The following is a 142,474-nucleotide window of genomic DNA, read 5'->3' as shown; positions in this document are numbered from 1 at the left end:
TCTGATGAGGCGACACCTGGAGACAGCACCTTCCTCCAGAAATAACTTAGCCCCTGCCCTGTTCCTGGTAACTCAGCCCTGGCAGAGAGAACGGGCAAGTCCTAAAGGTGAGGCCTGGGTTTCTTTGTGCTCGCCAATCCCGTGAAACAGGTGTGGGTGAGTTTGGGAGTGGACAGCAGGAAGAACACAGTTTTGGGAATCTGAGAGGCCAGCTTTTAGATCTCAGCTTTATTACGTATTAGCCGTGTGGCATTGGGCAAGTCACTTAGCCTCTCTGAGCCTCGTTTTTCTCATCTGTAAAATGTATTGTGTCCCACATAGAATTTTTATGAAAATTCTACGAGCCAGTATAAGTAAAAGGAGCTCCATTCACGGTAGCCTCAGCCCTGGCCCATCAGCTGCAGTGGAAGGAAACCAGGCGTGAGAGTAAGTTCTCTACTCGGGAGAGTCCTGAGCCCACGGTCCAGGGACATGTCTGGGGGTCAGGGAGGGACAACTTAGGAGTCAGGCAGTGCTCTCTGTGACAGCTACCTCCTTATCTGCTTACTCTGCAAAGGGAGACCATCGTAACTGAAAACAGTTTCTGACCTGGGCCGGTCACCCCTCCTCAGGCAACCTGGTGTCATCGTCGCCCCGCCCTCCCGCTCCCAGGAGGTCACCATATTGATGCCGAAATTAGTGCGGACACCCGACCGGCATAGCACACTGCAGCCCAGAACTCCTGGGCTCCAGCGACCCTCCTGCCTCAGCCTCTGGAGTAGCTGGGACCACAGGCACGTGCCACCACGCCCAGCCACACAGCTGAACACAGTATGAGAGAGAACCACTCCACTTTCATCACTGTGGGTCTCCATCCTCCTTGTCAATGTGACAGAATTAAAACTGACTTATGATATTATGTAGAATCAGTGCGTGAGACATCATCAAATGTCCCAGGTTGTGAGACTGGGGGCTACAGTGGATGTCTTGCTCACTTCGGCTTCTGAGGAGAGGAGGAGGCGAGAGGTGGGCTGAGAGGCCAGGGCTCAGCCGGCTGCTCCCTGGGCCTCGGGGAGCACCCCACCCACAGCGTTCACTCGAGCGCTCGTGTGCAGCAGAGCTTCGGGAGGACGGTTCCTCCACAGAGTGAAGGGCGGGATGGAAAGGCTGTGTGCTGCATCTTTCTTCCTTCCTCCTGCCTTTTGCTTCAAAGCCAATGTCTTTCCCGTCTGGATCGTTTTCTGGATTATGCAGCACATAAGGTCAGGAAAGAGGGAGAAAGAAAAACAAATAAAATGAAGCTTCTCTGTGCATTCAGCGTAGGGGGGTGCACAGACGTGAGAGGGCCCAGGCCCAGCTGCGTCCCAGCGATGTAAACGGCTGGAGCCCAACTCTGCACGGGGAAGTCAGAAGCTCATCTGCCAGGCCGGCTGGTGTTCAGTCAGCCTCGGGCAGCAGCCTGGTGGGCCAAGGGGAAGCTGCTCCCCTTGTGTGCGCCACACAGTCCCCACCAGGGACATGATCACGGATCCTCCCCGTGCAACAAGCCAGCTGATGTTGGATGCACCTTCCACCTGCCTTCTCCTCTTCCTCTGGATTCTTTGTTGTTGTTTTTTTAAGTGGAGGAGATTTTGTCACTTTAATGGTGAGGCCCAGAGAGCTGAACTGATTTCCTCTAGGCACATGGCACACAGCCGTTAGGTTTCTGAGTGGGTGAGCCCAGCGATTTCTCCATCCTAGCGAGTCAGTACCAACTGGGGAAAAGGCAGTGCCTCCACAAACACGGCATAGGGCCACCTGGGAGAGGGGGTGCCAGCCCAGCTGCAGGAGCCTCCATTCCAGGGGCAGGGGCGTCTGAAGGGATGTCAAAGAGCTGCCCGCACCCTTAAATCAGGGGGAGGTGGTCCCACCTCCCCACTGTGGGCCTGAGATAGCGTTCAAAGGACGGCCGCTGTCCCTGCGACCATCCCTGTGAACCTCCCTCTTGGCTGTGCTCTGTGCACAGCCAAGAGCTACTGGGTAGCTAACAGAGATGTGGAACTTGTTAAGCAACACAGGACCAGTAGGTCCCTCTAGAGGTGTACCCCAGGACAGGGAGACAGAGCCCCACTCCCCGCCTTGTGCACACCTATTCTACCAGCAGCTGAGGCCTGGGGTCCACTACGCGAAACCCAGGCAGCTAAGGGACAGGAGCAGGGAGGCAGGTGGGGTCTGGGGAGCAGTCAGTGGCAGATCTGGGCTCACCACTGTGCTGCCCCTGCCTTGCCCCTACCTGTGCCAGCTGCACAAGGCTCCCGAGGCAGCCGGGATGGCGGTCTGCGGGCCACAGTGGGAGGGTCCCCACACACGAGTCAGCCCCTTTTCCTGAAGACCAGATGAACCTTATAGGATCTCAGCCTTTGGAGGCAATTTCATGTCCACACTGAGTCCCAGAAGGGTGCCAGCAGAAGGGAGAGTCCGGCGTCTGAGTGTGGTTGGTGACTCTAACAGTTTCTTTTGGCAGAAAACCGCAGGTGGTCAATGTGCACCTGCCCCTGGGCAAGACCGAGCCTCGCTCAGGCAAACCAGCCCAGCTGCTGAGATGGGATGACACCCTGGAGCACCCCCCCCCCACCCTGTCCTCTCCTCGTCCCTCCCTGGACTCAGGTGAGAGGACCCCCACAGGAGCTCCTGTTTTGTTTTCCCCAAGGACATAGTGGTGAAAATGGGGGGCCAAACAGCAGAGACAAGAGACAGGGCTGCAGCCCAAGAGGCCGGCAGGGCTGAGACCCATAGACATGCCTCCGGGCTGGGGTGCCGTCAGCCGCCTGTGGCCGGAGCACAGGGCACTGCAGCGGGACCTGCCGATGGCTGTCACTGAACACACCCTAGCCTCTAACCTTGCTTCAGCAAGGCCAAGGGTGGGACTGCCCGCTCCTGCTCCGCTGAGCCTCTGACTGTCGGCTCCCCTCCTGAGTGTCCAGGGTTCTCCTGGCGAGCGGCACTGCGCCATGTCACAGGACACCTGTGTCCTCGGGAGCTCCCCTCTCCCTCGGTCAGGTCAGTGGTTCCTAAGCACTTTGAGAGTGATCCCTACAAACAGCAGATAGGGGATTACTCATCTTATAAAAATCGAATCTCTAAAGTCCCCAAATGCAAATGTCCCCAGTTCTTCAGACAATGAAAGAAAAACAATAGAGCACAGGGACCCGCCAAGTTGGAAACAATGTATCAGGAGTTTGCGCCTAGTCTCAGAGCCCAGCAATGCCTTGAGTCCCCAAGTCCCATTGAAAACAAAACAAAACAAAAGGCTAGCTGCCATTTATTAAGCTCTTAATTATATCCTAGTGCCTTTACAAGTAAAATTTCACCCCACATGTACAGAAGTCCTGTGAGGTGGGTGCTGCTCACAGCAGAAGGTGCTGCTCATTGGCAGAAGGAGGCAGAAGCTTGGAGAGGCTGCAGCAGTGGCCCAAGCCTGAGGTGAACCCACAGCACAGGATACAGCAAAGAAGGGGCTGGGCCACAGGGCACAGTTAGGGTGAGGTCTGGAGGAGCCGCAGGCCGGGTGTGGGGGGACAGGTAGTCATGGGGGTGCAGGGGGCCCACCACCAGATGCCACTGGAGGTAAAGAACTACAGAGATGTTGACCACAACTCGGGTTCAAAGCCAGGCACTGCCCTTGCCAAGGGCAAAACCTGAGGCCTCCTTCACTGCACCTGCCAGGCAGGGATAACAGCAGTTCCTCCCGCTCAGGGTGTCTTGGAGTGCGGCTTGCCCCGGGTGGTGTGTGTATAGTGCTCAGTCCAGTTCCTGCGGAGCTTGAGAGGAAGCTCTTTCTGCTGCTCGACATCACCGGCCCCTGCTGTCCAGCTGGGACAACCTCCTCTGGCCAGAGGAGATGGAGGGAAAGGCAGCTGTCCCCCAGAGCCTCTCCTGGGCAGCGGGACCCCGTTCCTAAGCTGTGGGAGGCTGGTGGTCAGCTTTCTCAGAGGAGGTTCTCAACAGCCTCCAGGTCCTGATTCTTCGGGGAGACAGAGACTTAAGAATCCCCAGCTGTGTGGGGGAGGGAGGGAGAGAGGGAGGGAGGCTGTGGGAAGGAAGCCCTGCTCAGTGATCTGCCAACACGGCTTCCCTCCCTCTTCTCTTAGAGAAAAGAGCTATAAGGCTGAAGGGGAGGAGGAGGAGTCAGGACTAAGCCCTCCACACAGGAGAGGGGAGAGCTGAGCAGACATGGGGCCTGGTGCCCTGGGAGGACCCCGTGAGCATCTCTCAGGAGCAGCTGAGTACAGGAGCCCCCCATGTCCCGGGAGCATGCTGAGGCCACCCTGCCAGCCCATCCTAGAGATGGCACCATTCTGCCTAGTTGGAGGCCGGATCAGGAGCCAGGCCCCCTCAGAAACACTTACTGAAGACAGGAGCAGGGAGAGAAAAAGGGCAGGTGGGTGAGTTGATAGATTTAGCTTCCAGTCTTCCCTCCTTGAGGAGCTGTCTTAGTCAGCGCAGGCTGCTGTAACAAAATACCATAGACAGGGTGGCTGAAATGGTAAACATTCAGCTCTCACAGCCCTGGGGGCTGGGAAGTCTAAGGTCAAGATGCCAGCACATTTGACGTCTGCTGAGAGCCCACCTCCTGCCTTGCAGAAGGCCGCCCGCCTTCTTGCTGTGTCCTCACGCAGAGACAGATGGCTTGGCCTTCCTCTGCTGACAGGGTCACTAATGCCATCGTGGGGCTCCGCCCTCGTGCCCTCACCTAAACCTACTCACCCCCAAAGGCTCCACCTCCAAATACCATCCCACTGGAGGTTGGGGCTTCAACACGTGAATTTGGGGCGACAGAAACATCCAGGCCATAGCCCCAAGCACCTGTTGGGTTGTAATGCTCAGCCCCATGCTGACAGCAATGGGAGTGCAAAGCACGTGGGAGGCCGGGCTGCGGGCTCGGAGGGCGCGAAGCCCCGTGAGGAACTGAGCTCCCCGAGGGGGAGAGAACAGCGCTGTCGGCCAAGTCCGGGCGCTGTGCGCAGGAGCCCCCGCCGCGTGTGTGTCTGAACCCTGCGCGCCTCTCCTCCCCCGGCGACCTTGGGCCAGCTCCCTGTTCCCTCCGAGCCCAGTCTGAAGTAGGTGAACAAGGAAGAGAAAAGAAAAAAACCCACCTGGTGGGTTATTGTGAGAATTGTTTTAGGCAAAAATTTTGTTGAAATACATGCAGAAATACGCACACGTCACGGATGAACAAACAGCCAGGCGATTTTTCACGGTTCACATATAAATAGAACCGTAGGCAAAAGGGTCCATCCCTCCCCCGACACCATTATGTTTGGCTCTCTGTCGACACCTCGTTGAGAGAACCTCACACGTACACATATTTCACGAGGGGCCAGTCCACGTGGCCATGCGTGCCCACAGCTCCGTTGTTCTCGTTGCTGTGCGCCGCAGGAGTCGTCCCCGGTGGACAGGACTGCGGTTTCCGCCCGGCCTCTCCCGGTCGGGACTGTCACGCGTGACGCTGCGGGCCCCACAGGAAGCACGTGTGCGCACTGCTGCCGGGCGCGCTCCTAGCGGAGGCGTCGCCGGGCGGCAGTGCCCACGCCAGCCCCTCTCGGTGCAGTCGAGGGCATCGGCACCGCCCCCCGCGCCGTGTGGCGGCCTCACTGCTGCGCAGCCTCGCCAGGCTAGAGGTGGTCGGCCTTTTCCACTCAGCACCTCTACTGGTCGTTTGGTTATTTAATCGTGGTTTTAATTTGCATTTTCCTGATGACGGATCATGGTGAGCACCTGCTTGTATATTTTTTGCCATTTGCATATCCTATTTTATGAAGCGACTAATTAAAATATTTTGTTCATTTGTAATTTGGTTTCTGTCTTTTCATTAGAGATTTACAAGTCCTTCTTTGCATGCTGACGCGAGTCCTTTGTCAGACAGGTATCTGAAAAATGCCTCCTTCCTCTCGGCTTCGCCTCTCAGCTCCGATGGGAGAGAGATTCTTAATTTGTCAATATTTTTCCTTTGTGGTTAGTGTTTTTCATGTCCTGGTTAAGAAATTTTTGCCTATCCAAAGGCCAAGAAGTGGTTCTTCCGTGTTTTCTTCTAGAAGCTTTGGTGTTTTGCCTTTCATATTTATACCTTCAACTCCTCTGGAATTATTTGTGTGTGGTGTGAAGTAGGGGTCAAAATTTACATTTTTTATAAATGGGTGTCAGCTGACCAGCAGCAATTAATAAAAATAACTTTTTTTTCTCTGCTCTGCACGGTCCCCTTGGTCACAAATCAAGTGAACATATATGCGCAGGGCTGTTTCTGGGCTCTACTCCGTCCCGTTGGTCAGTGTCTCTGGCTTTATGTGACTGCCACACTGTCTTAATCACCCCTACTCCGTAAGCCTTGAAGTCTGGTGACATACCCCCTCCAGCCCCGTGCTTTTCTGGGATGGTCTCGATTGTTCCTTGCCCTTTGCATTCTAGTACAAGTGCTGGGATTTGGACTGGAGCTGTACTGAAGGCGTGGATTGATTTCGACAGAATACACATCTTTAGAATATTAAGTCTTCTGAATCCATAAACCTGACATATGTCTGCATTTGTGTAAATTTTCTTTAATTTATCATAATACTTCACAGTTTGCAGTGTAGAGATCATGTACGATGTCAGTTTTTCCCAGGCACGTACGTTTTCCAAAACAGTGTGTTTTTTAATTTTTTTATTTGTTTCTTGCTAGTATATAGAAGTACAATGATTTTCACATATGGCCCTTGAATCCAGACACTTGGCTAAATTTACTGTGAGCATTAAATGAGATCACGGATAAACCCTAGGCATTCTGCAGGGGCTCACTAACTCTTCTCTGTGTGCAAAAGAGCTGAGGCTGGACGGGGACTCAGTGCCGGAGGGGCAGCTAGTGAAGGAGGGCGTCAGCATGGGAGGGTCCGTGAGCCCCTGAGGGCAGGGTTTGCCTGGCCAGTGGAAGGAGGGAGAATCCCGATGGAGGGAAGCACCTGCCTAGGATGGACCTTGAAAGAGCTTGCAGAGACCTGAATGGATTGTAGTGTGGGCACTGCTCTGTACGGTTTGTACAGCCCTGCCACGCCCGCTCGGCCCTGGGTCCTCACCGCACAGCTCTGAGGCTGCCTGTGAGGTCTGCTGTCATTTTCAGAGACTCGGCAAGGGCTCGGAGAGTTCAGAGGCTTGGCTGATGTCTCTCTACGATGAAGTAAGTGGTTAGACAGGTTTTACCACTTAATGCAAAAGTTTTCTTTTTTTAATCATTTTTTTATTTTTCAGTTGCAGTTAACATACAATATTATATTATTTTCAGGTGTACACCCCAGTGATCATCCCAATGAATCTCATCCCTATCTGACATTATACATAGTTATTAGAATAAAATTGACTATATTCCCTGTGCTGTACTTTCCATCCCCAGGACTATTCTGTGACAACCAATCTGTGCTTCCTAATTCCTTCACCTTCTTCACCCAGACCCCTCACCCTCCCATCTGGCAACCATCTGAATGTCCTCCATATCTATGAATCTGTTTCTGTTCTGCTTGCTTGTTTATTTTGTTTTTTAGATTCAGTTGTTGATAGATGTGTATTTATTGCCATTTTATTGTTCGTCTTTTTTTCCTCTTCTTTTTAAAGAAGGCACTTCAACATTTCATGTAATACTGGTTTGGTGGTCATAGACTCCTTTAGTTTTTTCTTGTCTGGGAAGCTCTTTATCTGTCCTTCAATTCTAAATGATAGCTTTGCTGGGTACAGTAATCTTGGTTGTAGGTAGGTCCTTGTTTTTCATCACTTTGACTATTTCTGACCAGTCCCTCTGGCCGTACAGCTTCTGATGAGAAACCCACTGAACAGAGAGGTTCTCTGACACTGTCAGATGGTGGTGTCGGTCTTGATGAGACAGGCTATGGGAGCGAGAAAGGCTATCAGGAAGGTGAGCGACGGGAGTGTTGAAATCTGTGTTTGGAAGACCTCTGTGCAGAGTGAGAGGCAGCAGGTCATCCTGAAGGCCGTGGCTGCAGACGGGGCCTGGAGTGCTGCAGGCTCAGGGAGGAGGGGTGAGCAGAGCAGGACAAGGAGCCGCAGAACAGGCCAGGTGCCCACGGGGTCCGCCTCACGGCCCCCCAAGGACAATACATGCAGGTGACGGACGTGCCTTGGGGCCCCTGGATCCCAACTTCCCATTTAAAACAAAAAAAAATGAAACTTTCGTGGCTTTACCTTTTCTCAGCTCATCTCATGATTAAAACTAAAACCAAAACAAACCACAAACCATCCCTGCATCTGCTCAGCTGGCCCCCTCTGCCAGGGCCGTGGCTCGTGGCGCCGGTTGCACACTGACCTCATTCATCTCCAGCAGCCACTCCCTCCGGCCCCCCAGAGACTGCGCCCTGGCTTGCACTCCGCCTGTTAGCTCAGTCCCTTCAGCCCATGACTCCCTTTTAAATGGCTCTGCTGCGCCCGCGCTCCCTCAGCACAAGGCTGAACTGGGTGGTGGTGGCACCAGTAACCCTTTTCTCTCCAAGCACGTGGTTGCTGACCTCACCAGAGCCTGCCAAAGTGTCCGCGCCTGATAGAGCAGTCCTGCCGCCGCCCGGGGAGGGGTGAGGGGGGCCTGGGAGAGAATGGCTGGCTCAAGACCACACAACTAGTCGGTGGTCTAGAGGAGCAAATTCAAGCCCCTAGTCCATTGTCATTTCTATTCCACCATTCAAAACAAAACAAAACAAAACAGAGGAGGTGGGGTGTCTATAGCTTGCCCAACTCCAATGGCCTGCATTGAGGTAGTTTTGCCTCCCATGCCATCCAGTTGTGGACTTGGAAGGTTCCCATGGAGCCCCGCCCTAAAGGAAGTACAGCCTCCAAGTGCACTCTCCTGCTTCTGTCTTCCCACCCACCCCAGCGGAGGGGCCTGGAGCTGGGCGGGCAGGACGTGGCAACTTCGAAGGTCAGATGTGCTGAGGGCAAGGCGAGCAGGAGGTCTGTCCTCTGGGGCCTGCAGTTACAGCCCGCAGCTCAGTGCTACCTTCCTGCACCCTGGCCACGTGAGCATCTCAGCAGTGGCTCCCACACTCTCTCCTTGCCAGTATGAACTGTACGTAAGTTGGAGTCCTTTGTCTAGAAAGGACCATGTGTCCCCCCAGAACAGCTGGGTGGGGAGAAGGGATCGAAGCAGGAACAGGCTGACCTTTCCAGACCTCCAGCAATACCCCCTCGTTTCCTAGGAGACCCTTCTGAGGCACACTGAGACGTCCTCTCTGACACCAGGGGAGCCACCGGAGAGATCACGGGGCTTCGACGCCTCCCACTGAGCTCTTCTCCGGAGCTGTTCCCACTCCACCCCCTCTGAGGCCTAGGAACACGCAGGTGAGGACGGGCAGAAAACAGCCAAATTTCACCTAAAGTACCAAACGGAGCTAACGTTCACTGAGCACTGCCCTCTGTGTCAGACACTTCACACGTGCTGCCCATCATCCCATCTTGAGAACAACCCCGGGTGTATGCGTTTGTGCTTTTCTACCAAGAAGGATTTGTCTCCAGGGATCATTTGTAATGTCTAAGACATTGTTAACTCTCCCAGCTAGGCAGGAGAGGGGGCAAAGAGTGGGTACGGTGGACATCTAGTATCTAGAGGCCAGGGATGCTGCTAAACTTCCTGCAGTACACAGGACAGCCCCTTACAACAAAGAACAACCTAACCCAACCCATCAATGTGCCAAGGCTGAGAAACCCAAGTGCAATTTACAAACACACAAAGAAGCACTGGAGTTCAAAGCCAAACAGCTTCTCCGACACCTCACAGCTGCGCAGTGGCCAAGCTGTGTGCCGTACACATCTGTCTGACCTGAAAGCCCGCATGTGCTTCTTCGGTTACAAAATGCCCCGTTCAAGAGCAGCTGCCCACCAGGTCCCATCTGTCCTGGAGGAGAACAAACGTCATTGTTTCTCACTCCGCAAGCAAGCAGGCGTCTCACCCGCCGACCAGAAGCCCGTGAACAGCTGCTCAGGTGCAGGCTCGGCCCTCCAGGGCTCTGGAGGGTTGTAGAGGTATGAACTCAACCTCTCCCTCCAGACATTTGGGATCTCACCCGAGTGGCTGCAGTGTGTACGCGTGGAGGGGCCTGGTCGGTGTCAGTTGAGGGTATTGCCCAGACGCCCGTGGGCACCCAAAGGACTGTGGGCCTCGGTGGGGATCAGGGATGCCGCCCGAAGGGAGAGCAAGACTAGGGCAGGTTCGGGATCCCCCAGCAGGGCCTCAGCGCTCAGGGGCGAGCTGAGGTCCTGGGCTGGGAGAACGAGCCTGACTCTGAGGCCGGGCCTGGGATGCGGGAGGCAGGGCTCTAGTCGGGCAGGTGGGCGATAGAAGGGACCACTCTCTCTCCTCTGTGTCTCCTGCTTCACGGTCTGACGTCTGCTTGGCTTCCTCTAGTGACTTCACAGCCCTAACAGCCATCTTGCGGATCACTACCTTAAAAAATGTCAAAAGACACCGTTTCCTCTGCATTGCTGAGACAGGACCACCTTTCCTCCTGTGTGCCCGCCTGACCCCTCAGCAGTGGTTCAGAGGAGACAGAGACAGGTCACGGAAGCAAGCCCGCCGGTGGGGGTAGGGCTCAGTGCGGGGAGGAGGCAGCTGATAAGCCTGGAAGGTAGGGCACTTGAGAGGCGGCTTCTGGAGAGCCTTGAGTGCCAGGCTGAGGGCTAGGAGGAAGGCAGAGGCTGGATCCCCAGAGCTAACTGGTTCTGGGAGGCAGAGTCTGTCTGGAGTGATGTCGCTGCCAGTGTTTAGAGAAGGGAGCTGTCCCGACGCCCCCGCCCCTTCCTCCCTGCCTGCTCAGCGGAGGCCTCCCATTCTCCCGGTGCTTCTTGAAATAACATTAGCACAGCAGACGCCCCAGCTATTAGGGGGGAGGGTGGACCCGCATTCAGGCGCCGCTGCCCTTTATCTCAAGTGTCCTCACTGCTCAGGGAACACGGGGTCTGAACACATGTGCACGCGCCTCCATGCCTGTGGCCCGGGAGGAATTATCCCAATGAATGTCAGCAAATGGACAGGAACAATGAGGCCCAGTGAATGAACGAGTTGTAAGGGGCCTTTCATGGGGCCTGAATGACAGCTGGATTCCCGAGGAAGGGTGCCAGCATGAACAGTACCCACATCCTGACAGCGAGAGGCCTTGCACGCCGGCCAGCGCCAGCGCAGCAGGGCCATGGAGGGGAGCAGAAGGCCCTGGGGAGCACGCTCCTGGGCTCACTGCAGCGGCGGGGGAGGGGCGCCCTGCCCTCGTGGTGGGCGGCCCTCAGGCCAGGGCCAATTCTCGGAAAGAAAGAACTGAGAAGGGAAGCAAACCCAGCCTCATCTTTTCACCGCTGACACTTCATGGTGGTGTGGGTGGGGTTGGGAGGGGTGGAGGGTGAAGCTGGACTAGGAAAAGGAAATTTGTGCCAATAACAGCTATTTCTAAGGCAACTAGCTAGGTGTCTGCCATTTTTAAGTGTCCTAGCACCAACCCATTAATGTCTCTTCTTCCAAGCTCTTTAAGCCTCTCTGGCTTCTCTCCCTCCTTCCTCTAAGAGGCATTTAGCGGAGTCTGTGGAGATGAATAAAACAGTGTTAGTCCCCAGGAAGCCCAAAGACTAGTGCAGGGTGGCAGGTGAAGAGCGAGCCGTTTAAGGGAGAGGTTGGAGTTGCTGCTGCCAGCTTCAGGCCCCCTGACGTAAAATGACAGATGAAGAAGCAGGGGAGGGCTTCATAGAGGAAGTGATATTTGTGTGGGACTTTGAAGAGTGGGTTATCATAGGCTGGGGTCACAGGGCAAGTTGTGAAAGAGATTCTTCTAGGTTGAGCCAACAGCCTGAGCAAGGCAATAGGGTTATGTACCGAGTGGTATTGAGAGAAAAGGCAAAGAACCAGTGGAGAGTGAATGGTGGAGCAGAGCTAGAAAGTGGGGTGGGGACCCAGGTCATGAAGAGTCATGAATGTCCTGGGGGCACAGGTGTCTGAGGAAGGAAACTAGGACCCTTATTCCAAAGGGGAAAGGCTGAGATGGACCTCAGGCTGCAGTCACTGTCGGCCTGTGTTGGGAAGGGCGGCTTGCAGTGCCGCAGTGTGAGAGCTGTTTGTGCTAGAAGAGCCTGAGGCAGGAGGTTTGTTCATTCATTCATTCCACAAACATTTCCCAAGCTCCATCTCTGCGCCAGGCCCTGTGCCAGACTAGACGGTCCAAGAGACTTCGGCTAGTGGGGCGTTCCCGCACGGCTCTCCGCACACACTGTCGTCCTGCCAGCTTCCCTGCAGCCCCAGAGTTCCCCAACTGCACCCAGTCGAATTGGCAATAGACACAGATAGACCCCCTGGGAAGTATCCAAAACGCTTACAAATCCTATCCTTGTGGATCTCACGGGAGGTTCTTGGCTCCGCAGTGGGTAAAAGCAAAGAAAAGGGTGCTTTTAGGGCAGTTGGCCTGCCCAAGGTTGCCGGGGACTTCTGGCATTCTCCCCGCTCCGCTCCAGTCAGAGTGACTGCCAGCATGAAAATGCCCACTGAAAAGTCCAGTTCTTTTTTTTGTTTATTAGGGTGACTTTGGTTTGTAGGGTCACGGGTTTCGGGCACACATTTCTGTGATCTATGACCTGCAGGCTGCACTGTGTGCCCAGCACCCGAAGTCAAAGCAGCTTCCATCACCAGATGTTTAAAAGTCCAGTTCTTAAGGCATTCTTTTCTCGCTTTTGTCCTGTTAAAATCAGTACTGGCCTTACATACTTTCCTTCACTCCTGGGGACACCTTCAATAAATATTCACTCTTCAAGCCATTGTACCTTAAAATGAATAACATGAAACAAGTCTACTCCAGAATTATATTATTTGGTGGTAACCTACAGGCCTCTTTCACTTATCTTACTTTCTGTGCGGGAGAGCGGTGGTGACATGGGGAAGTAGGTGGCTGCGAGTTTACGGATGTCTCTTCCCAGTGTTGTAAAGTGTGCTGCCTTCTGTTCTGTTGCTAAAATGCACTCTGCCACACTCCTCCCTGCTACTAAGCCCTGACTTGTCTTAGTTAATTACAGCTCACCCGTCATGTGAAGTCTGCACACGAGAAATCAGAGGTCAGCAACCAGCAGCTGATACAACCTCTGCCTTCATCTCCACCGCCTTTTTCCTGTTTCCGCAGGGACCCTCACCCTCCGCACTCCGCTCCCTCCCCTTCCCGCAGCACTGTGTTTACATCACAACCAAGGCCCTTTCCCAGGTGGCATCCATCTTCCTCCCCCCCTTCCTCCTCCTTAACCCCTTTTTTCTCTCCATTCTCCTCTCCACCCCTACCCCAGACTTCCCTTCACCCTTTGGGGCCCCACCCCTCCCAAGTCCCTTTAGACCTCCTCCTGCTCAGGTGCTATCCCCACTCCTGGTCCATCCCTCTCTCTGGGTCTTCAGGAAAGCTTCATTTGGGCAGGAGAGGGATGGGGGCTAACCCATATGCTCCTCAGCTCTTCCTTTTCTTTTTTACCCCCAACGTAAAGATTTGCCTGCCCTCTTCACGTGGCTTCTTTGCGCCAACCACGGCTTACAGACACCGCCTTCCAGGAGCCTGTCCCACCCCAGGGGCGACACACAGACAAGCACAGAGAGAGGCCGCTCTGTTTTCTATCACATCACCTCCCAGGGAGCCACTCAGCCAGGGGTCAAGGGTCAGGTCAGGAGGTCACTAGGGCTAATTCAATCTTCTTTTGTACTAACTCCAACTTCCGACTACATAAGGCCACCCACTCCTCCCAGTTTTCCTGGACTTTCCCTGTTTTAGTACTGAAGTCTCATGTCCCAGGAACTCCCACCATCCCAAGCAAATCTGGAGATCTGGTCACTCTGTGGGTCCCAGACTCTCAGCCCAAAATGCAGCACAGAGCACAGATGACTTAGAAAAGCCAGTATCCAAACATGTAGCCCCTCAGGTCAGTCATTTAGCTGTGCTCCTATGGCACAGTAAGGCCCTACACAGGCCTGCGGACCCTGGCACCGCCAGCCCTGGACCAGACGCTCAGACCAGGGTGCTGCAGAGGCGTGAGTTCTGAAAAGGGATGGCTTTTCCGGGGGTGGGGGAGGCTTCTCCCAGCACTATTCCAGGCTACCCAGGTGGCCCAGGGAGCCCCCTGGGGTGGAGATTAGGGCAGAAAAAGTTTGTAAACACCCATTGTGTCATGTTGAGCTAAAAAAGGGTGCTGCTCATAGAACCCATGGGCCACACAGCAGAATGTGGGCTTTAAAAACATGCTTATCTATTCCTTCCACAAACATTTATTGACCTCTGGGCCAAACACTGTGCTGGAAGTCAGGGCTGCAGTGTTGAATGAAGCATGGTCTTCTGGTCTGTTGGGAAACAGATAAGAATCAGAGGACCTGCACTGCGCCGTGGTCTGTGCTGGTACAGGAGCAAGCGGAGGGTGTGTGGAAGGCACACAGGAAGGCCTCACACAGAAGCCGTTCTGTGCAGAGCCCCAGCGGTCAGGCCTAGGGAGCAGCATGCACCCCGGGAGAGGGCCCTGGGGGACCACTGCGCATTCACAGAGCTCCCATGGGTCAGAGGGGTGGAGGTGGGGGGCGGGGCGGGGGGAGGTATGGTGCCAGACAACAGGAGACATAGATGAACAGGGAATCCTGGGGAGAGCTTGCAACAAAGCAAATAACAGGCCTATCAATATCCGAAGGGAATATGATGGAAACTGAGACTAAGGCAGCAGTAGCAGAGTTGTAGGGAAACGCTGGTTTTGAGGAATATCAGCCATAAGACAGAACTGAGTGCTTGCCCAGGTGTGGGGGTGAGGGGAGAGGAAGGGGTCGAGGCACCATGGCCTGGACACATTCCCTTTGTTTCCCAATCACAGCTGACATGCAATATTATATTAGCTGCAGGTATACAACATTGTGATCAGACACTTATATAACCTGTGAAGTGATCACCCCTATAAGCCTGATACCCAGCTGCTGATCAGATTTCTGGGGGTCAGATTTCTGGGTCGGCTGCACTCGCTAAGCCTCAGAGCCAGGAGCAGGGACGTGCTGGGGGAGGGCAGGGCAGGGCAGGGAAACTGGTGTGTTCTGTTCTGGACATGTCGAGTGTGGCCCATCCAAGGGCAGATGGCCAGGAGGCAGGTAGCTGTCCAGGTCAGGAGCTCAGGAGAGAGGTTTGAGCTGCAGACACAGATCTAAAAATTGTCACCATGTGGATGCAGCTGAAACTAAGGGGAAGGACAGGCCACCCAGGAGCGGAGAACAGGCTCAGGATGGAACTCAGAAGAAAACCAACATTTCCGGGTAAAAGAGGTAAAAGGGACGGAGAGGCCGAGGGAAGATGGTCTCGGAAAGGACGGAGTTGAAAAAAATATGGAGCCACCAAGAGGTCAAGTTTGAAAACAGCTCCGGACAGCAGTTCTAGTGGGTTGGTAGGGACAGCAGTCAGGCCTTTGTGGGCTGAGGACAAGGGAGGAATGAGCTGGTGGCAGCAGTGAGTCTAGCTGCTGTCTCAGGAAGTGTGGCTGCGAACAGGACGGAAGAGGGCTGTTCCTGGGGGGATGGAGTTTAGGAGTTGGTGTGTTGCTTTCGAGTTGGCAGGCTTGTGCATGTTTGAGTACTCATGGGAGAGAATAAGAGATGCCAAGACCTTGACACAGAAGGAAGAGAGTGTGGTTCTTGGAGCAAGACGTCCAGGAAAGTCGGAGCTGACGGAGTCATAGCACAGCTGGCAGGACAGCCGGTGCTGCGAGGACATGCAGCTGTGAGGGGCTCGGGGGAAGGAACACTTCCACTGCCTTGAGGAGCTGAGAGAGTCTTCTGCAGCACTTCCAGTTATCAGTGTGGGGATGAAGTCACCTGCAGGCAGACGAGTGCACAGGTGAGCATGGCCTGACAGAGTGGCGAAGGTAATGGATTTGCCTTGAGAAACACAAGGGCGGCGGTAAGAGCCCAGGCTTGCTGGGATATCATGGTTCTCTGGTATGCCCAGCAGACTCTGAGCTCAAAAGGAGTTTACTATCTAGGTGAGAAAAGCAACGAAGAGTCTTCTGAGCAGCAGAAACCAGGAGCAATGGATGTGGGAGAGGGCGAGTGCAGATGGGAGGAGGCGGCGTGACAACAGCATGGAGAAGGGAAGGGGCTTGGTGGGCCCCTGAGAGTGAGCTAGGGTGCCGGCAAGAAGGTCACGTTGGTATCAGATGCCACCCTGAGTGTCAGCGACCCTGTGTCCTGGACCCGTTGGGAAGCATGCCTAGTTGACGTAGCTTGCAATGGTGGCGGATGAGGTGAAAAGAAGGGCTGGGGTTGGGTTGTGCAGGGCCTGGAATGCAAGCTGGGCTTGTAACTTCCTGAGACGGCAGTCTGTGTCGATAGGGGCAGAGCCTGCTCGCTGCTCTGTCCGTGGGCCCTGACAGTGACCACAGGCAGTAAATGCTCGCCAAACACTCGGGAACGGGGAACAGAGTCACGTGTGCTCCAGCAGCTCACCCTACAGTGACAGGTCTCTCTACCTGTCCAAGCAACTACTGACACATGTCCTGGGAGGTGACACGCCACTGTGCCTGCCCTGCCAGGGACATCGTTCCTGCTTTTGCCTTGCTTCCACCATGACGCACTGTTTGGGCAGTGGATGAGCTCTGGCCAGTGAGCCAGAAGTCCTGGGTTCTAGAACCAGCTCTTCTAGCTGTGACCCTGGAGCTCTGTCACCATACCTGTCCAGGGTTGTGGGGAGGACAGAGGACATAAGGACCCAGTGTGAAAGTGCGTGAAGTACAAGGTGCCACAGCACCTTATGTATCCCCGTAGGCAGAGCCCCTGGTAAGTGGTCCGTTTAGCTGGAGCTCCCTAGTTCCTAGTTGCTTCCCATTCCTTGTCCCTTGTAGTCAACTGAATGCTAGGTGGCTGAGGGAAGGGGGCAGGGGACCAAGAAACGCCACACTTCCTTCCTCCATACCCTCACCTCACTCCTGGCCTGGACCTCAGGGGAAGAAACATGGCTGATAGGTAGGGTGACCACAAGTCCCCGTTCATGTCAACTGTCCTGGTGTAGTTAATACCAGTGCTCCCCATTCACTCTTAAAAGTGTCCAAATTATGTGGTCCCCTGACTGACAGTCTGTGCTGTGTTTGGAGAGTCTGTGTTCCTGGGAATGCTGATGTTTACAAACCAGTGGCTTTGCTTAGGCACAGAGAGAACCAAGAGTAGCTGGCAGCTTAGCCACATCTCATCTTATGCTGCATGTATGTCTCCTTGGCCATGGTCACCCCCATCATTTTGTTATTCTGTCCACAGGACGTGGGGACAGAGCCCCATAGCCAGCCCAGTGGCAGCAGGGAGGGATCAAAGGGGGTTCTCGCACCCTCGGCTCTCTGCCACCTGGCTGTGACGTCACGGGTTACAACGAGCAGGCAGCCAGGTGTCCTGGAAGGAGTCGGTGTGCGGGGGGATTCGGACCAGACTCCCTTGCCTGGCTTTTGCATTTGAGAGGACAGCTCCACAGCTTATATGCCCGATCCCAACTTAACTATCTAGAGTTGCCTGACACTCCAGAAGTGCCCTCCACCCTTAGTCCATATTGTCATTTTCAGGAGCCCTGAGTGGCTATCTTGGAAGATGGGAGGGAGGGAGGGAGGGAGGGAGGGAGGGAGGAAATCTTGTCTTCCTGAGAGAGGGTAAGGTTTTCCCCAGGGCCTTGGGTGGATGGGAAAGTTGAAGGGATGGGGGTGGGGGACATGCAAGGTTAGGAATTATTCAAGTGAATTCTATTTAAAGTGTTCATCAAACTCAAAGTCACAAAGACTTGCCCAACGTTTCCTCAATATATGACAAGGTCTACCCCTGAAGGACCTTATAATAATTCGAATGAGGCTATGATCAATACAATAACATACAAGGAAAATACCAAAAACAGTGATTTTTCAAGCTTTATCCTGCGTCAGAATCCTCTGGAGGGCCATGAAAACCCAGACTGTTGGGCCCCAGGAGTCTGGGTCGGGTGAGCCTGAGCATGTACGCGTCTAACAAGGCCCCTGGGGATGCTGTTGCAGCCGGCCGTGGAGTCATACTTTGAGAACTGTTGCCTGCAAGGATCTAGAGGCCAACGTGCCTCGAATTCACATGGGAAGCTCCATAGAGGAAGCAGCATTTGAGGTGGGTCTGGGCAGCTGACTAGGGTTCAGGGTACCAAATGGGAATAGCTAACAGCTACTGAGTACTTGTGATGTGCCTCACACTGAGTGCCCATGTCAACTTGCATTATTCATTTAATCCTCGTAGAAATCAGACGAAGTAGATACGGTTGTTGTGCACAGAGACACTGAGGGATTAGGGGACTCATTTTGCCATACCAACTCCAAACAGCGTTGAGGGGACACAGCACAGGAGGTGTTGCTGAGGGCCCTTTAAGACCCCCCAGCTAGAGGTCCCTGCTCCTTCCCAGGTCTCGCTTCTGCCCCAGATCTCCAGGCGCTGTCATGTGCCCAGCCCGGACTTCAGGGAATGGGTGGGTATCTGTGGCCTTGGATTTGATTTCCCAAAAGGGCATGGGGCTGGCATCGATTCCTTCAGACACAGTAGAGAAAGGAGAGGTGTTTGTATACCTTTCCCTGAGAAGTGGCCAAGGTCAGGGAGGTCATTCCTGGCAGAGGGCAGACCGCATGGAGAAGCGTCGAGGGGCAATTTGGTGAACCAGGAGCCACTGAGCGTCTCTGGAGCGTGAAGCACAGGGAGGGGTGGGAGCAAAGCTGGTGGGACCTTCAAGTCCCAGCATTTCCACGAGGCTCTCCAGAGCCTCTTCATGCAACTCTGGTTACGTCAGAGGGTAACCCCTGACAGTTAAAGTATCACAGAGATCAAGGGAACGGTATTGAGGGACTGCAAGGGCAGCCATTGGCCAGCTCTGTGGGATCCCTGGGCTTTGCAATAATTATCTCACTGGCTGCTTTGCTAGACATGAGGCTTCTAGTTCCCCGACAGGACTGTGCCCTGGAGGAGGAAGCAGTGAGGGTGAGAAATCTGGGCAAAGGTGACACAGAAGTCAAAATTCCCTAGCCAGACACACACCAGAGAGGATTAACTCAGAACCTGCAGAGACTCGTCAGGAACAGTCATGGGTTCCCATGTTGTGCACACAGATTCCATCAGACAGGCCATGACTTTGAGCACAAAACACACTCAGGCACACACGGATGACTCTAGACACCGAAAGCCACACCCCCTACAGGACCCAGCTAAACTCTTGAAGTCATTCTAGGTCATTTCCAGAGTCAGAAGTCTGAGCTTCGCCCTCTGCCAGGGCTTCTCCAGCTCCAGTCCCTCCCCCAGTACTGTCAGCTGGTGGTCACTGGTACTGATCCACACCCACAGGAATCCCCAATTTAGAATGTGGAAGAAGGAGACTTGGTTCATTGGAAATAGCTCAATTGTGACACAGCAAAGCTGTGAAAGCAGCACAGCTTTTAGGTGGACTTTGGGCCAGTGGCCCTAGGGCAAGGCCCCTAGACAGCTCTGCTGTGCTCTACTCCACTCCACTTTTCTCTGCTCCTGTCTAGAGAAACATCTTGGGTGGGGAAGTGCAGCCTGCACTCTGGGAAGGAAAGGGAACAGGCCCTCAGGAACCACAAGGGAGCTGGCTTACAGAAACAGAAGTCCCCACCCCTGGTTTCTGATTGGTCCATCCTCATGCAAATGAGGACCCCCTAAATCCTCACAGTTTGATTTGTCCAAAAGGCACTGTCCTGATTGGTCAGAATGGAGCTACTCTGTTTGGTCAGTGAAGATGCAGATGGGGGAAATACAGCTAAGCAGCTCCAATTGGATGGAGGAAAGCTCCAATCCCATTGGTTGAAACACAATTCCAGGAACTTCATTATAAGGGTTGGCTCAGATGGCAGAAACACAGTGTAGGCGGGCAGTTCAGTGCTGAGGCAGGTAGTTCTGTGCAGACTTCTCCCCAAAGTGCAGTTTGCAAGTAGAAGTGGCTGCTAGGCTCTGTGGTGGGGGGTTGTTTGGTTTTGGTTTTTATTTAAGCCTAGTCAGCCACTGGGAACCCTTCTTAGTAGGTATCTTCTTCCTCGGGATCCACAGTTCCAAAAACCACCAGGAGACTACCGAAATACACACACTCAGACATACTGAACATACTCAGGGGATACAAAATCCAGCCAGTGGTGGGAATGAGGGACAGGCGAGGAGCAAAGAGGGGCTCTTTAGGACAAGCACTCTCCCGGACTTCACCTACCCGTCATCCTTCCACATCTGCCCACTGTCTGGACTAGTCAGCGCCTTCTATTGTGAGACCTCCCTGTTCTGTGCAAGAAGCAGAACTCTCCCAGGGATAGAGGGCTTTCTACTCCACCTGCTTCTTTCCACTGTCTTGTTGCCTCTGTCGCTCACACTCTCACACCAACCAAACTTATGAGCTCCAAGTCCCACTGGAGAAAAATACCACTTACCGCCTGGCCGCAGCCCTGTGAAGGCTGGTGATAACAATGGAGTCACAGCTGCTGGGATGTGTTGTGGGGACTCAGTAGCATCTTTAGTCTAGCTACTTCAGTCTGACTAACTTTAAAGCTGTACCTCCCAGCTTAGAGCAACATTGTCACTGCAGCCCTTCTTTATCTCTTGTCAAAGGAAAACAGCAGTGGGGAGAAGGCTGTCTAGGGAGCCAGGAGACCAGGCTTCTGCCCCAGCTCTGTTCCCGCCTGGTGTGGGCCTTGGACAGTCTGCTCTTTGGGCCTCAGCAGCCTCTAATCACCAACCACTGAAGCAACTCCACGTCCGGCCTTAAAAGCCTTTCTCCTTTCTCTGTCCCACCTGTGATCTGCTGTCACCTTGTTTCTCATCCCATTGATTGTCCGGGGCTCCTGCCCTCTTAGGATGGGCCTCATGCACAGCTGGGGTGATTAGGTGGGTGTCACTGTGATGCCATCAGAGGGGCCTGAGGCCCCTTTTACTGTTTGGGGGGCACACTGTTAGTGAGAGGCTCTCTGTTCCTGGGCAAATGGAACAGGAGGGAACACACCCATTGTGTTTTCTTCTGACTGGGGAACTCGTTCCACCCACTGAAGAGGACAGTAATGTGAAGATGGTGACAGGTGAAGGAATGTCAGAATTTTGGACAGATGAAGCCACAAAATCATTCCACAGAGTCAGAGAGACCCTGAAGGAAATTGAGACACCTCCCACCCATGTGAGATGATGGATTGTGTGATTTTCCAAAGGCTAACTAGGTACCAACTTTGGTACTTGAACCAGGGAGAACACGTCGCTGTATGCCGCTCCCCTCCCCCTTCCCTAAGCCCGTGGCCCACATTGCGTCTCTACTGACCCTGAACCTGACTCAGAATACTATAAGTAGTCATGAAGATGGTAAGCAGGTAAAAACCTATTGGTTCTGGCTGTCAGTTACTCAGACACAGACCTGGTGTCTTCACATCCGCCCTCCCGGGATGTACCACTCAATTCGTACTCTAGGGTGGTGAGGGTTTGACAAGCAGGGGGCCATCTGTCCCCTGCTTTCTGGCCTCCAAAGCCCTAACTGCTCCTGGCTCCTCACTCTGACCAGCTGAGATGGGAAGGAGTCCAGCCAGACCCTCAGCCCTGCTCTGGACATTGTACATGCATGCACAGATGCGCACGCGTGCACACACACACACACACACACACACTTTGAAGACCATTCTTTAGAAGCTAAAGCAGGAGAAGTGGGCCCTCATGCCCTGTGGCACCCTAGTCATGGGCACAGATGAGGCTCATCTGCTGTCTCACATGGGAGCAGCTGCTGCACTAACAACTGCAGGGGTGAAATTTCCATGAGCTTTGCATGTAACTGTGGCTTAAATTTGGAAAAGAGAAGGGCAGGTCTGGATTGGTGGGTAATCATGTTCCTAAGGAGAAGCGTCAATCAGCCCTGTTAAGACACAAACTGCCCACTGGGGACAAGGAAGTCTCAGCCGCCGCTGGCCGCTGAGAAGCACACACAAAAGGCTGCCAGGAAGAATGGCTTTTGACTCCTCCCAGCAGTGGGAAGCAGAATTGCTTCCGATTGTTCTCACCCGATAGGATGACTCAGCCTGCCAGTGATTTCCCTTTCACTTTCTGCCTTTCTAAGGAACCCAAGTGCACTTAATTGAGAGCTGCGTGGGCCCCTGCTCCCAGCCCACCTGCAACCTGCTCCCCCCAACCCCCCTCAGCCTCTCCAAGCTGCCCACACTCCCCTACCTCCTTCCTCCTCCATCCTCACTTCTTTTTCATTCATCCATTCACTCAGAAAATGCGTATTGAGCTTTGCACTTGGAGCCCTCCAGGCATCAGCAAAGCAAACTTTGGGAGGGTTGCAGACTGGGCTGAGATGATTAACCAGCTCCCAGGCTCACCCCCACCCCAGCCCTGGCCCCAGATCCCATCCTCATCTGGAGTAGCAAATGGCAGAGAGGTCAAGGATGGTAATAAAAGCACTGGAATTCCAGATAAGGAAAGCTGAGTCAGGCAGTGTACTGGGGCAGGGGGCAGAGGGTCAGGAGGAGAGTCATCTCCAAAGGGGAGTCCAGTAACCCTGGGCACCATGCCCCACTGAGCCCCATCCAGGGCCCCCCACCCGAGCCCAAGCAGGCAGATGCCACTGGACTGGTCTCACACTCTGCTGGCCCCACCTCTGCCCTCCTGCAGGCAGAGAGGCAGGTCTGCTCCAGCCCTGCTCTGCACAGGGAGATGTAAGGATGAAGAGGGTGGGAGGGAGTGGTAATCCTTTCTTAAAGACCTGTCCCTTTAATTTCAAGATATGGGATCTAGTTCTAGTGTCTTTCCGCACTGCTTATAATTTCACAAGCACTTTGGTGTGAATGTATCCAATGTATACCGTTATTACTGTGGTCAAGCATTTTCATTTATATATACTTCATCTAATCATCTGACCACCTCCTGTCTGAGGTCAGCATCAGGTGTGCTTATCTGATATGTAAGGAAGTAGAGAGGCAGGAAGGTTAAACTTTATGGCAAGTGAGAAACAGACCCACCAATCTGTGAACCTTTGTCAAAGGCTTAATACCATCATGCAAGTGGCACATGCATCATGTAGGGGCCCATGAATGGGGCCTGATGGCTCCCTCCCGTGGACCCATAGCTCTCTGGGCACAGGTCCTGCCCTCAGGTGGCCTGCCTGGGGGGCCAACAAGTCACCAGGGCAGGGCCAGGAACTGAACCTCTTGCTGCATGTCCCAAAGCTGGAGCAGGGAGAACCACAAGCAGAGCTGAGCTCCCCTGACCTCTGCTGAGCGTCATTCCACCACAGGACTATCCCCAGACAACAGCAGGTCTGAGCACTTTGGGGCGATCAGCACCATGTGGACGGAGAAGCAGGAGGAAGATTATTGGGGCAGTGGCAGAAATAGGGTGACCTGGGCAGCACCTCCTGCCAGGGCGTCTAGTGGGGGGCGGAGGCAGCGTCCCAGCAGGGCTGCACTAACAAAACACCACACATTTACTTCGCACAGCTGTGCAGGCTGGAAGCCCAGAATCAAGGCCCTGGCAGGTTCTGTCCCTGGTGAGACCCCCTCCCTGGTTTGTAGGTAGCACCGTTTAGCTGTGTCCCCACATGGCGGAGGAGAGGCAGAGGGAGAGAGAGGAGGAGAGAGACTGAGTGCCAGGGGCTCTCTGGTCTCCTAAGGGCACTAATCCCACCACGAGGACCCCACCCATGTGCATCTCACCTTCATCCCTCCTAGGCCCCACCTCCTGATGCCACCCATTGAGTGTGGGGCTTCAACGCGAATTGTAGAGGAGCAGAGACATTCAGTCCGTAATTGGCAGACAATAGAGTGAGAACCTTTACCTTACTCTGTCTGAAAGGAAACATTAAAAACCACTCATGTGCTGGAGGCAGAGGGAGCTAGCTGGAGTCCTCAGTCCAAGTGGTGCTGCTTTTTAAAACGCTTTGTATTTGGGGGGCACCTGTCCAGTCTCTCCGCCATCCCCTTGAAAACAGAGATGCCGCCCTTTTTAGCTTTGTATTTTTGGGTTTTTGTTTGATTTTGGGTTTTTTTGTTTTGTTTTTTGGGTTTTTTGTCTTGACCAAAACCTTTGGTCAGGACTGGGATGCAAAGGACATAAATGAAGGTAAATTTCCTTCTCCTCAGGTGGCCACTGAGTCAAATAAAGTCTAAGCTCTGGAAGTCTGGGTTGGAACCAGATTCTGCTGACCTCACTTCCGATCGGCACGTATGGGGCCCACTGTAATCACATCTCCCTGGGCCCCAGCTGCCCTCTGCAAACTCAGCCAGGGTCCCAGGGAACTGGTTTTATTAAAACACGCACTGAGAGCCTCCTGTGTCCCTAGCACTGCACTCAGCTCCATGTGGGACACAGTGAAGCTCTGGTCTCATTGCCGCCTTCGAGGAGGTTGAAAGATGGGGAAGGGATAGCCCTTCACCCCAAATGCAAGAGCTATACCCAAACCTAGCACCCCGAGTGCCAAGGCAGCTGAGCACCACAGCAACTGCATTCGGTGGAGGGACTCGGAGGTGGGGAGACCCAAGCCAGGCCAGGAAGAGGCAGGATTCTTCCTCTGAAACGAAGCCGAGGGCTCACTGCTAGGTTCAAGTTCTTTGAGAGAGGCCTGCCCCTCTTCTTCTAGGCACCCTACTCGGCATTTGGCACATGGTCTAAATGTGAATGAATAATGGTGAGTGTGTGTTCTCTGGGTTCCACAGATAGACCTGAACCAAGAAAACAAAGGCATGGCTCCCCAAGCTAAGGTTGGAAGTTGTCCTGGACTGGGAGGCCCCCGGAGGGAGGGAGACAGCTGCAGGCAGAGCTCTGGTCCCAGCCCAGCAGCCACGAACAGAGTTGGAGGCAATTCAACTCCCCCATCCCCCTCCACCGGGGCCCAGGCAGAGCCTGGTGCAGCTTCTTCCTCAGCCTTCTCAGGCACCGACCCCCAGGGGGGTCATCTCTTACAGAGCTGTGCGCTCCCAGGATGGGACCCCATCTGTGTCAGGCAGCCTCACATGCACACTCCCCACATACCTCCTTGCACAATCAGCAGGTAGCTGCTCGCCCCGGTCTGGAAAAGGGAAGTCAGTTAGCCCCATCCTGTTGGCAGACTGGAAAGGATACTGGTTTCAAGTCCAGAACTTCTGATGTGACTGGGCAAGCCCCTTCCCCGCCTGGGGCCTCTGGGCAGCCCCCGCACAGAGGAAGAGCTGGAGTAAAGGGTCTCCAAGGCCCTGAACGGCTTCAGCGTTATGGAATTTGGACCATGGAAAGTGCTGCCTCAGTGTCCAGGCTGCCTCAGAGCAGGAAGGTCCTTTGTCACCTGCAGCAGGACAGTGTCTCTGGCCAAGACTCCTTCACCCCACTCTGTCACCAGGGTCCTCCCTCCCACCTCCTCTTCTTCAGAACAATGACTCCTTCGCCCCACCCTGGAGTAACACAGGGGAGTGGGATTTGGGGCTCTGGTCCCACTCCTGCTGCCCTCCTTCGATGTGCTGGCCAACATGGGTCTCAGATGCCACCTCTTCTTGAGTTTCAATGGAAGGGGGAGGGGCTTTACAATAAGGTATCTTCCAAGACTCAAAGAAAATAAATCTTACAAAAATTCCCGCACGTGTGGGGAAGTAATCATATACAAAAACGTTTTAGCAACAAAATGGAAACACCTGAGCAGAGAACGGTCCACAAAGTGTGGCAGAACGACCGTGCAACAGGCAAAGGAGCGAACATGAGTAGGTCCCCACGTGCAAAATGCTAAATAAGACCATCAGGTGTGCAGAATGATACATACAACGTGACACCATTTATAAAAAATGAAAGGCAAAACAACACATAGAGTATTCTCGTATGTTAAAATATGTTTAATATCAAAGACGTACCCAGAAAATTCGTGATAGGGAGGGACACTGCCTCCCCACCCCCGGCCAGGGAGAGAGCCATGGGGAGAGGGAAAGAATGGGGAGGGGATTTCAACTTAAATATTTTATTTCTGAAACAGATAATACGTTTCAACAGTTGACAGTTCTGCATGAGCTACTCACGTTATTTGTATACGATTTTGGCATTTTACTAATCAATTAAAATTAAATAAAAGAAGAAAACTTTAATAGTGTCATGTCAGGGACGAGGGTGAGCACTGGTAAGGTGCCTACCCAAAGCCCACCCATCGAAGTCCTGGTGGCCGCCCCTCTGACCTCCTGCCCCCTCCTTTCATTTTATGACCCCTTCGAAGTGGGTCTGCAGCCTGCCCCAGTCCTGGGAAGGGGCTGCGGGGCCCTGGAGGCTGAGTTTGGGAGGAACGAGCTGCATTGAGGTGATACCATTTCCTTAGTTTTACTCCCTCTGCTTGCCCCCATTTCCCCAGTCCCTGAGGGGAAGCTGGGAGTCGTTAGTTAAGACAATAATCTAAAACCAAGTTATTCGTTCCTCCTCAGAGCCCCAAGCTCACGCCTGATCCCCCACAACAGGATATATTAAGCTTTTTAACCTGGGTCAATCAAGGGGCGTTCCGGATCAAGTAATCCTAAGAAGTTGCAGCCAAATCTTAGAGGGGAGACACTTTTGTGAGAAGGGGTCAATAGCTCTCACTCACTTCTCAGGAGGTCTCAAAGAACTGAACTGAACCTAGCCCCTCATGTTGCGTTGGAAATGGCCCAGGGGAGGCCAAGGCTCCGCAGCAAAGGGAGGGTTACACCTGGCACCCCACCGTCTCTCCAGGGTAATGGAGTGTTGTGGGGAAGCTGCAGTCCTCAGACCACCGAGGCAGTTCTGGTGGCCGGCCAGGTTGATCTGGGAATGCAGGGAATAAGCCATCCATCGTATAATTGAATATCCCAGCAAATTTGCCTGGAGAATAATGAGAAATAATAATGATAACCAGCACTGGTGATTTTTTCCAAATACTTGCTAAGCTATCACTTCTTTCATGTTCATACTGTGAACTCTGAAAAAAAAAATGACACCAACTAAGAAGGACTCCTGGTGGCCAGTTGGACTCAAATTTTTAAAAACAGCATGTAGCACCCATTTCTGCACAGGGGCCACTCAGCAAACTGCACTTCAGGAGAAGCCTCTGCATTACATCACCTACCTCTGAGCAACTAACCTGCCCACCTGCACTGTGTCTGCCTGCTGAGCCAGCCCTTATAAAGGAGTTCCTAGAATCCAATTTCAGCCAATAGGACTGAGGTTTTCCCATCCAATCAGAGCTGCACAGCTCTGACCAATCAGAGCAGCTCTGTGCTGACCAATGAGGGACCAGGAATGAGGCTTCTTTCTACATAAGCCATCTCCCCTGTGACTCCAGGGCCCATTTCCAAAGTTGAAGGGTGAGGTTTTCTGACACCTGCTGAAACACTGAAGCACGTGTAGCGGTTCCAGTGGCACAGAGCTGCATAGCCAAGGAGGGCCCTGGCCCCAGGGCACGCCACATAGTTCCCTCGAGCTGTTCCACAGCGGCTGTGTTTTACACGGCAGTGCTGTATCACTGTTAAGCTGCTCGCTGCTGCGTGCAGTGAAGTTCCCTTCACACACCCCGAGTTGTGGATTCCTGTTGGTGTTCAGTTGGTGCCAGTGACCATCAGTTGATAATACAGAAGTCCTGTGGCGGGGCAGGCATGGCTGCCTCCACTTCACAAGTGAGGAAACTGGGGCACGGAGTACTCAAGTCACTTGCTCGAAGTCACACTCAGTCAATGGCACAACTGAGGTCGTAAAACTTTGTTCCCTGAAAACCAGCCTTCTCAACTTTTTCACTGCTGACAGTTTCAGTCAGATAATTCTTTGTCATAGGGACTGTCCTTGTCACAGGGGCCACAGTCACCCCCGTCATGCCTACTAGATCCCAGTCTTGACAGTCAGTGTCTTGTCTCCAAATCTGCCAAGTCACCCGATTGAGAACCACTGCTCTGAAACCCCCCGCTCCACCTCAGGCCTCGCCGCTGCCGTTCTCCCCAGGGGACCATTCTATCAAAGACAGTGGTCAGGCCACCTCTCCCAGAATGCCATCTTCTCAGAGACCTTCCCTGGGCGCTGCCAGTGCTGTGGTAAATACACACTCACACACACGCACGCTGTTCCTATCTCTTTGGCTTTTGTTTCTTATTCTATGCACTTACTGCTCTTCTCCCTCCCTTCCTCCCTCCCCTGCACTGTGCATACTTGGTCCTCGGCAGATGCTGAATAAATACTTACTGAATAAAGGATGTAATGAACCCCCTCCCACAGCCCCATCATCTAGGCTCAGCCTGCAGATGTCATTGCACAGCAGCCACTGGGACACACCCTGCTGGGTGGGCCTGGGAGTGGGTGGCACAGCTCACCCTGGGTGCTAGAGGAGGCTGCACAAGGGAGCTGGCATGGCCTCCCTGAGCTCAGTGGGTCCCTGTGGGTGTGCCTTGGACAAAGCCGCCTCCTCGGTGAGAGGGAGCCAGGCAGAGCAGAGATGCCTGCGGTGTGGCTGTGGTTGACCCTCCCACCAGGACAGCTCCCTGGGAGGGTGTGGGGAGAAGGAGAGATGGGGAGGGGGAAGGAGGGAGAGAACACTGGGAGCAGGAAGGGAAATATGGGAGACTGAGGAGTGAGGTGGCTGGAAGCTGAGCATCCTGATCTTGTGGTGACCTTGCCAGGCCTGGGGAAGAATGGGGGACAGATACGGACCCTCACTCTCCCTGGTCAGATGTTCGGACTGATGTGGGCAGGGCCAGAGGTGCTCTTCCCTGCGGTTTGGGTTGGGAGGGTGTGTAGCGCTATTTCTCACCTTCCTGAGTCTAGACAGGCCACTCTTCACCTCTGTGCCTCCACCTCCACATTCCAGAAAGGGACCATCAGAGGCACGTGTCCCGCTGGCGTCAACCCTCATTTCCTTGGGAAGGAGAGTGCAGAGTGGAGTGGGGCAAGGTGGCTGTGGTGGGGCAGAAGCAGCTCAAAGCTGAGGGTGCCCCAGGATCCGGGTCATTGCCTGCCCTGGCACAGCAGCCACAGTCCTTTGCAGGGGGTGGGGTGCGAGGGGCTGGCACTGGGTCTGGGGGAGTTCCCCTGAGTTCTCTGGGGCCAGAGTCTGAGAAGTACAGCTAGGGGCAGGAGATTCCTTTTCCACTAGCTGTTCTCTTTTCCTCTCTTCTCTTAGGACCTGAAGTCTAATTGTTGATGGATTCCTTCTTTGAAATCAGCAGGAGATCATGCAGAGCAAGGTTACCCCAACATACTCAGTGTGAGGTTCCATGGTTCCTTCCCCTTTTTCCTCCCCAGTCCTCCCCTCTTCCTTTCCCTTGCTTAAATCTCCGAGATCTGTGTGATGGCTTATTTCCACCCTGAGTACATACTTCAGGCCAAAGGGATTTGTTTCCCAGGAATAAAATGTGCCCCTTCCCCCGTCCTTCCTGAGCACAGAGACGCAATCCTGCAGGGCTGGGTGGGTGGGAAAACTGGGGCTGGGAACTAGGCTGGACCACAGCCACGTCTTCTGTGATGTTCTCTCCAAGTTGAAAACAGAACAAGTCCAGACACTGAGAGGTAATTAGTTTAGCTCCAAGTGGTTCTGGGGATAATCTCAAACTTCAAAGCTCCTCTGTGTCAAGACCCGGGGAGTGGAGGGAGGGTGGGGGTGAGGGGCTAAGAATGCACTCAGAGGACCAGAGGACCCCCGCCTCTCACTTGCTCCCCTCGCATCCTTGGTCTTTTCCCCTCTGTCCCCTGGGGCCTAGAACCATGCTTTCGCTTCACAAGTCACCCAGCTGCCACTTGGTTAGCAAAGGGACTCACCTGCACTTAAAACCTTGTTGTTGTCCACCCAGAAGGGAAACAAAGTCATGGCCAGAGGCGAGGACCTTGACTGCTCCTCCAGGCTCTCTCCCTCCCCACCTAGGAGACTCCCTTTGCCACCCAGGACTGACCCCTCAAGTCTCTGAGCCTCCCCTATAGTCCTCAGTGGTATGCTGACGTGTGGGTTCATGGAACCCAGGTCTCGTTCCACCACAGGCACCGGTCAGTGGAACACAAGGGACAGCTCACCTAACTGCTCTGAGTCTCTGCTTCATTCTCCTCATTTTTGTTCTAGGAGCTATAGATGCAAAGTCTTCGCTCTCATGGACCTTGCATTTCAGTGGAGACATTCACAACGCAAATGTAAACAAGATTATTACAGGTTAAAGCAAGTGTTATGAAAGAAATAAACAGGTTGGGATGATGGAGAGTAGTGGGGGAGCGGCACTTCTCCCAGAGTGACCAGAGAAAGCTGCCTTGCAGAGGCGACATCTGAGAGAGAGCGTTCTGGGTGAAGAGCTGAGGGAAGAGGCTTGTCAGCGGAGGCAGCAGCAGGTGCGAGAGCCCCTTGGTGGGAAAAGGCTCGATGTGTTCAACCAGCAGGAAAGCCGAGTGGCTGTGACTGTAGTTACAGGCAAGGAAAGAGCAGGGCGAGATACGGTCGGAGCAGCAGGTAAAACTGGGTCCTGCTCGGGGCCTGCAGGACTTGGTAAGGAGTCTGCTTTGCTCTAAGAACAATGGGAAGCCTCGAAGGGTTTCCCTCAGGGGCATGATGGTTGTGCCGCTTCAGATCTGGAAGACAGCAGAGTGCGGGAAGACAAGTTTGGAGGCTGTCTGGCCGTGCAGGTGAGAGGAGACCGCGGTGGGGCAGGAAACCACAGGCGGACCCACGGAAAGTGGCTGCCTGATGCTAGCGACAACCCCGCTGTGGTCTGCGCATCTCGTGAGCAACACCCTCGCCATGTCCTGCTAATCACACGTCTGTAGAGTGCCTGTCACGTGCTGAGTGTTGCCCTTGACCTCTGTTAGTGTACTTCATCCTCAGACTGGCCCTCTGAAATAGCTATGTCTTTATCTGGTAAGCAAAGGAACCTCGGAGAAGTTGATTTTCCAATCCAGATCTGCCTTATCTCCCCAACGCTGGGCATGCAGTTGCCCACAAATGTACAACTGGATGGACAAAGAGCAAGTCATCAGTTGCCCAAGGGGTATAATGTGCAGAGTGCAGGAGAGGCTTCTGGCCAAAAATAGCTCTCCTGCGTATGGACCACAGAAGAATTCATTGCCTTAAAGGACCTGAAGTCCTCAGCTAAGCAAGAGATGGATGACCAGGGGGAAGAAAAACATATTTTTCATTGTCGCCTGTGAAGTGAGCAGAGGAACTCCCTGCTCCTGGGTAGCACTGTCAGGGAATGGGATGCAGGGAAGTTACATTTGGAAGAGCGAGAGCACATTCTGGAAAATGTGGGGGTGGGGGCGCATTGACGATAACACGGGAGTGATGAATGCTGGAGGGAACACTGGTAATAATAGAACATGGATGCCAGTGGAAGTACCACCATTTAGGGAATGCCCAGTACACGCCAGTGGCACCGCACGCTCCTCGCGACAGTCCTCAGGGCAGGTGTGGCGGTGCCACCTTCATCCTAAGAGACCATCAACCTAACAAAAGCTTTTCATAGGAGAACATACATTTCACTCACAAAACGCTGTTTGGTTGTGTTGTGCTTTTACTTATGAAATACAGAGCCTATTTATTCATAACACAACCACTTTATTCTTCAGGATACCAATGCGCAGCTGAATGCAAGCCTTCCCACGCAGAGCAGCGGGTCTCCTGCCGCCGTCCACTTGTCTGGGTGCACGCACAGCTCTCCATGACCTGCCGGGACTTTTTTGCCCTTTTAGGATCGACAAGCATCATTTAAAGCAGAATAAAGAGCGCAGGGTTCCTTCTGACTTCCTATTTTATTAAACTTGTAGTTTTGTCTTTCTTAATTGGATAGGCTATCTCTTGACTGGCCTCCCACACAACGCATGTCGGCCTCCCAGCCTTGCTTCGCTCACAGGTTTGCCCAGTCGACAAGCGCGCGGCACTGATGCCGCCACAGGGTCTTCCTCTTTCCCGTGAGGGGCCACGTCGTTGTTACTGTTTTCGACATTTATCAGAAGATAAATTCCAACTGCCTTTTTTAAAAACTTAAGTGTGTTCTAGCATTAGTTCACGAGACTGAAGGTTGGAGATGTTAGAGAGTTCGCCCCCCGTGGCACAGCTGGCAGGGGCACACCCGGGAATCCAGACCATGCATCACGTACTTCTCAAAGTTCAAGGGTGCGGTTATCTCCCTCCCCCTTCTCTCTTGGACCCTCCCCAACCAGGCTTTTGTGCCACCACTCCACCAAAACTGCTCTTGCCGAGGCCACTCCTGACCTCCCCACGGCCAAACCCACTGGCCCGTCTCAGCCACTATCTGACGTCAGCAGTGCCAACACCCATCCTAGGAGACGACGGCTTCTCCACCTCCGTCTGGGCTGCTGAGTCAGCCGCGGGTGCTCAGTTTCGCCCTCACACTCCTCACATTTCTGCTGCCGCACACCAGGCCTTGGACCTCTCTCTCTCTCTCTCTCTCTCTCTCTCTCTCTCTCTCTCTCTCTCTCGTCTTGCTGCCCTCGTGTCTCTGTGGCCTCCTCCAGTCTCACAGCAGGCTCCACTCCACAAACAACTTCCACACAGAAACCTGCAGCCCCGAGGTGCCCACCCACTCCACTGCCCACTCCTCGCCACTGTCACCCACTCCTCGTTCACCCACCCCTGCGTCATCCCCAGCGGGCTTCTTTTCTGGTCTCTGCATCCCAGTGAATGGTTCTGGCTACTTGGATAAAAGCAATGGACTCCTCTCTTTCTCTTGCCCCCTGCGTTCAATCCTCTGGCAAACCCTATCAACTGAACCTTAAAATTAAATCTAAAATTTATTCCAAAGCCACCACCCTGGCCCAGCCTTGGTAACCACTCACCTAACATAATCGGCCCACCCCACCCACCGAGGCCCACCCCGCAGCCAGGGCCTGCTAGCGCCCGGCTTCTCCTCTTGCCCTCCCTGCCAGTCACTGCTCTGCAGCGGGGCTGGTCTCCTCGCCGGTCTCCTTGCCGGCCTCATGTGTGCCAGGCAGTCTCCCCCCAAGGGACTCGGGATTTGCATGCAGGTTGCTTCTGAGCTGCTTCTTTCTCCCCGATATTCTCACATGGATTGCTCTCTTGTTTGGGGGGTGTCTCTTTAAAAGATACCCCAACAGAGAGGCCTCCCTTGTGCTCTCTGTATAAACAACCACTCCCAAATTCCATCCCACACACTCTGCTTTACTTCCCCAGAGCACTCCTGTCACTCAAGACGGTGTGCATTACTTGTTTATGGCCCACCCACGGCACACTCACCTCGAGCCCACGAGCACTGGGACAGTGAGTGTCTCAGTCACTACTGTCTTCCTGTCCTCCGGGCTCAGAACAGCGCCCTCCAGAAGAGGAGAGCCTAGAGTCAGGGCTGAGCAGTGGAGATGCATGCACTTCTCCGCTGCCCAGACCCTGCTGTAAGAATGACTTCTCTTCAAGTCACCACTGAGGACGGCAGTGACCAGCCCCGGCTGACTGCTGCCCTGTGTCTCCTTCCAGGTCTGCGCTGTCTCAGGCTCGGCGAGGCATTTGCTATGACCACAGTCTCCTCGAGGAGCCAGGACTGCCCCTCGCTGCCGCAGCCACACCGGGTTCCCGAGCTGCCCCGCCTGTGCCCGGCCCCCCGTCACCATGGGCAGCGTCAGCAGCCTCATCTCCGGCCACGGCTTCCACAGCAAGCACTGCCGGGCTTCGCAGTACAAGCTGCGCAAGTCCTCCCACCTCAAGAAACTCAACCGGTACTCGGACGGGCTGCTCAGATTCGGCTTCTCCCAGGACTCGGGCCGTGGCAAGTCCAGCTCCAAAATGGGGAAGAGTGAAGACTTCTTCTACATCAAAGTCAGCCAGAAGGCCCGGGGCTCCCACCACCCTGATTATACTGCTCTGTCCAGCGGGGACTTGGGGGGCCAAGCTGGGGTGGACTTCGGCCCGTCTACGCCACCCAAGCTCATACCCTTCTCCAGTCAGCTAGAAATGGTAAGTGGGGGGTCTCTGGAGAGGGCGGGTGGGTTGCAGTAGCAGGAGAGAGCAAAATGAGTGGGGAGCACAGGGCAGAGAGGGATGGCAGAGTGACCTGGATGTTTAGATCTCCGACAGGCCCGAGTGGCTTGGTAAGGGGTGGAAATGCTCCGCCGCACTGCAGAGATCAAAGGTTGGACGGAGGAGGAGAAGCACTGGTCAGCCTCCGGTGAGCCATTAAGCAGAGAGCAGGGGGAAATGAAAGGCCCTCTGAGCTCCCCCGGATGTAATGGGTTGTGGCGGCAGGACCGACAGCAGCGTTTTCAAGAGCACGGGGAGGAGAGGGGGCTCTGGGAGAGCAGATGGAGAGCCCGCTTGGAGAGCTGGCAGCTTCTCCCGAAGCAGACGCCTCACTTGCAGCTCAGTGGTGTGGCAGCTCCTCGCTCAAGCCCGGCCAGGAGACGTCTGGCTGGAAGATGGCTGTGAGTTTCTTGCCATCATCTTTAGCAGAAATGAGAGCACAAGAGTCCGGCATACTCAGAAATCCAGCCCTCCTGCCAGAGTAAGCTCTCAGGAGGCCCACCATTGGACACCAAAAATCATGTTCCTATTTCAGCCCCCTGCCCCACACTGGCTTTGACACCCTAGGATGTGGCCCTGTATGTTTCCAAAAAGCCTTAAGTTTTTCACACCGAAGGTATTATTTATAAATGGCAAAGTACTCTACCAATGAAAATGACAATTTTAAGGAAAGGGTTATACCAAGTGATTGCCCCAGCCCTTGGAGGAAGCCACAGTGTTGTTTCTGGAAGGGGCAGTGGAGGTGAGCAAAGGGTTGACTTCTATGGGGACACCATGTCACCCAGCCCAGGGCCCCTGCGGAGACAGAGCGGAGCTGTTCATCATCTCATGAGGCTGGGACAAGCTGGTGACAGGCGGCATTTCGTGGGTGATTGTTAAGAACATCCCCAGGCACAGAGGGGTTTCTCCTTGAAAGAGATTCAGCACAGCATCCGGCTGCTCCAGAGCACCAGGGGAGGTCGCCTGTGGCTATGACCAGGAAGGGTGCCATGTGGCTGGGTGGGGAGGGAGGCCCGAGGTCACACAGCTCTTTTCCTCCTCAGGCCTCAGAGAAGGGCGCGGTGAGGCCCACAGCCTTCAAGCCCGTGCTGCCGCGGTCGGGAGCTATCCTGCACACCTCCCCCGAGAACACCAGCCACCAACTGCACCCTGCCGCTCCGGACAAGCCCAAGGAGCAGGAGCTGAAGCCCGGCCAGTGCTCCGGCGCTCTGTCTGACTCCGGCCGCAACTCCATGTCCAGCCTGCCCACACACAGCACCAGCAGCAGCTACCAGCTGGACCCGCTGGTCACAGCTGTGGGGCCCGCCAGCCGTTTCGGGGGCTCAGCCCACAACATCACCCAAGGCCTCCTCCTCCAGGACAGCAATATGATGAGCCTGAAGGCGCTGTCCTTCTCCGATGGGGGCAGCAAGCTGGCCCACCCAAGCAAAGCGGACAGGGGCTCCTCGTGTGTGCGCTCGCCCATCTCCACGGACGAGTGCGCCATCCAGGAGCTCGAGCAGAAGCTGCTGGAGCGGGAGGGCGAGCTGCAGAAGCTGCGGCGCAGCTTTGAGGAGAAGGAGCTGGCCTCCAGCCAGGCCTATGAGGAACGGCCGTGGCGCTGCCAGGACGAGCTGGAGGGCCCGGAGCAGAAGTGTAACAGCAAGCTGAAGGCGGCCTCGCAGAAGAGCCAGCGCGCCCAGCAGGTGCTGCACCTGCAGGTGCTCCAGCTGCAGCAAGAGAAGCGACAGCTGCGACAGGAGCTTGAGAGCCTCATGAAGGAGCAGGACCTGCTGGAGACCAAGCTGCGGTCCTACGAGAAGGAGAAGACCAGCTTCGCCCCTGCGCTGGAGGAGACCCAGTGGGAGGTGAGGCTTCGGGTGGTCGATATTTGGTGTCCAGGCCCCGCCCCTCCTCCAGGTTCTGGCCAGTGGTGTGTGGACACAAACTGCCCCAGCATGCTGCATTCAAGGGCCCCCAAATGGGGGATCCCTGGTAATGATATCGGGGATGCACTTAGTCTGAGCTTCTCGCCCTCTTTCTGTCTCAATGCCTCATGGCCCCAGAATTGAATTTATTGGCCAGGTCACTGACCAAGAGGCTGGAACCATGAGGAGCAAGGCTAGCTGGGCATCCGTGGGCGGGTTCACTTTGTCCGCTCTCAGGAGGCTCAGTAGAAGCACAGCCACAGCTGGCTTCATGCCAGTCCAGGAGCCACGAGGGAGCAGAGGATGTGTTACTATTGAAGAAAGGACCCCCACCCACTGGTCAGAGTGACCCCTCTGTGGCAGGTCTCAGTGACAGAATGGACAGCTCCCCCTAGAGGTGCTAGTGGGGCTTCTATCAGGTGTCTGGGATGGAAACAGGCTCATGCTAGGGCAAACGTGCACTCAGACACACCTGGAAGGGAGGCCTCCGCATCTGGCCTTGCCGGAGACTGCTTGACCCCTGCCCCTGTTGCCTTGGAGCAGCTGTTCTCCTCGGGAGGCCCCTGGAGGTGGTGCTGGTGCAGGTGGGAGCGTGTTCCCAGCAGTTCCCCCCAGGTTCCCCCACTCTGGAGAGGGACTGAGGGGTCACTGTGTCTGGTGGGACCAGCACCACCCCCCTGGCAGCACAGCCACCTGTTTGCACTGAGCTCTCTGGATTTACCCTGGAGATGAGAGTGACAGTGTGGCCCAGAGTGGAGGCAAAGGCTCCTATCTGTGCAGAGACGGGCAGGGACTGGACAGGTGAGAAGGGAGCCGCGTCGTTTGCCAGGTCTCCCTGCTCAGAAAGGATGTGGGCCACGGGGCATCGCCTCTCCTCCTCCCCATTGGCACGGGCTCTGCAGATGGGCCCTGGTCGTGTTGGTCAGCCAGGGCCCAGGACACCTTGGGGCAGCTCGGGACACTTACACAGCCAGCGCTGGTGTTAGGCATCCATCCCTGTCTGTCCCCTTGGGGCTAAGCTGGGCATTGCTGTGAACCTCATCCCCAGGCTGTCCAGTCAGGCAATAGCATAAGTCACTAAGTCAAATAAATTAAACATTTATGATACCATAGAATAAAATATATTTACAATAGTGAATAGCGTGTTCTGAAGTGCCAGGCCCTAGGTTCTCTCATCTACACTCCTTACCCGATGGAGTAGGCACTATTCCAAATCCTCAGTTTACAGTTAAGGAGACTGAGGCACAGAGGGGTTATAGTAACAAACAGCAGTTAAATGACTTGCCCATGGCCATCCCATAATAAGTATCACAGCCTGGACTTGATCCTGACAGCTTGGCCCCAGAGTTCAGATTGTTCATCATGGTGCAAATAGTCACACAGGTCCTAAGGGGCCAGTTTGGAGTCCCGAGCCCAGCCCAGGCCTCAGCGGTGACTCTGAGCTGGTCCCTCTGTGGAACAGATACCGTGGAAGGCACACTCAGTGCCAGTCAGTGCTTCCAAGGGGCTCATGTCAGCAAGGGGGCTTCTGCTGTGAGAAGAACAGGGAGGACTATCAAGGAGGCTTCCAGTCTCGGTCCAGAGTCCCCCAGTTAGAGGCCCAGGGCCTGCTGCACCCCACCGCCTTCCCAGGACAGCAGGAAGCACTCGGACACACTACCACACTGGCCTTGGTCTTCTCCTGAGCCACTCCTGCCTCTGAATGAGGCCAAGACCCAGAAACACACAGATCTACCTCAGTGCCTTTGCTTTTGTTTGCAGATCTCAGCTGACTTTGGACAGACTGGGAACAGAAGTGGTGGGGGCAGGGGCAGGCAGGGAGAAATCCACCGCCCATCAGCCCACGTTTAGTCGATAGGAATCGGGCCCTGGCTCGGGCACAGCGCCCATCCCGGGGTGCATGCGTGGGTCCAGTCTTCACCCCAGTAGGGAGGGGGGAGCCGGTTGTGTGCAGGGGTGAGGTCAGAGTGTATGTGCATGAACATGGTGATAGAAGCGTGGCAGACACAGAGATCAACACCACTGGTGTTGAGTGTGGATGACGGGGGTGCCAGCAGTGGGCAAATTAAACCGCTGGTCACTGACTGACACGTGACCACAGGCTCAGGTGTAGACTGAGATTTGGACTCTAAATTGGGGGAGAGGGAGGCGTGTGGATGGCAGAGCCAGACTACAGAATGAAATGAGCCTCAGGAGGGGCATGGCCTTCATGGGTGGGTCACCAGACCAGCATGCTTGGGGACTGGCAGCTCCGTGTCAAGACAGTGTCATTCTGTGAGGCAGCGAGCATGTGCCTTGCCCTGGATGGTAACCTCTCACCTTTGGCCCTCTCCTCTCCCACCCGGCCCTTGGCAGGTATGCCAGAAGTCAGGCGAGATCTCCCTCCTGAAGCAGCAGCTGAAGGAGTCCCAGATGGAGGTCAACGCCAAGGCCAGCGAGATCCTCAGTCTGAAGGCACAGCTGAAGGACACGCGGGGAAAGCTGGAGGGCATGGAGCTGAAGACGCAGGATCTGGAGAGCGCCCTGCGCACCAAGGGCCTGGAGCTGGAGGTCTGCGAGAACGAGCTGCAGCGCAAGAAGAACGAGTCGGAGCTCCTGCGGGAGAAGGTGAACCTGCTGGAGCAGGAGCTGCTGGAGCTGCGAGCCCAGGCCGCCCTGCAGCGTGACTGCGGGCCCCGGGCACCCGGGCTAGGGGCTGGGCCAGGGCTGGCCTTCGCGGAGGACATCCCCGCCCTGCAGCGGGAGCTGGAGCGGCTGCGGGCTGAGCTGAGGGAGGAGCGGCAAGGCCACGACCAGATGTCCTCCGGCTTCCAGCACGAGCGGCTGGTTTGGAAGGAGGAGAAGGAGAAGGTGATCCAGTACCAGAAGCAGCTGCAGCAGAGCTACCTGGCCATGTACCAGCGGAACCAGCGCCTGGAGAAGGCCCTGCAGCAGCTGGCCCACAGGGACGGGGTTGGGGAGCCCGTGGAGATTGACCTTGAAGGGGCTGACATCCCCTACGAGGACATCATTGCCACCGAGATCTGAGGGGCCCCGGGAGAGGGAGAGCTGGGACCTGGCACTGGGGGGCAGGGGTGCTGAGCCTGTCCGGGGCTCCCCTCGCCCTCTCCCCTGCTCAGTCACCGGGCCTCCGGGCACAGGCCTGGGACCCTCAACGGGAGGGAGTGGAGGGGAGCCAAGGGACTGCCGCAGGGCCTCCCCTCCCCTCCCCCTCCCGTGGTCCTGTGCAGCCCTCCAGACCTCTAGCTTTCCCAAGAGGTGGCCCACGGTCCCGGTCCCGACACTTGGGGAAGGCCTCCCTAACCCTTGGCCTGCATTCAGTACTTAGAGATGCCCTCCCCCAGGGACAGCGGCAGCAGCTGGAAAAGCCAGTGACCACCTCTCCGCCCACAGTCTTTCTCCCCAGGATGCCCTGGGGTGCCTTGGGAACATAGAGAAGCCATTTGTGACCAGAATCCCTGTCACCTGAGCAGGCCATAACCTGAGCTCTCTCTCTGGCCAAGGAGGTGCAGGGCTGGAGCAGGGTGTGGAGAACAGGCTCAGCACCATCAGCACTGTCCCAACCCCACAGCCATGAGAAGGAGGGAGAGTCTAGCAAGGACCACAGGGGCCGAGGGAGAAGCTCACTGATCTTGGCCAACCCTGCTGGGCCTGCTAACTGGGGATGGGGGAGGGAGGACAGACTCTAGGCCCCTGGTGGCCTTTGACCTCAGTGACCACTCCCCTTAAAGCCATAGACACTGAGGATCTGGGCAGGTGCTGGGAAGGGAAGATTGGAGGCACGAGACACAGGGAGGGTGTGGCTTTCCAGTTGTCCCCAGGAGAGCCTTCAGGTAGTTCCTTTGGGGTTGGGAGGCAGAGCTTCCCCACGTGGCTGAAATTAGCCAGCAGCTACTTTGAACTAGTTTTCTTCCCAGGAATCAAGCTTTTGCTGGACCTGAAATAACCTATATCCACAGAGACCGTTCAGGGTGGTCTGGGCAGCAGCCCACCTTTTCCCCTTCACATGTCCAGTGCCAAGTTCAGACAAGAGTCCTTCCTGGTCAGATGGGGTCCCAGAGCGCCAGTGGCGGGAGCCCAGGAGGCGAGAGTCAGAGGTGCAGGAACTGCCTTATGAATGTTCCCAGGGCCACCCACTGGCCTCCCTCCGTCCCAAGCCCCACAGGAGCCCCAGCTGAAGAAGCCTGAGACCGCAGCTGCTGGGAGCGGACCAGCACCTGGGGAGGCTGGGCATTCTTTCCTGAAGGTGTGCAGGCCTGGGGAGGGCAGAAAAGGTAGAGTTGCTCAGTTGCTTGTTTCAGGAAAATTTTTTTCTTCTTCTTTTTCCCTTCTTGACTTCCCAGAAGCAAGCCAGCTCTAACAGGCAGCCAGGCTGCTCCCCGTTCTATTTTTGACTCTACTGCAGCTGCTGTTCTCAGGACGGCCAGCCCTTGCTGGTTCTGGTGCCTCCTGCCTGCCTGCTGGGAGGGCTCGCCCAGGCAAGGGGCGTGAGAGCGGCAGGGCACCCGGCTGGTCCACACCGATCCCATCTGCATCCCTGACCCCTGACATCTGGCCACAGGCCCCCTGGGTGCGAATGGGGCTGCTCCTCTTCCCGCCGCTGTCCCTCCAGGACCCACCACGTTCCTTCCCCCACTCCAGGGTGTGGGCAGGGCCACCTGCTCTGCTGCTGGCTCTCCCTCCCGGTCCCGAGGGTTAAGCTGTGCCCATCCTGCTGCCTTCACATTACAGAGGAGCATTCCTGGAATTTGAAGCCATGGCTTAGTCATAAGCTAGGTTTAAACCTGGAATCCAAGGGCCAAGGGCCCCCTCCCTGCCCAGAGGCCACTCCCCCCACCAGGCAGAGTGCAGAACCCTGAGTCACAGACGTCCCGTTCCCTGTGCCACAGCCCTCCGTCCCTCCATGTCCACCAGCCTGCGCGTGTCTTGTTCGAGTCCTTCCTCCTGGTGAGACTGCCCCAGGCTGGAGACACCCCCACACTCCTCCCGAAGAGTAGTCCTTCACCAGAGAAGAGGTGGGTGTTGCCTGTGGCATGACCGTGCCCTGCACCCCACATGCCTGCCCTAAGCCAGCCGCGGATGCCGCCCCTGGACTGCCACCAGCAGTGGCAACAGAGTGCATCAGTGTCCTGTAACATAGCAACCTCAGCACCAGGTGGTTCTTCTTCTCTTCCCTGTGGAAAAACATCCTTATCCTCCTGGACCATGCCAGACCCAGCCTCTCCAGAAGGAGGCCCTGACCGGCAGAGGCTGAGCAGGGCTGGGGAGGTCGGATGGCACGGGCCTGCGAGCAAGCAGTCTGGCCAGGCAGCGTGAGCTCACCGCCCTGCACTCTGAGCACCGCTGGCCTCCGTGCTCACTCAGTCAGACCCGACCGCTGCACTCCCCAAAGAGGGCCTGGCCTGAAGATGCTTCGACCATCTGCAAAGAGAGAACAGCGTCCAGCACCACCTCTCCAAGGAAGCTCTGCCTCTGGGACTGGGGATGACCAGACTCTCACAGGCACCCACCACAGGAGTCTCCTGTGCTCACCAGTGTTGTTCAGGGACTCCTGCTGGGCGCAGTGTGCCCACTGTTGGCTCTGGGCTCTATGGGGACTGGGGGCCATCTCTCCCTGAGAAGCAACTGCTGAGCCCCTGCCCTTGTCCCGGCCCATCCAGGGCTGCCCAGGAGTCTGCCAGGCTGGCCTGTTGGAGCAGCAGCTTCAGAAGTGGGCATTCCCCATGGGCCCCAAGTTCCCTGAAGCCGGAGCATTCACCCCGTGCAGGCGGACACTCCCCGCCCCTGCAGCGTGCTGGGTTCGCGCTGCATCTGCAGGCAGAGCTGGACCCCCCAGCCAAGGCTGCCTTTGGTCGGAACAGCTTTTGGAAGAGTATACACACAGTTATTTTTCTCTCGGTCATTTCTTGTTGTTTGATTTGCTTTGCTTTTGACAGCTTTGTTTTATTTTATTTTTGATGCCCCTTTTGGCCATGTAAACTATTTCTGGTGATTTTATGTTTTTATTTATGAATAAAGAATGCCATTTCTCATGCCCTCCGTAGCCACTCTGTCTACCCACACTGCCCTCCTTCCCTGGCTGTGACTCAGCAGCTTCTGGGAGCCTCTCCATCAGGAACAAGAAAGGTGGTGCCCCCCCCCCCTGCCCTGCCACCGGGGAAGGAGGTAGGACCACCTTGATAAGGTCGATGTTGGCTGGTGGGAAAGCACAGGCCTTGGCGTCAGCTGGACTTCCAGATGGACCCTGCCACTCGCCAGCCCTGTGGCTTTATCTCTCTATGGGCCCAGGGCTGACGCTGAGGAAGGGCAAGGAGACCAAGGGATAGGGTCCTCTGTAAAGCAGAGGGTCCTCTCCTAAAGAAAGCCCCTCCCCAGCCACAGCTGCAGGCCTCCCGTGTTCACGCCTTGGACGCTCAGCTCTCCAGCCAGCCCCTTGGTCTCTTGCACGCGGCCTCTTTGGCAGGAGCCCAGAGTGCCCACTGTGGCCACTACCCAGGGCCTCCCAGCTGGGAAGGTGCAGTCGCCACAGTGGCCATCTGTCCAGCCACCCTGTGCCAGCCTACCTTGTTTACCTCAGCAAGAGTTACCTACTGCCCTGGCGGCAGACCCTAGACTCAAAGGGCTGCTACTGAGGTGGCAGGTGACAAGAGACGTGGAAAGGGAGTAAGAGCACAAGGCAGCCAAGGGAGCACACAAGGGTAGGCGACAGCACCCCTGTGATGGAACTGATCAGGATGTCCCAGGAGGGTGGCAGTCAGGAAGGGCCCCCCAAGGGTGGACACAAGAGGAGTGGGAAGGGCCCAGTGCAGGCATTCGCAGGGGTGAGGGTCCCTGCCTGCCCGCCCACCCACCCAGGTGCCTGGAGCACATTGGAGAGACAGCAAAGCCAAGCTGCTGGGGGCCTCCTGCCCCAGGGAGGTCAGGCAGCTGGGAAGCAACCAGGCTGTGACTAGATCCCACACTGGTCAAATGCCAGGGCCCCAGCATTGGGGCAGAGGGGTCACGTCAGGCCTGGGGTAACCCTGTCCATTCTTCCTCCCCGGGCTGCTAGGCTCTTGCAGGGGTGACACCCCTGAATATGCCTCCCACTGTTCACCCCCTGGGCAGCCCCCGCCCCTTGAGTTCAGGCAGACGCTGGGACTCACTGTGACCTTCCCCTGTCACACTCTTGGAGGCCCTGATCAGCCTTATAAGAAGCCCCCCGAGTGTGCTACCCATGGGGCAGAAGGTCATGCTGTCCCAGCTGGGCTCCTGCTGAGTGCAGCTGAGCAAGTGACCAGGATCCAGCCAGCACCCCTAGAATGGAGGTCTGCTCTCCACTTTCTGCCCTTCCAGAATCCTGACCCCAGGACACATGAAAGGGCCATGTCTTTTTTTTTTTTTAGATTTTATTTATTTCTTTTTAGAGAGGTTAAGGGAGGGAGAAAGAGAGAGCGAGAGAAACATCAATGTGTGGTTGCTGGGGGCTGTGGCCTGCAACCCAGGCATGTGCCCTGACTGGGAATCAAACCTGAGATGCTCTGGTTCGCAGCCCGCGCTCAACCCACTGAGCTACGCCAGCCAGGGCTGGGCCATGCCTTTTAAGCCCTGGATTCAGGGCGGTTTATTCTGTAGCTTAGCAGTAAACAACACAACACCCTCTGGCAACCCCCTTGCATGCCACCCCACCATCCAAAGGGTGAGGAACAATAGGGAAGCAGGGCCCCTGGAAAGGGACCAGCCGTGGAAATGACTGTCGCCAATGCAGGACGGGCAGCCAGGCAGGCAGCAAAGGCTTTCCCCCTCCCCCTCCCACTGGAGTGCTGTTGAGGATGCAAGCTTTCCACGAGCCCCCAAACTTGCTTATTACTTTAGGGTGGGGGAGAACAAAAGAGAGATGTGAGAGACAAAGAGGGAGAAAGAGAGAGAACAAGCAGCTGGAGCCTTGGCGTGGCCACGCGGGCCCCAGGCAGGCTGTGCGGCTGTGCTGGTACGGAGGAGGCAGCGGGCCGCAGTCCCCAAGCAGCCACCGCAGCAGGTGCTCCCTGAGCCTTGTGAGGGAAGTCGTGCCGTCCCCAACTTCTCCCCTACCGTGCACCATGGGCAAAGCGTCCAGCATCGGGTTTCGTCCCTCCTGTGCGCACACGTGCTCACTCAGTAGATACGTATTGAGCTCTGACCGGGAGGCTGGCTCCGAGCTGCACACCGGAGATCCAGGGGTGAACGAAGCAGCCGAGCCCTTCCTCCTACAGACCTGGCACTGCAGAAGCAACCAGTAAAGCGGGTGACCCCCCATCCGACCGGTGCTGCCGTCAGTCTGTGCACGGGTGGTGCTGTGTCTGCAGGGTGAAGCTGGGAGACCTGGGCACAGGGCAGGGAGGCTGGAAGACCAAAATTCCCCCCCATGTCAACATTTCGGGAGACTGTGCTAGTCACTGTCCTTCCCTAACTTGGACCTTCCCCGACCCACTCCCAGGCGCTCTGTCCTGGAGACCTCACCTTCCCGGGGCCTCAGCAGACACTCTCTCAGGGGCTGCACAGCGTCCTCCAGCCTCGCACTGCTCAGCACACACCTGCACGTGCGCCCTCTCCCACAAACCCAGCGCTGCCCGTCACACCCAGTGAAGACCCCTGACAAGTCTGAGGTGTTAAACAGAGCTCTTCCCCAGGTGAGAATTAAAAACAGAATTTTTCAAAATGACACAATCCTTGCACAGATGCTAAAGGTAAAGCAGCATCTCTCCATGTGACTTGACTGAGAAGTGTTCCATCGATTGTCCACCTGTACACACGTTTTACTGTCCGTCTGCTGTGCGGGAGGGGTCTGCTTCGCTGCGGCCTCACGGACATGTGTTCAGCTCACTGTACGATCTGAATCGCTCCCCAGGATCGCTTTATTCCATGGGTCTCATCTGGCAGTGGGAGCCACCATCAGCCCCCTGCCTTTCCCACGGACACACGAGGGTCAGGTTTACCCCCCGTGCTGCTCCCACAATGCCCTCCTCTGCTCGGGCCCTTCAGGGGCTCCCCACTGACCTCAGAACGAAGTTCAATGCCCTCACTCTGTGGTGCCAATGCCTATCTTGGCAAACCTGAATCTAACCACCGATCGAAGTGGAGTCACTGAAACATCACACCTGCCATCAATCTAAGGTCAGTAAACACCGAGATGGTCCCAGGCACGATCTGGGTGAGAAAGCCCCACTCCGCTGTCAGCCCTGTGCTCCACCCTGAGGCCGGAGGGGGCCGGAGGGGAGGTGGCTCGAGAGGAGGCGGGTCGGCAAGGGCCCGGTGCCCATGGGCGGGATCAGAGCTGCTGTGTCGGTGACCTTGGCTCAGTCCTCAGCCCTGTGCTTCAGAGGGCTGTTTTGACAATTAAATGAGGTGATGCCCAACAAAAACAAGCTAGCGTCACTGTTATTATTACTACTCTCCTAATTCGTTAACCAAGATTATTATCATCTGTTGTACAATGTCCCTGCTTCAATCTGGGAGGAGCAACAGCGGCCGGGACTCCAGCAGCCCCTGCAGCCCCAGCCCTTGAGGAACAGCTGACGTTATTCTGTCAGCTGTCTCCCCCACCCTGCTTCTCCCCGCTCTCAACTCCAGAAGGCTGGCTTGTAGGGACAGCCCCTGGGGGAGAGGGTGCAGCTGGGGGAAGAAAGGAACAAAGAGGAATTTGCTAGGGGGTGTGGCAGAACAGGCCTGGGCCTGAGCCAGCCTGCGACACTGACCAGAAGCCCCGCCAAAGGGAGCAGCGAGCCTCCTGTTCACCGCCCCAAGTGCCGCCTCTCCCCTCCCAAGGCTCCTCCCCCACTCAGCCCTGCCTCTGGGCGCCAGCCTGAGCTCGCACTCAGGCACACGCCCGTGCACACACGGAGAGACGTCCCCTCCCTTCCCCCTCCTGCTCCCCTGCCCCCACTGCCTCAATCAGAGCTAATTGAGCAGTAAGCTAGAGACAGCGTTTATCATCAGTGACAGGTGAGACAAATGAAATCCCTACACCAAAAGCAACAGGATGATTCACCTGCTGTAATCCATCACTGGTGGCACCTTCTTGGGCTGCAGGGCCGGGCGAGACTCCATGCTTGTAGCTTATGGGTTCAAAGTCAAGGCTCCCTTTGCTCGAGTGGTTTTTCCAGGCAGGAAGACAGGGGCACAGCAGAGCAGGCCAGGAGGCACAGGGCGCTGCCCAGGTCCTGAGGAAGGGAGGTTAACGTATACCAGGTGGGGGCCAGATGACACCTCAAACCCTACTTGCCTCGACCCCTCTCGGGGCCCTGCGCTCCACATGGGAAGACGCTGGGCCGGGGAGCCCCGGCCCCCAGGGCCTGAGGCCTGGTTGTGGCCGTGGAACTGACACCAGGCTGCCCCTTCCTTCCACCCTGATTCCAGCCCCAGATCCACGGTCCCCGACAAGCCATACAGGTTGCATTTGAGCTCCCCTCCCCACCTGCCCACAGGCGAAGAGAGGCCCCCCAGCGCTGCCCTTCTGCTGCAGGGTCCTGAGATGCCGCCCATTGGACAGACAGGTCTTTGGGCTGAGCTTTCAGAAGTATGAACATCCCGGGATGGTGGCCCCGAGTAAGTGAATGGGGTTCTGAAGCATCTCCCAAACTAGAGAAAAATGGGATCGTGTGAGATGGCTGGGCTCCAGGCGGGGGAGCCGCAGTGAGTAGATGGACTGTCGGCTGGCCCAAGGTCACCTTGTTTCCTCCCCTTCGCCTCTCAGAGTGGCCCGAGCGCTCCAGGACCACCCAGCCTCCAGCCCCTGAGGACGCCAGTCTGAGCAGCCCAGAGCTCGGTCTGCGCCAGCCCCAGCTTTGGCCACTGTCAGACTGGAGGGAGAGGGCCACCACTCGGGCCTCAGGGCCGTCATCAAGCCCATTCTGTGTAGCGGACCAGGCCCGCCAGCAAAGGAAGTGAGGAGGCAGCTGAGCACCTCTGCCTGCCCTCCAGCCCCGCCAGCCTCCCGCCCAGCTTCCCCAGGCCAGCCCCCGTGCAAGCAAACTTTCCAGGGAAATTCTGGCCCGGGCTCCCATCCAGCTGAGCCTCAAAGGCTATACTTAGAAAGTGGGAGGGCCCTTCCTTGTGCGGCTCAGTGGACTGAGCGCAGGCCCTCGAACCACCGAACCACCGGTTGGATTCCCAGTCAGGGCACAAGCCTGGGTTACAAGCCAGATCCCCCATAGGGGTTGCCCGAGAGGCAACCACACAGAGATGTTTTTCTCCCTCTCTTTCTCCCCCTTCCTTTCTGTAAAAATAAATAAATAAAATCTTTTTTAAAAAGAAAAATAAAAGCACTCAGGAAGAGCCACAACAGTGCCCACGGCAGCTCTGCTGCAGAGCTGGCATCACAGACAGGCACGGCCACGGGAAAACCGGAGGACTCCCAGCCCAGGGCCCTGCCTTCCCGGTGGGTTACCAGCTCCCTCCTGAGAAAAGCAAATGATTCTCAGTCAAGTTCACACTGCCACCTTGAAATACCTTACTGTAGCCGAGTATTTTCCTATTTACAATTCCCAAAGGGCACAACTGTGTAGAAAAGATAAATGCCTATCAAGCTACTTTTCTTACACACACCACTCACACATACAGGGTAAACCAGCAGAAAAGACAACACTCCTTTTCTCTAGTTTCCACACATCTTGAAGTTGATGTTGAAAATTAGGGCTGCTCCTCTGCCCATACCTCAACCCCAAGGGCTGGAGCCAAGCGGGGAGCCCGGGCCCCATGCCCAGGCCTGGACCGTGCGTGGCCCCCAAGCCCAGGGGTCGCCAGGCCACCTGAGCCTGGACACCCGATCCTGGACATGAACCTCGCCCCGCCCCCAGCCCCCAGTGCCACTCTACCAGCCTGAGTCGACTCGACCCTGGAGTCTTGGGGCCAGGACTGCTGGTGCCTAGGGACTCAGGCTTGGCTCTTGGCAGACCCTGGGGCCTCCAGGTTGTCAGCCCCTCAGACACCAGCCTCGGGGCTACTCCAGGCCCCCAGGTCTTGTCCTGCAGCCCCAGTCCACAGCACCACCGGGCCCTGAGCTTCTCTTGCCACCTGGAGGGCTCGGAGCCCTGGCCTGGGCTGCACCAGGAAACCAGATCCTGGTGGAAAGCTTGTCCCTTGACCCCGGCCAGAGCATTGTGCCTCATCCAGAAGGTCCCCAGAGGCTTTGCTCAGACCCTGGCCAAAAAGAAAAAAGAAAGAAAGAAAATTAGGGCTTACAAGGTGTGTGTGTGAGTGTGCGTGGTGGGTGTGAGTGCGTGACTACATGGGATGGGGTGCATCCATACAGGAAAGGGCACTCCATCTCTTCCATTTCATCCCTACCCCCACCTGAGGGCAGGTCCAGAAAGTGCCTCCCACACTGGGGAAGTTCCCCAAGAGGCTGGATCCAGGGCAGACCCAGGCAGCCTCTTGGGTGTGGGGGCAGCTGTCCTGGCCTCACCTCAGGGTCAGGAGGCAGCAGAACCTCAGAGAGGGAAGACCTGACCGTGATGGCTCAGCTGATCCTCACGCAGTGGGGTGAGTGGGCTGGGCCTCCACACGCCCCGCCCCGGCCCCACACCCAGCCACTGCCTGTGACCCCCCTGGGAAGAGGTGTGTCTGTGGGCTCAGGAGCTCCTGGAGCTGAGGGCAAGTTCAGGGAGGCTCAGCCAGCTGGGAGCTACAGCCACTACGGAGTATGAGTCTCCTCCTGGAAGGGGTGCAGCCCCCCACCACAGCCTCTCTCTCGTCCATACTGCCCTCTGTGCCCTGACTGTTGCCCACCCCCACCTCTGACCCCTGCACCACAAACTAAAGCCAAAAGGATGGGCTCCTCCATCCTAGCTCTCACCATCACATCTCCAAGTCCTCGCAGGATGGCATCGAGATCAAACCGAGAGCCTGGACAAAGCTGCAGTGTGACCGACATGTACCACACCCTCTTCCTGTCCCCAGACACAATTGTGTGGACACTCAGGAACGCTCGCTGCCAAGATCCAAACTTGTTATGAACTTGGACCAGTTACAGAGAAGGGGCGTCTGTCGAGTACCTCCCACAGCCTCGTGGTGAAACTTCAGGCACGTGCGAGGCAGCTGGTGCCACCAGAATGGGGGCTGGCAAGGAAAGGGGGCCCGGTGTCCTGCGCTGTGTTGTCCCGTGAGTCTCCCAAGAGCCAGCCCACCAGTTCAGCTGTCGGTCACCTCTGAGCAGTGGCCCCCGGACACCCTTGGCCACAGTGGGTGCTCAGTCATCAGCTCTTCCCCTCGGCTGCTGGGGGGCCATCTCAGGCAGTAAGTGGCAGAGGAGGGGGCCATGCCCAGGCTCCTGAACTCTACAAAGAGCAGGCTGGAGACCAAGGGCTGCACGATGGGGAGGCAGGAGGCTGGGGAGGGGCTTGTGTGGGGAGGGGCCGCTTCCTGTCCCAGGCAGGACCCTCACGGTAACAGGCCCTCCCTCCCCTCAGAGGCTCCATCCGTCCTCAGGGAAAGCCTGTTGGCTACGTGGCTCTGCCCGTAGGAGTTGTGGCGCTCCTACGCTGTGACACGAGGCAATCCCCGCCTCACAGGCTCCCCAAAGACCAGGAAACGGCCAAGGGCCACCCCACGGCAGAGAGTGCAGAGCCTCACCAATGAGGCCAGCAGCGGGGACAGAATGTGTGCCCTGGGCCGGCTGGGCCTCTGCGCCCACCGCCTCCCTGGGGGCTGACGGTGCCCAGCAACTCAGGCCAGGGCGGGGTTGAGACACCCTTCCTTCATGGTTTCCCCCTGATGGTAAGTAAGCTCCTTGGGGGCACTCATTCCTCTCACATCCCCACCAGCACCCAGCACCCAGCACAGGAGGCACCCAAACTCGGTCTGCTCGTGCTGGGTAGAGTGGGAGGGGCAGGGCAAGGGCTGAGCCCCAGCTGCACTCAGGATGCACAGGAGTAATTAGGGGGAGGCCTTGCAAACCCGGGGCTGGGACGGCTGGGTGGAGGAGGGTGCTCTGGCTTCTAGTCCAGGCTTCTTTCCACCTCGTGAGGGGGGCCAGGGCCCTATCACACCTGACTACGAGGCTGGTCTCCCCTCCCGCAGCCACTGCACCACCGTGTAGGAGCCGCTCCCTGTGGGAACCACAGAGGCCCCACCACATCAGGGCCGCACGGGGTGGTGGTGGGGGCGGGGTGTTGGGGAGCTCGCAGCCTGTCTCCTCTAGTTAAATTGGCGTGACACCACCCACCTTTCAGGGGTCTGCCAGTGTCCTCGGGTCGCCTAACAACTACCACAGATAGGGTGTCCTGAAACAACCGAAATGTATCGTCTGTATCGTCTCACATTCTGGAGGCCAGAAATCAAGGTGGGGACAGGCCGAGCTCCCTCTGAAGCTCCCAGGGAGGGTCCTTTCCTGTCTCCAGCTCCCCGTGGCCTCAGGCGAGTCCCGGCTTGGCTGCGGCGGCACCGTTCCAGCCTCCCGCCCTTCCAGCCTCCGCTGCAGCTTCCCTCGCCTCCGCCTCCACCTCCCTGCGTCTCTCCTCTTCTTGTGAGGACGCCAGTCACGCTGGATTAGGGACCAACTCACTTTAATTACATCTGCAAGGGTCCCATTTCCAAACAAGGATCCATTCTGAGGGCCTGGGGGTTTGGACACCACCCGGGCTCGGGGAGGCCTGAGAGGAAGAGGCCACGGTGGGGGCCCCTGTGCCCAGCGCTGGCCGACACAGGCCCGTGGGGGACACCGCTGCCAGGCAGGGCAGGGCCAGGGCGGGTAACTCGCTCAAGGCAACTTGAATTTCCTCAGGACAGACCCAGGTCCCAAGGACGGGGAGCTGGGGCCTACCCCTTTGAAGTGCAAATGCAGGCCCTCGGGCGGCGCTCCCCAGGGTCTGGCCCGACATCTGCGCCGCCACCGGAAGTGCGCCCGCCAGCTGCTCCGCTCTCCCCGCCACGGGCTGCAGTCAGGTGGCTGCAGGACCAGGCCCCAGGCGGCCGAAATCACCACTTAGCGGAGGGGGATTAGGGGACTGAGTGTCAGTGTGCTGGCGGCAGCTGCGCCTGCCTCCCCATTTACTGGGATACCTGCTGTCCCCTCCAGGCTGTGCAATGACGATGGGGGAGGGGGCAGGGCACAGGGGCCCTTTGTTTAACAGGCAGCCCTGGGGGGCCTCAGGGCCCCCTCAGAAGAAGGGCTGTGATAGGAATCACGGAGTGGATTTGGGGGTGAGGAGGGACAGAGGTCCTCTGTGGTAGAAGGGGTCCCAGCTGGCTGCTCCAGGGACACTGTTTGGCTTCACCTCAAACCCAGGGCCAAAGCCAACATCCAGACAAGGGGTGTTCTGCTCTGAAAGCCACTGGGCTTGTGAATCAGAGCAAGTGACATGGAGGCTGCTGCAGGTCCTGAACCCCTGGGGGCTTTGGTCCAGTCAGCCAACGGGAGCCTCCTCTTCCTTATGTGTAAAATAGGAGCCATAATGCCTACCCATCGGTCACTGGGAGCAGCGTGAGAAAGGGAAGGGAAAGTGCCCATCGGTAACACTGGGAGGTTTAGCCCCCACGCCAACCCCTGCAGGTGGCTGGGGGGGTGGGGAGGCTGCTCCGTGAGGGGGAGGAAAGCACAGGCTCTGTAAGATACTCCGTGCAGAACTAAGATGGTTCCTTTCTTCTTCCTCCCTCTGCCTTGTGTGTCTGCTCCTTCTCGGCCCTGGGCACTGAACCATTTCACAGGGTCATGTGCAAGTTTCAGGGCCCTCTCTGGGATCTGTCTGGGCCAAGGTTAAGGGACTTTGGTCCTCAAATGTCTCCCAGCTTCGGGGCAGACTACCAAACGCTGGGATCAGCAGTGAGTGAGCAGGGGCAGCAGTGGCAGCCGGTCTTGGGCCCTAAGGGTTTGCTCAGCTGCAGCCTGGGAGTGAGGCTGGGGCTGCCTTTCCCCTTCTCAGAGCCTCTCCCTGGAGGCAGGATGCCCTTTCTCGGAGGGGACAGGGCTGTGCCACCAAGACTGTGGAGCCAAGATGAGGACTGAAGTGCCACCCGGCTCCTCAGAGCACCCTCTGTTCCTCTACAGTCCACTGACACCTGGTGGGGAACAGTGGAAACGCAGTGAGAATCACCAGGGCTTTACGAGCAGGTCCGTAGGGTTTATATCCATAACAAGATTAAAAGCACAGCCACCTGCAGATGGACACGCAGACGGCCCTGCTAACAGCACGCAGCTGGTTGCTGAATGACCGACAGGGATCCCCAGCTGAGGTGGTACTCGGGCCATGGCGTGTGGTGGTTTTGCTGCTGGGGGCCTCTCCTCCTTACTGGGGCCAGGAGCCACCTCCAAAGGGTCCGTCCTTTCCCTGCCCCCCCCCCAATGACCCTCCCCGCCCACACCCTGCAGCCAGTAACAGAAGTCCTGACAACCTGCTGCCCAGGGTAACCGGTGTAACTGCAGACAGCTGGCTGAGTTTGCGAAGTGCGGGGAAAGGGGCGGGAGGGGAAGAGAGGTCAGCTGGAGAAGGTCACATCTGGCCCTTTCCTGAAATCTGTGAACCAGCGTGTGTCCCTGGCAGTGGCCCGATGTGGTCAGTCACCTGCTGGGCATCAAGACCCAGGCCCTCTTTGCAACAGCGTGGGTGGTGCTGCAGGGCCCAGGTGAAGTCGGTCACACAGAGAAGGACAAATGCCGTGAGATCTGACTTGTGTGTGGACTCGAAAATCACCGAACCCACAGGACAGATCAGATTGGTGGCTGCCAGGGCAGGGGTGCGGGGAGAGAACCGGGCACAGGGGCCTCTGAGGGCGCAAACGTCCGCATGCACGGCCACTGAGTCCTGGGGACAGGGTGGGACGGCTCACGACCCGCGGTGCGTATTCGAAAGCTGCTAAGAGAGTAGATCTTAAAAGTCCTCATCACAAGACAAAAATGGTAACTGTGAGGTGATGAATGTTAACTAATCTTATTGTGGCAATCATTTTGTATTAATAATATATATACATATGTAAAATCATTGTGTTGTACCCTTTAAACTTATACAATGTTAGATATCAACTACATCTCAGTAAAACGGGGGCTGGGGAGGGGGGAGATCCAAGCCCTGTCCCTCCTTTTTGAGAGGCACTGAGCTTGGAAGCGATCCAGCTCTCAAAGGGCACGTTCCTCACACAGCAGTGGTGAGTGAGCGGGGGCAGTGGTGGCCAGGCTTGGGCCCTGAGGCACCTCTCTTGGGCTTGCTCAGCTGTGGCCTGGGAGTGAGGCCCAGGCTGCCTTCTCCCTTCCCAGAGCCTCTCCTTGGGGGTAGAGCACCCTCTCTTGGAGGGGTCTGGGCTGTGCCACCAAGACTCCAAACCTGTGGGGCGAAGCCTTGCTGGAGCTAACACCTGCCTGTGCCCTCCTGGGCCCTCAGGAGCCAGGGGATCCTGTCTCACCCAAAGGCTGTGAGGGTCCCTGGTCATTGCCTCCCCTGTCCTCTGGCCCCGCTCCTGAGCAGACGGGAGTGCTGCTCTTGGTGGGTGGAGGGGCTCAGGCCCAGCTGCTGTCAGGCCGGCCTGGGGCAGGCCTATTGAGGCTGCTCTTCTGACTCTGTTGGTAGCAGTGGTGGTAGGTGAGGAGAGAAGGCAGCACAGGGTCACCCGGGTGTGCTATGTCCTTTTGATCTCCTGAAAACGATGCCAGTCCTGAGCCCCTCTGGCCCCAGACGGTTTTGTCTAAGTATAGAATCCTGTAGCCCTAAGTTTAGCCATTCCACTAAGAGTCAGCATGACTCACCTAGATGGCCACAGGTCTCATGGTTCTAGGAAGACTTAGAGTCCTGGAAAAGAAAAGAAAAAGAAAAGAAAAGAAAAGAAAAAAGAAAAGAAAAGGGGGAGGGGGAGGGGGAGGGGGAGGGAGGGGAGGGGGAGGGGAGGGAGGGGGAGGGGAAAGTGGGAGGTAGGGTTTTCTTTAAGAACAAGCAGTGAGTCAGAGTCGGGTCAGTCACACGCTCTCCTTGTGACCTTGGGCAAGTGACTCAGTACCTCGCTTCAGGACTCACATTGGCAACATGGAAAGCATCCCACCAGCCACAGGACAGAAACAATAAAATGTAGCTTCCCCTGGATACTTAAGGCATCTTGAGATCACACAGTCTTCTAAGAAACATAGTCTTAATATTTTCGCCTTGTTTTGAGATCATGCATTATAAACTGACTTTCTTTTGTTTTTCCCCCTCTGGTTTTCATTCATTAACACTTCTGATTTCTGTTACCACCTGGCAACATGGGGACGGCCCTGCTCTGACTGTGCAGATGAGGACACAAGGTCAAGTGCCTTAGTGAGGTGGACATTGCATTTCTCCGAAGCTGTGACTCAGTCCATCACCAGGAACATAAAGAGTTCCTTCTTATTTTAAAATAAAAGGTATAGTATTACAGACATAAAAACGGAGGCCAAGAGATGACAATTTTTCATGTAATCAGTAAGAAAGAGGCAAAGCCAGAATTCAAACCTAGATATTCTGTCAGGTACTTTCTAGTGTTTTCCCTGAATCCCAATGGTTTAGAGAAGGTGTTTTCCTCATTCACATGATAAACAGGGTCAGAGGTGGTAGGCGGCCTGCTGAAACCCTCATCCATCAGTGGGAGACACGGCTTCCATCCTGAGCCTGTTCCCCGTGGCCCATGATGTTCGTCCTTGGCTGCCAGTCTGAGGCCTTCTCTCCACCCAGAGCAGCGGCATGGCCCACAGGGACCTCAGGACCCCGAGCTCCAATCCTAGTTCTAATACCAAGCCCAGGCCAGTCCTTTGAGCACCTCCCCCCACCCCCCAATCCTGGGGGAAGGGTAACCAGGTTTTCCTGTCCTGTCTTGGGATAGTGGGAAAGAACAAGGAGATACTCTGCTGGGTTGGGCTGGGGCTGGGGATAGTGCTGAGAACAGTGGTACTGCTGCACATGCCCAAGATGCCCAGGAAAACCCTGCTCCATGTTCCCTCTCTGTACCCCGCAGCAGCCAAGGACTAGGGGCTCCCCAAAGTGCTCCGGGCACCTCCGTGTGGGGACATCACTTCCTACAAGTAAGTCTCAGGTGTCAGTGGAAGAAGGGGAAGACCGGAGGGCAGGGCTGACCAGGCAGGGCTGACCAGGCAGGCTGGGACAAGGTGCCAGGTCTGCTCTTCCAAGGAAAGGATTCTGTGTCCCCAGATCTGGCAGAACGTGAGGTCCCCCACTCCAGGCTTCTGTCCCAGTCTGAGGGGAAAGAGCAATGGCTTCCTAAGGTGCTTGTTCTGTTCTGTTCTGTTCTAGAATGGGAGCTCACACGCTACAGAAAAATGGAGAGGAGTAGAGCCATCGATTTAGCAGCAGTCTTGCCTGAGGTAAAGCACTTCACTCACTGTAAGAGTTCTTAGAATCCCAGTCGCATCCTCTGGAGTTCGGTGTGATGATCTACCAGGGGCAGGAGACAGCCCATCGCTACCGAGATGAGACAGTAAGAAAGAAGTCCCGCCATCTCCCCTAAGGGGGATGCTGAGCCCAGGCGTGCACACGGGCCCAGGCCGAACCTGAGGTCCCGGAACTTAGAAACTGCCTGGGCTCCCTCTTTTCCCACCCAACAGGGGACCTGGATTTCCAAAACAAAACAAATAGCTAAAAGGATTGGGAATTTTGTGGCACCTTACATGAACACAATGTACATTCCAATGCATTACATTAGCGAGGCTCTTTCCCATCTGGTATTAAGATATTAAGACAGTGGTTTTCCTGGGGAGGGAGCAAAAGCAGCTGGTGGCTGGAAGAGGGCACAGCGGTAACTGCCCCGGGGCTGAAAGCGTCCTGCCTAGTGAGCTGGGTCTGGACCACAGGTGTGTTCACTTCGTGGAAGTTCATCGGCCTGTACCTTGATGTTTGTGTAATTTTCTATATATGTTACTGTCATGGAAGTTTTCCTAAAATTGATGTTTTGGGTTTTATTTTATTTTTTAACAAGAAAGAATGCCCAGTGCTAATGAGGACACAATGAAATAAAAACACACATTTTTTGAAAGCGGTTTGCCAATGTAAGTCAAGAGTGTTGGTAGTGTTTGCATTCTCTGTCCTATACTTTTGGAAATCTCTTAAGTATCTCAGAATACAGAAAAATGTTTATATATCAACAATATAGATCTTCACAGCATAAGCAAAAAGATGAAAATGCCTTAAATGTTAAACAGCAGAGGAAATATGGTATGTTTATAAAGTACTACACAGTCATTAAATTGTCTGAATGCTTAATAAGCACAGTTTCCCATGTAATTAAGTAAAAAGGCAGAATGCAAGATTTATGTATCTGTTGTTTCAACAGTATTAAAGCACTTAGTCTCATAATAAATAAAGGTCTAGTTGTTTTTTTAAGGGAAGTCATTAAGTATATCTTTAAAAGCACAGTAAGTACGAGTTCTAGAAGTTACTCATTGCCCAAGCGAACAAAGTCTTTGGCACTGAGAAGCCCATGCCCGCACACTGCTGGTGGGAAAGGGAACGGGCACAGCGGCTTTGGCGGACTCAGGGTTCCTCAGAAGCTTCAACGCAGCCGCCCCAGGTCCCAGCCATCCCACTGCTGGTGCATGCTCAGAGGGGGTGAGACACACGCCCACGCAGAAACTTGCACATGGATGTTCACGGCAGTATTATTCCCAACAGCCCTGAAGTGGAAACTGCCCAAAGGTCCATCATCCAAGCAAAAGGATAAACTAAATGAAGTATATCAAAATAATAGGGTATTATTTGGCAATAAAAAGATATGAAGCATATACCTGCTTTGACATGGATGAACCTGGAAGACCTCAGGCTGAATGAAAGCATCAGCCACAAAGGACCGCACGTCATGCTCCCACTCGTGGGACAAGGCGCCTCCACAGGGACAGCTGGGTGAGTGGTTTCCGAGGACTGATGGGGGGTGACTTCTAGCAAGTACAGGGTTTGCGGAGAGGACGTCAGCATGCCATGAAGCTGACCATGGTGATGGCTGCACACTGGCTGGCACGCTTTGAGTGGGTGGCACGGGAACTGTATCTCGCCAGAGCTGCTATTGGAAGAGGAACCCCACGCAGCGGCAGCCATGCTCCTGAATGGCCTGCCGTGGTCCGGGGCACATTCAGCAGATTCTCCTGTGCACACCATGGCCTGCGGACTGAACCTGCGACGAAACCTCTCCAGACCAGCCCTCACTGGCTTCAAACATCTTTCACCCTCTGTATCTTTCAGAGTCCTTGCAAACTCACAGGTAACCGCCTGCTATTTTCACAGGGTGGCGATCACCTAGGGGTATACTTCCTGGGCTGAGTCCCTCTGGCTGGCCCAGAGATGAGCCCACGTTTCAGCCTTTACCCCGCCCCTCCCTCCAAGTGGGGGTGAGGGCTGGGGGCTTACAGCTTGGCTCACACTTCAGACTTCAGCCTGGTCTCCTTCCCATGCTCCCTCGGGGCTCAGCCTCCCCACTCCGGATCCTAGGTCTCATGATGGAAAGGAGAAGAGGCACAGAGAGGAAGCTTGATTGAGAATGGATTCCTCTGTCCTTCCTGAGGCTCTGATCCAAGCAGCTCAAGCAGCTGAAGGAGGTAAGAGTAGTAGACTGATGAGAAGAAAGGGACTTTTAAGAAGTTCTGCTAGGGGACTGCAGTCCCCTTCATGTGTTACCGGGCAGGGGCCTGGCCCTAAGCAGGTCTGCCGAGGGCCAGCTGCAGTGTGTGCGTTCTTGACTTCGTGTGGGGAAGATCCACAACACGAGTTGAGGTAGCTGTGAGGGTGCATTTATTAAAGCTGAGGACAGTGAGACGAGGAAGGGCTTAGCATAGAAGAAGCAACAGGAGAGCCCAGGCTGGGCTGCCTTAGCTCCCTGGGAAGTCAGAAAAGAGGGGGCCTTGGGGACAGGGTCAGGTTATTAGCCTAAGACAAGCTGCCAGCCGCCCACTGCCTTGGAGTTTAGGAGACAGGTACCTGTGGGGAAGGCAGTGGGGGAAGAAGCTGGGGAGGGAATGGCACAGGCTGCTCCCTGACTGGTCCTTGGTCTAGAGGCTTTTGTCTCTCTCGTAGGTAGGGACCTTAGGGGAGGTTTCAGCAGAATATCCATCAGTTCTCCAGGTGTGTTCTTTCAAGGACGTGCTTTCCATTGATTGGTCAGTCTTAGTCACTGCAGCTGGTCTCCACATGGCCCACCTGGTTCTGCTGCTTTTCTGGGCCTGGAGCACAGCTGAGGCCCAGATGTCGTCTCCAGGGAGGAAAAACTGGGGAGGAGAGGTCACCCTGGGGGCAAGGTCCTTGTTTTCCAAGTCTTGCCCCCTGCCCCAGTGACCTTCTCCAGTATCCGCCTGTAAGTTGCTCGGCAATTGTGTTTGGCTCCATTTCCCTACTCCACTCGTGGCCGAGAACTTTTCCCAGCTTCTCACTATCCCGTCTCAGTTGCTGGTGGGGACATCCAAACAGAAGAACTTCATTTTGAAGTTACTTTATCACCTGAGTTGTGTTGTTTTAGCTCTGACACCGCTCAGATCAAACCACATGGCTCACGCTTCTCTGGGCACACCTACTCAGACTTTATAGCTTATCTATCTTCTTTTTTTAAAGAATATATTTTATTGGTTATGCTATTACAGTTGTCCCATTTTCCCCCCTTCACTCCCCTCCACCCTGAACATCCTCTCCCACCCACATTCCCCCCATTTAGTTCATGTCCATGTGTCATATGTTCTTTAGCTTCTACATTTCCCATACTGTTCTTGCCCTCCCCTTGTCTATTTTCTACCTGCCATCTCTGCTACTTATTCTCTGTACCTTTTCCCCCTCTCTCTTCCTCCTACTCCCCTGTTGATAACCCTCCATGTGATCTCCATTTCTGTGGTTCTGTTTCTGTTCTAGTTGTTTTTATTTTAGGTGTAGTTGTTAATAATTGTGAGTTTGTTGTCATTTTACTATACATGTTTTTTATCTTCTTTTTTTAGTTAAGTCCCTTTAACATTTCATAAAATAAGGGCTTGGTGATGATGAACTCCTTGAACTTGACCTTATCTGAGAAGCACTTTATCTGCCCTTCCATTCTAAATGAAAGCTTTTCTGGGTAGAACAATCTTGGATGTAGGTCCTTGCCTTTCATGATTTGGAATACTTCTTTCCAGCCTGTTCTTGTCTACAAGGTCTCTTTTGAGAAATCAGCTGACAGTCTGATGGGAACTCCTTTGTAGGCAAGTGTCTCCTTATCTCTTGCTGCTTCTAGGATTCTCTCCTTCATTTTTACCTTGGCTACTGTAATTATGATGTGCCTTGGTGTGTTCCTCCTCGGGTACAACTTCTTTGGGACTCTCTGAGCTTCCTAGACTTCCTGGAAGTCTATTTCCTTTGCCAGATTGGGGAAGTTCTCCTTTATTATTTGTTCAAATAACTTTTCCACTTGTTACTCTTCCTCTTCCCTTTCTGGTACCCCTATAATTCAGATGTTGGAATGTTTAAAGATGTCCTGGAGGTTCCTAAGCTCTCCTCATTTTTTTGAATTCTTATTTCTCCATTCTTTTCTGTTTGGTTCTTTCTTCCTTCTAGTCCACTCCATTGATTTGAGTCCCAGTTTCCTTCCCATCACTATTGGGTTCCCTATACATTTTCCTTTATTTCACTTAGCGTAGTCTATTTTTTTTCATCTAATTTGCAACCAAATTCAACCAATCCTGTGAGCATCCTGATCTCCAGTGCTTTGAACTATGCATCTGAGAGGTTGGCTATCTCTTCGTCACTCAGTTGCATTTGTTCTGGAGCTTTGATCCATTTTTGTTTGGGCCATTTTTTTTTTTTTTTGGTCTGGTTGCGCCTGTTACATAGTGAGGGGTGGAGCCTTACGTGTTCACCAGGGCGGGTTAACGCACCTCGCTGCATTGTGACGCTATCTGTGGGGGAGGGTTCTGAGAGGGAACAATGGTGCTTGCTCCGCTCTCTGTCAGATTTCAGTCACTTCCCCCGCTTCCCACAAACAAACTGGGCCTTTCTGGTGCTGGTTCCCATGTGGGTGGGTTTGCATACGTTCTAGGACCCTGTGGGTCTCTCCAACAAACTCTTCTGTGAGGTTGGTAGTCTCTCTCAGCACCTCAACCCCCACAGGTGTTTTCAATTGGTGTTTTGAGACTTTATATCCCAGCACCGGGGCCCTGAGTTGGGCAGTCTGTCTCGCTCCCCAGTTTTACCTGGTTTATCTGCATGTGAATGTGGGACCACCTGGTCCGCCAGCCGCCTTGTGCCGGTGGTCCACAATCTGCTGCCTTGCCAGGTCCACCTGCTGCCACCCCATGCCCGGGGTCCGCCAACCATTGTTTTGTTTTTTGGTGCGACCCCTCTCCACCCAGCCACCCAACTCTGCCCCTCCTACCGGTCTGGCTGAATGTGTCTACTTTAACTCCTTGGTTGTCGGACTTCCATACAGTTCAATTTTCTGTCAGTACTGGTTGGTTTTTGTTTCTAAATTTTTGTTGTCCTTGTTTTGGTTGTGCGAGGAGGCATGCTGTGTCTACCTACGCCTCCCTCTTGGCCAGAAGTCCCCTATCTCTCTTCTTGACACGACTCCCATTATGCTGTATACGTGGTCCATGGGAGAAAGAAGCCATACCTGCTGTGGGCTTTGGCTTAACAAGATGGGTGGGCAAAGCCATGACTGTTAAGGGGTTCTCTATAGCAAAATGTTAACAGTTTCCTCTGAGTGGCAAGATTATGGAATTCTTATTTCTTGGTACTCACCTGTACTTTCTGAGCCTTATCAGAACAATGAGTATCTATTAAGTAAACACATGAATGCTACTGACCAGTAGGTCCCGGGGGAAAGTACAATAGAACCAGAGAGCAGACTGTCTCCGCTGAGAGCATACTGAGGTTTCCACTAACCTCAGCGGGACTCAGAGCCCGGGCATCCAGGACAGCTGGTCCTGAAGACCATGTTCGAGGTTTCCGTGACCTCGGTCCCAGCTACCCTCTTGGAAGAGAACTTGATTCTAAGAACAGACATACAAAGACCCTTGTTCTAGAAGGCTGGATGGATCTGGGTCCTAATCCTATTCAGTTATTGAACTGGTGAATAATTTAATCACTGAGGGATTGTTGAGGGAACTAGAAATATTTAGACTGAAGATTCAGAAAAAATGGCAACTATCTTCAAAGCAGTGGAGGGTTGCCACGGGAAGAGCCCTGGGGACAAGCCAAGGACAGCGCTGTGTGAAGCTACAGAGGCAAATTTCAGTGTGATTTTGGAAGAACGTTCCGACCATCAGAGGCCCATCCCTGCGGTGGACTGCCTCCTGGGCCAGTCCCACATCCACCGGAAGCTGGGCGTCGAGTTCCAGTCTGCAAAAGGCTTTCAGTTACCAGGGGAGAGTTGGACCAGACAGTCTGTGCAATCCTGCTACCCCAGACCTCCTGATTCCACAGGGCTCTCTGCACCAATTTTGGCTTGTTTGGGTCTATTTTTATTAGAGCATATTCCCTTGTGACTACAATTTAATGTATAGCTAAAAAAAATAAAATTAATACAGAACTACCACCATTTGACTCAGGGAAACTTCGACCTCCCTGCAGCTGCAGCTGCAGATCACCCGTCTCCATTTCTGGAGCTGTGTTCGGCCTGAGCCTGGCTGCTTGCCCACTGCTGCCCTCTTGTGGAGGTGAGGAGTACACCTGCTTAGAAAGCAACCAAGACGCATTTGAGCCTGCTGTCTGCAAACACAGTCCCACCTTTTTCCTTCCCCCAAGTCTTCACTTTTGGTGTGAACCCAGGAGTACTTCACCTTAGCCTATCAGGACTTTTTGGTTACAGTCACACCACCATTATGTCCCCTAAAATACTGGACTTTTAGCCGCAATAGAAAGTCCTGGCTTTCACCGAGTGGTTGGAATTTGCACCTGCCTGCTTCGGGTTATGGAGAGAACGTGGATGTTGGCACAGGACTGTGGAAAGGCCAGTCGACCAGGTTTGAAGGCCTCAGTTGTAGCTCATGTGCTGACATTCCTATGTCACCTTGAACAAGTGACAAATTTATCACACCTATAAACTGCTCTGGCATTTGGAGATGAGACCCTTCAGAGAAGAGGGGTCTATCCTAGGAGCACTGCTCACAGCTGCTATTCACAGCACAAGGCCTACGGTTCTGCCCCAGCCAGGGGCCCGGCAGCACCCAGGGGGCACTAGCCAACCAAGGCCTTGTTCATCAGTGCCTTCGCCCTTGGCAACAGCCAGAGGCAGAGGTTTTTCTTTTCTCTTCAAAAGGGCCCACAATCTCGAGGTTGCTCGGGTGCCTGGAAACATTTACCAAGTTCTCCAAGCAGGTTTTGCTGTCCTTGCTGAGGATACAAAGCCCTGTGACTGACTGGTCACTGGAGGGACTTCTCACAGCTTCACATGAGGGGGCCACCACTGGGACAGCACATAGTTTGAGTGCTGGGCAGGTTGTGCACAAGGCCAAACAGCACAGTGGTTTGGAGTAAAACCGCAGTTGGCAGCTCAATGAGGAACATGCCTTTTACTTTGTGTGTGGGTCATGAACTGTCAAGACACTTTAATGAAAAGAGTCAAGAAAGAGAATAAAGATTTAACAGGCAATCGATGATTGTGGAAACTCTTCGGCATTATGAAGGGCATCACAAACACCACCTTCGCCTGGAAGAACGGACCTATAATCACGTATGCTGTGGCTGAGATCATGCAATGATTTCAAGGAAGTTAAGGAGCAGGGAAAGTGATCACCAGTGTAGAATGTAAGAAATGCAGCTCCTCAGGGCTGACCCCGCTAGACTCCCATTCCCAGGGACTCAGCGGTCCCACACTACAGAGTACTTCACATTATCCTTTCGATATTTACCTTAACACAGGACATCTCTCCATGTCAGCATATAGATGATCTATTTCATTCTTTAGAAAGACTCCATAACACTCCTTTGTATTAACTTACTATCATTTACCTAGTTAATCCCCTATTAATGGACATGAGTTGTTTCCAATTTTCTGTATTACAAACAATACTGCAATAAAGCCCTTAGAAGATACTATATTAATGTACACTTTTATGCATTTTTTGACATAAAATATTGAACCCTATTTTTTTCATTTTTTGATTACAGTTTTCAGTATTATTTACTAGTTTGAAGTGTACAGCTTAGTGGTTAGACAGTTACATAGTTTATGAAGTGCCCCACCGCACCCCATAAGTCTAGCACCCCCCCAGCCCGCCCCACACATAGTTAATACAGTGTTATTGACCACGTTCCCTGTGCTGTGCTTTATATCCACACTGACTATTCCATAACTGCCAATTCATACTTCATCCCTGCACCATCCTCACCCAGTCCCCCACCCGCTTCCCATCTGGCAGCCATCACTGTGTTCTCTGTGTCTATGAGTCTGTTTTGTGTGTTCATTTATATTGTTCTTTAGAGCCCACACACAAGTGAGATCATATGGTATTTGTCAGATTTATTTCACTTAGCATAATAACCTCCAGGTCCATCCATGCTGTCACAAATGGTAAGATTTCATTCTTTTTGTGGCTAAGTAATATTCCATTGTATATATGTACTTTCTCATCTACTGATGGGCACTTGTTTCCATATCTTGGCGACTGTAAACAATGCTACAATGAACACAGGGACTCATGTTATCTTTTCAAATGAGTGGTTTGGGTTCCTTAGGGTAAATACCTACAAGTGGGGTTGCTGGGTCATATGATAGTTCTAGTCTTAAGTTTCTGAGGGCCCTCTGTACTGTTTTCCACAGTGGCTGCATTAATCTGCATTCCCACCAGCAGTGCATGAGGGTTCCCTTTTCTCCACATCCTCGCTAACACTTGTTTGTCAATTTACTGATGATAGCCATTCGGACAGGTGATATGTCATGGTGGTTTTAACTTATATTTCTCTGACTAGTGGTGTTGAGCATCTGTTCATGTCTATTGACCATCTGTATGTCCTCTTTAAAGAAATGTCTCTTTGGGTCCTTGCTCATTTTTGAATTGGATTGTTGGGGGGGGCAGGTATTGGTGTTAAGTTACATGAGTTCTTAGAGAGATCTTATTTATTTTTAGAGAGGGGGAGGGAGGAAGAAAGGGAGGGAGAGAAATATCAATGTGTGATTGCCTCTTGCACATCCCCTGTTGGGGACCTGGCCTGCAACCCAGGCATGTGCCTTGACTGGGAATCGAACCAGCGACCCTTTGGGTCACAGGCCTGCACTCAATCCACTGAACTACACCAGCCAGGGTAAATTTTGAATATTGCTCCCTTAATAGATGTTGTTATTCGGTTTGTCTTTTAGTTTTGTTGGTTTCCTTTGCTATGTGAAAGCTTTAGTTTGATGTAGTCCCATTTGTTTTTCTTTCACTTCCTTTCCCTGAGGAGATATATCAGAAAAAAATATTACGAAGAGCAACATCAAGAGAGTTTATTGCCAATTTTTTCTCCTAGAAATGTTATGGTTTTGAGTCTTTAATCTTTTTTGAATTTATTCTTGTACATGGTTTAAGGTTGTATAGTTGAATTCTTTTGCATGTATCTGTCCAGTTTTCCCAACACCATTTATTAAATAGACTGTCTTTATCCCTTTGTGTATTGCCTCCTTTGTCATAGATTATGTAAGTGTGGGTTTATTTCTGGGCTCCATGCTGTTCCACTGATCTGTGTCTGTTTTTATTCCAGCACCATGCCATTTTGCTTGCTATGGCTCTGTAGTATGTGTGATATCCAGGTAGCGTGATCCCTCCAACTTTGTTCTTCCTTCTCAAGACTGCTGTAGTTATTCAGTGGTTTGTGGTTCCAAATACATTTTAGGATTGTTTGTTCTAGTTCTATGAAAAAATGCCACTGGCATTTTGATAGGAATTGCACTGAATCCATACTATGTATGGACATTTAACAATAGTAATTACTCCTGTCCATGAGCATGTTAATATGCTTCCATTCATTTGTATCTTCAATGTCTTAGAGTTTCCCAAGAACAAGTCTTTTATCTCCTTGGGTAAATTTATTCCTAGGTATTTGATTGTTTTTTAATTTGTTAATGTATTCTTTTTTTATTGTTGATACTGTCACAGATGTCCCCTCTTTCCCCCCTTTGCCCACCTCCACCCAGCCCCCACCCCTCCTCCCCCAGCCCTCACCACATCGTTGTCTGTGTCCATGGGCTCTGCATGTATGTTCTTTGGCTAATCTCTAATATTTTATTGTTTTTGATGCAATTATAAATAGGATTGTTTTCTTTAACATTTTTTAGAGAGAAGGGGAAGGGAAGGAGAAAGAGAGGGAATGAAACATCAATGTGTGGTTGCCTCTTGAGCCCGGCTACTGGGGACCTAGCCAGCAACCCAGGCATGTGCCCCAACTGGGAACTGAACCGGCGACACTTTGGTTCGCGGGCCCACACTCAATCCACTGAGCTACACCAGCGAGGGCTCAGGACTGTTTTCTTAATTCATCCTTCTGATAGTTCAGTATTGGTGTATAAAAATGCAACTGATTTCTGAATATAAATTTTGTATCCAGCTACTTTATTGAATTCATTTATCAGTTTTAATAATAGTTTTTTGTGGAATCTTTAGGGTTCTCTATATATAGTATCATATAACTCTTTTTAAGACCATTTTTTTATAATTAGGTTTTCCCATAAAAGATGATTTTCCTTCAAGAGTTGGCTTGGTAACTCTCGAAGGTTAAGTTTTTGCTGTCTCCTCATGGTATTTTTAGTTTAGTGTGGGGAACTCTTCTGTTGTCCCCTAATACTGGATAAGCTAACCTCCCCTTACCAGTATAATGAAAAAGTTCAAAAGCAGACAATGTTTGTTGACCTCAGTTACCTTGCATCATCTATACTTGCTAAAAAGAAAACATCCTACAGTGAGGTATTTGTTACATTAGTCTTAATACATTTTCTTATTTACAAGGAATCACACAAACAGAAGTCAGTCAACTGCCAGCAATGCATGTTTCATGAGTCATTTAATTAGCCTGAGCTTGAAAGATACTTTTTCTCTTCCCAAATACTTTAAGCCCACTGAAATGAAAATTTTTTCTCTCTAAAAAAAAATTGATCACAGTGAAGGTTCATATCAAGGCATAATTTTAATGGGCCTTTTAATTAGCTTTTATCACCGATAGAAAAAGGTACACTGAGAAAATGTTTTCACTAAAAAAGGAGTAACAAATTAACAGGAGTACTACCCAACCAACTACTCCTAAGTATTATATGAGTACTAAGCCAATCTGCCTTAATAAAAGTTTGTTAATAAAAGTAGCCTACTCTGAGTGTCCACCATGGACCACTGTTCTGGTGTCTCACACACAAAACCTTTAGTCCTTGGAATAACCCTGTTACAGAATGGACCCACGGGGGGGTCTCTCTCTACTATTATTCTTTGCCTGCCGCCCTTAGGAATTGTGGCTCTTGGTGCCAGAGTTTGGTAAAAAGGAAAGGAACCATTTAAATAACGGTTATACAGGTTTAGAATAATGGCAGAATTCCGCTGTTAAATCTCACTCCCTTTAGAAATGAAGATACACCCATAAACACACAGGCCTGCCCTCCCCCTTCTGCCCAGTCAGGCCAGCCCCAGAGCACACCAGTCAGAAGCATGGCCCTCCAGAAGGAAAAACAGAAGACAGCAGCTCATGGTTCCTCTCCCGGTTCCTCCCAGTAATCCGTGCTCAGCGGTTCCCAGCACCGTCAGCTGTGTCACTTCCGTGATCCCAGTTCTTAATCCAAACCCACGTAGCACCTACTCAAGGCCCACCAGCAAGAGTCCTTTCACCCCTTTCCTTCTTGCATTGTCTCTCTTGCATTCTCCCGAACCACTGAGAACTCTGTGTGTCTGCTACATCTTGCCTTCCTGCTGCCTAAGCCACGTGGTTCAAATCCCCAAAACTGTGTGATTAGAACCCACATGGCTGGTGCACCTGTGCTTAAATGCCAGCGTGGATCTTCCTCTGCAACCCCATTTCCGGCTCCTCCCACAATCAGCTACACCTGCCCGCCCTCCACTGCTTTCTGCCTTCTTTGGCTGCCAGTCCCGGCAGGCATGGCCCCTTGGCATGGAGCAAGCCACCTCCAAGCTCTCACACAAGCACTGTAACCAGAGGGAACGGCCTCCCAGTTACATCACAAGGTCTGTTATGCATATCCCCCTAGCTACACTTGTTGATATGCAAAATAACTCAATGGCCCTGCTCCATGTGTCCCACCAGCCAGTCCAGACTTGTGGGGGTGGGATATCCTATGTTTATTTCCTGGTCACCTTGAGTTCTGGGCCCCGTTACCAACCCCTCTTTGGGGTCTGTACCCCACTACAGCCCTAGAAGGAACATAACAAACAGACAAATGAGCACGGCCACAGTTAGTGGCAACAGCAGGAGACCACAGGCCTCCCCAGCTCCTGCCGTGACTGGACCCCTCCTCTGCATCTCCTACACGCTCCCTGTTGGAAACAGGATGCCCCCATGCCACCACATCCTGCTGCTTTAACCAGTGTTTCTGACATACTGGACATCTATTTAAATTTATTTTTATCCTCACACCAGGACATGCCTACTGATTTTAGAGTGAGGGAAGGAGAGGGAGAGAGAGAAACATCAATGTGAGAAACAGTGACTGGCTGCCTCTCACACACACCCTGACCAGGGACCAAACCCACTTACACCCTAGGTACAGGCCTTGACCGGAATCGAACCTGCAACCTTTCGGTTTAGGGGATGATGCTCCCACACCAGCCAGGGCTACTTAAAACTTTATTTGAAGTGAGTTTTGGCTTGCTTCAATCTGTATTTCATTTTCTATCTATGCCCACTCTCATTGTGGCAGATGGGCCTAGAGGTCCTGAAAATGTCTGAAACAAAGAACGATACAGACCCCGCAGCGACTTTCAGCACGGGATCAGACTGCAGAGTTGTTGGAAGAGGTGCCACAAAGAGCCTGAGAAGGGCAGCCTGACAACCAGAGGGCACAGAACCTGGCCATGCTCCTTGTAACCCAAAGGGCTGGCTCACAACACTGCTTGTGATGCTCTAAACCGGGAATCTAAGAGGTGTACCACTGTATACACTTGCTTGTTGCTGCTGTTTTTCTGATTAGAAGACACAGAATCACTTTAGATCACTTCCATTAATTTAATATTTATTTTTACTTTATATCCAGATGTCACATTTCCTACATTAAAATATAATCATGCTGACTCCCCCCAACCCCCCAACACCCTCGGAGAAAAAAGTGAAGAACTTTACACAACTTGAAGGATGGAATGCACAGAGAAGTCGCCATTGCGCCCAAGTAACAAAGAACATGGAGCTCGCAGGAGACACAGTGGAGTGCAGAGAAGACAGCCCAGGGCTCAGAGCTGGAAGGAGCAGGAATTAAAAGGCTAAAGCTTTTAAACGCTATCACTTGTGCCACAAGATGACCCTGAAGAGGCAGAGATAGGTCAGAGAGCAGGACCAAATACGGGGTTTTCCAGAGGCTGCTCCCTAACAGAGTTTAAAATATCCACGCGCAGCAGAGCTTTCTCCTGCCGCCTTGCCTTCAGCACCTGGCGAACACTTTAGAAAATTACACCACTGTTAGTGTGTCCAAGCGTAAAATGGGTATAGGTTCCCCTTCTTTATTGTACCCCCAAGTCTTTCCAAGCAACAATGCACTAGTCATTTTCATTAGGATCCCTTTGCATGAAAGCTCAGTAGGGATCAAGACAAGGTGTCCCACCACTATCAGATCAACACCAGCTGTGCGAAAGCCGGTGACTGCACTCCTCAGAGGGAGGGCAGACAGTCACACGGGGGGCCCGACCCGTGCGTCCTGAAGAGGACGAGGGGCTCCTTTTCTGCTCTACTCATGAAAGGGAGGAGCAGGGGGACAGCACAGGCCGGCTGCCAGAGCAGCAGCACAGACCCAGCGGCACACTGACAACGCGAACGTGATGCTCAGGAGAGAGGGCCCGGGGCTCTTCCACAAGGAGGCTTCCTTCTGCCCTGCCTGATTTGAAGATGAGAGCATTGTAACTTCCGATAGCGATATTCTTGAGCAGGTGGGGGGGGGGAGGTCTAAACATCCAAATACTGAGGACACCATCAGGCAACTGGCTACCCACTATGTACAAATACACACATCAGTAAGAAATCTCACCTCCATCCCTGCTGCTACTTTAAACAAAGCATGGAAAATCCAGGATTTCTGAACAGGGGATATTTTAAAGTCTGTTAGCAGTTTAAGACACGGCAACACTGGCACAGGATGTCACCTATTCTGTTCTTAATTACAGGGTAACATGGTAAACTCCAACACAAAGGTGGTAATGGGGGGCGCGAAAGGGTACGGACAGCAGAACCAGTATGTCACAAGGGTATTGAGCCAGCGATGAGTGGCAGCTAGTGCTTTGTGGAGTCCCGCGGGTAGAATTCACTCAGGGTGCTCTGAGGGATTCTCTTCAGCATTTCTTTGGGGAAAATTCGGAGCAGCTGCCAGCCAATGTCCAAAGTCTCAAAGACAGTGCGGTTTTCGTAAGGACCTTGTAAAAAAATTGAGATTGGATGAATACAAGCAAATGACTTCCAACTCACCAGTGTCATTCAGGGTGCACCCTGCTATACGACCAGCCCAGTGAGCACGGAGTATGAAAAAGAGGGACGGAGCATTAGGCCTCCCTAGACTGGATGAGACTGAACATGCACATGAGGGCCCAGACCACAAGCACCATCTCAAAGCAGAGAAAAGGGAGAGGCCCGTGGTTAGAGGCAGCAGACAGGCAGTCTAGTGTGTGCAGTGGGTGAGGGGGCCTTCTCCGACAGCTGGGTAGCATCTAAATACCTTGGGCAGTGGAACCCAACCCAGTGTTGTGTCCAGAGGGCAGTGAGAGAAAGTGTTTCCCAGCAGCAGAGGCCACTACAGATGCGTAGAAAGTCTGAAAGGCCACCTGAGCACATGCAGAGGTTGGTGGTTTTCAAAGTTATTCTTCTTCTCACATAGCATAAACCATCCTTATCATGTAAATAAATCTCATTTCTTAACCAAGAAATCAGAGTGGCTGAAGTTCTGGATTCTTTTCTCTACCAGAAGAACTTCAATTTTACTTTAAAAATAAAACACACACACTTGTACACTGGGGAATTTCAATTTTACTTTAAAAATAAAACACACACACTTGTATACTGGGGAATTTTAATGTTAATAAAAAATGTGTCACATAACTAGAAAAGTGCAAAATCCCTAAGTGTGTAGCTTCCTGCATTGTTCCAAAACAAACACACCTGGTCTCAGCACCACTGAGCTCAGGAAGAGTGCTACCACCAGCATTAGCAGGAGTGGCAGGGAGAAACCAAGCAAAACAGCTTGGAAACCCTGTAGGTACAATGAAGCAGAAACCATTATGGACTTTTTAGTAGAGGGACAATCAATAAAAGCTACCCTGGCAATGGCGCACAGGGACAGAAAAGACTGGTGAAAAAGCTGGCCCTAACGGCCAAGGAGGACAAGACCAAAGGCGTTCAGTAGGTCTTAAGACTCCAAGTGTGGCCTAACTCAGAGAGTGGCCAGCGATCAGAAGCTTCAGCATCACCAGGAACTTCAGAACAATGCCCAGTCACTGAGCTGGAGCTAACCAGGACAATGGTCATGCCAGAGGTAGACAGAAACTGAAAGGGAATTGCTACGCAGGTGGTCAGCTGGGAAAAACTTGGGTGCTGACCATGCTGAGCCTCAGGGATGGCACAAACAACGAGGGCTCAGGTGAAGGTGTGGAATTAAAACTTTGGAAATAGGGTAAAGGATCGTACACAGCAATTCAGGCAACAGCACGGGGGAAAAGCCAAAGCTTGGGAATAAGAAAGCACAAAAAGAACAAGCAACTAAGCCTCTGGGACCACAAACAGTAAAGAAGCAGGAAGATAAATCAAAAAAGGAGATGAAGGCAGATGGGTCAGAAAAGTCCCAAACCCCCAAAGCCCGAGGAGATGGCTGCAGAGAGGCTGGGAGGAGGAAGCTCTGGCAAGGGAAGCAACTGTAAGGAAGAGACAGTTAAATGGGAGCTACATCACTGGGTATCGGGGTGGAAGGCAGAGGGGAAGTAGCCAGAATGCTAAGTACCAGACCCTCTTCTCCGATCAGAAGAAAAACTATACAGAGACCAATGTGAAATCTCTCAAATTAGGAAAGAGGGCTTCAGAGCTACATATGAAGCCAGTGAAGTTTGTAAGAAAAAAGGCATCTTACCCTGAGCAATAAAGTTCCTCTCAAACTTCTGCAGAAACTCCAAGTAAAGAAGGTCGTCTGAGGTGAGGGCTTCTTCTCCAACCACGGCTTTCATGGCCTGCACGTCCTTTCCGATAGCATAGCATGCGTACTACAGGGACAAGGTTCACAGGACAGAAGGGAGATTTTACCAATGTTCACAGTGGCCAAGGCCACACATGTGTAGCTTTAGTTGTCTTCACAAGAGACCACAGAAGGAAAGTCATGTTATGGACAGACACAACTCACATAAATAAAACTCATGAAAATATCAGAAGGACTTTATTACAAAGCAGTCTCACTCAGGAAGGAGTCTTTAGGTATGCAATAAACATTACTACAAAAATACACTTCCTTAACGTGTCAATGAGCTTACATTTTCTAGAGCATTTGAAAATCAAAACTCATACCACTGAGTACTCCATCCAGAAGTTCAAGAAAAATATTTGTGATATCAGGTGTACCATTTCTACTTCCAAGTTTAAAGTATTTTTCTTTATTTGTGCCTGCTGTACAGTCTCATGCGACTATGGAAACCAAGGAGTCCACAGAATACATAAACCAGCATCCCTTAGAGTTCCAGAGACTGCTTAATATGTTAAGCAAGAAATGTTAGAGCACCCTTTCAGGAATGCCCCATAACTGTCATTAAGGTATGTGTGGTTGCCTCTCACATGCCCCCTGCTGGGGACCTGGCCTGCAACCCAGGCATGTGCACTGACTGGGAATCAAACTAGCAACCGTTTGGTTCACAGGCCTGCACTCAATCCACTGAGCCACACCAGCCAGGGCCTAATGACTTTTTATATTTCACATGAAGTCTCTACTAAAATTGTATGTGGACAGGGAAAAGAAAAGTGATCTGAGAGAAAGATAAGAGGTGTAAGACAGGAGAAAGAATGGGCCAAAGGTATGTACTTCTTTAAAGGCCACCCTTAAGAAGATATACGTACCAGCTGGTTGGAGACGTCAGCGTGATCCTTTCTGGTCATACCTTCACCAATAGCAGACTTCATTAACCGTGACAATGAGGGCAGCACATTAATGGGTGGGTAAATCTTGGGCAGAATGGAAGGGGAAAATACTGTATTTAAGTACAAAATTCAAGCTTTACTGGTAGAAAAGAAGCATTCTGAAACTCATTACTATCCCTAAAATTACATTAAACCGCTGCACTGTTTCCTAGATTAGTTTGAACATGACTGGCTGGTACAAAATACTTCATGGCACAGTATTTCTTTTGAGAATCAAATCCAAAAAGTGAAACCTATACTCAGTATAAGATTATATTGAAAAACTGAATTCTCAATATCTGCCTACAGTATCAAATCTAACTGATCTTCTGAACTGACTCAAAATCACATACAAAATAAAAAGATTAACAATAATTCCACCTAAAGTGTGATCTATTACAGAACCAGAAAAGTCTGTCTTTGATTATTCAGCCATAAAAAAGAATGAAATTGTGTCACTTTCAACAACATGGGTGGACCTTGAGGGCATTATGCTAAGTGAAACAGTCAAACAGAAAAAGATAGATACCTTATGACCTCACTTGGATGTGGAATCTAAAAACAAACAAACAAAAATACCCCAGAGCTCATGAATAGAGAGAACAGACTAGACTGGTGGCTGGCTCCCTGAGGCGCAGAGTGGGAGGGTGAACCACATGGGTGAAGAGGGTCGAAAGGCACCAATTTCCAGCTCTAAAACGCATAAGCCGGGGGATGTGGTGTGCAGCACGGTAACCATGTCAACAGAACTGTACTGCACAGCACACAGCACCCAGGAGAGTGGCCTTCACAATTCTCATCACAAGGAAAAAAATTTTAACTATGGTGATCGATGTTAACTGGACTTATGTGGTAATCATTTTGCACTGTATACAAACACTGAATCATTATGTTGTACACTTGAAACTAATAGATTGGTTATTCCTCAATAAAAAAAAACAGGAAAAAATTGTTTTTGTATTACTACCAAGATTGGTAAACTACACCACTATGGAATAGAATATCCAGAAAAGTTCTTTAAAACAAGTGACTCCATGTAAAGGCACAATAAAGAAAAGTAGAAATTTAATTCTTTATGCTAGCACTCTTATCCACAGCAGGATTTTGTAGTGAAGTCCTCAATTACTATCATTGATTGGTTCTGTGACTTTTAGAGAAATGGCACATAACAAAACCATTTTTAATCACAGGCTAATTGATATAAACAAGAGTTAACTTCTTATTGCATTTCATCAGCTTTAGAACAAAATGACATTGAATTAAACAACATTATTCAAGGATCTGCGGTATACAGAAATGACAAGTTTACAGCTGTATCAAAATCAATTTAAGTTGATATTTAAAAAAAAAAATTCCCAAGAGCAAAATCAAAGTCACAGAAGAGTAGACTTGTGAGTTTCTAGCACTGCTCACATGGCAAATACCTGTCTGTTGTGCAGCTGCCTGTCCACATAGATCTGCCCCTCTGTGATATATCCAGTCAAGTCAGGGATGGGGTGAGTGATATCTACCAGAGAAGACATCTGACATTAGTTAAAGTTGTCCACCTCATGTAAACAAACCCAGAGGACATCCATCTGCATCACCTACAGCATTACCTAAAATGGCCCTATATAAATCATTTCCTCTGACAATGGAAAAGTACTATACTTATGCTGTACGATATGGTAGCAACCAGCCAAATGTAGCTACTGAGCACAACAAAAATGTGGCTAACATAACTGAAAAACTTTATGGTTTTTCAAATTTATCTAATTTTAGTTAACTTTAAAATTTAAACTACAGAATGTGGCTAGAAGTTATTAGACAGTTTTATTTGGTTGCAGCATAGACATGTGTTGGCACATAGGGTAAATTAGCTACAGTATAAAAAAGACTGTATCTGCCCTGGCTGGTGTGGCTCAGTGGATTGAGTGCCAGCCCACCAACCAAAGGGTCACCAGTGTGATTCCCAGTCAGGGCACACGCCTGGGTTGCAGGCCAGGTCCCCAGTAGGGGGCGCTCAAGAGGCAACCACACATTGGTGTTTCTCTCCCTCTCTTTGTCCCTTCCTTCCCCTCTCTCTAAAAATAAATACATTTTTAAAGTACTATTTCTCCTAGTTATGTGACCTCTTCCAAAAAGATTTTTTAAAATTCCACCTTAAATACAAAGTTCCCTTGTAGAGATTTGCCAATGGATGTATACTAAGAATACTCCTAGCTCATAACTATTTCAACATGGAAAACACAGAGCTGCTAGATAAGTAAAGCACCATGATGCACAGCACCAAAAAGGTCACACGAATGGAGACATTTCTGAGTCTGCTAAATTACATGAAGTAACTTTGTAGCTATTTTCTTGAACAGATGACTTTCATGTCAGAGGCAGTACAGTGTACCAGGTGGAGTGAATGATGAACTCAGACGGCCTGCGTTCTAAAGCTCTCACTTCCTGACCTTGACAGATACTTACCTCCCTGTGCCTCAGGTTAGCGACTCTGTCTCAAAGTCACTACGGGGAACAAATGAGTCAATATTTATAAAGCACTCAGAACGATCCTCAAATAGAGCGAGTTATTCCTGTTTCTGGAAAATATCTCATAAAAGTGCTTCATAAAATCCAAGATAAGGACTAAAAGGTCGATGGCTTTGCTTCAGGAGCCACGTGCAGACAGGCGTTGTTTGTGGGCTTTCACGCACACAAAGACAGCCATTTTTAACCAGCCGTTGGTGATCATCTGTCTCCAAAGCCTTTTTTTTAAGACTTATTTTTAGAGAAAGGGGAAGGAAGGGAGAAAGGTGAAAGAAATATTAATGTGTGGTTGCCTCTCATTCACCCCCTACTGGGGACTTTGGCTGGCAACCCAGGCATGTGCCCTGACTGGGAATCGGAATCAAACCAGTGACCCTCTGGTTGGCAGGCTGGCACTCAATCCACTGGGCCACACCAGCCGGGGCTGTCTCTAATGTCTTATGACACATACTGTTTGTGATTTTCATGTGACAGTTATGTCTCTTTATATTTTTTGTGCACATATGTAAAAAATATCCAATTAGACTGAGAAACTTACATGAGGTAAAAACCATACATTCTAAAACCATAAATTCCTCATTATCTAGACCAGTGTCCTGCAAACAACAGGCACTCAACAGTACCAAGTAAATGAAAATTTAAAATTCAAATTATAAAGAAAATTGTTTTTTTCTTCCACAAAAGGATATTGATAATTATGAGCAGTGTTCAAATGAAAACTTTTATTTGGGTACATTTCACTAAAGTGAACTCTTGAAGGATAAACTCTCATAAGAATTTCAACTCAAAAAGGTAGACAGTCTTCTCTCTTGGAATCAAAGTCCCTACAAGAAGTAGGGCTGCCATCATCCAAAAACAAACACTTACCATCATTGGGCATGGTGAGAATAGGGATTTGAGTAATAGAGCCGTTTCTACCTTCCACTCGACCAGCGCGTTCGTATATTGTGGCTAAATCTGTGTACATGTAACCTGGGAAACCTCGTCGACCAGGAACCTCCTCCCTGGCAGCTGAAACCTGACAGTAAGCCCAGGAGGGAAAGATCACACACCAGAACATGGAAAGGAAAGCTTTGTTTGTTTGAACACGCCAAATTACAAAGTTGGAATATTATCTTTTTCATTTAAATATTGCCTCTAAGACTTCATTTACAAAAATCTAGCAATACAAATTCAAATTACCCTGCAACAAAAATGCTGACAATTGGGGATTGGAAGTCTGTTTTTTTTCCTTTTTGCTAAAATCATGTTGCCATAATGTAAATTTTCAAATAGCCTGCTAGAAGAAAATGTGCTTGCAATTTTATAAATCAAAGGAAGTTAATTTTAAAACTATGAGAACTTCTTAGTTCACAAGATTTATTTCATGCCATGGATCTTGCCATGTTTATGTAAGCTAAACCTGAAAATGTCAGAAGGGGAGGAAATCCATACCAGGAGGCATTTAATGTACTTTACATTCATCACTTAATCCTCACAACAACTCTATGAGGAAGGCAATGTTGTTAAATGTCAATATCCTAATTATAACCAAAGGTCAAAAAAATAATTTCTCAAAAGCACAGAGCCAGGAGTCTACTCGCTGCACAGAACATGAATAGGAACAAAAGGTCTTTCTCTTAGAGACATGCGGACTAGAACGTGGGTGTACCCATCAATCTATAGGAACTAAACACCCAAAAGCATGAAGGCCAGGCGTGCGTGCTACTTGGGCACCTCCCGAGTGTGCTACCACAGTGTCACTCAAAGCACACTCTGCACACCAGCTTTATCAATGTGCGATGCGGAAACACAGGAAACAAGATCTGCATTTAGAAAACTTTAATGGCACCCTAACAATTTCACATCTGTTGAGGCTAATAAAAAGTAAAGTATGTATTTTTTAATTTCACTTCTCCAGTAACTCATTTTTGCTGATTTTAGAAAAGTACTGGACTGTGACGTGGGGTGGGGTGTCCTCCACTGACCCGCACAGCAGCAGGGTGAGGTGTGTGTCTCAGAGAATTTTAAGAAGCTGCACAGCCTGTCTCTTCAGAAGTCTTTTCCTTTTTATATGCTTAAAAGAGTAACCTACTCAAAATTTCAGTAACTTGCATTAGAAAAAAACACCCTAAACTTCTGGGTGATAAGTCTAGAATCTTAATACTGTTCCTACGTAAACACTGAGTTTTCCGAAGGAAAAGGTGCTGGGAAGGGAGCTGCCACAATACGGCCTCTATTTTTACTGACATCATTAAAAACAAAATTCGGTAAAAGGTTAAAAATTGACAGTCTGGACAGAGGTAAAACTTTCTGGGAGAGTAACTGAGTAAGTAGCTTGCAACAGTTATCATTCACTCTATTTTAGAGTGAAGTCTTAATCCGTGGAGACAGTGACAGTATGATAAACAGGACAATAGCTGAAATCTCTTCCTAATCACTTCAACTAAAGTGACTGAAAACAAGTTGGATTTTCCTTTCTGATTAATTAAGGTATTCTACTAGTATAAGAGCAACGAAGTTTTAAAAACATGATTAAAGAAAGTAAAAACTTACAAAGAGACAAGATTACCCTGAAAATTAAGCTATTTCAATGAAGGGAAAAGTTACCTCTCGCAGTGCTTCAGCATAAGAACTCATGTCTGTCAGGATAACCAACACATGTTTCTCACACTGATAGGCCAGAAATTCAGCTGTGGTGAGAGCCAAGCGAGGAGTGATGATTCGTTCAATACTGAAACGGAACATTAAGTCCCAAGTCACTCACACAGGCCAAAAACAAAAGAAAATGAGATTCTAGAAATAATAGTACAGTCTCCCTCTAAAAGCTTTAAGTAAACTGAGGAGGGTAAAGCAATTATTACTTTAAAAGTTCTTAAATAGGCAGTTATTTTAGGTATTTACATAATAAAACTTACTTCTACAAAGATAAATTATTTTATAAATAAATTCTCAGAACTACACAGCTCTCACATCAGAGAAGAGGAAAACAAAGAGGAACAGGGTCCCGACTGCTCAGGTAAGAGGCGAGGACCACTGAGCACAGACAGTGCGCACGATGCGGTACAGTGCCGACAGTGGGCTAGGTGACTTCGATGCAGTATCTCAGTGAACAGGCACAAAAGCCTGTGAGTCAAACGCTGCTTGTCACTCTTTCTGGAAGAGAAAACTGAGCTTTGGAGCTTAAGTGAATTGCTCAGAGCCAAATAACTACCAAGAAGTAGAACTGGAATTTAAAGAGTTATCTCATTCTTACGCCCAGGTTGCTGCCATTATTGTAACATTTTACCTCCCTATTCTTAGCCACATTTTTGACCTGAAGCCTGGGTGAGCAGAAAGAAATAGCTCTCTTTACTTACGTAGGGTCATTAGCCAAGTTCAAAAAGAGGCAGACATTGTCCATGGAGCCATTTTCTTCAAAGTCGGATTTGAAAAACCGGGCGGTTTCCATGTTTACCTAAATAGTAATGACTTCATCAGCACTAGCAGAAGAAAACCCTCAACATGTGTTTCTGATGAAGCCAAGCTACAGATCTCCACTGTTCTTTTGTTTAAAGTTTCAAGTCCTCAAAATATTCTCACAGAAGCCAACAGCTTAAACAGCCTGCTTTGGGCACAAAGAGAATTATTCTTACATTTTATAGTCAAATGCCAGATTTTAATCCTTAGTTTGTCCAAAATGCCAAGTTGCAACTTCTCTATGGGGATGTAAATTCCATGATACATGAGTAATTTTCTACACTGTTCTAATAACATAAGCAATCAATTTTATATTTGATAGTAAACCAGAAAATAATTTTACTTACACCCATAGCAGCAAACACAATTGCAAAATTTTCCTCACTGTAGTCCACTACATCTTTGGATTTCTTTACCAAACCAGCCTGGCGGCAGATCTGAGCTGCAATCTGATGAGAAGTACAAAAGCACTGGGTTGAAATCTAAAATAACAAATCTAGAACAAAATAACTTTCATCCTAAACTTTCTGAAATTATACTTAGAGATGAAATTGGGAAGGTTTAAAGGACTTTACCCAACAAAACTACTTTATACTTTTTGGAAAGATTCCTAAGAGTAACTGAGGAGACAGCGATCATACATGGATAAAGGTTCAATGTAATGGATTGTATAAACAGTACCAGTGGGGATTAGTGCCGAAAACTCTTCGGTTTCCCATTAATGTGAAGCATTTAGAAATTCTCCCTCATTAAACTGTACATCAAACAGCTCCTAGCTCTCACCTCATTGTGTGGTAAGCCAGCAGCAGAGAAGATAGGGATTTTCTGCCCCCGAGCAATGCTGTTCATGCCATCGATGGCCGAAATGCCTGTCTGAATCATCTCCTCTGGGTAGATTCGACACTGAGGATTGATTGGCTGGCCTGATGCAGTTCAAAAAGGGAAAATTTTCACATGTCTGTACATGAAGATTAAAACCATATAAAGCATTTCTTTCTACTCTTAAAATAGTTATTTATGAAAGTGGTTAATTTTTTCCACTCGTCTTACATAGACCCAAGAAATATATGGTAGCAGAACTCAAGGTCCTAAAGTGGATAAAGGTGCAGCAAATAAGAGAACAGTCCTCGTTCAAAGCCATGGCTTTACTACTTATGTTTCAGGAATACCCTAGTAATATCTTAAAATATTTTAAAAGGCGAAAGATTTATACGCTCTGAAGAGAAACCAGAGTATCTTAAAATATTCCATACAAAATCTTCAGATGATCTCTATGAAAAATAAAGTTATTAAATAATAAAATAATTAATTACAGAACATGTTGGTTATTAGCTTAAAGCATCACAAAAATCACTCTCTATGTGGCAGAGATGTAAGCTAGATGGATGAAGGCCATTTCTCCCAAACACAGAAACCCACTGACTGTCCTCACCCATGATGTCAAGAAAGTCTTCAGCCAGGACAGCCGGGCCTCTGTCGATAGGTTTTCCTGATCCATTGAATACCCGACCTGTAAAACAGTGAGAGAGTACCGCATGGACAAGGACACCAATATTCATCATTTCTGAGAAGACTTTATGGGAACATGTTGAAAAGCAAACAGATCTCTGCCCAGAATGAGTAATAACATTAATTTACCAAGCATATCCTCAGACACTGGTGTTCGGAGAATATCCCCAGTAAATTCACAAGATGTTTTCTTGGCATCAATACCTGAAGTTCCTTCAAATACCTACCAAGAAAGAGAAGTAATCAGAAGGGTAAAAAAAATTTAAATCATAAGCATTTAAATTTTGTCAGCCCTTATAACGTCAAGTATTGTACATGAATGCACACCATTTTTAATATCATGAACAACTTCTTGACAAGGGTCATGTCTGTAGGACATCAAATTCTACAAGCAAGCTAAAAATGTTTTTTATATTTTTAAAGAATTAATTTAAAAAGAAAAAGAAAGGAAAAAAATATGCATCAGAGACCCTAGTTGGCTCCAGAAAGCCCTTTACAGAAATGTTGCTGACACTTGCTCTAGATTACTTTTTTGGGGGAATGTGTTATTTGAGAAATCTGGCATTTCCCATAATTGGTGACATCAAAAGTTAGGATTAGAGGACATAATTTAAAGAAGCTGACTCAGATCTCATTCTGGTTTCATCCCATAAGCTATAAATTCTGCTTTTCACCTCTCCTTCTACATGATTATCTGCTTCATCTTAACCATTTAAAAAATAAATAAAGCCACCTTGCCGGTGGAGCTATTGGGCTACAGTGCAGATAAGTGGCTGACACTTGGCACAAAAACATGCAGAAATAATTCTCCCCCTACAGCCAGTAATCAATCTCTAAAGATACACTTATTCAATGATGAGGAGAAAGAACACTCGACATTCCTTATATTTCCGTGATTAGGAAAAAGTATAGCTGGCCAGGTTTTGAAAATAATGCTTACCTGAACCACTGCTTTGGAACCACTAACTTCTAGAACCTGCCCACTTCTCCTTGTGCCATCTGGTAATGTCAAGTGAACAATCTCAGCATATCTGGGAAACTAGGAAAAAAATTAAAAAATCAATAACTTAACTTTAGGATTAGAGGTTAAAGTTAGATTTAGGGTTAGAAACTTCCCCAAACACTCCACACACTCTATCTTGATCACAGTGTATATACATATGTGATCCCGCCACCTCCCTCATTCACAAAGGTACACCCTTGAGTTTACAACATCCTGAAGTAGTTCAAGTCCTTCAAATGCTCATCACTGGTACATACACTGGCAAACCAGCATAAGGTACAGAGAGAAGGGTCTTAAATCCATGAAAACGCAGTAATTAAAATTTTTTCCTTCTGTGTATAAAGTTTTGAGACTACAGAAAGGTACAGAACTCAGAAACAACCATGTTCCCCCTACTCAGAACTGCAGTCTGCTGTGTGTGTGACCGGGGCTGTGTGTGATTGCCTGTGTATTTGAGGGGCAAGAGGACAGAATGCAACTAGATAATAAAATGACTATTATAATAAACAAATATCCCCCCCGAAGTCTAAATCTCCTAACCAGATATGTATTCCTTTAATCCATTCTTAACATTTTAAATGCATGTTTCCAAAAATATCGTGTGGTTTTATTTATATAAATGGCAACACACTAAAAATATCCTGCAATTTTTTATTTCCTCTGACCTTATGTTTTGAATTGGTCATGTAATATTTACCTTATTTCATCAACATAATCTATGAGAAGATGCACCGCAATTTTGTGTGACGTGAAGGCAAGCATCTGCCAATTACACTATGACAGACGACTGATGGTAACTTGATTTTGGACATGCTAACGTGAATATATGGGCATCTTAAAATTAATGTTAGAACAGATTATAGTGAAAATAAAATCAAATGACACCACCCTTTATTCAGTCGTTCTGCTGACGGGGTTCAAGGCCGTCCCAAATCTGCACTGCTGCAAACACGCTGCAGGGGACGCTTCCACGTGTGCTCCTCACGGGCTGTGCCCGCTTCCTGCCACACTCCTCTCCAAATGAACAACTGATCCACAGTCTCCCTCCCAGTGTACAAAAGTATCTTTTCCCTACATCTCTGTCAGCTTATATAACTATTATTAAGCATTAATTTTTACCATTTGATAACATAAAAAATAGCATCTCTCTACTTTGTATTTTCAATTCTGCTAACACTGGGCATCTTTTCACGCTCACTGACAACTCAGACTTCATCCCCTATGACTGGCTCATTCATATCTTCTCACTTTTCAATGCAATCTGCTCTTTATTTTTAGGAGTTTTGTAGATTCTAGATACTAATTTTTTTTTGCAAATATCTGCTTTTAGTCTGTTTCTTGTCTTTTAAATTTGTTTATGGGATCTTACCACTTTAAGTTTTAGAACTTTTTATGTTATAAAATAACTTGTCCTTTATGATTTGTGCCTTTTGTGTCCTGTTGAGAAACATTTTCTAAACTGAAGTCATTAAAATGGTCTTTTTTACTATCTTCTAAAATAGGTTTTTTATGTTCAGGTATTTAATCCATCTGGATTTACTTTTGGTAAGGAATTTTACTTTTCTCATTCTTATTCTTTTTAATACAGGAAGCCAAATGCCCTAATAATATTTACTGAGCAGCACAAAATGCGCCCCACTGACTTGCAGGGTGGCCTTTACCAGGTACCACGCCCAGTTCTCACATGTGAAGAGCGTGCCTCGTCTCCCCTGCCGGCACCCCTGCTTACTCCTGCCCCAGATCTTCACTCCTCGTCACTCTACCTCCAATGTCGTAACCTGGGGAGAACCAACACCTTTCTAGTCTGTCGTTCACGAACACAGAATCTACACTTATTTTAAGTTTTATGTCTTTAAACAAATTTTATAGTTTTCTATAAATAGGTACTGATCATTCTAAATAGTTAAGCTGGCACACAGACTACTACTGATTTCTGTAGACTGATCATGCATCCAGCAACTCTGCTTCACACCTTGTTTCCAACAGTTTGTCCACTGAATGATTTGGGTTTTCCGTTTGGTTAACATCACCAAAAAAGGATGACTAGCTGTGCCTTTTTCTTCCTGATCCCTTGACTCCCTAACTTCTTCTTCCCCAGGTCAGCTGGGCTCTGAGCACAAGGATGGAGAGTGGTGGGGACAATAGGACTCCTCGCCTTGCTCCTGACGTAAATGGAAATGTTTCACAGTCTCTCCTAAGTGCGTTATTTGCTGGAGGCTGTGGTGGGTATCCCTTAAGAGGTTAAAAATTTAATCAAGTCCTTATTTCCAAGATTTTTTTTAAAGTAATTCTATCAGCTACTTTTTCTGTATTTACTGAGAAAAGCATAAGCTTTTTCTAGTTTAATCTATGAATGAGCTGAATTACACTGATACGTTTTCTAATATCAAGTATTAGAAAATACTTTGTATCATTACTGGTATAAACTCTAATTTGTCCTAATTGTGCTTATTTTTTGCATATTTTTGCTAATATCCAATACACAAGTACATTTTAATAAGAATTTTGAAACCTGTGTTTTTAAGTGAAAATAGCTATAACTTCCTTTTCCTGTACTACCCTTTGTCTAGCGTGGGAATCAAAGGTGTGCTCACTTCACTGAGATGCACTGGGCAGCAGTCTCCGTTTTCCCCTATTGTGATGCGATTCGTGTGATGGCATCTGCTCCTTCATCCTATGTGTATGCTTTAAGTTAAAAACAAAAGCCAAGAACTGAAAACAAAGCAATCACTCTAAATCTGGTGGTATAAAGCCATTTTTAAAACTCCACAAAATTTACCAGTTCTTTCTCAGCTGGAGCTATATATACCCCAAATATTCAATGAAACTTTCTTAGCTCTCTTAAAATTACTTCTGCAGAGATGTTTTCTAAGTCCTTCCTATTATCGACTCTTACAGTGCCCTGGACTTACTTACCCCTGATAGCACTAAGTAATTAGACATGTCTGTGCCCGTGTTATACCTGCTTCCCCACTGCGCTGTGCTCACTGGAGGAGAGGCCATGCCCACCGTTCACATCATGTTTTCTGGGCTGAGTTCAGCACTTTACATAGTGCTGATGAATGAATATTTTCAAACTTTTCAATAATATATTTATTAATATAAAAGTTTCACATTTTAAAAAAGGGCCCAAAATTTTATTATAGAATATAGAAGAAAAAATAAAGACACAAATAAAGCTTCCTATATTTTCTCAAAAAATAGAAGTGATGGCTCTTTCACAAAGCGTTTCTGGGCATCTGCCTAATCCTTGTACAACTGGAATGCTACACACTGTGGCTGTGAATCAAACTGCAGACTAGTATGAAACTGTAGCTGGGAGGTACACTTGCTGTGAACCTCGAGATTCATTTGTATAGATACCTTGCTATGCACAAAAACATTACCTCAATGAGACAGTATTAAGCTGAAGAGACAATGTACTTTGACCTTTCTTTTAAGAGATGTTTTTCCATTTATTTTCTGCTACAAGAGAGGTCACATGCCAACACACTTCTACCATTACTTTCCTCAACAAACAAGTAACTGTGTGCCTTTCGCCCTAATCCACCACAACAATCGACATAGAATTACTGTTCTGGAGAGCATATTAGAGAAATTATTTTCTCCAGAGATATTTATCACAGAACTCTGGCAGACTTCGCCCAGGATATTCAATTACAGACTATATTCTATGCCTCTAGACTAAGGTAACACTAATGTGTTTATAATTATCACATACATGTGTGGCTACAACAACATGTAACTAAAGTAAAACAAACTGAAAAAGTAAAAACTATACTTTGCTTTAGGGGTTTAGTTTCTATTGAGATAATCTGTATTTATTTATTCAATATTTGAATACTAGTGTCAAGCCCTCAAAGATAAAAAGTAGCATTGTTTATTCATTCATAGACCTTAAAATTTTAGTCGAGAAGACAAAAAATGTAACAAGTAATTATAACACATGGCACTCTATGAAAGAGCCACATATCTGTATCGGTAAGAATCATGTATCATGTCACATGCACACCATCTATCTACATAACATTCTACAGGTTATAAAATATACTTATAAATATAAATATTATGGTTTTTTCCCCAACAGACATGTGAGGTAGGAGTGACAATTTTTTTTTAATTCTGCCGACAACAGACCCTAGGTCACTAACAGATCCACAGTAGATCCAGTACCGGAATCCAGTCTTCTGACTTTTGATCTAAAACTTGTTTCCTATAGAGCACTGACATCCAGACCAAGAGACGGCTGAAAAATCCTGACGTAAAATTTAAAGTATACGTGAAGAGGATTTAATGCCCCATTTTTAACTTCATAAATCGCTAAATGACGATGGTGGTGTCTTACCTTAACATGATCTAAGATCACGAGTGGACCATTGACTCCAGACACTGTCTTGTACGCTGGAAAAAACAGAAGAGTCAGCTTTAGTTGAACAGGACAACAGCCTCAAATATCTCCCTGGGGTCACACAGAAACCTCTCCCCACTTTCTCACCCTGTTACAATATGGAGCACGCGAACAGTTACCACACTTTTTGTTGAATGTATTAGATATGGCTGTGCCTGAACAGCTTTTCATCTACCCACACGTAGCCAAAACCATCTGAACCCGTACTATGATGTTTTAAGTAAGTCATGATGTTTTAAGGAGCCAGGATACAAAGATAAAAAAAGGTGGAGAGGAACAGATTTCCCTCAGAGCTCACAGTTTAATGTGGAGAAGGGGTAGTTATGGGTTCTAACAGCTGTGTGGAGGGCGTGGGAGCAAAGGAGGAACCTAGCAGTCCTTCTCACCTTGAAGAGAACAGGAAAGCTTTATAGAGGAGGTGGCACTTACCTAAGTAGATGAGGAAAGGGAAGGGAATACTTAACTTTAAGCAGAACTGACAACACTCACAAAGGAAATCTGAGAAAATGCAGTCTGTTAAGGTAAAGGCTATCATTACAAGGCATCTTAAAAACTGGGAAAATTGCTTTATGAAGGAGGGAGTAGGGAAGGAAATGAAAAGTCAGAGGGTCAAACGAGATAAGTATCCTTTAAGGAAAAAAGAAAGTCAAATGTTACTGTGAGCTCGGAGACTCCTATTTCCCCTGAAAATTACGGCCTAGGAATGAACTGCCGTCCGTCCGTAAGGCAGCTCACCCCCAGGTTAGCTGTCCTTCAACCACATCACACCTCACACCACTTGTCAAGTACAATGGTAACTAGGGAAAAAACAGAACACTCACGAGAGTAATTATAATATCGGAATTAACTAAACTTCATAATCAGAACAGTTAAAAAATAAAATGGGTATATAAAAAAAGCTTACTACAGGCCTAAAATAATTTCTAAGAAGCTAGCTGTCAACCAACTGAGAACTTCTCACTTGCTTGATTTCTCACGGAGGCTGGGGCAGAGATTGCTGGCACGGACACAGACTCCCAGGAATGAGGAAACCATTTAGAGACCAGCCTCTCTGCTCCAGGGGTTCCAGAACTCAGAGACACAACTCCTGCCGCCCGGAAGCAACGCCCTGTTAGGAGCATGGGGACAGAGCAGGCGAGCACTGTCAGGGCCCCTGGCTTCCACACATTCAAACCCCGACATCAAACGCGTACTGCAAACGCGTACTGCAGGACCTCTGTCTTTGTAACTATCTTGTCAGAGGCCCCCCGATGACTTCTGTCTATAACTACAGACAAAGGGCAAATCACAAACTTAAAAAGTTAAGTTGCCTGAATGGATGGTAAAGAATTAGCCATTCCTCAAAAATTATTAGAAAGACCCCAATTGTCATGTTTTCTGCAACTTTTATGAAAATCCACTCCATTGTTTGAAAATAACCTAATATTCTTAAAAATAATTCCTACCCCTAAAAATGATTCATTGTTCTCATTTTAAGAGTCCAAACATTCTAACACTGACTTTCTAAAATTGCTACGTGAAAATGCAAAGTGAGATACATTAGAAACAAGTTTTCTTAGAACCCAGTGCTTAAAAATACAGAAACAAAAACCTTTTCAAATTTTTTACCTCAACAGTTGGGAATGGAAGGAGGGACGAATTACAGGCAAAGTAACATCGATAAAATCCTTCAGGTTCTGAAAGCCTCCTTACTTTTTAGAAAAGATCTCCGAACGTCTAACCTCTACAAAAATGTTTCAGCATCTCATGCTTAAATCCAGCACATTCAAAATTACGAAGTTTTGCCAGTCACGAGCAAAAGCATGACCAAGAAAAAGAAACGCTAATCATTGCTTCTCCTGGAAACAGTGAATAAAGCGAACTTCTACATAAAACAAGGTTCTACTGCATCAAAAGCAGTCTCTACATTTGCAATAATATATGTAGCCTTTAAAAAAATTTTAATGTACATTTCTCAATTACAGTTTACATTCAACATTATTTTGTATTAGTCTCAGGTATACAGCACAGTGGTTAGACAACAATCATGTACCTTGCAAAGTGTTCCTCCCATATCTCCAGTACCGACCTGGCACAATATTATTGATTATTCCCTATGCTGTAGGTTACATCCTAGGTAGCCTCTGAAAAAGCCAGTAAGTAACCATTTGAATTCATTAATATCAATACTATCAATACACACTTCCTAAGCACCTGTCAGTAATACTTATTTGATATCCATAACAGGTCTGTGAGTTAACTAATATCACCCCAAGTTTTAGAAGAGAAACTGATTCTCAGAAATTCAGTAACGTGCCCAAGGACCTGCACTTACAAAGTCAGGCTCCAGAGCCGCTAGTTCTTTAACTCTGCACCGCTGCTCAAACACTAACACTGCACTAGTCGCTTTGTAGTCTGACCCACTCATAATTGCCCATAGCTATGCCACTCAAAATAATGCCAATGAGTCTGCATGTTTAGCTACAAAAAAATTAGTTACTTTGACTATTTAATGCACAGGACAATGATTCCCTTTGTATCCACATTTTTGTCATTACTACAAAACTATCTTTCTTCAATGGAGTGTAGCAGCTGGAGAGTTTAAATAGAGGAAAGACGCTAATGGAAATGCTTCAGCAGTTTTGCCTCATTGGAAAACATGAAAAACAGGAGGAGACTACTTCAGATACAAATCAGAGGTTAAGCAACATGCTTGGTTTAAATTAAACTGACATACACAAACTAACCTATTAAGTGTTGTAATTCAAACTAAATAAAAAAAATCACCAAACAAAAATTTGGAGAGTGCACCACACTTTTGCAGAGCATCTTTAGAGAGATTATTTTATTTCAGTTCCCGATGATGCTAGTAGGCAGGCAAGGCTGATACATCCATTCTGCACTTAAACTAAGACTCCAAGGCTCTGAGAAATCTGTTACTAAACAGGAAAGATAGGATGAGAAGTGGTTTTGTTTTTTGGGTTGCTTTCCCCTAATTCTCAAGTTGGTATCCTATGATCCTATAATATTTCTGAACCCAGTCTCCACTATAATTAAGAAATATGGGGATGACACAGTTCCGAGCACTTGGGACTACGAATATATACCAAAAACAGTTTATATACAAACTATAGCTCTTTTGCATGATAATAAAACTATTTGCAAAGAAAAAACTACCAGAGAAAATGTTATCAAACACCACCTTTTATCTCTCAGGATATTTATCCAGCCTTCCTCACCATTACCATTAACAGCCCAAAGCAGAGATAACAGTTTAGAGTAAGGCTGCCAAAGACATTAAGCTACTCTTCAGAAAACTAAAAAAAAAACATTCACAGATTATATGAACACTTCTATTTACTGAAATAATGACCACTCCTCTCTTAAAATGTTCCAAATGAATGAGAACTTGGATCTGCAGGGGATGATCAGAACTTGTGACAACACAGCAGACGCACGTTTACATTATATGCCAAACACATTCTACAACCAACGAGGCACATCTTTGATTCTGAACTACCAAGCAGACAATATATTTATGGAGTAACATTTAAAACCAAAATCTACAAAGGTTTTTAAGAAGCATATATCTTGTCAGATGACATCCTGTTCCTCCTGCAGGATATAAGATTGTTCAACATTGCTAACACCACTTAATGATTGTGAAATTTTTTAAGAGAAAAATTTGGCAGCCATTGCACAAGAGATCTAGTCCTTCAGCCTCCGCCTCATTAGCAAAACAAAAACCCAGAGCAATCATCTCCTGTTGTGCAAGAGTAGATACCCACACCTTGAGCAGTGGGCACCAAGGGCAGTGGGCACCGAGGGAGAGGTTCTAGGAACAGGCAGGCCAATGATCCCTTTATTTGACTTTTCTGGGGCTAGCTCTGCTTTATAATGTAAGAAACAAAAGGTTACTTAACCTAGGGTCTCAAGAATGATGGAGATTATCTAATTCAAAACGTATAGTGTCTGAAGCTCTATGTATATTATTGAACCTTGCTCAAAGTTTAAAAGAAAATCAAGTTTCCTTTCCTTGTGACTTTAGGAATTCAATTAAAGTGCTCAAGATTATATTAAGCCTGCACATCCCATTTTCCAGTTCTTAACAGCCCCATAATCCTGAAGTTGTTTTAAAACAGGATCCAATCTGTACAGTGAATTGCCAATATTACTCTGTTCCTTCATTGGAACAGCACACATTAAATAACTGTAACATTACTGCCTAAGATGGTATCATCAATCTTTAATTAAAAAAATTAAGACGTTAATCAATATTTATTCACAAGCAATTAACAGTTAACTAGAATCAAGAATTTGGCAATACAGGAAAAAAAAATGACATTCCGCAAATGCAGTTATCTGTTAGCCTAAGTATGACATCATTTATGCCTTTCAGAGTAACTCAACAAAGGGGAACTCAACTCAGTCAAGTACCCCAACTCCCTACTCTGATTCCATTCACGTTAAGAATCTATCCACTAAACTATCAGAACAAGGGGTTTAAATGCAAGTTATACAATAAATTCTAAGACACAGTACATCTGTGTGTCAAGCAATGTGGGAGGCGCTGAGTATACAGAAAGGATTCCTGACCTCTAAAGGTTCAGTTTTAAGCATTATGTTGCAATGATTCTGTCAGAAGGAATCTCATCTAGGGAAGTTCTTTAGTCACTGGCTAGGCACAGATACCATACTCACCCCTCTTAAGGGTTTACAACCTTAATCATGGAGAACCCTCTAAAAAATGTTATTTCAGTTGATACTCTCTGAATTGACATTGACTGAATTACTGAAAACTAACTACTGTACCCTTGTAATCTTTTCTTACAAACACCACTAATGTCTGTCTACCCAAAGCAAAGCATGCAAATGCAATTCACAAGTGAATTCATAATTGTTGGGTATAAATTTATTGATAAAGTCAACATAAAATGCAACATCTGTCAATATCCTGAAACATTCCTATCAGCTTATAAACATTCCCAATAAACCTCCAATAATCATTCTCTAATTCAGATCATTCCCAGGGTAAAAAGCACATCTTGACAAACAGTAGAACCAAGTGTGTTTTCCTCTCCTGCCCTGCAGTGCTGTCACATGACCCAGTAACAGATCAGGATGGGATTAGTCAGACAGGAGAGAAACCCTTCATCTGAAATTCTTTTTAACCAATGAGCCACCCACAAAGAGGCACTCTGGCAACTAACCAGCGCAAATATAGTCCTGCCACCTGGGGAAAGAAACATCAGGTGCTTTCCCAAGTTTTAAGTCTACTTCCAGGGCTCATCCCCAGTTCCTAAGAAAGCTGTGAAGAGGTCTGATGCTACACAACTGTACTGTTTCGTAATAAAGAGCCATTTCTTGAGCAGTTCACTTAAACCTGGTTTTTTAAGGCCTTTTTATAATCACAACACTTAAATATTCCTATGCATATGATTTGTATAAATCATGCTATGTGAGCAAAGATGCTTGGTTTCCCCAAGACAGCCTTGCACTCAACCAAGTTAGGTTAACTGGTCAGCAAATGAACAGGCAATGGTAGAAAAAAGCCCGGCAAGAATTCAGAGACCTGGAATTTTAGTTCCTGCTCTGCCAATAAGCAGGTGTCTAAAGCCTGGCAAGTGCTGTCCCTCCAGCAACCTTAGGCTCCTCACTGTAAAATGAGAGGATTAGACTAGATAACCTGCGGGGTACTTTTCAGCTCTAGCGTTCCGTGATATCTAGGTGTCCTGCTGTGGAACATCCCCTCCAACCAACGTCTCCTTCTGCCTACCGGCCGACCTCCATCCCCGAAAGGCCCGACAACGTCAGCGACACCTTCGCCCGCGGCAAGAGCTGCCCTGAGGTCCAAGCTAGTGAGAGCAGATAGGGAGGGGCCGTTCCCTCGACCACTAAATACCCAAATGAGGTCAGGCGAAGATGAAGACTGGAGTGACAAGAAGCGGCCTTCCCGAGGGAGGGAAGCTAGTGCCTGAGAATGCTCCAGCCGAGGGAAGTTGGAGAGAGCAGGAGCCCACCAACCCGAGGAAAGTTCCTGCTGGTGCTCTTTCCCTCACGAAAATATAAGGTACACTCTAATCTTCTCACCTGTGGTTGAGGGTACGGGAGGATGCGAAAGATAAAAATAAATAATTCATCCCCCACCCCCAAGCCACTGGCTAAGCAGGTGAGTTATGAGCAAGGGGCTGGGCTAAAGAGCCAAGACAAGATCCATCTTGCCCTCTGATACTCACTGAGGCGAGGCTGGGAGAGGTAGTTCCGGCTCACTGCCAGCGCCTGCTCCCGAGATCCCACCACTGGCCCACTGGTGGGCACGGGTAGCTCGGGTGCCGCCCCGTTCACAATCCCCCGCATCGCCCGCAGCGCCATCTTGTCTCCTCTGTCCCGACTGGCCCCGCAGCAACGCTGCGCAGGCGTAGATATAGCTGGGGCAGCCCGCGCAGCCGGCTCCGCCCCTGCGCGCTGCGGAGACCAGACCTCGCCCCGCCCCCTTCGCGGCTCTCCGCTGGCTTCCTCGTGACTCGGCGTCCGCGTGGGCGGGACTGAGCCTGCGTGTCAGCTGCGAGGAGCTGACCAGCGTGCTGGGAGGGTGGGTGGGTGGGAGGGAGGGAGGGAGGGACCGTTGCCGGGGTTTGGGAAGCTGAAGAGGAAGAGGGTTCCAGAGAGAAAAGCAATGCATTTAAGGGAGAGAGAGAGTAAATGAGGAAAAAGGGAAGTCGGTAAGGGAGGGAGTAGAGGAAATGGGACGGAGGGGGAGGGAGGCAAGCGCCTACAAGAAAACGTCAAGTGATGTCCACTGTATAATGGCAATTCATGACATTGAATGAACTCAAGGTCTAAAAACACACTTTGAAAACCGAAAGCAATTAAGTACAAATAGGCAGTTACAGAATAGCCATGGGGATGTAAAGTACAGTATAGGAAATGGAGCAGCCAAAGAACTTAAACGCATGACCCATGGACATGAACAATGGTGTGGGGATAGCCTGAGGGAGTGGAGGGTGCTGGGGGGGGGGGCAAAGGCACAAAAATTGAGACAACTGTAAGAGCATAATCAATAAAATATAATTTTAAAAATATGTTTTAATAAAGCCTATTCTGTTGATTATTAAAATAGGGTGCTATGTGCCATCGTTTCTTTCAGTATCTTCCTGTTCTATTCATTCACTCATCTATCATTCAAAAACCATATATTGGACTGTTTTAGGGTGGGGGTAGCAGCGTGAAGAGCAAAGTGGAATGTATTCGAAAACTAAGAGTCAGAACTAGCTAGAATAAACAGCTGGCTGTGTGCAGTGACGGCCCAGGCTTGAGGGCTGAGTGACCGAAGGGACTATGGTGAAGGAGGTGGTGAACTTTGCTGGTGGTGGAGGAGGAAAAGAGAAAAACTGATTATCTGGGGGGTCTGTTAAATTTCCTGTGGAATCTTCAAAATGAGGTTTCTACTGGACTCTATAGGTAAATATCTCAAGACACGCTATCTGGGCTGAACTGAGATCAAAATTTGTGTCATCATCATGTTGGTGATATGGAAATAAAAGAGATTTAAAAAGTGTGTGTGTGTGTGTGTGTGTGTGTGTGTGTGTTGTGGGAAAATGTGAAAGATTGACTTTTAAGGGATGGCTAAGATTAGGCTATGAACAAAAGAAGAGGATATTGCAATCAAACTTGGACTGATAGTAGAGCTATTGAGAACCCAGACCACACATCCTAGAAGCAAACAGAAGAGAAAATATGGAGGGGTTATTGTATAATGCCAAAAACCGAAGGGAAGACAAGTAACAGGGGCACTCCAAGTATCCACTGTGCTTGACCATTAGAAGACCATTATGTTACAATGGAAAGATAGATGCTTAATGAAGACCAATACAATTTTTGCATGGGTGAAAATATTAGGGTTTGAATGTATACCATGGTGGTATGTTACAGATGAAGTGAGAATTACTCAGTTACATAAAGTCTGTTTTAGGTGCATCTCATCCTTTTGAACCACACCACTGATGCAAGTATTCCTCAATTTTGAGTGAGATCGAACATCATTTGGTATATCTTATAATCAAAGAAAAGGAAGATGAAATCAAAACCATTTTGTTTTGATTCATGAGACTGACTACAATTTTTTACCAATGTCCAAAGTTGGCAAGAGATTAAGGAGACAAGAATTTTAACATATTATTGCTAAAAGTAAAATTGGTATGCTATCTAGAAGAGCAATTTGGTGGTATCAGACTGAAATATTTCATTGTTAGAAACTTAACCTATCCTTAGAAAAAATCTATATATTATATGAGTGTATATGACAAATAATTCTACTTTTAATTTAATAATGTGTTTTTTCAGTCTTTTAACATATTTGCACTGATATGTTTCCAAATAAAATTCATGACATCTTACCTATAAAAATTATAAATCTGCCCTTCTCATGCTAATTTTTCACACTAATAGGTACATTTCAGATAATATCAGACTGTTAGCTATCATTACACCTTTTATCTTTTAATTTTAGAAGTAATTCAAAAAGTTTACTTTTTAAATTTTTATTTATTGATTTGAGAGGAAAAAAACATTGTTTTGTTGTTCCACTTAGTTATGCATTCACTGATTCTTGTATGTTCCCTGACCAGGGCCCAAACCCACAACCTTGGCATATCAGGGTGATGCTCTAACCAACTGAGCTACCTGGCCGGGGCTCAAGATGTTTACTTCTTAAAATTTTTTCTTTAACTTTTTACTCTGTGAGCAGGAATTAGTTCTGGTCTGTAGTGTATATGCAAAGTATTAACCCTAACATGTATCGAACAAATATTTGAACAACTGATTATGTATACTGGAGACATACAAAGTCCTTGTCCTCGCGGCACTTACAAGAGGGGAAAAGTCAGAAAATAAACAACATTAATCAAATGCATGGCACAGGCAAGTGTAATGAAAAATAATAAACAGGATGAGGGGTGAGAGTGATCAGGATAGATTTTAGATGGTATGGTCAGGGAATGCCCCTCTCAGCTGTCTGCGACCTAAAGTGCAGAGAGGAAGAAAGTCATGGGAAGTTCCAGGAGCTGTGTGATCGAGGTAGACAGAAGAGTAAGTGGAAAAGCCTTGAGTCAGAAGGAAAGTAGTGGCTAGAAAGGATTAAGCTAAGTAGAGAGCAATGGGGGAGAGAGCTGGTCCAGATCAATAAGGCCTTGGAAGCCCTGGATACGGGTTTGAATTTTATTCTTAGTGTGATTAGAGTTCTATAAAGGGATAATGTGACCTCATTAGGCTTTAAAAAGACATCTTGTTTATTGGTCAAATCATGGACTGGGGCAGAAGACAAAAGAGACATTGAGAGAGCAGTTAGGAACCACCTAGGTGAGCAGAGAGGGCTCCGGCGGAGTGTTGGTGCTCCTGCAGCCCACCTGCAGAGCACGCTGGCCGCACCGCTGTCACAGAGCTCATCGCTGTCGTGACAGCACTGGTAACTGTCCCTTCATGTTTTTCTCCTCTACTGCCCTATCTGTAACCTGATACAGAATCAAAGGGATTGGCATGGGGATGTAGAGAAGAGTGTAATGGGGAGAAGTATTTTGAAAGAATAAATGATAGCGATAAAGCCAAGCTTGCTGGAAAACAAGGGTCTTGCACTGGGGACACATGGAAATCTCAAGCCTTATGAAAAATGTATGCATATGGGCATTTTCCATGGAGATAACCCATAGATTTCTATCAGATTCTCAAAAGAGCCTGAAACTCTTAAAGAAAACAAAATACTAAGCAGAATTCAGTAATTGGAAAAATGGTATCTTTGTTTATAGAAACATAAGTTAAATTATATTTCTATCTAGTAGTGTCAGATACTCACAGTTGTATTACTTGACACCATCTTCAACTTCTTAGTCAAATACAATTGTTTTTATTTTATAATGTCTGAGGGTCTTATAATGGTATCTGTGTAGAGTGCAGGTAGCTCAAAATATTAGTCAACTAAAATTGAACACAAAAGTTTCTCAGAAGTATATAAAGCATTAATATCTAAACACTTTACCTCGAGTTTTTCAAAAAGTTTTTCCTTAATATATAAGAAAGACAGGATAAAACAAATATTTTACACATAAAAATGCAGACAGGAAATTGTAGAAAATGTTAGTTTTCCTAATAATAAAGAAATTCAAACTGAAACAACTGTGAGGTTCTACTGTATCTGGGAAGTCAGCAAAACTAACCAAGTAATTTTTTTTAAGTGCAGGCAGAGTTCGGGACCATGAGGTGTGCCAACACATTTCTCCAGGCTGTGTAAACTGGCCACTTCTTCTGCAGAGCAACCTGGTATGGCCCAGGGACCATAAAAGTGTTCATCATGTTTGATCCAATAATATGACTTGGTAATCTCAAAATGGGATGGATTGCTAACCAAAGGAATATGATCATAGCTTGTTATGGCAATACTATTACTCATCATAGTAAATATCTAACAATAATAAACTGGATAAGGATTCTATATTTAATGGATATTGGCATGCATATGATAGATAGCTAGTAGAATTTAAGTATATGGAATTATTTATACAAAATAATACTGAGTGGAAAGAGCTAAACTTACATAGACCAATTGCAATCATATAAAGTACTTTTATACACTGATAAAAATCAGAAGACACTGTGCTGTGATATAAATAATTGAGAATGCAGTTTTCTTTGGAGGAGGGGTCTCTTCTTTCCTTCTAAAATGAACATTGAATATCCAAAGTCACATCCACTCACACAGAGAGCTTTGACTAGGTGACAGGGGCTGGAATATGTACTATGGTTAAGAAGCTCTGGAGCCAGACAGTTAGTTTAAGTCCCAATTTTTTCAGTTATCCTTGAACAAAAATATGTTTGTTAGAGAGAAAAAAATTCTAAGTCTCATTTGCCAGCTAAGGAGCGTAGTAGTACCTTCTTCATTAACTTATAAGTATTTAAAGATTAATGCAAAGCTTTTGGCATAGCAAGGGCTAAATATATTTAAACTAGCATTATTATTATATAGTTTGACTGATTGATTGCCCAATCAAACATTTACATGTTAATTACTATGTGTCAGGCTCTTTTCTAAGAGCTTTCATAAATGACACATCTCCCTGACTAGTTTGTGTTAAGCGGTGACTATACCTTGTAAGTTTCTTGTGTCTTTTACCTGTAACATCCAGCAAGGTAACCTACACATAGTGCTGAATAAATACCTATTAGATGAATGAAAATGTGTTACTCCTTTCTTAAGGATGAACAGTCCTCTGCCAATCTTATTTATACAGGGCTTTTTTTTCCTGAGGAATACTCACTACTAAGATAGTATTCTGGTTACTGTCCTCCTATTATTTGTTAAAATCCTGTCTTTGCCTTACCCCCAAGGAATGTAAGACTGGCCCCAACAGTAGGGAATGTGGTCAGAACATGAGACTCAGAGTCACCAGCCTCTGTGACCTTGGGCCAGTCCTTACTCACTTCTGTCTCTGAGTCTTCATTTGTCAGTTGGGGAGATTTTATGTCATAGTTCTCAAGGATTTAAAAGAAGGCTTCCAGAAATCAACATCTCAGACAGAAATGCAACCACATTCTTTTATTACAAATGATTAATGCGGAAGAAAATTGAGAAGGGAAGAGGAGGAAAAGCTCGTGCCACTGACCTAATTTTCCCCATGTAATGTGCATTTCTCTTCATTTGCTGGAACATCCTGATCAAGGAAAACATAGTGAAGACAAACCATGGCAGGTTAAATAAACAGGCCTTTACATTTCCACATAACAAGGCATAAACCAGTATGATATAATCAATATAAAAATATCAGCATCAAATGGAGAGGAGATATATATATATATATATATATATATATATATATATATACATGAATTTCTCTCTTTGTTGTTATATTAGCTATTTTCTAATTCAGAGTGAGCTTCACAGACTGGAAAGTGTACTTTGACCTCCGGAAAGCTGAGATCTCTGATTCTATTCCATGTTACATGCTTCATCACTGAGGTCACTGATGGGTTGTGGAAAGAAAGGGAACAGCAGAGGGCCCCCTATGATCAGGACAGTGGCTACTTAAGAGCAAGCCTTGACAATGTTTAAACCTGGGAACCCAAGAAGAGGCTAATGTCTGGACGTTCCCATCGCAGGTGCCGGCTGCATCAGTGTCTCACGGTACCACATGGAAAGAAGGGTCCTGGAGACTCCAGGGGTTAGACTCCATCAATCACTTCCCTTTGTTGCCAGATCAAGACAGCCTTTGCTCATTCCAAAGGTCCCAAACAAAATGGAATCGTTTGTATAAATGTTAATGCCTCTATTTGTTGGAAAATTATTCAGACACTGAGACAGAACAATATTTTAAGCACGGGGAATATTTCACAATGCATGCAGTATTAAGTAAAAACTTCTGTATGCAATGGCACGCTCAGTAGGAGCTCTGCTGTCCGTGTGTGCACACATACCCTCAGAGAAAACACTGGACAGAACTATAGACAGATGTTAACAGTGACTGCCTCTGACTTACAGGTTGTTTTGCATTCTTTATATTTGTCAAAAATTATTTTGCATGAACATCCATCACATTTTTTAATCACACATAAATCTAAGACTATTAAGGTGCTTCTGTTTTAAGATGGTGTAGTTTTTATTTTAACAGGCAGTGGATTAAACTAGTGGTGAAATAGACATGTCATCAGGTAAATGAAACGTTCTGTATTACAGAGGCCTGGGAGGAATCTGGGTCAGAGAGAGTAATGACGGATCATACAGGGCCAGCACTCAGTGAGAACTCATAATTTTGCCTCTAGGACTGGTCTGTGATTGTTAGACCTGGTCTAGACCTTAGGGATCATGTAGACTTAACTCTCAATTCACGGATGAACAAACTGAAGCTCAGAGAAGTAAAGTGAGTCCCTCAAGTCCTGGAAGCAAAATAGTGTCAGGGCTGGGAAGACAATCTAACCCCTCCGGACCTGAAACCACATTGTAGTGGTGGTTTTCTCCACAGCTGCCGGTTCTGGCTCGTGGCCTGTGTACACAGCAAATAAGTCGGGGAGGTTTCTTCTGATGCAGCATGATTATAGAAGACCTAGTCTATTCCCATCTAGGGGAACTTTGAAAGAACAAACTCCTATATTTTGCTGTGTATTTTGCGTAATTCTTGCCTGAATTTTTCAGGGAAAAATAAGGATGTGCATTATACAAGGGTAGTACTAATTCCATATCTGTGTTTTTAATTCTTTTATTTAGGCTTATGCTATAAAAGCAATAATGATATCCACATGCAAAATAATACCCTGGAATACAATAATTGGTTTTGTTTCTAAATATAAATAAATAATTGAATTAAACAATTAAAATGAAAGATTTTTTTTCCTGAAAGCTTGGGCCAAAAACGTGGGTACATAGTACACAGGGGAGCGCCTTATACATGGCAAAACATGGCAATGCTAAGGCAGGCAGGGGCCTCGGATCCTCTGAAACAAGAGCCCAAGGTGTGGGCTCTGCCCTGGTGTCTGCCTGAGGCCCCTTCTCTGGTGTCAAAGGCAACACAGCTGAACCCAGAAATCTGAGACTTTCAGGAAAAATTGTAGGGACACATTCTAATCTGAATCATCTCCACTTTCCCACTGGTTGCCACAGCAATGTGCCTGCTCTGTCTGGATGTCTGAATCTGACCATTGCCAGAAAAGGCCTCATTTTCTGGCTTACTTATCATATCCTCATTAGAGAGTGCAGTGAAAGCGTGAATGACATTTTCTGTTGCGTGAGCACCAATGATGAACTCAACACGGTGGCTGGCACTGAAAAGCCTTGGGAGAACTTGAGACGTGTTTCTTTCTGCCCTCGGGAGAAGTGCGTTGCACTGAGCTGTGTCCTCAGGCAGACGGTTTCTCTGAGCCTGTGCCACATCTTCAAAGCAAAGGTGACATTACTATAAAATGTTATGTCTAAGAAGCTAAAGGCTATATTGTAGACAAGATTAATACACATAATTTGACAGAGAGAACATGAAAAATAGCATAGAATAACATCCTGGATTGTCTAACTGGTAAGAGAAAGGTCAGTTAGGATTGGCTGAAGTCAGGTTCCTCCCCACAGAAAGGTGGATCTTGTCAATTAGACAGAATTTGGGGTATTTGGATTAGAGGAACAACATTGGGCATCCAAATGAGTGTTTAGCAAGGCAGTAAATTCTCGTTGTCAGCGAGAAGCAATAGCTCTGAAGCAGTTCATGGGGGTGCAGTGCTGCACTTAGAAGAGTTTATTTTAAGGAACTCAGTGTTTGGAAACTAGCCCAATGAATGGAGGAGTTCAGTCAGGACAGAGTCCATGTTTTACTGTTTTCTGATGAATACGTGCATGAAATCCAATATTATACACCTCCTATGTGCCCCTCCTCTAGGTTCTTATTGTTAGTTTACTTGCTGAATTCTCACAAGAACTCTGTAAGTTAGCAAACTGAGGCACAGAGAAACCAAGTAGTTGCCTAAATTCTCTCAGCCAGTGAAAGATGGAACCAGGACCCAAGCCCTGCTAATTCAGGTGCTTCTTTTTCATTCCCTGGTGTTCATAGAAAGATATTTATTTTTCTGAAAAAACATAGCCTTTGATCCTAAGGGACTTTACCACTGGCCTTCCACACCGCACTGAAAGCCACGGCTCTCTCCACGGGCACTCTGACTTAGTGCAATGGTTTGTGGAATGGTGGCTTTTCCACCTTTGGTCCATGAATTTAGGTTAATAAGGAGCTGTGGCTGAGCCTAAGATCTCAAGGGTCAGTGGTGGATTTCAAAACCCTCAGCTCTGCTCGTGGAATTCTGTTCACACACTGAAGGATGGATGGATTCAGGATCTGAATTACAAATGGAAGATGGAATTTACAAGTCTCCTTCAGAGCTTCCAATGCCACAGCCAGTGATGCTTTAGAAGCAGGAATGTTCATCACCATCATCATCCAGTAGTTACTGAGTGCAGGGCAAGATGCCAGGTGCTGTGTGGAATACAAAGATGAGTAGAATAAAACCCTGCTTTTACATAGTTTCCAGTCTAGAAGCAGTTAACTGTAATTCAAGGGAAAACATCACAGTGTCATAAAGTGTATCTCTGCTTCTGGCTTTTGGTCAGTTTGTTCTTGACCAGCTCCTGGGAAGCTCTGAGGTGGCACTAACGGGGAGGAGGCGGGGGCACTGACTGGTAGATGGAGCTGGGGCTGCCTTTCTTGAGTGGAGCAGACTTGAGTCTCATCAAGCAGAGAAGGTCCACCCTAGTAATCAGAGGACGGTGACCAGGCTGAACCTGACAGTAAGAGAGGATTTTTGAAAAGGCATGCTGAGAAGCAGGAAAGAGCTAGCAAGAATGGCGGGAGCTAACCAAGGCAGCAGAGATGAAGGAAGTCAAAAGCAGGGAGACAAGACAGGCAGGAGTGTGCACAGGGAACTTAGGTCTGTGCTGAGGACACAAAGGTAATAACTGAGTAGCAGGTGAGAAGCGACAGACAGAAGAGCCCCCTAAGGGCAAGTCCTACCAGGACAACCTACTGCCAAGTTCTGCATGAGAATGGAACAGCTGTAGGTTCCCTCTGGTAGCACCAGCAGGAGGAAATCCACACTGAATTTGAAGGAACCTACCTCTAAGGATAAGGAATCCGGTTTCATGGGTTTCATTGGGGCAGACTGTATATCTCCTTTGACTTTAAACAGTTCTGAGTCTTCTGTCTCCATAGGCAGGACTATCTCCTCAAGAACATTGGAAGTAAAGGGGTGCTGGTTGGTGGAGGAGAGCTGAATTTCCCTAATCCCCAGTCCTAGTGATTTATTGCTGGGTTTGCTCTGTGTCCCTACAAAGGAAACATTCAATAAGGCCTCAGCTCCTTTTGAACTGACTTTTCAAAGCACACAGTTTCCCTTGATCTGAAACAAACTCTTCCCTCACTGTAGCATGGCCAGTTCCCAACCTTTTTGGATACAGATTCATCCACCATGGTCCACAATGCCATGTGGATTGTAGCCATAGCGTAACACCTTCCTGGCCTACTTTACAGAAGCCTGTGACAGCAACAAACCTCTCCAGTCCAAGGCTGGAACACTGGCATTTGCTCGATATAAGAGGAAGTCTGAACTGATTGTTAAGCATTTGAGCAGTAAGAGGAACAGGAAGCAATGAGAAATGAAAGAACCCTCCGGGTCAGAGTCACAGCACCATCTATCATGGCAAGCCCTATCAGCCACAGCCAAAGGTAAGTGTAATTAGGTTGTACACAATATCTGGTCTGCAGAAAAAGCTGTCCGTCTGATGATGCTGCCTGCCAGCCTCTTTCACTGGAGCAATAACAGGCCACAAAGAGCCTCAGACTTCCACTGCAGTTCTGACTGCTCTCAACATCCTGCTCTGGCTAGGAATCATTAGTCTTTATCAGGGGCTCAGAGTCCACTAGTTTATACACATACAGAGTAAGTTATTTTTACTGGTGAGTTTTTATTTAAAAGTTTTTTTTCCACTCTTGCCCCAACCAGTGTGATTCAATGGGCTGCACATTGTCCCATAAAGCAAAGGGTCACCGGTTCTATTCCCAGTCAAAGTGCATGCCTCGGTTTGGTCCCCAGGGGGCATACCAGAGGCAAACGGTTTATGTTTCTCTCTGGCATCAATGTCTCTCTCCCTCTCTTTCTTCCTGCTTTCCCCTCTCTGTAAAAATAAATAAATAAATAAATAAATAAATTTTTAAAAAATTTCCACTGTAATTTAGATAATAAATTTTAAAATCTCCCATAATGGTGCCATTTACCATAACCACTAACATAATTTAGGTATATTTGTTCAATGTACATGGAGTTTTTATGAGTATATAATTATAACGTACATAAAGTTTTTAAAACATTTTTAATTGTGGTAAAATGTATGTAACATGAAATCCATCATCGTAACCACTTTAAGTGTAAGTTTCAGCAGCACTAAGTATATTCACATTGTTGTGCAATCAGCCAATATCCAGAAGTTTTTCAGCTTGTGTGACCGACCTCCAAACCCATGAAACAACAGCTCCTCATTTCCTCCTCTCCCTGGACCCCAGAAACTGCCATTCTACTTTCTGTTTCTGTGAATTTGATTACTCTAGATGCCTCATATAAGTGAAAGCATGCAGTATTTGTCTTTTTATTGCTGGCTTATTTCACTTAGCATCATGTCCTCAAGACTGTCCATGTCCATGTGGCAGCATGTGGCAGAATTTCCTTCCTTGTTAAAGCTGAGTAAATTCTATTTGCTTATGCCACATTTTGTTTACCCATCCATCTATATGATGAACATATTGATGAAGCTGCTTCTGCCTTTGACTATTGTGCATAATGCTGCTATGAATGTATGTAAAGTTTTATATCCTACCTTCTCACTAGCTGTTATAATATCTATGTATGTGTATATATATATAATATATATACACACACAATTTTTCCAGGTTGATGTATAGTCTTCATTATAATCCTTCTTTCTCTGTTTCAATAGTAACACGACAGTTCTTCAAGCCCATATATTAAATATTTTTCTACAATTGGCTATTTAAGTTGTTTCCAATTTTTCCTAACTGCTATGATGATAATTTTGTGCCTCTGATATTCCTCCCATATTTTAGCTTTTTTAAAAAAATAGATTCCTAAGAAATGAAATTACTGAGTAAAAAAGTATAAATGTTTTATGACTTAAAAGTCAAAAGATAGAAAGCCAAAATGCTTTCTAAAAGTGTATCTACTTGCATAGCTACTCAGAGTGTATACAAACTTCCATTTTACCATACTCACACAAACTTTACAGGGTTTTTTTACATTAAAAAATTAAACAAGAAGATACAAGCTCATTTCTGTTTACCAGACAAAACTCTGACTATTATAGTAATAGGCATTTACGAGACCAACCCAGGCTTGGCTAACCTGTGATTACTAGCGTGGTTACAGTTGACTGAAATATAGATACAATGTATGTTTATTATATGTAGTATATGAATACAAAGGTCTGTCTGGGAAAAGTCCAGCCATTGTTAATATAATGAGAACAGTTTGCACAACATCGATGTAACCTGGCAGCCAAGGAGAGTAAATTGGAATGTGCATGTGTGAACAATGACAACTTCATTGTCCTAGTCAGCAGAGGTGGTAGATGCCATTGAGTGAGCATGTGTACTGTGTGGCCATCGCATTCATAATGACTGAGCAAGTAGAAGAATGAATCTGTATCAAATTTTGCATTAAGCTTGAACAGTCCTCCATGGAAACTATTCAGATAATTCAGAAGCCCACAGCTGTGGGCAACTGGTGATTGGCAGCTTCACCATGACAACATGCCTGCTCATGCATCATGTCTCATGGAGAGTTTTTTCACAAAAAGTCAAATCATCAGGTGACTCAGCCCCCCTACAGCCCAGATTTGGTGCCCTGCAACTTCTGACTTTTCTCAAAATTAAAATCACCTCTGAAAAGGAAGAGATTTCAGACCATCGATGAGATTCAGGAAAATATGATGGGACAGCTTATGGCATTGGCATAACTGTGTGAGGTCTCAAGGTGCCTCCTTAAAAAGGACTGAAGTGTCATTGTCCTATGTACAGTGTTTCTTATATCTTGTAGCTTCTTCAATAAATGTCGCTGTTTTTCATAGTACATGGATGGATACTTTCTGGACAGACCTCATATATTAGAAATATGTCTGACATGTAGTAGGTGCTCAATAAATGATGGCCAGTATTATTGTTGCTATTGTTTCTATTAATGCCCAAAGTCTGATGGTTCTCAGCCAGTGCCTGCTCTCAGATGCTCAACTCCCTGAAACCATGGTTCCCCAATCATTTGGTGCATCCCCAGTTTGGAAATATCTCAGAGGGCTTTTTCTTCCCTGTGGAGGTGCTCTACCCAGCCCCTCAGCTGTTGGTGTTCTCTACTAGACATAGTTTTGCTTTGCTGGTGGCTGCCCTAAGCCCTCAGAGTAACAAAGCTGTACTTAGGACAGAATGCATGATGGCAGAAGTGTCACCTAGTCTCCAAACAGGCCACTGCCTTATGCCCAGAGTCCTGTTACTTTTTTAATACAGCTCCTCCATCTTTTGGCCCTAATCCCCCCCATTTAGGGACTCAGGCCACAAGGTATGTAAAAGGGCTGGTATTCTGTGCCCCCTACAGTAGACAGAAGAACACCCACCCACCCCACCCACCCCTGCCAGAGATGTTCACATTCTAATCTTGGAGCCAAATACTTGCAGATCTGATTGAGTTCAGGATCTTGAGATGGGGATATTATCTTGTAATATCTGAATGGGCCCAGTGTAATTACATCAGTGAGGAGGGAGACAACAGGTTAGAGAGAGAAAGCGTTAAATGGGAGAGAAAGAGTTAATGCAACACTGATGACTTTGAAGGTGGAAAGGAGCTGCCAGCCAAGAAATGCAGGCACTCCAGCAGCTGGAAAAGGCAAGGAAACTGAGTCTGTCCTAGAGTCTCCAGAGGGGTTGCAGCTCTGCCGACACCTTGATGTTTAGCCCACTGAGACCTGTTTTGGACCTCTGACCTGCAGAACTCTAAGATAATAAGCCTGTGTTTTTTTTAACCCATTAAGTTTGTGGTAGTTGTTATAACAGCCGTAAGAAACTCATGCACTCCCCTAATGTCCTTGCCTCCTCCCCATACTTTTCTCCCCAGGCTTCCTTTGGTACTTTCTTTCTTTGCTAGCCCTGAAATGAAAGTTTCCAAGTTAATTCATACAATTAGGAGGGTCCCACCAGTTCCACAGCAGGAAACCTCTGCTGCTACTCTTGCTCTTTAATTGTATTTGCTCTTTGGCAAATTGTCTGTGGTCTTTACCCCACTGACTTTGTTTTTTTTGAGAGAGGAGAAGAAAGGGAGGGACAAAGAGAGGGCAGGAAACATTGATATGAGAGAGAAACATTTACCAGTTGCCTCCCATATGCACTTCCATCAGGGACCGAACCCACAACCCAGGGCTGCCCCAATGACTCATAATATCAGAAAAATATAGACCTATAATGCATTTTTGAGATCCACAGCGAATCATTCTCTCTTGTGTAGCCATCCATCTAGTCATCCTTCCAAGAAATGCTACTGTGGGCCAGGCACTGGGCTAGCATTGGGAAGCGAATGCACAATCTGTGACTTTACAGAGGCCATAGATGTTGGATTTCTATGGCTTGAGAACAACATATATAGATTTTACACACATACACACACATACACACCTGCATGCACATTTGGTCCTGTGGGTGTTGTAATATTTGTTTCTTTCCAAAAAGCAATCAGGCTGTGTGGAGTCTCTTGGACTAAGTATTGCAGCGATGGACAGAAACTGAAGTCTGGCTCCATTTTGTTCTCCAGCTCGTACTCGGCTCCAGGCAGGAGTTAAAGAGTTTGATGGGAGATAAGCGCAGATGAAAAGCAGAGCAGCCCAGTGCTTCTTTGCTTAGGAAAATTTCCCCTCCCTTTATTCTCTCCTGTCCTGCTTTCCTGCCTCTGACGCAGCGAGCGAAGGGTCTGAATGGAACCTGTTAGAGGTTCCAATTAAATTTTTGTGGACAAAGGGAACATACGGCCTCCTCAAATAACAGGCAGCAATAAATCCGCCAGCACGTCTGCCCTCAGAGAACAGAGTCCCTGCTGAACTGCTGGCAGCTGCCTCGTCTCCCGGAGTAGCCCACACGAGATAGATTCCCAGGTGAGAAGTTCCTCTCTCTGGACAAATCCCATCTTTCCTTGTGATTTGTGTCTCTCAGCAGAAAATATTGATGCTAAAGTAAAGTTCACCACTGACTAGTTAGCAAACTCCTGGTTGGGTTGGGTTTGGTTTGGTTTGGTTTGGTCTGGATTGTTGGGTTTGTTGGTTTGTATTTTTGGTCTAGCCTTAGAGTGCCTACTTTAAGCCATTTTACGTCTTTTAGTTTTCTTTTGCTTTCCTTTTAGTCTCTTTATTCCCTTCTCTGTGTATTCTAACTAAATTTGTATTTAGAAATTCATTATTTATACGGGATATTACATGATCGCATGCACTTTCTGGCTGAAACTTACCTGGGGATTGGCTCGGAGGGGACCTCTCAGCTACTCAGAACCGCTGTGTCGGTGAGGCTCTCCTCGCAGCCCGTCTTAGAACAGGACATAGGGGCCCGGTCCTTGAGGCTGACTACTGAACCCCAGTGACACACACTGAGCATTATTTACTTCTTGTATTATGAAAACTGTTAACAATAAAACATTTAGAAATTACAGAAAAGGAAAAAGAAAATAATTTAAGTATTGATCATAATAGCTGACATTTGGGTATGCATCTTTCCAGTCTTTTAAAAGGGTGCAAATAAATTTTTATGTCATTGAGGTCAAGCTATAAATACAGTTTAATGTCCTTTTTTAAACTTAACATCACATTAAAAGTATTTTCTAAGTCATTGAAATTGTCTGAAAACATGATTGTAAGAGCTGCTTAGGTTCCACCATTAAAGTGTTTCACTTATGTAAATAATGTACCTCCCTGCATTGTACAATCCTGCAAGTTAAAAAGTTTGGGATTGCATCCAGGTGGATGCAGATTGTCTGACCTGAGGCAGCCCTCCCAGCCAGGGGCTCAGATTGCCCATCGGAGACGAAAGGGCTGGTCTACGCCGGGCTTCTCTGTGGGCAGCACACGTCACCCTCAAGGCACCTGAAATAGTTTGTGTGACACATAGGCATAGACCATAACTTGTTTTTGGCCTGGCACACGAAATTCTTTTTTAAAACAAGTATTTCAGTTTTTTTAAGTGGATTTAGAGGGGAAATTTGAGCAAATAATAGTGTAAATAGTCCTCAGATGGGATGTAACCATCGAGGTGACAGACAGTGTCTGACATTGTAGACACGGAGCTTGGTGGGCTCCAGAATCCACACGCCTGCAAGGCAGAGTTCCAGTGTGAGAAATTGCCCCGCGCTGCTTCCTGGGCAGGCCCTCTGGGAACCCGGTGAGTGAGTTAGTAAGCTGAGTGAGAGGCCAGCAGAGACACGGGCATGCAACAGTTTCACATACCGCCCTACCACCTGCAACTCTGTACTTTTTATTTTAATAGTGAGTTTCACTGCTCTGGCCAAACTTTCTCGCCTCCTCTGTAAAGGCAGCAGAAGACCTGCAGGTGTAACAGGACCTCCACCCAGCACCCGGAGGACAAGACCCCCAGCACCGTGGTCATGCTCAGGGCCATTTGGGATGCCCCAGGGCGCTTGCTACGGGAGGGCAGAGAGTCCCGGAAGCTGGTACTGGTGGTGGTGTTTGTGGCTCTGCTCCTGGACAACATGCTGCTCACCGTGGTGGGTAGGTCCGGGCCTTTGTGCCGGGGGTCATGGGCTCTGGGCTCCACAGCACAGCCCCCTCGAGCTTTCAGCAGTGAATGCACTTGAGAGTGTTTCCTTTCATGCTCGAAAGCGCACAGAGGCTGCTGGGAATGGCAGGAAACAGGGTCTGAAGGCTGCCAACCATTGCTGGAAGCTCCAGAGGTTCAAAGAGAAGGAGATGCAGAGTATCTGATCCAAAAAGAGGCCGAGTGGAGCCAGAACCAGCATTATACCCACCCCACCACCAGCATTATACCCACCCCACCACACCCCCCACTGTCTTCCCAAGGCACCAGCAGCTCCTGTGGCTGCTGGAACAGTGAGCTTCTTCTTGCTGTGTTGCCACCCCAGCTTCTGCTCTGTGGAAATAACATGCTTTATGGATATCCAGCTTTTTACCAAAACCTACCTTTGCAGTGGTTCATTCCCTCAGTCCTTTTTTTGGTTGGTAGTCTATCCATCTTTGCATTCAGTTATGCTAGTATCCAAATGGGTGCTAACATGTTGCCCCCCTCCCTTGGGTAAAACATATGCTTTCAAACATGAAGCTTTCTGAGACAAACTGTTAACCCAATATGTTCAATTCTCGTTACTCGTGGTAGTTACACTCTCTAAAGTTGCTGCAGACCCTGCATTTAGCCAGCGCTGACTCACTGCTCCTGGGAGAGATACATACACTCACATCCCAAGTAGACTGCACTCTTAATGCTGGAAACAGCGCATCCTGGCAGATTCTATTTTCTTATCTTTTTAAATTTTTCAATTGCAGTTGACCTTCAGTATTATATTAGCTTCAAGTGTACAGTGTAGTTATTACACATTTCTATAACTTAGGAAGTGATCACCCAATAAGTCCAGGCACCTGGCACCACACATAGTTATTACAGTATTACCCACTATATTCCCTACGCCGGACTTTACATCCCCAGGGCTGTTCCGTAACAACCAACGTGTTCTTCTTAATCCCCTCACTTGTTTCACCCGCCCACCAACCCGCTCCCATCTGGCAACCATCTGTTTGCTTTCTGTATCTGTGAGTCTTTTCTATTTTCTTTACAAAAGAGAAAACAAGGTTCAGAGCCTTGTCTCAGACAATGCTTAGTTAGGTGCCTTGTCCGAGGCAACCTCACTGACAGGCGCCAGAGTTGGGATTCGAGCTCTGTCCAAGCAGCCCCAGAGCTGCAGCTTCCTGCCCCGCACCAGCTGCTCTCCTGTCTCCATGCTCTGCCCGCTCTGCATCGGCCGCAATAAAAAGGCAGAGCCTACCTTGTTCAGCCTCAGCTGGAAAAGTGAGCAACTGGTGACTCCAAATTTTCCCTGCCCTCTACACGTATGTCCAAGAAAACTCATGACAACTCCACAGGTGTTGGCTTTGTGATTACAGATACACTTTAGCCAGTAAGCAAATTAGCCAATGTGGAACCTATGAATAATGAGGACCAATTATGTGATAGTTGGAATTTAGGTACTTTATCTAATGGTATAATGTGGGTGGGCCCAGTCTTATAGTGGGTTTTAAATCACATCTTGTAGACATCTGCCTTGAGCATGAAACTGAACTTCATAGCAACGACCTTGAACCATCTAGTGTTAAGAAGACAATGTGCCCTTAGCCCTGACCCCTTGTCTTTCTTGACTTTCAGTGCCCATTGTGCCCACCTTCCTATATGCCACAGAATACAAAGAAGTCAACCCTTCTCTGCAGCCCACCCCTGCTGCAACTTCCCCCGCCTTTTCCCAGATCTTCTCCTTCTTTGATAACAACACTGTGGCTGTTGAACAAAATGCTCCCAGGGGCACGGCATGGACAAATGGCACTTCTGGCACCACTCCGCCTCCAGTCACTGGAGGCACCTCAACCCATAAAAACGACTGCCTGCAAGACACAGAGTTGTTGGAGAAAGAGAACATACGAGTCGGGGTTCTGTTTGCTTCAAAGGCTCTGATGCAGCTTCTGGTCAACCCGTTCGTGGGGCCTCTCACCAACAGGTACCTCCGTGGGCGCTCGGTGGCTGCAGAGCGAGAGAGTGGGCTGCGGTGTCCCAAAGGGGGTTAGAAGGGAAAAAAGAGAAGCTCTCCTGTCTGCACCCCAGGATGGTGCACTGTTAGAAAAGCTGGTTGCCCCAAAGGATAGCCTGATGTTGATGAAATGCCACGGGCTCCAGATTTTCTTAGTGACCTAACGACTGTAGGGTACTAAGAAGAGAACGGTGAAGGGAGCACGCCACTGAGGTGATTTTAGTGTCCCAGAGCCCTGGCCCAGCCAGACAGGAAGGGGAGGGAGCAGGCCTGTCGTAAACCAGAGCACTGGCTTCTTAGCAGGGGTGTTTGGGATTATCCTGATTTCTCAGAAGGGTATACGCTCTGACTAGGCTGTCCTTTCTGGAAAAGAAGACTCAGGCCCTGGTCTGTGGGTAATAGTGCATGTTTGTTTGTTTGCTTATATACATTTACATGTCATATCCATTCTCTGCACCTGCATTCAGGGATATGTTTTACCATGTACTCAAATAAGTGAATTTCCCTTCTCAATTACATGAAACTGTGTAGTCCCAGAATATGGATGCCCATTGGAACTGTATCTTTTTTAAATTCCCTTTTAGGATTGGATATCACATTCCCATGTTTGCTGGCTTTGTTATCATGTTTCTCTCCACAGTGAGTAAGTAATTTGCTTCCTCCTTTCTTCCCATCACTGATTACCTCTGATTTTATCACATACACTGCAGTGGAGAGAGCAGCATCACGCTAGCTAAGTGGCCCGTGGTACTGGTTTAAATGCTTTGCAGTGTCTGGTATGGGCACTAGAACAATAATGGTAACTCAGTCTAGTCAGAATCTGAATATTCTGCTATAAAAGAACAGATACTTCACTTCTGTCAGCTGAGGAGAGCTGTGAAGGCTGCTTTACTGTGTGTGCCATTGTGTGTGCATGTATCAGTAATCCCCTGAGTGAGTTCAGGACAAACCTCCACATTCTTTGGAAAGATGTCGTATTATCTTTTATTTGCAAAGGTAAAGGGCAGCAAACAAAGAATCTAAATTGGACAAGAGCAATTGGGAAATACCCCAGAGTCTACTGCCTTCACGTAAGAACATTAAAGGTTTGGAAATGTTCTAGCTTAGGAAAATAAATTTGCTAAAGAAACAAGAGAGGGAAAGACAAATAGTCCATCCACTTTCCAATAGATGTTCCTAATAAAATGGCAGTGGAATGAGAACAGTAAGTGGGGGAAAAAAGGCCAGAAATTGACCCTGAGAATTACAAGAGGAAGGAATGAATGGGGAGGGGGTTACTGCCGGGAGGCAGCCTATGGGCCCACTGGTGGCCCCTGGTGCCCCCGCTGACACTCTGACCCTAACGGCAGGCCTCCGTAGCCCTCTGGTTTTTCTTATCACCTTTCTGTACAATTCTGCTTTTTTTTATTGCTTCTCCTTCCAGCACAGGGCTTGACTCTTATCAACCAGTGCAGAACGGGAGTTTGTCTCACTCAGGGCTAGAAGGCCACAAAGTGCAGGAACCGGGTTAAGTTCTGACTCCAGACTGCAGCTTACCTGAGGCAATCCTAGCTGAAGCAAAGCAGAGGAAATTCAAGTTAGAGGTGTTTACTGAACTACTAGAAGTTTAGTCTATGCTCCACGGTACATTAAAAACAAATAATTTGCTGTTTCATCAAATGAGACATACATAATTCATTCCACAAAACTTTATGGAGCATACATATTATGCTTTGATGGCAAAAGTCACTGAAGGAATGTGAAGTATAAAGACACATTTCCAGCCCTGTCTAGTGTGGCTCAGTGGATTGAGTGTTGGCCTGCGAACCAAAGGGTCGCTGGTTCAATTCCCAGTCAGGGCACATGCCTGGGTGCAGGCCAGGTCCCCAGTTGGGGACATGCTAAAGGCAACCACACATTAATGTTTCTCTCCCTCTCTTTCTCCCTCCCTTCCCCTCTCTCTATAAAATAAATAAATAAATAAATATTTTTAAATCTTAAAAAAAAGACATATTTCCAGTTCCCCGTGACTTTACAATGCTCTTCCAAAGCAAAAAGCGTTTGTCCACCTGCACAAGCAGAGCCAAACCTTAAACTCCAAGGACTGTGGGGGGAAAAGATTGGCTATTTTATTATGAATGCCGTAACCAAGGAGAACGGGATGCTCATGCACAAAAGCCCACACTCTCTGATGGCACGTAGAGTACAGATTATAGAGGGCAAAATCACAAGACACTGTGGGTTAGGGGGCTCAGGGCCGGCTGGGAGCTGATTGGTCAGAGGTGAGTAAGGACACTGAAACATTTCTTCAGGTCTCCAGGACAGCTCTGAGGTCTGTTCCAGCATCCCGCTGTCTGGCCTCATGGGGAAGTAGCCAGGGGATCATCCCAGCTCGATCTCAGAAGCTGAAGTGTGACTTAGGTCAACACATTATCTTTAGCCTGCAGAGGTCCAGACCCCATGATCAGCAGTCAGGTCCCCGCTGCTGTCTCCAGCTACCTCGGGGCTTGCTGACCATCCAGGGGAAAGGCTGGGTCTCTGAGGGATATATATACAGGATCCGGCACAGATAATACCCCTCTTTTACTACAAAATCATAAGCATGTCATTCTGTAACATAACAATATCACACTCAAGCATACCACATGACGTTTTAGGTGAAATGTTCAAAATAAAAATATAAATTATTATACCCATATTATTACCCTACCAACCACACTCAAGCAGGCATTACTTCTCTTCTGCTGGATATATATATATATATATCATATATGAGAGGTGGGGGTGGGGGGAGAGAGATTATTTCCAGAGCTAGGATTTAAAGGTAAATTTAATCAAAGTCATAAGGACCTGCTATTTCAGTGCCTGGGAGGCCTGACAAACAGCCCTCAGAATAAGTTAGGACTAGAGGATCCCATAGTCTTTATATTTTTAACTTTTTACATTATCTTTATTATATTTTTTCCATTACCATTTATCCACCCCCCCATACCCTCTTCCACCTCCACCCACTCCCCTCCCCACCAGGACCCCATAGTCTTTAGTATAAAGGCCTGAAAGCTTTTCTTATCCACCACATTGTATGTACTATATTACACACTGACATTGTTTCCATGGCATGACCAGTGTTACTGTACTTGAGTTGGCCTGATCCTAGCGAACGTTTGGTGTTCAGTGCCTCCTATGTAGCATCTGTTAGGGCTTTTGAACCAGTAAAAAAGAGGTTGCTGCTGCCCATTGCCACCCCTAAGGGCCCCCAGCTGGGAACCAGACTCAGTGTAATTAGGAGCTAAATAGTGGCCTGTGTTAGGGATGCAAAGTAAAAAAGAAATTGCTTTGGTCTTTCTAAGTAGGATGACCAACCATCCCACTTCCCATGAGATTGAGGTGCCTTCCAAGATATGAAACTTTTGGTTTTAAAGCCAAGAAAACCCCAGGCCAATGGGGCAAACCGAGATGAGTTAGTAAACAATATAGGAAGAGCTGACCTTGAGCAGACTAGAAATCTGAAGGCCTGGGAGTGGGCACTGGAGGCCAGGCGAGGAGAGACCAAGTGTGTGTGTGTCTGGGAGACGGTGTGATCACGTCGGGAAGGAGAGATTATCAGGCATCAGATGAGCGAGGACATCTGTAATGAGCGGGCAAAAGGATTTCAGTTCCGCTGATGCAGACACTTTGGGAGGGAGTCTTCTGTCTTTTGTGGGCATTGCCTTTGAACTGGAGGTGAGACATGTCTGCACTCACTTACCAACCGCAGCATCAACACCCTGTAATTTAGTGTTTGGTAACATTTGTTTGGTTCTGCTTTGTCTATGTCAGTCTCTAGCAGACTGAACCTCTTCGGGGGCATGAACTGGACGTCTCTTTACTTCACATCTGCTAAGAGTCTAGCACAGCTGTATGTTCAGTATTGTTTAGTAAGTACCACTGGTTCGGTTTGGCTAAAAGATCTTTCAGTATAAGATAAAGGGAAAGATCTGATTGGATAGCAAGATATGACTTTACTGTCTACCCAATGCCTATGGTCCTTCAAGTACACATAGCTTTTTACCCCCACTTTTGGGTGACCCACTGAGGCCCAACAGTGGCAAAGGTCAAGTCTGGGTGTTGCGTATGAAGGATCCAGAAGTAGGGTCTAAGGACAAGATCCCAGCCTGGGGCCTTGAACTTCTTAGACAGCCCTGATTTCAGTGGACAGATGTTGGACATTGGCTTTGGGCATGAAAAATAGAAATCCAGCCTTCTGTCTACGGCACAGTGGATCCATTTGTGCTTCTGCGGTTTCTCAGTCTTCATACCAGTTAAAACACAGTCCTGATTCAGGGGTGGGAGACTAGAAAGAGGGCTGCAGAAATGAGGAGCAGCGAGCAGGCTTTACTGAAACACAGGCATAATGGCTCACATATGTGACATCGCGGGTGGGGAACCCAGGCAGCGTGCTAACTGGAGCGTTCTCACCGTTCTCTTTGCCCAGTGTTCGCCTTTTCTGGTACCTATGCCCTGCTCTTTGTGGCTCGAACCCTTCAAGGCATCGGGTCTTCATTTTCATCTGTTGCAGGTAACACTGACATCTTACACACGCATGCACGCTCACCCGTATACACACACTATCTCTTTAAGATTTATATAAAAAAATTAAAGAAAATACCCTAGAAGGCAGAAATTGTGATTCAAAAGCAAGACAATTATAGAGTTGCCGGCACTGCCTGTAAATCCCTCAGCCTGACATCACTTCCTCTGATAGTGCTGAGAGGCAGCCAGCTCAGCTCAGAGCAAGCCCGAGGCAAAACCGTGAAGTGGGCCCGGCTTTCACTGATGCCACTCTGCCCTCTTTTCTCTGTCCCCTCTCACCACTTTACAGGAACAGTGATGTTAGCAGTGCTGGTGACAGCATCGGTTTGCACGGTGCTTTCAAACATGGTGTTGAATGTAACCCTGCGCCATGAAGCACATGCTCTGGGGACAGGAACGCTCAGCCCACGCCCTCGCTGGACACACAGGGCTTTCGCCCTCACCCTTGGGTTCCCCTGTTGAGTAGAGCAGTGCTCTGGGGTCATAGGTTTCCCTTCCTTGACCTAGTCCAGATCTGTCCATCAGGGAAGGTGCTAGGAAATGATAACGTGATGTGAAACCCAATGGTGTTCTGCGTTACACTTCCCAGAGACTTACACTCCCGACAATATTCTGAACAGAAGGGGTGAGCAGTGTGGGAGTTTGGGGGCACCAGTGGGGAAGGATTTGTAAAATACTGTGGGTTAAGCTTTGCAAAAACCCTCAAGCTGAAACTCCAGCAGAGATGCTAACTCCATCTGTCTCTCTCCTTCAGGTCTCGGGATGCTAGCCAGTGTCTACACAAATGACTCCGAGAGAGGCCGTGCCATGGGAATAGCCCTGGGGGGCCTGGCGCTGGGACTGCTGGGTACGTGGCTCCTGGCCCCAGACCCAGGATCTCGGGGGTGGGGTACTGCAGACTCTCTGCCGACGGCTCCAGGAGGCAGGTGTTTCTAAGGTCATGGAAGACACTGTTTTCCTTCTTTCTCTGTCCAATCATGTTTTAGGCCCTTCTGAAATTTTGTCCAGGAAAGATGAAATCACTTTCCCCTTTCAAAGCTGAATAGCCCTTAAGGAACAGTCCAGAAACCTAGTCTAGTCAAGGGGTGGATCTCTGTTAGCAGCCACTGCCTCACCTTTGCTTCACCACGTGGTCGGCTTTCAACATGAGAACATGCTCTTTGTCAGATTTTGTGCTGCATGCATTACAGATACAATCTCCTTCAACCCTCGGCACGGTGCTGTGAAGGAGGAGTGCTTGCCCGCAACACAGAGATGAGAATAGAAAAGGTTAATAGCCATCCAAGGTCACACAGACAGGAAATGCCAGAGCCAGGATACAGACACAGGTGTTCTGGGCTTGAATCTCAAGCTTCAAATTATAAAGCTGTCCCTTCTTTGAGGTTCATCCTTCATATGATTTAATTGACTTAGTATGCAACAGGCCACATACTGTTATGGAGCACTTATTGCATGCCACGCACGATGCTAGTGCAGAGGAGATTCAGGTAAGAAGCCCAGATGTGGTTCCTGCCCCACAGAAGCTTGCAAGCTAATTAGGGAGAAAACACCAGAGGTCCCTTGCCTGGCCCACACCCCACCCTCTACAACCACAGGGAAAAGATGGAACAAAACCCCTGCTCTTTGTTAGCACCCACTTACCCAGACGCCCAAGCTGAGACTGGTGGACCCCTGTATACTCTCTCTCCTCTCCCTCCCTAACAAACACATCCACTGTGTCCTCTACAGCCACTCCCTCAAGGCCAGCTCCTCAGCCCATCTCAGATGGAATGTGGCACCAGCCTCTGCCTGCCCTCTCGCACAGTCTGTCCTTCCTCCAAGCTGCTCCTGAGGAAGCTCCCTGCACCCAGAGCTGCTGGGACTTCTTCCCAGCCAAAAAAGCACTGGTGTTCCTCCCTAGCCTGCAAGGCCGAGTAGATGCTGTATCTGGATCTAGGGGCCCTTAACTATGTGGCCTTGACCTTCCCCACCTCTACTTCCCTCCCAAATGCATGTATTCTAGGAGAACTGACTTTTCTATTGCTTCTCCAACCACACTCTTTTCTGACACATCTGTGTTCTTTGCACATGGTTCTTCCCCACCAGTATTGTCCACCTGACAAAGCCCTGTGGCCTCCTGAGCTCATTCCACTGTGCTTAAGCAGCCCTTTGTAGGTGGAACCTTTACTGTTGAATTTCACCTGTTACCATGCTCTAATTATGTGCCCCCCACCTGCCACAGTCGTTTCCTCCACTAGCACACAAAGACCTTGGAGCCAGGTCTTCTTCAGCTCTGAATCCCCAGAACCTCATGTGGAGCTCAGCCCCTGGGCCTTCAGTGAACACCACGGGGTCCACGTGGCCACGCCACGCTGCCTGGGCCCTGGCCCTCACCTCTGGGATCTGTATTTGCTTTGCCTTTCCAGTGGGAGCTCCCTTTGGAAGTGTGATGTACGAGTTTGTCGGGAAGTCTGCACCCTTCCTCATCCTGGCCTTCCTGGCACTACTAGATGGAGGTAAATCACCATATGAGGCCACCAGGCAGGTGACAGCCCAGGCCAGGTTGGGGATGTATTATGCTGTGGTGTTGGTCCTGACATGTTTGAGTGGATTGAGGACTGCCCCGTCCTAGTTAGGAAGGAAGGAACTCAGGGAGCTAGATCTGTGTGTGGCTCGGTGACAGCAAGGTGGCAGTTATTGGAGCCTCCGGCACTCAGTGGATAAACTGCACCGTCTCTCTCCCTCTTTCTTCCTTAGCACTCCAGCTTTGTATTTTACAGCCCTCCAAATTCTCTCCTGAGGTGAGTACATGCCAAGCTCTAGTTCCAGGGGATACATGGCTAAGGGCACTGACCCAGGTGTCCCTAGATCACCCCTGCCAAACCTAAGAAGGAAGGTGAAGGGGATGGAGTCCGGGGACGTGAGAACTGAACTGGGATTCCCAGACAGAGTCACAGTTAGGGTGGCGCGGGGGACGGTGCAGGGGACGGTGTGGGAGTCTGGCTGGACGTTGCGCAAAGGGGGAGGAAAGGCCTACGAAGCCTCAGAGAAACCTTAGGTGATGCACACACACAAGCACATACAGTCATGCACCACGTGACAATGTTTGGTCAACAACAGACTGCATACACAATGGTGGGCCCATAAGATTATAGTAGAGCTAAAACACTTCCTACCTCCTAGTAACGTTGTGGCTGTTCTGACATCGTAGCCAGTCATGGTGCCATGTGTCACTCCTGTCCGTGGTGTAAACAAACCCACTGGGCTGCCGTTGTATAAAAGTATAACACATACAATTGTGATAATAAACAACTATGTTACTGGTTTCTGTACTTTTTATCATTATTTTTTTAGATTTTATTTATTTACTTTTAGAGAAGGGAAAGGAAGGGAGGAAGAAAGGGGGAGAAACAGCAATGTGTGCATTGCCTCTGGAGTGCCCTATACTGGGGACCTGGCTTGCAACCCAGGCATGTGCCCTGACTGGGAACAGAACCGGCGACCCTTTGGTTCACAGGCCGGTGCTCAATCCACTGAGCCACACCAGCCAGGGCTTATTGTTATTTTAGAATGTACTCTTTCTACTTATGAAAAAAAAGTTTGTTGTAAGGCAGTTTGCTGTGTGACACCAGCAGTGGCATCATACATCTTGTAGTTACTGTGTCTCGTATTTGCATAATTTTCCCTTGTGCTTGAATTTCATGATGTTTGTACAGTAACATGCTGTACATGCTTGCAGCCCAGGACCAATAGGCTGCACCATGTACCCTAAGTGTAAGCAGGCTAAACATCAGGGTTTGTGTAAGTGCATGCTATGATGTTCGCACAAAGACAAGATTGCCTAAGCACATTTCTCAGGTGTATCCCCATTGTGAAGCAGTGTATAACTACATATATATGGCTATGTATGTATATGTATACACACACACACACACACACTCATGTGCTAAGTTTATATATACACATATACAGTCATGAGTTTAATATATATTTAACATGCAGGGTGGGGAAAAGTAGGTTTACGGTTGTGAGTATGCGAAACACTTCATTCTTGTTTTATCCTGTGTTAACTGTTACATCGTTTTCCATGCAAAGGAGACAATGACTTTGGGACCTGAGTATGTGTAGTTACAACATCCCAGTGCTGAGAAGGCCTTAGAGGTCTTCCAGGCAGCCTCTCCCGAGAGCATCCTTACAGTTAAATGTTGGAGTTGGTATTTGCCTGCCCCCAAGCCAAAGATGGCTCTGGGAAGTTCATATCAAACCACGAAGAAAGAAAGATAAAAAATGCAAAAAGTACAGGGAAGTTTGCTCTAACTACTTTGAATTCATAGCCACGTCAGACCAAAGTGGAGGTAACCTGGGAGCCCACTGCTTGTGGTCGGTGTCAGAAGCTGGGGGCAGCGAGGGCACCGAGGCCCACCCCTGTGGGGGCGGTGCTGACTCTACGTCTGCATATTCTCAGATTCTGTGCAAAGGGTAGATTTATATACTATACAGATGGAGGTTTTTGTTGTCCATGTCCTCAGAGTGCCAAGGGGACCCCGCTCCTTACACTCCTCAAAGACCCTTATATCCTGGTGGCTGCAGGTAAGCTGGGACACCCCCCCATGGGCTGGGAGGGGCCGGGCTTCAGGGCAGCCATGGTGGTTCATGGGACTGTCCCCCCAGGCTCCCTCTGCTTTGCCAACATGGGAGTGGCCATGCTGGAGCCCACACTGCCCATCTGGATGATGCGGACCATGTGCTCCCCTGAGTGGCAGCTGGGTAAGTGATCTTGATCCCCAGCTCAGGCTTGAGCAGAAGAGTGTGCCATGGGCCCTTTCTCAGGTAATCCAGCAGCATTACTAGGCCCAGGTCTAGAGGGCCTAGAGGGGCCCAGAGGGACAATGTGCTCCCCTCATAGAATCACTGCCCATTCGCAGCTGTGAATCAAGCCTGACTGGGTGGGTGGTCCCTCCAAGAGGCAGCCCAAGAAGGAAGGGAGGTGCTGTTAACAGGGCTGGAGAGCAGCAACTGCCTGTGTGGCTGAATCATTAACGGCTTCTAGTCTGAGGACGCAAGTTCTCGTTTCTGTTGATCGGCTATGCCAGCTGTGCAGATCACAGGGACTTGCCGAGCACCCCCTTTGCCCACCTCTCAGACGGGCGTCCAGACCCTGTCTGGTTCAAAGGTCATTTGAGGAATAACTGGCAGCCTTGCCCCCATAGAACATGAATATGCACCTTCATCACCGCCTACATTTTCTCTCTTCAGCTCCCCTTCCCCGGGTTACTTTTTTTACATTATTTTCATTGTAGTTTGTCCATTACCATTTATCCCCCCATAGTCACCCAGCAGCCTCCCCTCAATCACCACACTGTTCTCTGTGCCCTGAGTTCCTTCTCTTCTGTTCCCTTTGCGCTCCACCCCTCCACCCACCCCAACTCCCACTTCCCAAGCTGTCAGCCTGCTCTGTCTATGAGTCTGCCTCTATTTTGCCTGTTGGTTCAGTTAGTCCATTAGATTCCACGTATGAATACAAAGTAATCTGAGATAGACAGTAAAATCTCAGGTTTTTTGGTATCTCTTCACCTCTAAGAGAGGAGCTTCTGGAGTCTGCCATTCTGCAGCCCTCACCCAGGGGAGGCGTTTGACTCTGAATCCCAGTGGGGAGCTCTGGGCCCAGGGAAGAGGCCTCCAGCCTCCTCTGCTCCTTTTTGGGAAACCTGGGGACAGGGACAGAAAAGGCTATGTGCAAAGTGCTCCTTCACTGCAGGGAGGAGAGGCTCATGGGGCCAGAGTGGGAGCCGATAAGGACCTGATGCGGCTCAGCATGCGATAAAAGCACTAAATCTAATTTTTTAGGGGACAGTTCTAAGCAAGGCTCCCAGCCCCAAATTGAATTGTTCTGGGCGGCAGCTGCCTCTGACCATGACAACTAATCGAGTTAGTCAGTGCTTGGTGCCAGCCAGCATCCTCTGCCCCAAGGTGCTGGCCACGCAGGTGGGACCCATGGCTCAAGACGGCCCTTCCCCAGCCTTCTTCACCCAAAGGAGAGACTATATAAAGCAAACCAGCCGTCAGCTGGTAACCAGGGAATTGTTGACACTGGGCATCATTGTAATCGTCACGGTAGTTTCCATTAGGCAGCAACTTCTCGCTAGGAGAGGCAGAGTGGCAGGTGAGACACCTGAAGAAGCTCACACAGGGTGACTTCACACGGTCCCCTTTGCAGGAACATCAGAGCTCAAGGAGGCTCTGTCTTCCTCCATCCTTTACACCGGTCCGCAGTGCTATCTGCATCAAATTGCCCGGAAAGGTTGTTAAAACTCGGGTATCAGGGCCCCACCCGGCTTTCAGTGAAACAAGTTTGCATTCCAAGCTTCCAGGTGATGCTGAGATGGCCTCAGTGGCCCCACTTCGAAACATATTGCCCTAAATGCAGAACACTGCACTTAGGGACAAAGGAGATGAGGCCTCTGAGAAGGGTGGTCTTCTGTCACCAAGCACTCAAAGGTCCTGTTTGCCCACTGCTCGAGTCACCGAGGGTGGGCAGAGCTCAGGCCCAGAGACAGGCCCACCTGGGTGTGACTCTCAGTGGCCACTTACTGGCTGTGACCCTGGATAAGTTTTCTAACCTCTTGTGAACTCCACTTTTTTCATTTGTAAAAACGAGCTGTTTTTCAGAGTTGTTTTCCAGACTAAATTGTTATATGAATCCTAAAAGGATTAGCACCATGCATGACATACACTCAGTAAATTAAAATCATTACTGTTTTGCAATCATTCTTGTTTACATCACTTTGACAGTCACAGCCAGTGACATCCCCACCCCTTGAAGATGGGCTGGGAACAACATACGTGTGTCTGTGGACACACAGCTGGAGCCCCTCTTTTGCACAATGTGCTGCTGAAATGCAAGCTCTCCCCAGGTCCGGGAGAACCAGCTACTGTGATGGGGGAAATCTCCTTCAGAAGCTTCACATCCTTTAAAATGACATTGAGACAACCATTTAGGTGGCAGGTAGCTTCCCAGAGGAACTTCTTTCCAGATAATCAGGTACACAGTTGGGTAGTTAAAACTTCTCATGTTTTAAAAGCAATTAAACATAAACAAATAGGCACAGTTTCAGACAGATTGCCATGCCGCACAGGTCAACTGGACAAATCCACTAAGGTATACTTCACTTCCACCCACAGGAGAGATATTAAAAGCAAACAAGCCATCAGCTGGTAACCAGGGAAGTGTTGACTTTGGGCTTCACTGTAATCGCCACATAGTCACTACGGGTAGCACGGCTTCCTGTCAGCACAGAGAGGCAGAGAGGCTGGTGAGGCCAATGGAAACTCTCGCTGGGATGCCATGCAGCCCCTGCGCCAGAGCCATCTGGTGGCCGTGCCGGGGGTGTGGGTGGCGGGAACACCTGGAGTTGGAGCGGAGAGGCCTGGGTCCAAGTCCTGACCGTGTTTCTCACCAGATGACACTAATTAAGGCCAGCGCTCAGCGGGGACTTAATCTGGGCCAGGAGCTATGCAAAGTGGTTGCTTTGCATGATGTCATTTAAGCCCCACAGCTCACTTGTTTTGTAGGAATTGTTATTACCTCCATCCTGTAGAGGTTTCTTGTTCTGACCCAATTTCCATTACCCACTCCACCACCACCTCCGAATGCTGGGCCTGAGGGCACCTCCTGTCCAGGCCAGGTCCCAGTGCCCTCGGCCTGGGCTCCGCACGCGCCCTTCATCACCTGGTGCTGACCCCTGAGTGTCCCCTGAGAACATGGTTTCCTGCAGCCCCCGTGCGGGCCGTCCATGTTCCTCCTTTGCTGCTTCTGAGTCACTTCTTCTTCATTCTCCTTCAAAGACCCCAACTCCTTTGAAGATCTTGTTGTTAAATTGTAGCACCCACCCCTTAGTCACCTCATCTCCATCATTAGAGCTGTCGATCATTTCCGCCTCTACTCCTGCCCCTGTTTTGGGGGGCGTCGATATCCAGGTCGATTACCCTCTAACCTCTTGACCTATTCCTTAACCTGCTCTTCTGCAATGGCCCTTTCCTCCTCTCCCCTTCACCAGGCAAACTTTACAGAACGATGACCTTAACATTATTACTGGTATCCCACCTAAAGTTGGCCTTCCAAGCAGCCCAGTTATCACCTTACATATATTATGCTCAGGCATTCAAATCCCCCCACCTTAACAAATTTTGACAACTTTAAGATGGCCATTGGCCTCAATTCTTGTTCTGCTGTCATCACTGCTCGTGTCTCCACTTCTGTCTTAGCTTGGATTCCATCCAGATGGATCCAAGTCCACCATCAATGTCACTCCTTTGAAAGCTTTGGTGTTCCTTTGCCCACTCTTTCCCTGGGGCCATCACCTGGCGAAGCCTTGACTCCGGCCCAGCCTGTCTGGTTGCTCTGCTCCACCTTCACAAGAGCAGGGGACGGGACTGCAGAAAATCTCACGGCCGCGCTGTTGGTCTCGCCTTAGCTTTGGGGCCACAGATCTAAAATAGGTTCTTTTTCTCAGCTCCACTGTAATCTTCTTTTAAATTTTACTTCTAATGAGAATTGACTAAGGTAGGTTTTTACGCTGTCCAACAATCTTTCTGTAAGTCCCGTAGCTATGTTCTCCATCCCACTTTCCAAAAGGGCTTTTACTCTTCTCCGTCCAGACCGCTTTCACAGCCCCGCCCCTCCAGCTCGGCCGGCCGTGCGGAGAAAACGGGAGAACCCAGAGGGAGGCTCACTTGCCGCCGTCGCGGAGCACACTCACTGCGCTGCTCCCGGGGCCGCACCAGCCCCTCCGCCTCGCCGCTGCCGCACCTCAGCTCCTTTCCAAGGCCAAACTCCTTTTGGTTCCTTGTCCCCTGGGTTCCACCCCCTTCTCCCCTCCACTGGCTGCTCCTTTCCCGCCTTTCCACATCCTCCCTCTCTGCTAACTTCTAAAGGTAGGGGTCCTCAGAGCTGCAGACCGTGGGTCTCTACTCTTTTCCACCTGATCTTTTGCAGGTGAGCCCAGCCCAGCCCCTCCCCTGGCTGTAAGGACGATGCACGCACCAGTTAGTCGGAGGTGTGCATCTGTGTTGGGACCTTGCTTCAGAACTCCGGACTCGAGCGCCCGACCCGACCGCCGGGCGTTTCCCGCTGATAGGACGTCTGATAGGCCTTCGGAACCTTTTAGGAGCCCTCCACGCTCTTCCTTCACCTCCGGTCTCCAGCCACCCGGTTGATAAAGACAAAAACCTGGGGGTCTTCCTTGATTTCTCTCTTTCCCCCACCCCCGCTATGCCTGTGGCCGGTCCAACCGGGAATTCCACTGACTCCGCCAGCAAAATACCTGCCATGAGATTCCCTCCTCTCCACGGCGACTCCCAAGCTGAGGCGTGATCCCGCCTCTCCTGGGTTCTGCGGGTGGTCTTTTGGCTCCCACTCTTGCCCTGTGAAGCCACCCTTCTAACCACAACCCGGGACCTCAGAAAGCCGGTCAGAGTAGGCCATTCCTCTCCAACACTTCCCATTCCGCGTCACGGAAGCTCCGGGTTCCAGGCGCGCCCCTCCCGTCGCTCTCCCCTTCGCACAGGGCGCCTGGGCCGTCTGGGCCTCCTTCCTGTTCCTAGAACGGACTAAGCAGTTTCTTCTGTGTTTGCATGAAGTGGTGTTTGTGGGTGTGGTGCTTGTTTTTGTTTTGTTTTGTTTTGTTTTCCTGCTTGAAAACTCTCCTTTGGTTATTCTAGCTTTAGCTTAAATGTCAGCTTCTCAAAGAAGCCTTCCCTGACCCACCAAATCTAAGTTAGCCCCATTTCTGGTCATTCTGCCATGACATCACATTACATTTTCTTCACAAAAGTTATCATTTTTCAAAATTATCTTTTTCATGTATTTGTGTACTTACTTATTATCTGTCTCGCTCCTGGAGACTAGGATTTCCTCTCTGATTCATCACTCTATCCCTAGCCCTGAGAATACTTAGCATATGACAAAGCTCATTAAAAGCACTGAATGAATGAACAGAAGCCTAAGACTGAGAGGAAGTAAATAAATTGCCCGAGGTCACAGAGCTAACAGTTGGCCCAGCCACGGAGAGAAGCCAGAGCCGTGGGCTGCGCAGTCCGCTGCGGGGTGCGTGACTCCACTGCCGCTGGACGCAGTGTGACGGGGCTTCAGTTTGCAAACGTTTACATTCGTCATCTGATGTGCTCCTCAGTGTGAGCTGTTGTCACGTAACAATAGCTTTGTTTTTCCCAGATGAGAGACCAGAGCTCAGAAAGGCTTCCTAACCGACCAACGTCAGGACCTAAGCGATAGAAAGGCGGGGAGGCAGCCAGGCAGGAACTCACTTCCCAGGAAGTGTGTATGTCTTTCCCCGATGTGCGTGTTCTTGTACCAACGGCCGAGGGTACTTCACCCGAGAGAATGGCTCACAGGGGCTGTTCACCCGGAGGTCCAAGCGGGAGCCTGGAGCACACCGCGTGTACTGGAGCTACACAGGGCCCTGCTCCAGAGGAACGCAGCTGTGTGGGGTCCTCGGTTGTCCATCTGGGTCTGCACAGGGGTCGCCAACCCACAAAGCAAACTGCTTTGCGATCCTTGAGGTTAACTTCACTGTCTTGTAGGATCGAGGTGTTTTAGAGCAAACGGGGCGTGTCCTGAGGTGCGGACCTGTGTCTTTCTACAGGTCTGGCTTTCCTGCCTGCCAGCGTGTCCTACCTCATCGGCACCAACCTCTTTGGCATGTTAGCCAACAAGATGGGTCGGTACGTAGACTGGGGATCTGGACGAGCAAGAGGAATGTAAGACAGGACAGCCCTTTGAGGCTGTCCCTGCGCCGGGGATGATGAGCAGCTTTTTTGAGGTGGCAAGTTTAGGACAAGTACACACGTAAACACTGCCCCCAGGAGAATGGGGCGAGCAGGTGACCAGGGCCAAAAGGAGAAAGGACACGCAGCCCTGCGCCCGTTGCTGTAGAAGCAGCAGTGAATACCTGAGGGACAGCCTTCACTTTCCAGGTGCTTGTTGTCCTGTGGAAGAGATCAAATAACCCCCCAGAGAACAGGCCTGAGAAGCAGCAGCGCTGGGGGCAGCGGCTGCCCACTGTGCACCAGGGAGGTGCCCCAGGGCCCCCGAGAGGTGTGAGTCTGGGTCCTGTTCCTCCACGACAGTGACAGCAGCTCTGATGTCATCTTCATAGCACAGCATAAAGACTTTAGAAATAAAGATTAAAAAGAAAAAACACTGCTCTAGGCAACCAGAGAAGGAAAGAAGTTTGGCATTACTTTTCTGTGGTTTCTAATGGGTCTTGAAGAGAAAATGAGATATGAATAGGGGAGAGGTTGTCTGAATGGGGAGACAGCATGGATCAAGTTTGAGGGTTACTCCCAAGGGGCCTGTCCTTCTCACTCAGCTGGCTCCCCCTCTAAGGGAAGGAAGAACAGTTCCCATCGGGCCCCACTGTTTCTGCTGGCGGAAGAGGCGTGGAGCCAGGCGAGAGGTGGGGAGGGAAAGGACAGGGAGGGGCTCTCCGGGGTGCCACCTGGTCACGTAGAGATGCGTTCATCTTCCGACCTCCCACGGGGCCCCTGGAATTAGAGGCAGTAGGACCAGCCAGTGTGGTGATGAAGGGGTGGCGGGTGGGAGGGATCTCTCCCCTTGGCACCATGTAATGACAGTTCTGTTTCCCAGGTGGCTTTGCTCCCTGATTGGCATGGTGGTAGTAGGTACCAGCTTGCTTTGTGTAAGTATAATAAGGTCCAGTTGAGAAAAGAGAGGAAGACCCAGACATTTAAACATCACTGTCCTTCAAAATGAGCAGAGGGTTGACTTGGCGAGGACTGTCAGAGAGACCGTCTCTGCATCAGTGGGAATTTAGCAGCCGGAGAGCTGCCACCAGGTGTCCCGCTGGAGAGAGGTGGGGGAGGAGAGGGAGGGCAGTAGGAGGGCAGGGGCCGGCTGAAGCTCTGTGTATGGGCATAGAAAGCAATGCACGTGGGTGTCTGTTTCGGGGCCAGCCGGATGGTGCATTCCATGACTTCACTTGTTCACCCCATCCTGACAGAACCTCATAAGCCACTGGGCGAACCATCATCTGTGCCTCAGCCCCCTGCACCAGACTATAATGTAGAAGAAGAAAGAAAGAAGGGCTTCTCCAGTTTCAAGAGCCCCTGTCGTGCTCTCTAAGCCTTCGTTTTCTCCTCTCCGCAATGGGGTTCGAAGCACGCTCACAGGGTGGCCAGGGGCATCCACAGACCATGGCAGGGTCTGGCACATAGCGTGTCCCAGGGGCTCGTAGCCTGTACTGTCAATAAAATATAAATACCCCTTAAGGAATCTTTCCAAAAATTACTATCAGCCACTAAAATCTAAATCATACATTAAACCTCTGAGGGGTGAGTGTGCTGGGGTAGCAGGTTGGGTACCAGATGCCCAGGGAGGGAAGGTGAGAGAACGAGCATCACAGGCGTGCTGATGTGGCACCACACAGGCCACCTGCCCTCTAGCTTATGGATAATTGGTTGTTGGTATCTCCTCTCTTTTTTGCTCCAGTGGCTTCCAAGCTAAGCCTTAGCCTAGACCTTTGGATGCTGCTGCTGATAGAAATGAGAGGAACTCCATTCAGTGAAGAAGGACGACAGAGTGTGGGTCTGGGGTGGGGGTTCAGTACAGGGAGGGAGGGCCCTGCAACAGAGAAGGACCATGGTTATGATATAACGCAGTCAAACCTGAGGTTCAAACTCGACCTTGCCACTTATTAGCTCTGTAACTTTGGGCAGGGCATTTGACCAAACAGCACCAATCTAGTTTTCATATCTTCAAAGTGAGGGTAAAGAGTTCTTCATCAGGGGTTGTGAGAATCCAATCGGATAATGCATGGGGCTCAGAGCATTTGGAGTGCATTCCAGGCAAATGCACTTTGTGGCTGAGCTGCCCCCGCATGACCCAGCTGGGCTCCTGATGAACTCTCCCTCCTTCCCTCCTGCAGGTTCCTCTGGCTCGGGATATTTTTGGCCTCATTGCTCCCAACGCAGGGCTTGGCTTTGCCATAGGTAAGAAGTGCCCTTCAAGGAAATGAAAAGACCCTGGATGTTGGTCTGTGGAAAGGCAAACAGATCAGGAGGGCAGCCGGCAAGGGTGTGGAGAAATGAGTTCATATTCCTACTTGGAATGAGTTTCCTGTTGAGTAGGGGGACCACAGGCTAAGGGAGTGGACTAAAGAGGATGGGGAGGGAGGGTGCGTTGGCAGGGAGGGGCCTGGGGTGTTGCTGACAGAGGGTGTGCCATTCACTCTGGCCACAGGCATGGTGGACTCCTCTATGATGCCCATCATGGGGTACCTGGTGGACCTGCGCCACACCTCCGTGTACGGGAATGTCTACGCCATCGCTGATGTGGCTTTTTGCATGGGCTTTGCTATCGGTATGTTGGGGGTTATGGAGAGGGAGAGAGGAGCACCCAGGACCTGGTGTCCCAGTCTCCCTTTTCTGCCGGTGACAAGCTGGAAGTGGAGCTGGGAGGCTGATTCTCTCAGGCATCTGGAGCTACTGGACCCTGGGACATCCCCTGGGTCACCCGCTGATGACCCTCACGTGGTACCTTCCGTGTGATCAAGCCTCGTAAACACTGGTGACTTGGACTTCTTCCTCACAGGCCCATCTACGGGTGGCGCCATTGTGCACGCTGTGGGCTTCCCCTGGCTCATGGTCGTCATCGGAGTCGTCAACATCGCCTATGCCCCTCTCTGCTGCTTCCTGAGGAGCCCCCCAGCCCAGGAGGAGAAGCTGGTAAGGGCTCTGCTACTGCTAAAAAAATCTTGTTTTCTTCCATGTCTCTCTCGTTCCTTTTCAGCCTGTGCTCTTACTTCCTCCCTCTTCGACGTCTCTCTGTGTTGTCAGGTTTCCTGATCCCATTTTCAACTTTATCTTTCCTTTGTGGACTTCCCTATTTTCCCTTCTCTACATAACTGCTTCCTCTCTCACAGCAGGCAGTGAAGCAGGGTCCTAAGTAAACAAAGGAAACGGGAAGTTTGTAGGAGTCAGGAACAGGGACCATCAAAGACTGCAGTTACCAGCAAAGTGTTCATTACCAAATTATCTCCCTAAAATGGATAGAATTCCGCTGGGTTCATTCGTTCATTCATTCGTGTCTACCATGCTCCTTATCAAATCACCTCTTAAAATACCAAACCACAGGGGAAGGAAACATATCCTGTGATTTTAGTTAACTAGATACTTTCCTCTGATTGCAGCACCAGCCAGCTGAGGGGGTGGGAGGGTTAGGGACGGGTGTAGCTGCTGCTCAGAGGAACAATAGAAGAAAGGAAGGTCTGATGGGGTGGTGCCAACTTCAGCTGTAGCCTGAGCTACAGCTGTTAGGATTCAATGGCAGGATATCAGATGTTTGTCTTGACTAGGCCTGTGCACACACAGGAAGCAGAAAGAGGGTCCTATGCTTCTTCCTGGAGTCTTTCCTCAGCAGCACTAGACTTGGGTGAGCTGGCTGGGAAGGTGCGGAGCCTGAGGAGGAGATGGGCAGTGATTTCTCTCCCTGCCCCACGCTGCAGGCAATCCTGGGCCAGGACTGCCCCATGGAGACCCGGAAGCACGAGGTCCAGAAGCCCACAAGGGCGTTTCCTCTGGGGGAGGACAGCGACGAGGAGCCCGGCAGTGAGGAGTAGCAGCAGAAGGTGGTCCCTGGCCTGTCACACGTGGGTCTCTGAGGCTCGGACTTCAACGACCACCCCTTTCCCTAGAACCAGAGCACTGTGGGCTTCCCTTCCTTCTCCCCCAGGTGTCTCTTAACCTCCCTTCCCCCATGCCAGCCCCAGTTCTCTCCTCACCTGTGGCACCCATGACTCCCCCTCCACGTATTGATGCCTCAGATGGCCCAGGTTTTGTGGGAGGACAGAGTGACACTTTCTCCCAGGCTTCTGGGAGGCTGACTGAACTTGAGCTATGACAGGTTCTGCAAGGGGTGACTCACTTCCCAGAGGCAAGTGGGAGCACAACGTGCCCCTGAAACCAGTGGGGTGGCTGACAAACCTCACTGCATCTGCTGCCTGATCTCCTCTGGCACGTCCCCAGCGGGCTCTCGGGGTTCCGTGCCCCGTTCCTCCCTGAGTTTTCCCAGGCTAAGGTGAGACAGCGTCCTCGACATTGGACTGCTGCTAAATTGCCAGTTTGGGAAATTTTTAGCCTGGTTTGTAGTGTTTTTTGTCCATGGCAAAGCCTACAGCTGCTAATGTGACTTTGCCTCAGTGAATGGAGGACTCCTCATTACCAAATGGAAGGCAAAGAGCCTGTTTATCTCGTGCTCTCAGTTACTGGCGTTCTCACTCTTTCTTCTGTGGGTCTCCATCTTTCTGCAACCTCTTAGGCTGAAAAATAAAAGTAGGAGGACAGAAAAATACATCTATTTATCCCAGGATTTCGTGGGAAGAAGTCCAAAAGCAACTACCCTAAAATTCCTTCCAACCGTGGATTTCCTAATCCTTTCCCGAGGATCTTAATGAGGCATTGCTCACACTTGCTAATGAGTGCACCATTACACAATTCAGACGTGGTAAACTAGATGCTCTTTTGTAGCAAAAGAAAGTCTGTGGGCAAATACATTAGGTACTGTAAACGTTTTGACTTTTGCCACTTTTTGGAAACAGTTATTGAGTGATGGGGCTTCAAAGACGTGGGAGACATGGCACCCGCCCTTTAGTAGCTTCCATCTGTCTGGGCAAACAGGACCCGCACAGGGTGACATGATCGATACTGCACGTTGGTGTGCACCCCGTTCAGGTACAAAGATGCGGGGGTGACCACGGTCTGGGTGGGGAACAGTGGTGGAGATGGAGGCAAAGGCAGGACTGGGAAGGCCCACAGGTGCATGGTGCGGGTGCCTGGGCGGTAGATGGGGTTGTCCAGGCTTGACCCTGGCAGGCTGCCTGGCGCTGATGGCTGCGTGCCTGTGGAGGAGTGTGGTGGATTCGACCCAAGCGCCGGATCTTCAGAACACATACGAGCTCAACCCCAGTGAATCTTATCATTTATAGACAATGGATGACTGATTCATAGAAATATTTCTAGGGCGTTGGCATTACCTGGATTTGCCTGATACATGAAACCCGATGTGCTTATATTATCATTTAGTCAGGAGCTCAATGATAAAACTAGGAAGTCATTTGTCCCAATATGTAAGCTGTAACTGCAAATGCACGCTGAACAGGGGCCCCTGTGCGGGTAGGAGGGGGCGGTGGGGTGCGGAGGGTCTGGGGCCCTGATGTGGGGCCTTGGCAAGTCTCACACCCATGTGGAGAAGGACTAATAATAAGGGATTGGCTTGTTACCGAAACTGTTAACACATTTAAATAATTAAGATCTTTCAAAAGAGGAAGTCATTCTTGACTTGCCAGCTAACATTGTTTGAGCAATATAAAACATACCTTAAAAGACACCAATACATATTTATTCAGACAAGAGTAGACACCAAACACCCCAGGTCAATCAGGACACATTTTTTGTTATCGATCAGAAATAAGCCATATGCCCTGACTGGTGTGGCTCAGTGGATTACATACTAGCCTGCAAACCAAAAGGTTGCCAGTTCAATTCCCAGTCAGGGCATATGCCTGGGCTGTGGGCCAGGTAATGGAATATGTCTTTATGAGTGGCTTTACAAATGGGATGAAGAAAAGAATGCATGGTGCACTTTCACATTTAGAGATGACACGAAGTTCTTCTAAAAATGAAGTTGCCAACTCAGCAAGCACAAGCCACAGGAATTTTTAAAAATAAAAGTACCATGAAATGTCGGAGGGCCCCCACTGTGAAAGGTTGAGAATGCGCATTTCCACTTACGAAAGGGAGAAAGTGCAGAGATTTGAAACAGACTCAGAGGGTGAGAGACTCTGAGCTACTGATCAATCGATCGCACTGCAGCGAAGAAGACAGGGGAACCAGTGAGCTACGTGCACTTGGGGCATTCTCAGAGTGCTGGAAACAAACCAGAAGACCTGTTCTTTCCAAAATACAGACCCCGGGGTGGAAGCTACTAGTTAAGGCCACAACCAGAATCAGGAAAATGTGGAGCGAGCATGTGAGGTGATGAGTGGGTGGTGTGGAGCGGCAGGAAAATTCTTGCAGGGTTTCAGCATTGCTGTTGGGAAGTCCAGGGCCATTTGAATCTCGGTCCTTTGAATGGGATCTGCTGTTTCTCTGGGCTTTTAGGATCTTTTTCCAGGTCTTTTGAGTTTTCGCAATAGTGACTCTTGGTGAGGTTTCTTTAATTCATTGTGCTGCGGTCCAGTAGACCCCTTCAATCTAGAAAATCGTGTTCTTTTTTTTTCTGGGGATTTTATTGTTCAATCTTCTTGATAATTTTTTCTATATCTGCCTTTTGCTTTCTGGAAATGCTATTAGTTGGCTGTGGGCTTCTTGGCTTCATTGATCTTCTTTCTTTTTCCTTCTATCAATCTCTTAAATTTTATTTGTTCTGCTCTCCAAGAGATTTCCTCCATTCTAAATCCAGCTGTACTTTGTAATATTTTTTCATTTAGCAATCATAATTTATAAGAGCTCTCCAATTTCTTATAGCCTCCTAATCTCATTTCACAGTTGCAATACTTTTTATCTCTCTCAGAGTGAGCAAATTATTCTTTGGTCCTTGCATTTGTTTGTTTCCTTGGTTCTGGTGTTGGCCTGCTTGAGCTTGTCATCACTGTGGAGACTTTCCTTTGAAAATGCATGGTGACTGGGGCTTGCGAACTCCTGGGGTGGCTGGGTGGGAGTTGGCTCTTCTGATGGAGAGCTCCCCAGTGTCAGTGTCTGTCAGTGACACCTCTGCATTACTGTTGGCACTTTGTCCGAAAAGGGGAGCAAAGGCAACTAGACATTGAGCTTAATAAACTGGGGAACATAAGCCTGTTTGCTTCACCAGGAAGCTACAGCTTCACACCCCAGGAAACGACAGCATTGTGCTCCACCAAGGGGACTGACACTCCTCCATTCCCCCCTGCAGTGCTGGATTGTTGGGTGGCTCGGGGGCAGTGTGCTGGACTGTAGAGGTCTGTTGGTCTAAGCGGAGGGTATAAACCCATCCAAAAGCCCATGAAAGTTTAAGGAGTTGATTTGTTTCAGAAGGCACCTGGCCCAAGCTAATATAATCCCAGAGGAACAAGAAGCGTGTGTGTGTGTGTGTGTGTGTGTGTGTGTGCGCGCGCTCTCTCTCTCTCTCTCTCTCTCTCTCTCTATCTGTCTCTCTCTCGCTCGCTTGTGACCCACAGTCCCAGGGTACATGCACCTGTGCTCTCCGTGGCTTTGTGGCCCTTCCAGCCATGTGGCCCATTGGCGTGCATCTCCACACCAGGCTCACAGCCACAGACTGCTGCTAGAAACACATGCTATGCTGGCCGGATGCGGGATGCTGGACTGGACTTCCATATGCAGCATAGACTCTGGGCAGTGGCCTTCAACCTGGCCCTACTGAAGACCAGACCGGACTTTTCCACAGTGGGACAGAGGGAGATGGGACATTGGAAGCCCAGGGGGCAGCTTCTATTTCCACATGAATAAACCACCTTGCCACTGCCCAACCTCCCATGAATGGGTCCTTGGAATGCTCCTTGTGATCTTGTGGAAGAACCTAGTTGCCTCCAACAACATCTAGATGTCTCAGGGCAACCACTTCCTCCTGCTGGGGTCGGGGGTGAAGTTAACTCATTCTGAGCAAAGTGGTTTAAGGGGCTCATGGTGGGGGGTGGACCTCAACTGGCTCCTTCACTGAAGTGCGGCACACCCCTCTGCCTTCCCCTGTGAGTGACGTCCTCAGGACTTGGGTTTTTGTTTGTTTGTTTGTTTTGCTCTCTGGTTCCGTCTTCCTACAGAATGAACTCTCCCGCATCAGTGACAAGTAGGCTATCATCAGGCTCCCGGGTAAGGCAGAAAGGACACCAGTGTCTTCACACATGCTTCCCCCTAGGAGTTTGCCTTTCCTCAGCCCCTTACCTTGCACCACCTTCGATTCCTGATATTTCTGCAGTTCTGTGACATAAACTGATGGTATTGATTGGCGTCTCCTTTTGCCTGAATTTGCTATTTGAACATCCCATTTTTACTAATTTTCTCATCAATTTTTTAAAATAACTGATAGTTTATTTTAAAAGGTTGATTTAAGCATCTGCAATGGTAGCTTCAACCTCGACTCCTGGCTCAATACTGATGGAAGCAATCTGCTTCGCACGCTCAGGAGGGCTGTACAAGCCAATGAGTCGCTTGCGGATCCTCAGCTGAAAAGGTCGCCAGTCTCAGAACCTCCCCACAGGGGAAGAAGTGATTCCGAGTCTTGGTAGGCATCCACACTGGTCCTTCCGCTTGCACCTCTGATCAGGTCAGCACATACTTTCTCCAGGGACTTTCTGGTTAGAGTGATTCTAGTTTGGTGAATCGCAACCACTGGTTCCAACAGGGGTCTTTCCAGTGCTGTATCTTTGAAAGCCATGGCTGGGGCACTGCTTCCTGACGGGCTTGCTGATCCGAGACAAGACGGGTCAGGAGCAGGAGTGGCGCTGCGTGGCCCAGGCGACCACGTTCTCCTCAGGCTCATCCGCTTGTATCCAACATTATCATCCAAACTATGTCTGAAACACTGTTGCTACCTATCCCGAGATTTCCTCTCCTTGCCCCAGATCTTTTCTTCTGAATCCTTTCATCAGGTAGCTATCGGAGCTTATTTGTCTTCATTCAAACCATTCCTGCTCTTTTAAAGGAACATGAGGGGAAAAATATTCAATTTAAATTTGCTTGTGAAGACATTGAAATGAGCCAGCACTGAGACAAGTACGGAGGAGAGTTTGGCCTGCATGCCTGCGGTCACTGTTCACACTGGCTGGAGTCTGGCGTCATCTGAAGTTAGGCACTTTATTTCTCTAGTTAGCCCAACTGTTTCATTAGCAATTAGCGGGGAAGGAGCCATGGCTGAGTTGTTTCGGTAGGCACGGTATGCCTGTGAGCAAGGCTGTGAGGGTAGGGGTGACCTTAGGGATTGCCACTGCGCTGAGTGTGCATCCAGGGCACTTTCCAGACATTATGGGGGCAGCAAACCTTATCGTGCCTTGGTCCATCTTGACCTCTAGCTCCTGCAGCTCTGAGCCGAGGGCTTCCTAATGACAACCCCTTTCTCTCAGTCCCCACAGGCGTTCCCTTCCCCTGTTGGGATCGCAGGTCGTTCTGCCTTTGCCCTCTCTGGCCACGTGGGTGCCAGCGGAACCTCTTCACAGTCTCTGCCTGGGTACAAGTCTCCCCCAGTCTCCAGGGCTCACATGGGTCATGCGCTCAGGAAGGAGAGGGAGGGGGGCACAGTTACAATGCTTAGACTTCTGTCTGGACCCAAGTTCTAGAATTTTCCTTACGCCCACCCCACCGCAGGTTTCTTAGTCATTTTTTCCTTTTCCTCTCCGTTTTTCTTCTCCTCTTCTTCTCTTTCCTCCTTTAAAAAATTGCATGTGGTATACATATAGTAAAGTGCAGTAATTTTACGTGTATGCTGGGTAACTCTGTGTGTGTGTGTAACTACTGCCCAGATAAAAATACAGACCGCTGCCCTCACCTCAGCAGGCACTCCCTCCTCCGCCACCCCCCACACCTTCTCCAGGCAACCGCCGCTCGACTCCTTCCCCATCCTTTGCTGTTCTTGAACTTCTTATAGTTCTGTTTATCAGGTCTCTCTTTATTGTTCTCAATGTGATGCTATCATTTCCTCAACTAAACTTCTTAAAGGGAAATCTATGAGATATTGGTCTTCTGAAAGCATCTCACTTCATCCCCCTGGGTTACACATTACTGTCCTCCCTTGACAAACGACAAAGTCAAGGCCAAGAGGCTCAATAAGCAGCTTGAGCTCAGTCACTTTCCCACATCGTAGCAGCAGAATCCAGACTTCAGCTCAGGCTGGACTGCCCCCAGACTCTGAGCTCTTTCCTCTATAAACTAACAACACCTTCTGCTCATGAATGAAACTGAATGCAGGGCTTTTGGTTGTAGCAGGTAAGTATTGCTAAAGTTCGAATGGGTTGCAGAAACTTTTCTGCACATTTTGAGAAATATGCTACATTATGTCAATGTAAGAAATGTCTAAACCTGTCAGAATTTTTTATGAGTTTATTTGAACCAAACTGACAATTCCTAGGAAGCAAAATCTCAACAGATTGAGAAAATGCTCTGGAAGAATATCAGTTTTCCTACTTATTTTATACATCAGAATCAAAGGGCAAGATGTAAGGGGATCACATGAAATTCATTGGTGACTAGAGAGGCGGGGGAAGCAAGGCAGGGGGTGTCTCTGGGGCTGGACACAAAGTAGCAGGAACAGACATTTACTCTTCTGTGTAGGCGGGTACCAGGCACTTAACGGCCCATGATTCACACGATGACGGAAACAGCCAGGGGATTTGTGGTCTCTGCTCTGCTGGGGTGGATGCGCTTTGAGGGGCCTGGGGAAAGGAAATTAATATCCGAAAGGCATATTATCGGTATGTTTTCATAGACACAAAAAAATGACGACAGCCTCAGCTAAGGTGAAGGCTGACCTTTGTGAGGGAAAAATACTGCCCTGGGGCTGCCTGCCCTGCTCTCAGTCAGGAAGCTTCATTTCACACTGCCCTGTGTGGGGACTTCCGGGCCTCTGAGCTCCTAAGGTTGCCCTGCCGTGTAGCCTCCCCTGAGCTTGTCAGGTTTCACACTCCGCCCCTTTTTCACACGCACTTACCTTCAAGTCTACTCCCACCTGATTTTTCCTTCCTGCTGAGACACCTTTCAAATTCTGTCGGAAACTGGCCTCAGATTTCCCGTGCTCACGACTGACATGCACAGTGAAAAGGTCAATTCCCCATTCTTTCCAGAAGAGGGCAGTAAATTCCACACTAACTGATTACACCCTGAACTCGCAGTGGAAGGATTCTGCCTAAACCAACTTCCAATGAGACTGGATGCAAGTGACCAGGCACTAATTATCAGGAACCTTACACACACTTACAAATTTTTAGTAATATTTACTTTCTACATCCTGCTCTGCCTTTCGCCCTTGCACTCATCTACACCCTCATCTTCCCTTCCTCCCACTTCAGCCTGTCTGAACCAAGCCTCTCGCTCTGCCCTGCTTCTCACCTCCTCCCAGCTCTGAAGGGAGTGGGTGAGGATTCTGTTTTCTCTGTGCTCTGTTTTCCTCCAAAGGCAATCTTGAAAAGTTGTTTAGCAGTTTGCATGAATGGCTTACCCCAAAGTAACTGTTAATGGCTGATTTCCGTGCAATGAATGCTGCCTACATCTGAACAGTACTGGGAAAATCTATAATAGAATTTTTTAAATAACATTTAAAACTATAAATAAAAATAGTTAACACTAAGTGCTAGGCACTTATTAAACGCAGGGACCTGTAACAGTGGAAAGTTGTAACGGTGGGAAATTGTAACCCACCCATCATTCTTTGAATGTTTTCTGTGAGTGCTGACTCTGACTAATATGTAGCTTGTAGATAAATAGCATCTTCGTATAAGAATTCTAACAACTAACTTCAAAAGATGCAGACTGAGACCTTAAGTCATCCTAGCTCTGGGAGATTTGCTGACCTTCAACCCTGGAGCCAGGGTGACGCGAACCTGGGAAGATGCACACCAAACCATCACTTGGCTTATCAGAATGGACTGTGCTCATCTGCACATCCATTGCAACCCCTTCCTTTGACCTCTTTGTTCTGTTTCCCTCTCCCTCCTTATAAAAACCTGCCTGCAGCGAGAGGGGGAGATGGGCTTTGAGATGTGAGTCCCCCATCCTCCAGATGTCTGGCATCTGCAGATAAACCACTTTCCTTTACATCAGCACCTGCCCCTTGAGTATTGGCTTTCCAAGCAGCAGACAGCCAGACCCCCGTTTGGTTACAAGCCCACAGAGGCGCTTATAACCCCCACCCCTCCCCTGAAGCTTACGTGTGTAGGTGAGCTCCAAAGTCACAGTGCAGATGGATTGGAGGAGCTGGAGACCTCAGGGACCAGCACAACCACTGAGGAAGGTGATCTCTGGAGACTTAAGAGCTGGCTTTGGTGCCAGCTGTCCCCTGACCCACTTAAACCTCATGAAGGTGAGTGACCCCCACCCCCCATCCCCGCACACCTCTGATGTCCTATGGCCTTCATGGCTGCATCACTTGCCTGGAGTTTTACACACTCAGCCTGTGTTTCACTTTTGCTCTTCTGATTGTGTAGATGGCATCTCCCCAAGCCAGAGTGCGGGCCCCTAAAGGGAGCTGCCCACTATACAATGGACTTTCTGACCTTCTTAGAACTTTCCACGGTACATGAGCTTATAACATCTTGACCAATGGGAACTTAGAGTGGAAGTCCCATCGCTGGTAGCACTCATAAGCTGGCATTTCCCCAGTCCAGGTCATCTACAAAATAGGGAGGTTGGTCCTTACCAATCCTGTTGTTCTAGATTCTGTGCATCCCACTTCATCTTGTTTAGGGTCTGTGCAGAGAAATGCGGAGTGACGAAGCCCGCAGTTACTTGGAAGTAGATAGGAGAGTGGGGGATGATTTACTGACCCATGGTCTGCAAGTCTGTTTAATTTCTGGTTCTTCGCTTTTAAGTATGGACATTTTTCATGTCAGTATCAGATCGGTTCTCAGCAGTCCAAAGGGGACGGGAAGTTCTGGTTGGAGAAATCCCTAGGAGGCTCCCTGTAACCCCAGCTGGCCTCTGCCCCCTCTTCAGAAACCACTGAAGCATTACAGATGGGGTCCCTGACAGGCTGCGGAGAACTGGAGAACAGGGGTCCCCAAAGGGCCATGAGAACCGTCACGAGCAGAGCCTGCCTCATCATAAGACTGACTTCCAGCCAGACCTGCGTGCCCTAGAATTTCCTCTTCCCACAGCTCCCCTCTCTGGATCCCAGCCCTTCAGTGCCCTGACCATGCTGTCCAAGGACGCCTTGCTCAACAGGCCTTCTGATGTGTGTGGGAAAAGACTGCAGGCCTCAGGGTTCAAAAACCCCAGCGGCAAATCCCTGCTGCACCTGTCGTTCACTCTGAGTCCTGAAGGGGGCGTCACTCACAGTCCTGTTTCCTATATCTGTACATGGAGGTGTGACTGACTAACACCTGAGTCAGAGCCCTGGGGCCAGTAGGGTCCTGTCTGTGAACGCACCAATGGTAATGAGCCTGTTGACAGAGAGGTCACAGGCCCCACAAACTTTGGAAAGATTTCCCTCTTTTCCAGAACATCTTTGTGAGTTTAGTTGGGTCCCCTGGTGCCTGGATTTTCACCCAGAGGAGTAACAGATGATGAGGAAAGAGGAGGAGAAGCCCCCGAGTGCAGGACACCTTGGCCTCTCAGCATCCACGGGCATGAGCAGAGGTGCAGAGTCTGAAAACCAGAGCTCGCTTTAGAATGCCAGGACGGGGAAAGGAGGGAAACGTCACAGGTTGAACTAATCGCTGCAATCCCCTCCATGAGCCACAGTGAGTCCAGCCCCGGAGAGGGGAAGCCCACTTGGCTGGACCCATCGCCGTGTGATTAGTGTGTGTGGGTACAAATAGAGGAAAAAGATACACATAAATAAATGAAATACTTCCCAGCTTTACTTGCATTGGTGCAGGGCCCCACCGGGCAGAACATGCAGGCGTCCCCTCACTGGTGTCTGCTGCCAGCGTCTTCCCCAAAGCTGGCAGAGGGTGCAGGGATGAGAGCCAGTCTGTGTCCTCAGGTGTCTTAAAATCCAGTGGAGGAGACCAGACCTCAGCACATACAATGTTTGGAGAGTAATTCAGGTAATCTCTGTGTGAGGTGAACAGGCCACGTGGTCATTCCAGGCCTGTTTCCACATTCCTCATGGCAGAGCCCACGTTTCTGCCTTCAGCGGGAGTCACAGGCTCTCAGCACAGGCAGAGGGACCCGATGGGGGCGCCAGGCCAACTCCCCTTCCTCCAGCCCCTTTTGCTCACATGTCCCCTGTCACCGGGATCTCACCAGCCCTCTGCCCTGCGTTCTGGTGTGGGAAGGAGATTGAACATCCAGAGGCGGGGCAAGGGAGAGCAATGGAGGAAAAGGCAGGACAACTGTAACTGAACAACAATTAAAAATAAAAATAAATAAAAACAAGCACCATCTCAAAAACAACAACAATATCCAGAGAGATCAGGGAAAGCTGAGCCTGGGAACTGGGGCGCCCCTGGCTGGCGTCCTCTCTGTGCTGCCAGCTTAGAAAGGGGCGGGGGGGGGGGGGCTGGGGTGGCAGCATCTGTTTCTCTGCCTGGTCTGCCTGGTTGTGTGGCCTGCCTGGGCCAGCTGCCTCTTCCATGCGTGACCTACACGGGTTCTTCAGACTGGAATGAGTGTCCTTACACCACACAGAAAGCTTGCAATCACGCTCCAAAACCTGGCTCGAAGGTCTCCTCTTCAGGGACGTCTGCTCCTTGCTCTTCACTTGCCTCCGCTATAGCAGGAGGGCTTTTACAGCCGTCTCCCTCACTAGACTCCAAGCTCTCTGGGCTGATTAGTGGGTCTCATATCCACCTTTGCATCCTGAGTATCTGTTACAGACCCAGCAGACAGTGGGCACTCAGTCAGTGCTTGCTGTTGTGGCCCATCTACTTGTGGATATAGATCAAATGTACATACACTCCCCGCCCGGCCTCGGTCCTGTCTCTCCTCTCCTTTCCTCCGGGCTTCCCTCCTTCCTTCGTTTCCTGTCACAAGCTCTTGCCTGCGGAGGACAGACAGACAGGGCTGCCCTCAGAATGCGCTGTAGTTGTAAGAAGTTCAGAATTTCTCATCAAGCTCTAGACAAATTACAGTTTGGGGCACATTTAAACTTAGCAGTTAGTAACAGCAACGTACACATTAAAAGCAAGTTAAAATTTTTAATTGTTTGAGAAGAACCTCTGGGTATCTGAGTAAAAGAAGAGAAGCAGTTGCTTAAACATTATCCCGTTCTTACTTTCTCCTCCCCACCCGGTCAATAACCCTTCGGTTTCACGGCACTCAAATTCACGACCAGTAAGGTTGAACGCGCTGGACTGCATCATACCCGGAGGCGTCCGCCGAGGTGGGTCCTGAGGTGGCAGGAGAGAAGGTCTGCATTAGAAACCCTCACCCATGCCCCCGCCCCCCCCCCCGCCCTTTGTACCCAGAGGTGGGTGCGGCCTGCTCTGTGAGGAATGTTGTGATCCGTGCGCTTTACAATCAACCGAGAGTAAAAGAGTGAGTCCTGACAACTTGCTGGGAATTTCCAGGCTTAGCTTAGAGCTGTGGGGCCAGCCTTGTCGCCCAACTCCCTCATTTTGGGGGAACGCGGGAGTGTTCTGCGGCAATTCAGCCAGGAGGGGGCGCCCCAACCTGACGCAGCTCGTAAGAGGCTCCACCCGCTGGGCATCGGTGACTCAGCTCGGAAACTGGAGTGGCGGCGGGCTTACTCACAGGGCCTGGGCTCTGCCCTCACCCTTCCGGAATGGTGGAGATCCTTAAACTTTCCTGGAGCCCCAGTTAGGGGAATTTCGCTAATCTCCACCAGCGGGAATCCACCAGAGGGTCAAGCCTGCCTACCAACACTGCACACTCAAAAATGACATCTGGAATTAAGTTGTGGGCGTCTTTTCAGTCTAGTTATACACGGCAGAACACATTCCCCCCGCCAGCCCTGAAATGCGCCCCAGCCTCAGTGTGAGGAGGTATTGAGGTGACAGGGTGATCACCCACAGGAGCAGCGGTCACCCTCTGGGCCCTGGTTAACATCTGTGGTTGGTCCAGATCAGAGGTTTTCGCCTGGACCTCCCAGAGCTCTATCCGATCCATGGAGACAGGTGGACAAATTTTGGGGTCACTCAAAATGTCCGTCTGAAATCTCGTTTAAGCAAAGGATCCTGCTGCTTGAAGAGCAAAGACACAAGGTTGGGGACCTTCGTTCCGGATGGCCTCTGAACCCTGCTTCGAGCCTCTCATCCTCCCCCTCCCCACCAGGAGGGTGGGGAGACCCTCATGAATATTCACACTGAGACGCCAGGGATGGCAGACAGCTTCTGGCCCTCCCCCTACAAGGGCCCTCCCATTTTAATAACAGGAATTTAGCTTCCTCTTGGATTTCTTGGCAAATTGGCGAGAGAAGTGTTGGGAGGGAAGGGGTACTGAGCCAGCCTTGGGAAGCAGAGGCACCTGCTCTGCGCCCCGCACTGCATCAGGGGCAGGCACCAACCACAGAGACCGCTCGGGCCCTCGAGGGCTTCTTTGCCTGGTTGGAGAGGGCTGGGTGCTCACTCACCCAGGTAGGTAGACGGGATATGGAGTCAGTAAGTTGTATCAGGTGCTGCAATAGCCACAGGGCCTGAGGGTCCTGCTGGAATCCACTGCTGGACCCAACTTCCAGTCCTGCCTGCTCCTAACTTGCTCTAGGATCTTAAAAATATCTGGCTTTCAGGTTTCCTCACTGTTGGTTACAGATGGGGAGATGGAAAAGTTGAAAACAATCCAGATAGCCATCCACAGACAAATAAATAGTGACATTCTTATAGAAAAAGTAGTATGCAGCTCTCCTCAAAAACAGATGAATCTCCAAAATAATGCTGAAAGAAGAAAGCTGGACACAAAGACTCATTCTGTAAGAATTTGTTTATATAAAGTTCAAAGCCAGGCGAGGCAAATTTGTGGGTCTACAAGTCAGTGGTTATCCTAGGAGGAGGCAGGGGCGTTGCTGGGGCGGGGTGTTCTGGTCCCTGACTCGGATAATGGCTTCACAGGTGTATTTATTCAGGGTTTGTTCACCTGTTCTGTGTGTATTCAATATTTTGTTGAGAAATTGACTGAAAAAGAAATGAAGAGACAGAACCATGTTCTGGAGTGAATCACACTGAAGAGCTTTCGATGTGCCTTACGTGGGGCCCCCTCAGGGTGAGGGGCTCCCTCAGAGGTCTACATCCCAAAACCAGGGCAGTGGGCTTTGAACCACGTTCCAGGCCAGAGCGGTCCGCTGAATTGTCCTGGGTGTTGGGGTGGGGGAGGCTCAGGGCAGGGTTTTATGTGGCCCCTGCCACTTTACATGCTGTATACGCATGTGGGGTCACCCCCAGGACGAGACTGGAAGCATTGGCAGCACCCCAAAAGGCTCCCTCACCCAGTCTGTGAAGCCCCAGGGTCATCACTATTTCAGGAAGTTTTATTTTCGCTTGTTTTGTTTATCCGACATCCCGGTATAAAGCTCCATGTACCTGGCTCCCGTGCCTCCTAGGAAGGACACCTCTCTGTAGGCACTTGAGAATTCCTAGCTGTGTTGATTCCTTTCCTGGAAACAGTTCTTTCCTGGAAACCAAGTGGGAAATGGCCTATAAACAGTGGATGGTGCGGGCTGTGGTCACAGATAAGACACTCAGAAAACGCTAGACCTCCGCTCTCAGCTGAAATTCCTCCCTCTCTAGGGAGTCCGTCCCGAGGTCTGTGGGCAGAGCTGGGGCTCCCTCCCCTCACCCTGTGCATCACGGGGGTGCCAAGGCGCCAAGATGCCTACAGGGCTGTTTCCCTCAGTAGCATGCGTGTTCCCTGGGTGAGGAATGTCTCATTCACTCCCTACTGGAGCCCAAAGAATGTGATTATGGCCAGTGATGGGGCAGGTGGAATGATGGCTGAGAAAAGACACCTGACCCTAATCTGGGAACCTGTGGATGTTCCCCTTGCTCACAGAAGGGATTTGGCAGATGGGATTAAGGTCAGGAATCCTGAGATGGAGA

General features: G+C 49.5%; 3 protein-coding genes across 4 annotated transcripts in view; 2 read left to right on the top strand and 1 right to left on the bottom strand.

The window, feature by feature from the left end:
- LZTS1 (leucine zipper tumor suppressor 1) overlaps nucleotides 1-41,841 on the top strand; it is a 51,743-nt gene extending 9,902 nt beyond the window's left edge. The window contains exons 2-4 of the mRNA XM_045853552.1: nucleotides 33,390-33,866; nucleotides 34,973-35,776; nucleotides 38,192-41,841. Of these exons, the coding sequence (XP_045709508.1) occupies nucleotides 33,522-33,866; nucleotides 34,973-35,776; nucleotides 38,192-38,863 (1,821 nt within the window). The 5' untranslated portion in view covers nucleotides 33,390-33,521 and the 3' untranslated portion in view covers nucleotides 38,864-41,841. The remainder of the gene's footprint in view (nucleotides 1-33,389; nucleotides 33,867-34,972; nucleotides 35,777-38,191) is intronic.
- Nucleotides 41,842-65,836: 23,995 nt separating this feature from the next.
- Nucleotides 65,837-91,273, bottom strand: ATP6V1B2 (ATPase H+ transporting V1 subunit B2). The gene is made up of 14 exons (XM_045853143.1): nucleotides 91,088-91,273; nucleotides 84,810-84,865; nucleotides 80,402-80,500; nucleotides 79,591-79,684; nucleotides 79,385-79,462; nucleotides 78,736-78,875; nucleotides 78,300-78,401; nucleotides 77,853-77,950; nucleotides 77,104-77,227; nucleotides 75,382-75,532; nucleotides 73,425-73,507; nucleotides 71,941-72,045; nucleotides 70,970-71,099; nucleotides 65,837-69,269 (listed from the first exon to the last, which is right to left on the bottom strand). The coding sequence occupies exons 1-14, from the start codon at nucleotides 91,221-91,223 to the stop codon at nucleotides 69,130-69,132; spliced, it is 1,536 nt and encodes a 511-aa protein (XP_045709099.1). The 5' UTR covers nucleotides 91,224-91,273; the 3' UTR covers nucleotides 65,837-69,129.
- Nucleotides 91,274-105,499: 14,226 nt separating this feature from the next.
- On the top strand, nucleotides 105,500-129,327 carry SLC18A1 (solute carrier family 18 member A1). 2 transcript variants are annotated; one of them, XM_045853288.1, is made up of 16 exons: nucleotides 105,500-105,558; nucleotides 106,982-107,178; nucleotides 108,842-109,187; nucleotides 109,802-109,860; nucleotides 113,671-113,754; nucleotides 114,523-114,615; nucleotides 116,174-116,263; nucleotides 116,505-116,548; nucleotides 118,277-118,337; nucleotides 118,419-118,514; nucleotides 124,409-124,487; nucleotides 125,413-125,464; nucleotides 126,710-126,773; nucleotides 127,024-127,143; nucleotides 127,375-127,508; nucleotides 128,288-129,327. In XM_045853288.1, the coding sequence occupies exons 2-16, from the start codon at nucleotides 107,055-107,057 to the stop codon at nucleotides 128,399-128,401; spliced, it is 1,560 nt and encodes a 519-aa protein (XP_045709244.1). In that variant the 5' UTR covers nucleotides 105,500-105,558; nucleotides 106,982-107,054; the 3' UTR covers nucleotides 128,402-129,327. The 2 variants fall into 2 exon arrangements, with proteins under 2 accessions (XP_045709244.1, XP_045709243.1); XM_045853287.1 differs by having other exon boundaries at nucleotides 105,501-105,558; nucleotides 106,937-107,178.
- The last annotated feature ends 13,147 nt before the right edge of the window (nucleotides 129,328-142,474 follow it).

Source organism: Phyllostomus hastatus, unplaced genomic scaffold (assembly GCF_019186645.2).
Source record: "Phyllostomus hastatus isolate PE091 unplaced genomic scaffold, TTU_PhHast_1.1 phas_contig_98, whole genome shotgun sequence".
NCBI classification, from domain to species: Eukaryota; Metazoa; Chordata; class Mammalia; order Chiroptera; family Phyllostomidae; genus Phyllostomus; species Phyllostomus hastatus.
Note: the sequence above shows the minus strand (reverse complement) of the source record. Positions and strands in the feature narration are given on the sequence as shown.

Coding starts and splice junctions, on each gene's coding strand:
- SLC18A1 (XM_045853288.1), top strand. CDS start 107,055: ATGCTCAGGGCCATTTGGGATGCCCCAGGGCGCTTGCTACGGGAGGGC. Junction 109,188..109,801: donor GTGGGGCCTCTCACCAACAG/GTACCTCCGTGG, acceptor ATTCCCTTTTAG/GATTGGATATCACATTCCCA. Junction 126,774..127,023: donor AGGGCTTGGCTTTGCCATAG/GTAAGAAGTGCC, acceptor CTCTGGCCACAG/GCATGGTGGACTCCTCTATG.
- ATP6V1B2 (XM_045853143.1), bottom strand. CDS start 91,223: ATGGCGCTGCGGGCGATGCGGGGGATTGTGAACGGGGCGGCACCCGAG. Junction 80,501..84,809: donor TGATCTTAGATCATGTTAAG/GTAAGACACCAC, acceptor TTTTTTTCCTAG/TTTCCCAGATATGCTGAGAT. Junction 69,270..70,969: donor GAGGAACTTTATTGCTCAGG/GTAAGATGCCTT, acceptor TTTTTTTACAAG/GTCCTTACGAAAACCGCACT.